The sequence below is a fragment of the Humulus lupulus genome, chromosome 9 (assembly GCF_963169125.1).
Source record: "Humulus lupulus chromosome 9, drHumLupu1.1, whole genome shotgun sequence".
NCBI lineage: Eukaryota > Viridiplantae > Streptophyta > Magnoliopsida > Rosales > Cannabaceae > Humulus > Humulus lupulus.
The window spans coordinates 98,446,864-98,591,042 of NC_084801.1; positions in this window are offsets into that span (position 1 = coordinate 98,446,864).

The following is a 144,179-nucleotide window of genomic DNA, read 5'->3' on the forward strand; positions in this document are numbered from 1 at the left end:
CATTGTTCTTCCCGATCTGGTTGGCAAACATCCTGTTCACCAATCTCTGGTTTGTAGCACCGACGTTCTTCAGCCTGAACGGCATGACCTTGTAACAATAGACGTTAGTTGGGGTCATGAAGCTAGTGTGCTCCTGGTCCGCTGGATTCATGGCGATTTGATTATAGCCCGAATACGCATCCATAAAGGACATGAGCTCGTGCCCCGCCGTGGTGTCCACCAATTGGTCGATCCTTGGCAAGGGAAAACAGTCTTTGGGGCAAGCTTTGTTTAGATCGGAGAAGTCGATGCAGGTCCGCCACTTCCCGTTGGGCTTCGGGACCAACATAGGATTGGCGACCCAGATCGGGAACTTAGCTTCGCGGATAAAGCCGCACTTTTTGAGACGGGCTACTTCTTCTTCTAGGGCTTCAGCTCGAGTTGTTCCCAGGCGCCTCTGTTTCTGGGACTTCACAGGCATGCTCTTATCCAAATGAAGGGTGTGCATGATAACGCTTGTGATGAGGACACCAAGAGTAAAGATCCAAGTCTAGTTCCAGTTGGTCTGGTGACGAGGGCGCGAGCCAAAATACTTAGTTTAGGAGCTTGATGAGTCTTATTGTATTTTGTCATCTTGTATTTTTTATTTAGTCTTTGTTTATTTTGTGAAAAGTCAAACACTTGACTTGTGTGAGTCCAAGAGTCCTTTTGTCCTTAATATTCGGTTTTCATTAGGAAGACAAAGGGTTGTCTTTATTTGTCGGTTTTCATTAGGAAGACAAAAGGTTGTCTTTATTTTTTCGGTTTTTAGGAAGACAAAGGGGCTTGTCTTGATGTTTTTTTCGGCTATATTAGGCCTTGAAAACATTTGGAAAAATCAGATTTTGATGAAATGAAATTGTGAGTTTATTTCTTCTTGAGTTCTTGAAGAAACTTTTGAACTTATCAAGGAGATTCCTTGTGGCGTTCATCCTGACTTATCAAACAGATTCCATCCCCGTTTGTGGCGTCTTCCTCATACCAAGGTTCGTACTTGGCTAAGCATTGGGTCGCGGTTCCATTCCAATCTCGTATGTTCTTGGTGGCTGTTCCATATTTGGTGTCGGGTTTCATCACAATGTTGGTGTGGTTCGTATCAGTTGGTATCAGAGCTTAGGATCATCCGGTTTGGCCTATCCTTTTTCATTTTTTTTTCTATTCAGTTCGTGTTATTATATTAGGATTTCTGAAGAAAAAAAAAAATTTGTGTTCCTATATTCAATTCGTGTTCATCTAGTCGTGTTTTTCTATTCTAGAGCTTGTTAATTTCCTTGTTGCAATTGTTTCCTTGTTTCCCTTATTTGTTGTGAAATCCGAAACTATTCTAGAGCTTGTGCTTGTTGTAGGGTTCTTAACGTGAATTAGGGCTTTGAGTTTTTCTCTTGTTCTAATTGTGGAATCTGAATTTTCATTGAGTTACTCTTGCTGTTTTGTTTTGAAATCCGAATTTTGCCTTGGGTTTCTCTTGTTCTTGTTGTGAAATCCAGAATTGGAATTGAGTTCCCTTGTTCTTATTGTGAAATCTGAATTGGGATTGAGTTTTCTCTTGTTCTTGTAGTGAAATCTGAATTGAGATTAGGTTTTCTCTTGTTCTTATGGTGAAATCTGAATTGGGATTGATTTTCTCTTATTCATAGTGTTAAATCCGAATGTGGGTTGAGTTTTCTCTTTTCTTTTTGTGAAATCTGAATCTGCATTGTTTCTCTTTTCTTTTTGAGTCTTTATTGTTTCTCTTGTGAAAACTGATTCATTTTGTTTTTGAATTGTTCCTTGTATCTGCATTTGAGAAAAAAAAATAGAAAGACAGAAAGAAAGAAGAAGAAAACCAAGAGTCTGGAAACCCTTCTTAAAAAAATTTGTTCTATTCTTGTTCCCCATGGTCTAGAGGCCTTTTTGCCAAAACCCCACACAAGTGTTCCAAAAATCACCAGTTTCGCCACTTTTTCATCGGTTTTCGTTTGGTTTGTTTGGTAGGATTGGCTGCTTGAACCTCCATATCACCGTTTCATTAGTTTTCAAAGAGCTTAAAGAAGAATAGAGTGGAAAAAGGCAGTGGTGTGAGCTTATTTGAGGGTAAAAGCCATCATTGAGTGAAACACGAGAGGGAGTGTGGTGAGGTCTTTTCTCCATATTATTCTAACCTTATTTTGCAGATTTCCATCATGGCACAAAATCCAGAGAAAGATGCAAGCAATGATATTCCGCCACCTGAGGTTCTGAATCTACAAATGCAAGCATTAATTGGGGAGATGCGAAGGATGTTGAGGGAGGAGTGTGAGCAGATACATGAGAGGTTGGATAGGGTAGAAGAGGGAACACAACGGAGGCCACGGAGGAATAGGGTGTACCAAAGGGAGGATGAGAATGAAGGGGATTTGGAAGGGGTAGTTTCTGATGAAGACTTTGATAGAATGTCGGCGGGTAACCATAGGAGGTATGGTCGGGATAGAGAAGCTAGGAACCAGGTAGATAATTATTTAGGAAATATCAAGATGAGAATTCCAGCATTTTAGGGGAAGAGCGATCCTGAAGCATACCTTGAGCGGGAGAAGAAGATGGAGTTGGTTTTCAATTGTCACAACTACTCTGACATGAAGAAGGTAAAACTAGCTGTCATTGAATTTACTGATTATGCTATTGTTTGGTGGGATCAGTTGTGCATCAATAGGAGGCGAAATGGAGATCGTGCCATAGACACTTGGGAGGCTATGAAGAGGGTGATGAGGTGACGGTTTGTACCATCTCATTATTATCGAGATCTATACCTTAAGTTGCAGGGTCTTCGTCAAGGTTCCAAGAGTGTTGATGAGTATTACAAAGAGATGGAGATGGCTATGATTAGAGCCAATGTGGAAGAGGATCGGGAGGCAACAATGGCAAGGTTTTTGAATGGGTTGAACCGAGAGATTGCTAATCCAATTGAGCTACACCATTATGTGGAATTGGAAGATTTGGTGCATATGGCAATCAAAGTTGAGAGGCAGCTCAAGAGGTGTAGTACAAGTTCAAATCCGAGACAAATCCCACAAAATTCAAGTGCAACACCTTGGCGGTCGAGCTATCCAAAGAAGGAAGAAGACCAACCTACTTCATCCTTTACACCAAAACCAGCCACGACCTCTCAAGGTAAAACAGCCCCTACTTCATCCCATTCTAGTGAGATAAAGTGTTTCAAATGTCAGGGGCGAGGACACATAGCTAGCCAATGTCCAAACAAGAGAGTTATGGTGATTCGAGAAAGTGGCGAGCTCGATTCTGAAGATGAAGATGATCTTGCTGACATGCCACCATTGGAAGATGCTTCTATCGATGATGAAGAGTATGGGTCAGAATCTGGTGAAATGCTTGCACTAGTCACAAGACGAGCCTTAAACTTGCAAGCAAAAGAAGAGGAAGAAGAGGTGCAGCGAGAGAACATCTTTCACACTCGTTGTCATGTGAAAGGCAAGGTATGTAGTGTGATTATTGATGGAGGTAGTTGTACTAATGTTGCTAGTTCTTCCATGGTTGAGAAGCTAGGGCTCTCAACGCTTAGACATCCTTGTCCATACAAGTTGCAGTGGTTGAATGATAGTGGTGAAGTGAGGGTTACAAAACAGGTGCTGGTATCATTTCGAATTGGCAAGTATGAGGATGAGGTATTGTGTGATGTGGTTCCCATGCAAGCTGGACACCTCCTTCTAGGAAGGCCTTGGCTATTTGATCGGCGAGTCCAGCATGATGGCTTCACCAACAAGTACTCATTCACGTTCCATCAACAAACAATCACTCTAGCTCCATTGACGCCAAAGCAAGTATATGAAGACCAAGTGAGGTTGCAAAAATTGAGAGATCAAAAAATATTGAGTGAGCAAAAGAAGGAGAGTGAAAAGACGAATGAGAGTGAGAAAAAAGAGAGACAAAGAGAGAAAAGGGTCGAATCAAGTGAGAGAGAAAAGAAAGAGAAGAGTTCGATCAATGAGGGAAAATTAGAGAGAAAACAAAATAATTTTTATGCAAAAAAAAGTGAGGTTAAGGAGGCTCTTTTAAACACTAACCAACTTGATGCTAACAAGGGTTGTCACAAGCAGGTTTTTGACCCCGGTGATTGGGTATGGGTACACATGAGGAAAGAGCGATTCCCAGCACAAAGACGTTCCAAATTGCTACCTCGAGGAGATGGTCCATTTCAAGTGCTAGAAAGGATCACTGACAATGCCTACAGACTCGATTTACTAGGTGAGTATACTGTTAGTGCTACTTTTAATGTTTCTGATTTGAGTCCTTTTGATGCAGGTGAAGATTTGAGGACAAATCCTTCTCAAGAGGGGGGGAATGATGAGGACACCAAGAGTAAAGATCCAAGTCTAGTTCCAGTTGGTCTGGTGACGAGGGCGCGAGCCAAAATACTCAGTTTAGGAGCTTGATGAGTCTTATTGTATTTTGTCATCTTGTATTTTTTATTTAGTCTTTGTTTATTTTGTGAAAAGTCAAACACTTGACTTGTGTGAGTCCAAGAGTCCTTTTGTCCTTAATATTCGGTTTTCATTAGGAAGACAAAGGGTTGTCTTTAAATTTCAGTTTTCATTAGGAAGACAAAGGGTTGTCTTTATTTGTCGGTTTTCATTAGGAAGACAAAAGGTTGTCTTTATTTTTTCGGTTTTTAGGAAGACAAAGGGGCTTGTCTTGATGTTTTTTTCGGCTATATTAGGCCTTGAAAACATTTGGAAAAATCAGATTTTGATGAAATGAAATTGTGAGTTTATTTCTTCTTGAGTTCTTGAAGAAACTTTTGAACTTATCAAGGAGATTCCTTGTGGCGTTCATCCTGACTTATTAAACGGATTCCATCCCCGTTTGTGGCGTCTTCCTCATACCAAGGTTCGTGCTTGGCTAAGCATTGGGTCGCGGTTCCATTCCAATCTCGTATGTTCTTGGTGGCTGTTCCATATTTGGTGTCGGGTTTCATCACAATGTTGGTGTGGTTCGTATCAGCTTGGACTGATTCCCACCATGTCCTCATGTGACCATGCGAACACATCCAGGTTCTCTTGCAGGAACTTGATCAGCTCCGCCTTCCTATTGCCATAGAGGTTTTTACCGAGCTTAACCATCCATGAGGGATTATGTGGATCGATATTTACCTCCTCGAGCTCTTCGATAGCTTGGAGCTCGGACTTATCCTTGCCTACTCTGGGGTCAATATCATCACTCAGGACGATATTTTCCCCTTCGGCGTTCTGAGGTTTTTCAATCTCAAGATAAGGCAAAGGTTCCTGAGATTCCTCTTCTCCACCTTGGACGGTCATCGTTAACTGTCCGGGTTTTAATTTTCCCTTCATGGAAATGTTGTAGCATTCCCTGGCAGCAAGTTGATTGCCACGGACTGTGCATATCACCGTGGAAAAGGGAAATTTCATCGCGAGGTGGCGGATGGAGGTAATGGCTTCAAAAGCTATAAGTGTAGGTCGACCCAGAATGGCATTGTACGCGGTGGGACAATCGATGACCACGAACTCGAGGAGTTTAGAGACTATCCGAGGTCCCTCTCTCAAGGTGATCACCAGCTTGATCGTCCCTATTGCCGCCGATCCTTTTCCAGAGAAACGATAAAGCATCATGGAGGTTGCTTTCAGCTCGGTGACAGATAAACCCGTCTTCTCCAGCGTGGACCGAAATAGAAGGTTTACCAAGCTCCCATTATCGACCAGCACTCTCCTAACCCTCCGATTAGCGAGCTGCACTGCTACGACCAGAGGGTCATTATGAGGGAACTGAACGTGGATGGCATCTTCTTCAGTAAAAATGATTGGTTGCCTCTCCAATCACTGCTGCTTTGGCAGATACCGCTCGGGGATGAACTCCACTCCATTATGAGCCTTAAGTTCGTTGGCGTACCTCTTTTGGGCACCTCGGCTCGTGCCAGCCGAATGAGGACCTCCAGAGATCATGGAGATCTCTCATCCTATCACGGGAGGAGGGACGTTCTAATCTACCTAAGACCCGGGCTGACTGACCGGGACTTTCGGAGCTGGATGGCCTGCGGGAACTCTATTCTGTGCATACTGAGCCAAGGGGCTGGCTCGGATGAGAGTCTCGATCTCATCCTTCAGGTGTCTACAGTCATCGGTATTGTGGCCAACGTCGTTGTGGAACCGACAAAACTTGGAAGGGTCTCGCTTTCCCTTCTGGTGCTTTAACGGCTCCGGCTTCTTCCAGGGGAGGCGAGCAGAGTTTGCTAGGAAGATGTTCTCCCTAGAGTGGGTGAGCTCCGTATAAGTCGCGTAAACCGGCTTAAATTTTTCTATAGACTTATTCTTCATTGGGCCGTGCTGGTTGCCCTTGCTACTCCCCTTTCTCTTGCCTCCACCAAACTGTTTATTCTGTGTAACGGTCTGGGACGCTGTCACGACCTCCGTCCCCACTCCAGCGGGCTGCTCGGCGACCTGAATGGTTCCTGCAGCTGAGGCCTGCGCCTCCTCCAGGTTGATCCACCCCTGGGCCCTACTTAGGAATTCGTTTACGGAGCTGACTCCTTTCCTTTGTATCTCATTCCAGAGTCCCCCTCCAACGAGGATTCCAGTCCTCAAAGCCATGAGCTTAGAGATGTCATCTGCGTCTCTGGCCCGAGCAGCGACGTTCGTGAATCTGCTCAGGTAAGCCTTCAAAGGATCGTCGGGTTGCTGTCTTACATTTTCCAGGGTGCGGCCTTGATGCGGGTAGCCTGGGAAGCTCAGAATGCTCTCTTGAAGTCAGTAGAGAAAGTTTTCCACGAGCTGATTGACTATTTTTTACTCTGTTTGAACCACTATCTGGCCGGCCCAACCAAATTGGAGGGAAATATTAAACATCTCAGCTCGGGGCCGATGTTGTGGGCCATCATCAAGGTATTGAAAATACCCAAATGATCTGACAGATCTCCGTCTCCATTGAATTTGGACAAGTGTCGCATACGGAAACTGGGTGGATATGCCGTTGCTGCTTTGCTGGGGGCGAAGAGCTCAAGTTCGTCCCCTGAATCATATTCGTCTTTTTCTTTCTCTGACAAGAGCTTCCTCATTAGCTCCTCCATCTGAGCCAGGCGCTCAAGGGTTTTTTCCTGATTTCCTTGGTTGTTCCGGGGCTGTTCAACAGCTCTGGATCCATTGTACACGTTTGGCGGGTTATTGTCCCTCCTATCTTGAGATAGGTTATATGGGATATTCTCGCTGTCACGTACCTCGGACAGGTCTTCCCTTGGGCAAGCACAGCTACTGTTTCCCGTCGGGTCTCCTCTTTGGGAGTTTAGACGATCTCAGAGGTCATCCCTCGGGGCATCTTGAGGACTCTGCGTCAAGCTCAAGCGTTGGCACAGGTCTCCGCCAGAAAGGTCACTTCGACAGCTTCCGGTCCAATAGCTCCCATTTGAGAAGCTCGGAGCCCGCCTCTGGGGAGGAGGATTTGGGACTTCTCTGGGCGCCCTGCTATGATGGGAAGGCCCTACGGAAGGTGGATTTCTCCTACTTCTCCCATAAGCTAGAATATCTCGGACCGGCCGAGGAGAAGATGGGTATCTTATCGGTGAAGGAGGATGCCTGACCGGGGATGCAATCCTGGTCCCGTCAGGGCGGATTAGGTTAGGTAGGGGTCGCTCCGCTCTACCCTCTGCCGGGTCCTATGCTCGGCCGTCTGAGCGAGGCGCCAGACGGTTGGCCAGGGCGGGCTGTCGCTGTGAGCCCTTCGCAGATCTCCTTTGAGAATTCCCTCGAGCCCTCCTGGGCGCACTCGAGGGTGGAAGTGAGCTAGGAGTTGAGGTTCGGACCGATCGGCTATACTGTTGCTCGGCCCTAGGTGGTTCCTCAAAAGTGGTCTCCCGGTGGTGAGATGTGGGAGTAGAGTTGGATGTCGGGGGTCTAACCGACCGGCTAGGCCTAGACCGATTACCCCGGCGGGACTTATGAGTCTCGCCTTGCCTCTTTCTGACGTTAGTGTCGGTTGTAAGAGGGGGTAATCATGCCAACACCTCTCGAATCTGCTGGTTAGCTTTCGCCAGCTGACTCCTCAGCTGTGTATTCTCCATTTCTACCGCCGTGTAAAAATCTGGGTTCGGATTAGGTGGACGGGGTGCCGAACTTCCAGTGTGATCTTGGCCTATTGGCTGTTTGCCCGGCCGCTGTTGAACCTCAGGGTTCTGATCATCGGAAATGGCGGCATGATGGGCCTCCTGCCCATCATGTTGGTCTGCCTCGTTACCATGTCTCGAGCGAGTGATCACCATGGTCGGGTATTTGCGATAGCACCAATCTAACAAGCTCTCAATGAAAGCACCAAACTATTGACGCGGTTCTTCGCCAACAGGTAATTAATAGAATAAGAGAATGGGATTAGTGCTAAGTAATGAACCGTAACAAATGAATGATCTTGAAATAAAATGGTGATACGAATACTTTTTTAGGTGGTTCAAAGGTTAAAATCCTTCTACTCCACCAGCCAATATTATTGCTAGTTTTCTGGTATTCTTTACAGGGTATTTCTTTACACAATAGAATCCAACCCTTTGCAACTCCCAGGGTCTCCATATTTATAGGAGAGGGCACCTGGGGGTTGGCAAGGGGGGCCATCCCGTGACCTTCTTACCCATCACGTCACTTCTGTGACATTCATGATTAATTCCTAAAACCTGACAAATGAAGTGTGGTCTAATCAATAGGTAAGGGGGATAATGGGCCGCACAGCCCAACCTAGTCGTGGGTGCCTGAACACGCACGTTTATGCTGCGTGTCCGAGAATTCAGGGATATATCAGACACGTGATGTCTGAGATATGCACGTTTACATTGCGTGGTTGAATTTATAAAGGGTCACAGCTTCCAACTCAAGCTCGTACCTCGAGCTGGATGTCTTCTTATCCTGCGGTATCTATACCTCTGACTTGGCTCCTTAGTAACCTTAGTAAGCCTTTATTTACCTCGAGCTAAAGAGGTGGGACCTGGTAACAGCAGCTCCGGGTACATGTCATCCACATGGCTGATAAATAATTATGCCATACCTTAGCTCGCTAATAGCCCGTTGGAGAATTAGGGCATACAAATAGCAAGGAACGAGATTTTCGTTTAAGCGCAAGTTTATATGTTTCTAGTTGGAGAATCTCTTCAAATTGATATGGACCTTCCTGATTTGGCCCAAGGATTCCAGCAGCCTGATCGCGAGTATTGAGAAAAACCCTTATGAGTACTACGTCACCTACAACAAACTTTCTTTCACATTTTTTAGAGTTGAAATATCGAGCGACCTTTTGGTGATGGGCTGCTACTGGTAATTGAGCCTTTTCTCGTCGTTCCTCTATCAAGTCTAATGAATCCATCAATAACTGGTGATTGGTATCCTGGTCATATATTAGCCTTTGTATGAAGATTGGTCTAACTGAACTGGAAGCATGGCTTCATACCCATAAGCAAGCAAGAATGGCGTAAGGTCGGTTGCTGTTCGATGTGTTGTTCTATACGACCAAAGGACCTCGGATAGTTCTTCTAGCCAAGCTCATTTTGCCTGCTCGAGTCTTTTCTTCATGGTGTCTTTTATCATCTTATTCACAGCTTCTACTTGTCCATTTGCTGGTGGATGGGCAACAGATAATAAAATTTTGGTAATGCCATGTCACTCACAGAAATCAGTAAACAAGTCACAGAATTGTGTGCCATTATTTCACACTATTTTCTTTGGCAGTCCATAACGACATACAATGTGTTTTATGAAAAAATCTAAACTTTCTTGGTCATAATTGTTGCAAGTGTTTCAGCTTCAACCCATTTGGTAAAGTATTCGACACTATAACTACATATTTTACACTTATTTTTCTTGTTGGTAAAGATTCAATCAAATCTATTTCCCAGACTGTGAAAGGCCAAGCACTTTCCATCTATTTTAACTTATTAGGAGTTGCTCAAGGTATCTTGGAGAATCATTGTGTAACGACCCAAAAATCACTAATAAGGCTTAAGGGCCTTGATTAATATGTCGGGAGGGAATAATTGGTTTATGTGTGATTTATATGGTTTAATGCATGATTATGTTATAAGCATGCTTATATGATTTTATGGATATGTGAAATGCATGACTACGGGTATTAGTATGCATATAGCTTTGTTTAGCTTATAGGGGCATATTTGTAATTTTAGCCCGTTGAGGGCATAAATGTGATTATTTGTGATAAATTGTTAAGACCACATTATTATGTGGATGTATTTGCAGCATAAGGCTCGAGGCGATCCTAGTGAGCGGTTTAGCGAAATAGTCACGGTGGGGATTTATACCCGGCTCGGGGAAGTCTGGGGTCTTTCTGGGAATTTGGGAAATATATTGGAGACTATTTGACATTGGGAAAATAATTGGTGATTAATTATATGATGGGATTTAAGTGGTAAACGTTCGGGATACTTGAGGAATTAGCGGGAATTGGGAAAAAATGACCAAAATGCCCTTAGAGTGAATAGGAGACTTGGATTTAATTGGGAGGGCAAAAGGGTCTTTTGATTTTTAAAAGGGGATAAATGATGTATTCTGTTTATTTTAGACTCTAGTGGAAGTTGTAGAAAGGGGTGGAAGCTGAAAAGGAAAGGAAAGAAAAAGAAGGAAGAAAACAAGGCACCAAACCTATATCTCTCTCTCTCTCTCTCTCTCTCTCTCTCTCTCACGAATTGTTATCTCTCTCTCCCACTCTTGTGAATTTGAAGCTGAGAACTTAGAGAAAGTCTAGGCTCAGTCTTGGAACTTTGATTCTTGAAGTAAATGAAGGGGGTTATCTGGAATTAATTCTCAAATTAAGGTAAGGTTTAAGGCTGTTTGTGAGATTTCTGAGTTTTGTTGCGGTTGAATTCTGAATTTGGATTTTGGATGGGAATTTAAGGACTTGAGCTTGGGGATTTGAGGAACTAAAGTCCAGAAGGGAATTGAAGGCAACCTAGGGTCGAATTCACTCAGCTAAGGTTACAAATTCTGACATTGTTTCTCTGGGTTTTCTGGTTTTTCTGATGAAGTTCTTGAGCTTCAAGCTCAATTCTCGTTTTCTGTGTTTGATGATGCTTGTGGCCAAGTTTTGATGTTTTTAGGTTATGTTGGATGAGATATAGTGGATGGTAGGCTCAATTTGGAGTTTAGTTGAAGTTTGGAATGGGTCTTTGGAGCTTTGGCTCGGGAAAGTTCGAAGGAAAAACCCAGAAGTTTTGCATGTGCTGGTTGTAGTGCTATAGCGCTAGGATAGGAGCGCTACAGTGCTATGCTTGGTTTCTGGGGGGGCTGGCTCTCTGACTGTAGCACTGTAGTGCCCTTCTTGTGGCGTTGTAGCGCTACCCTGCCTCCAAAAATGGGTTTTGGGTATTTTTCTTAGGGTTTTTTCTTGGGGGTTCGGGGCTCGGTTCCACCACCCCGTTTGGTGGAATTGGGCTTCCCGAGAACTTGGTATTGATTCCAAAGTTGGATTATGAAATTGAATGTTAATGAGGATTCTATTCTACGATTGTGACTAGGTGTATGCTAGGGCTCAGACGGGATCGTGCTCGAGGGTAATCTCAATTAGCCAAAGCGCTCGGAATCAAAGGTAAAGAAATTGCACCCAGTTATGTGGTTATGTTGGGATTAAGAGTTCCTTATACTTGCATGTAATATTGTATGATGGTATTATGCCATGTGAACATGAAATAAACGGCCTAAGAGTGTCGAAATTAATATTGGCGCACAAGGACGCGGTTCGGCCACTGGTAGCTGAGGTTAAGATATAATCACTGTGCTCGGCCTAAGCGAGTCGAAGTCTATGGGATAAACAGAGGTGCGGCCTAAGGGTGTCGATCCTGGATATTGTGTGATATGTTATTGTTATTAATTTGATGATTATGGCATGTTTATTATCTGGATGATTCATTATTGGATTGCATATTGATATCATTGATTATGTGAACAATGTGGTCTACTGAGTATCTGATTGATGATTTATGAATTATCTGACCGTTGATTATTGTTTATGCTCTGCATTATGGTTTTCTTGCTGGGCCTTAGCTCACGGGTGCTACGTGGTGCAGGTAAAGGCAAGGGCAAGGTGGACTAGTCCTGAGTTGGAGAGCTCTGGGGCAGAATGTACATATTCAGCTGATTGGCCACCACGGCCGAGGAATGGTACAAGGATAGGAAAACCTAAAGTGCCTATTTTGCCATTAGAGTGGCTGGTGGTTGTACATAAACTTTGAAATCTTTGTAAATTGTCCTTTAAAACCTGTTTTGGGATCCCATGTATTAAACGTTTATTTTAATGAGAGATTTCCTATTTATGACCAAAATCTTTTAACCCTAACCTAATTATAACTTTAGGGTCACGTTTTCACCTATATGAATTGATTAGCAAGTCTTGCACCGTTATAATCACACAGTGGAACGACCTTGGTTATCTTGGGTGTTACAACTTGGAATCGGAGTATCCTAGGTTGAAGGGTTCCTGAAGACTACTGGACATGTACATTCGCCGCTAAATACAAGTTTGACTTAGGGTTTGGTAATGGATTATACATGTTTATATGCTTAAATGATTGGAAATAAATATGAATGCTAATATCTGTTTGATTAATAGGGAGCGTGAGATACTAATAGAGCCTGGCCCTTGACTGTTGTGTGATGATATTGAGGCATGCTTATTAGCATCACTGGTGCATGTGAATGAGTATTTGGATAAACTGGTATATCTCGATTGCTTGTGATTGGTTGTGTTCCAATGGTGGATTATTACCCTGACATCATAGTCTGATCGCCGAGTCGTTGATTGTAAATGAACTTGGATAGTTATGCATCCAAGACGATCTACACGACTAGTTGGCACTAGGTCTGACACTAGAGATGATGACTAGGGCCAGAACCCTCCACCAGTCCCTGAGAAATGGCAACAGACTATGGAAAATATGCAAGCTCAGCTTTAGAGCCAAGATGAGCAGATCTGACTTCTGAGACAGCAGGCTCCGCCAGGGAGTGCTGCATCCATTCTCCCACCACCAATGGCACCAGTTGTACATCCAGTGGAGGTTGGGAATAGGTGGGAACCATTGTATAAGCAGTTCAGGAGACAGCATCCTCCAACTTTTGAGGGAGGACCAGATCCACTAAAGGTCGAGCAGTGGATGAGTATGATTACCGATATCCTGGACTTCATGAGGGTAGAGGGTCATGACAGGGTGGCCTATGCCGCATATATACTGAGGGAGAATGCTCGCATTTGGTGGGAAAGGGCATCATAGACCAGGGATGTTACTACTCTTGGTTGGGATGGATTCAAGGACTTGTTCAGTCAGAAGTACTACAATGTTGCCATCAGGGCAGCGAAGGTTAATGAATTTGTGGGATTGGTTCAGGGCAACATGACAGTTACAGAGTATGCCCTAAAGTTTGATAGACTTGCGAAGTTCGTACCAAATCTTATGCCTACTGATGCAGTTAGGCAGGATAGATTTATCAGAGGGCTTAATGCTATAATAGCCCGAGATGTGAGGATTACAACAGTACCTGGGGGGACGACTTATGCCCAGGCTGTTGAGAAGGCTCTTACTAATGAGGAAGTAGAGAACAAGATCTGGAGGGAGAATGCTGCAAGATGGGAGGGTCATAGAGCAGTGCCTCCATATTCTGGGTCTGGTAGGGGTGGAGGCCCCAATGATCTGAAGAGGAAGACCCCTGACACTTCGACCACTGTTGATCCTGATAGGAAGGGCTGGGGTGTTCAGGGTGGTTGTCAGGGAGGCGGTGATACATGGAGGAGCTACCCTGAGTGCACTAGGTGCAGAAGATGTCATCCGGGCGAATTTCGGGCTAAGTCTTGTTATATGTGTAGGGCGGTGGGACACCTCAAGAAGGACTGCCCAATAGTGAAGAAAGGGGAAGCAAGGAAGGTGGACAGCTTGACTCCAACTCGAGTGTTCACCCTAACGCAAGCAGAGGCCGAGGCTAGTCCCTTGGTGGTGACAGGTCAGCTTTCTAGCGCTGGCTTTCCTTTTATTGTATTGATTGACTCTGGTGCTACACATTCATTTGTTTCTAGTAAGGTGATTGATAGATTGTGTAGACCTAGTGAGTATTGTACTGCGGGGTTTGGGACTATATTGCCTACAGAGGAACTGATAGATTCTAGGATGTGGAATAGAGCACTGCCAGTGATTGTTGATGGTAGGGAGTTATCAGTAGACTTGATTGAGTTGGGTATGGAGGAATTTGACATGATTTTGGGCATGGATTGGTTGGTTAGATACAGAGCTACTTTTGATTGTAGGAAGAAGATGGTGACCTTCGAGCCGGAGGGCGAGGATCCCTTTGTTTTCGTGGGTACTGTATGTGGACCTCACGTACCCATGATATCAGCAATGAGAGCCAGGGACCTACTACGGGGAGGGTGTATAGGTTTCCTGGTGAGTGTGGTGGATACTACTAGAGTGTTGCCAGCAGGGCCGGAGGAGACCAGATTAGTTCGTGAGTTCTTGGATGTGTCCCCTGAGGATTGACCAGGGCTGCCACCGCACAGGGAGATTCAGTTTGTTATTGAGTTGGCACTGGGGACAGAACCAGTGTCGAGGACACCATATAGAATGGCACCGACAGAACTGAAGGAATTAAAGATACAGTTACAGTAGCTTTTAGATTTGGGGTTCATCAGGCCAAGTTTTTCTCCATGGGGTGCTTTGGTTCTGTTTGTGAAGAAGAAGGACGAGACTCTAAGGATGTGTATAGATTACAGAGAGTTGAACAAGCTGACCATCAAGAATAAGTACCATTTACCAAGGATCAATGACTTGTTCGATCAGCTGCAGGGAAAGACGGTATTCTCGAAGATTGATCTTCGATCTGGTTATCACCAGCTGAGGATCAAGGACGAGGATATACCGAAGACAGCCTTCCGAACGAGGTATGGGCATTATGAGTTTTTGGTCATGTCGTTTGGCTTAACCAATGCCCCAGCAGCCTTCATGAATTTAATGAACAGGGTGTTCAAGGACTTCTTGGATCAGTTCATCATTGTCTTCATCAACGATATTTTAGTGTATTCCAGTTCAGAGGCAGAGCACGAGTTACATCTTCAACAGGTCTTGCAGAGGTTGAGAGACCACCAATTTTACGCCAAGTTTAAGAAGTATGAGTTTTGGCTACCAGAAGTGACATTCCTTGGACATATTGTTAGCGAAGATGGGATTAAGGTGGAGGCAGTGAGAGATTGGCCAAGGCCAAGGAACGCCTCAAAAGTTCAGAGTTTCCTTGGGTTAGTAGGTTACTACAGATGATTTTTGGAAGGGTTCTCAAAGATTGCTGCACCGATGACAGAATTTACACGGAAGAGTTTGAAGTTCGTCTGGTCAGACAAGTGTGAGAACAGCTTTCAAGAATTGAAGCGGCGACTTATTGCTACACATGTGCTGAGTCTTCCTTCTGAGGAAGGAAAGTTTGTGGTTTATTGCGACGCGTCGAGGCTGGGTTTAGGTTGTGTGTTAATGCAGAACGGGAAGGTTATAGCTTATGCGTCATGACAGCTGAAAGAGTATGAGCAGCGGTATCCTACCCATGATTTGGAGTTGGCAGCAGTGGTATTTGCACTAAAGGTTTAGCGGCATTATCTGTACGGGGAGAAGTGCGAGATATACACAGATCATAAGAGTTTGAAGTACTTATTCACGCAGAAGGACCTGAACATGAGGCAGAGGCATTGGCTAGAGTTGGTAAAAGACTATGACTATGATATTCTTTACCATCCGGGGAAAGCCAACATAGTGGCGGATGCATTGAGTCGAAGGGGCCCGGGTCAGCTATTCAGTTCCACCCAGATATCGAGAAAGTTAGTTGATGAGATGGCCAGAGCAAGGATAGAATTGGTGGTGGGTAGGTTGGCTAACATTACTCTACAGTCGACCCTACTGGAGCGGATTAAGGAGGGTCAATTGGTAGATGTTCAGTTATAGGAGATTAGAGAGAATGTCATAGCGGGGACAGCTAAGGACTATTCTATCTCTGAGGTTGGTTTATTACGATACCAGGGTCGAATTTGTGTTCCGACTGATGTGGGGATCAGACGTGAGATATTGGATGAATCACATACCACGCCATACTTACTTCATCCAGGAACCATAAAGAGGTATCAGGATCAAAAGACATTATATTGGTGGCCCGGGATGAAGAAGGATGTGGTGGAGTACATGGTCAGATGTTTAACTTGTCAGCAGGTGAAGGCTGAGCATCAGCGACCAGCAGGATTGCTTTAGCCTTTGGGTATTCTCGAGTGGAAATGAGAGGATATTACGATGGACTTTGTGGGAGGTTTACCCAGGACGATGGGGCATCATGACTCGGTGTGGGTGATAGAAGACAGATATACCAAGTCAGCTCATTTTCTTCCAGTGAAGATGACTTATACGGTGGATCAGTATGCATAGTTGTACGTGAAGGAGATCATACATCTTCATGGAGTTCCTAAGTCTATAGTGTCAGACCGGGATCCTATCTTTACCCCCCAAGTTTTAGGGTAGTTTACAGAAGGCTATGGGGACTCAGTTGAAGTTCAGCACAGCCTTTCACCCTCAAACTGATGGACAGTCTGAGAGGACGATTTAGGTGTTGGAGGATATACTTAGGGCATGCGTGATCGACTTTGAGGGATCTTGGAGTAAGTACCTCCCATTGATGGAATTTTCATACAACAACAGTTATCAATCAATGATTGGAGTGGCTCCAAATGAGATGTTATATGGTAGGAGATGTAGATCGCCCATTCATTGGGATGAGATGGGTGAGAGGAAGTGTTTGGGGCTGGACATGGTTCAGAAGACCAATGAAGCTATTGAGAAGATCCGAGCTAGAATGCTTGCTTCGCAAAGCAAACAGAAAAGCTACACTGATCCTAAGCGTAGGGATGTGTAGTTTCATGTTGGGGACCACGTGTTTCTGTGAGTTTCACAACTGCGAGTGGTGAGGAGGTTTGGGAAGAAGGGTAAGCTAAGCCCTAGATTCATCGGACCTTTTGAGATCCTGGAAAAGATCGGACAGGTGGGTTATAGGTTAGCTTTGCCATCGTCATTGTCGGGAGTTCATGACGTATCCATGTTTCTATGCTCCAGAAGTATGTCTCAGATACGACACATGTGTTGAAGTATGAAGACTTGGAATTGCAGACAGATTTGTCCTATGAGGAGCGACCGGTTCATATTTTAGATCGTAAGGATAAGGTTCTACGAAACAAGACAATTCCTCTGGTTAAACTGTTATGGAAAAATATTAGGGTCGAAGAGGCGACCTAGGAGCTTGAGTTAGTGATGCGGGATCAATATCCCGAGTTATTCATGTAAAATTTCAAGGATGAAATTCTCAGTAGGAGGGGATAGTTGTAACGACCGAAAAATCACTATTAAGGCTTAAGGGCCTTGATTAATATGTTGGGATGGAATAATTGGTTTGTGTGTGATTTATATGGTTTAATGCATGATTATGTGATAAGCATGCTTATATGATTATATAGATATGTGAAATGCATGACTACGGGTATTAGTATGCATATAGGTCATGTTTAGCTTATAGGGGTGTTATCCCAAAAATCAGAAGTGAATGACATGGCAGGAATTAAATACACATGGCTGACACCTGGCAAAACCTGTGTTCGACTATCGACCAGGAAGATGTTCGGCGTTACGCGGTTGGTCTCTTCATACGACCAGTCTGGTCGTAGGCACGTAACACGCGGAGGAAATCTTAGGCAGCTATGATGGAATCTGAATTTCTCTCCCATGATTTCCTGAGTATCCGATTATTTAGGAAATAATATCTGTAACAAATCAATGTAAATCTTCCCTGAGCTTATAAATAGAAGAAGAGGGCTCAGGGAAGGTGATCCGATCCCTTTTTTCTTTTTCTGACTTCTAAATTGTTTAAATTTAGAATTATCATATCAATCATATTGTATTGTTCTTCCGAGGTTAGTGAAACTCATTGAACCCTAGTTCTTTGATCACTCCTTTGAATCCAACATCAATAACAATCTAAGTGGACATAGGTTATTACCATATCCTGGGGCCGAACCACTATAAAATATCGTGTTCTTATTATTTTCTCTATTACGTTCTTTTCAACGCATTCATCCACGTCAAGCATATTTTGACTCCGTGTCAATTGCCCAAAATCAGGGTCAACATTCTGGTGCTTTCATTAAGAGCTTGATTTGTCACCGTTGAGAAGACCAATGGCGAAAACTGCAAGGAAAGCTGGACAGGCGGCCGCCGCTGCACCATCAAACCCTCCTCCTCCTGCAAGCGTGGCTGAGGATGAGCCACATTTAGACTTTGAGGAGGAAGAAATGGATGACGCAACACTGAAGAGTACTTTGGGGGCGTTGCATGAAGAGCTGGCCAATCTGAGGGCCGGCCAAGAAAGCGCTGCCGAAATCATGGCGCGGTAGCAGCAAGAAATCGAATGGCAGCACGCGAAGTTAAGCGAGAGGCAGGCGAAGATGGACCGCCGCCAGAGCGAAGCCATGGCAGCCCTCAAGGCAACCTTGCAATTGGCTAGGAATCAGGCTGCACTTGCCTCGCAGCCTAATCAACCAGAAAATGGCCCACCCCAAAGGGGTCCTAATCCTAGCCCACCTATCCAACCCTCGAGCCCGCAAAGGCCCGAAAAGCCTCAGGTGCCCCATGACGATGTCCCACTGGACCCTGAGGCACAGCCTCCATCCTAAGCTGGTCGCGGCAATCCCCCACATCAGAGGCAGAATAAGACCGAGCATCAGCCTCGCAGTCCTAGATGCCAGAGGGGCGACAAGCCGAACCTGTCGAACAGAGGTCAGTATCCTCTTGGTGACAGGAGGAACTCGGAGTTAGGATCTGCGGTCCGGGGTCCCCCACGGCATGATAATGCACGGGGATACAAAGACCAGCGCAGGCCACCCTCTAATGCTCAGGACGCTTCAGCCAGGGATGGAAATCGAGGGAACAGTCGATCCCACCATAGACAGTCAAGATTCAGAGATGGCCATGGGTATAATGAAGCCGACTCAAGCAAAGGAAATGCCGGTCGAAGGAATTAAGGAAGAGGTGGAGGCAGGAGCCAGATACCTCAAGATGACCAACCTAACAGACGGGATGCTGGGGGGCAGCCCAGGCAAAATAATGTCTTCAACTGGCTCGGAGCTAGCGAGCAGCGGAGAAGAGATGAGGAATTGAGAGATGTACTCAACGATTGCGCGACCGACATGGCGAGAACATTCCCCCAGCAACAGAGGCCACAGCGATTCCTGTCGCTGTACAGGCCCAGATAGATGCCCTCAACCAGGCAGTACAACAGCTGGTCGGGGGAAGAACATCTCATATCGACCACGACAGGAGGAAAGGCACTCCTTTTTTCCAGAGGATAGCAATGGCAGAGACTCCTAGCAAGTTTAAAATGCCTATGCTTCCGAACTTTGATGGGTACGGTGACCCGAAGTTTGAGATACAAATGGACATTCAAAAAGTGTCCGAAGACGCTCGGTGCAAGATCTTCCCTGCAACACTTTCTGATGCCGTGCAGGAGTGCATTTTTAAGTTCCCTCCTGCAAGCATAGTTTCCTGGGAGATGTTCGTAAGGGAGTTTTATGGACAGTTCTACGTAGGTCGTGTGCATCCGACCGAGGCAAACCAGCTGGTTGAAATTCGCCAGCAGGATGGAGAATCACTGAAGGACTACATCCAGCGCTTATGCGAGCAGCACCTGGAGCGAAAACAGTGGGAGACGAAGGAAAAATGATGGCCATAACCACAGGAGTTAGGCGTTGCTCCCCCCTCTGGAAGAGCCGCCGCAAAGATGGAGTTAGAACTACCCAGGAATTCTTGGACCGGGCTGATCGTTACATCAAGCTCGAAGATGCCATTGCCGACGATGGAAAGCCCTCAGGCAAGGATAAGAAAGCAGCCGAGCCCGCCAAAGCCGCCAATGGGTCCAAACCTAACGGTAATGGCAAAGGCAACGGGAACGGTAATGGCAATGGCAAGAATGGTGAAAAACGGCCACACAATGAGCCTTCCACCTCCGACAACAAACGAGCCAAGGGTAATTGTTATGAACCTCGGTTCACTAACTACACTGCCCTAGTTGAGTCTCGGGGAGAGTTTTATCAGGCCATGAGTTCCAGTGTGCCTTACAAAAAGCCTGCCCCCATTCGAAAGGACATTTCGAAAAGAGACACTTCCAAGTTCTGTCGTTATCATAACGACTATGGACATGACACCAACGAATGCAACCAGTTAAAAGATGAAATCGAGTTCATTATTAGACAGGGACACTTGAGAAGATACGTACGGGCCTCAGGAAATTCCCAACGAGAAGCTCCAGGTGGCAACGAGCAGTCACCCACACACCAATGCTCGCCACCTTTGCAGCCTGCCCCCGTGACTGGCACACTGTTAACCATTTGTGGAGGCCCGCACCTCGCGGGAAATAGTGGAAAGGCCAGGGAATGATACGCTCAGACTCTGCGCCACGACCAAGACATCGAGATGATTACTGTGGAGGACCGCGCGCCAAAGAAGGCTCGATCAAAAGAGGGTGAGATAACCTTCTCTGATAGCGATGTCCAGCATGTCCGGTTCCCACATTCCGATCCACTGGTCGTGGATATCCAAATGGCCAACATGATGGTGAAGAGAGTGCTAGTCGATACAGGAAGTTCGGTGAATATCCTGTATAAGTCTTCGCTGGAACGCATGAAATTGTCCATTAAGGACTTGGAGCCTTGCAACCAAACAATATACGGCTTCTCTGGTGAGGGACTCACCCCCACTGGATCAATCAGACTACCAATAACAACAGGTACAGCGCCTGCTACCAGGACATTAATTGCTACTTTTGTAGTAGTCGATTGTCCTTCGGCGTACAATGTCGTCATTGGAAGGCCTATACTGGTTGATCTATGGGTCGTCACCTCTATGTGGCACTTAGCCATGAACTTCCTGACAGACGCAGGGGTAGGACGCGTGTTGGGGAACCAGAGAGAAGCCAGAGAGTGCTACAACGCCTCAATCGCAAAGGCGAAAAAGGGAACATCAAAGAGCACTACCTCATATAAGTTGCAGATGACGATCGATACACAAGCCCAGTCCGGTGATGAAGTCACCAAATAGGGTGTTTCCCAAAGCGAGGATAGAGATCTAGATCCTCGCTTTGGGGATTTTGAAGAAAACGTTGGACCCGTCGAGGACCTGGAAGAGGTCCAACTCGACGAAAAAGACCCGACCAGAGTAGTAAAGGTCGGGAAAAACTTAGAACCAACCACAAAGCATGCACTGGTGGAATTTTTGCGGAAGAACCAGGAGGTTTTTGCCTGGTCGCACAAAGACATGGCTGGGATAGACCCTGCAGTTATCAGCCATGTCCTGAACATAGACAATACTTTTCCACCCGTGCAACAAAAAAGAAGGTTGCTCGATAAGGATCGATCGAGAGCCTTAAAAGAAGAAGTCGAAAGATTAAAGGAGAATGGGTTCATCAGGGTGGCATTTTATCCATCGTGGGTCTCCAATCCAGTGCTGGTTCCCAAGCCTAACAGCAAATGGAGAACCTGCGTGGATTTTACAGACCTCAATAAAGCCTTCCCAAAGGATTGCTTCCCACTCCCAAGAATCGACCAGCTGGTCGATGCTACTGCAGGACACGAGATCCTCTCCTTCATGGATGTATATTCGGGCTACAATCAGATAAGCATGCATCCCCCTGACGAGGATCACACCAGCTTTCGGACCGATACGGGCTTTTACTGTTGCCCTTCAAACTGAAAAACGCAGGTGCGACTTACCAGCGGCTAGTCAATCACATGTTTAAAGAGCTGATCGAGATAAACATGGTGGTATACGTGGACGACATGCTGGTAAAGTCTAAAAAGGCAGAAGGACATGTGAAGGATTTACAAGAGTGCTTTGATGTATTGAACGAATACCAAATGAAGCTAAATCCCCTCAAATGTTCCTTCGGAGTTGGATCAGGGAAGTTTTTGGGGTTCATTGTAAACTCAAGAGGAATTAAGGCCAACCCCGACAAGATAAAAGCCCTGATCGACATGAAATCGCCAGAAAGGATCAAATATGTACAAAGTTTAACCGAGAGAATCGCAGCCCTAAGTAGATTTATTTCAAGGTCAACAGACAAATGCGTCCCTTTCTTCAATCTACTTAGGGGCAATAAGAAGTTTGAATGGACAGGAGACTGTGAGCAAGCTTTCCAGGCCTTGAAAGCCCATATGGCACAGCCTCCCATTTTATCAAAGCCAATCGAAGGAGAAACTTTGTTTATTTACCGGGCGATCACTGAAGTTGCTACAAGCGCGATGCTAGTACGAGAGGAAGAAGGCGTACAAAAAGCGGTTTACTATGTTAGCAAGAGGCTGATCAGGGCAGAACTGAGATATCCACTCATTGAAAGGTTAGCATATTGCTTAATCCTGGCCTCAAGGAAACTACGCCCTTACTTTCAAGCCCATCCTGTCACAGTGCTAATCGACCAGCCCCTTCGGCAAGTCCTCCAAAAACCGGAGGCGGCTGGGCGGTTATTAAAATGGGCAGTCAAACTAGGGCAGTTCGATATCACATATTCACCGCGAGCAGCAGTAAAAGGACAAGTCTTGGCTGATCTTATTGCAGAGTTCACAGAACTCCCAGACAGTGAGCAGTACGAACCGCCTAGCGTGCCTGAGCCTCAACAGAAAGCTCCTTCGTGGAAGTTATTCACGGATGGATCGTCCAATGAATCTCACGTTGGAGCGGGAGTGATATTGATAACACCAGAAGGGCATCGATTTCACTGCGCCATTAGGTTCGACTTCACCACATTGAATAATGAAGCCGAATACGAAGCACTCCTCGCTGGATTGAGAATGGCGAAAGACATGAGCATAAAGACGCTTGATATTTACAGCAACTCACAGCTGGTGGTGAATCAAGTTCTAGGGGAATATCAAGCGCGAGGCTTAAAAATGGTAACCTACTTGAATAAAACTAAAGACCTGCTAGCCCAGTTCACGAAGTATACCCTCCAACAAATACCGCGGGATCAGAATTCAAATGCAGATGCCTTAGCTAAACTCGCGAGCGCGAGAGATGCTGACACTTTGAACATTGTGCCAGTAGAAAGATTGAGTGAGCCAAGCATACGAGCAATAGAAGCCAATATGGAAATTTGAATGGAAGATACATGGATGGCACCTTACTTGGAGTATCTAACAAAAGGTGTATTACCATCAGATAGGAACAAGGCCAGAACTCTACAAAGGCAGGCCGCTAGGTACATACTGGTCGATGGTGTTATATACCGAAGAGGATATTCCATGTCACTACTCAGGTGTGTTACACCAGAAAAAGCTAAGGAACTCATGAAAGAGGTGCATGAAGGCTTCTGCCAGGATCACGCTGGGGGGCAGAGTTTGACAAAGAAGATTCTAAGGCAAGGCTACTTCTAGCCGACTATGAACGAAGATTCGATGGAGTTTGTACGAAGATGCTATAAATGTCAAAGGTTCTCTGAAATTCCACAAGTAGCTCCAAATGAGTTGAAACAGATGCAGAGTCCGTGGCCTTTTGTGGTATGGGGGATAGATTTAATTGGATCCCTGCCAATGGGAAAAGGCGGAGTAAAGTACGCAGTCGTGGCAGTTGATTACTTCACCAAATGGGCCGAAGCTGAACCACTCGCTACCATAACGACCAAGAAGGTTCTTGACTTTGTCATCAAGAACATTGTTTGCCGGTATGGTTTGCCCCGAAAGATAGTTTCAGACAACGGAACCCAATTTGACAGCGACTTATTCACCGACTTCTGCGAAAGGCACGGGGTTATTAAAAGCTTTTCATCGGTTGCGCATCCCCAAGAAAATGGGCAGGTCAAGGCCATGAATAAAACTCTTAAGGACACCCTGAAGAAGAGGCTTGAAGACGCTAAAGGAGCATGGGCAGAGCAGCTGCCTGAAGTCCTCTGGTCTTATAGAACGTCTCACCGAACAGTGATGGGTCATACCCCATTTTCCTTAGCCTACGGATATGAGGCTATGTTACCTGTCGAGTTAGATCCCCCCTCAGATCGACGCTTAACATACGACCAGGACCAGAACAGCCAACTAATGATCGAGTCCCTAGACTCGATTGACGAGATACAGGAAAAAGCCCAACTCCGAGTTGCTGCGTACCAGCAAAAGGTCGCCCGGTACTTTAACTCAAAAGTAAAAGAAAGAAAATTCAACGTCGGTGACTTGGTGCTACGACGAGTTTTCTTAAATACCCGCCACCCCACTGCTGGAGTACTCGGACCTAATTGGGAAGGACCTTACCAGGTTGAAGAAGTCCTTCACCCGGGCACCTACAAACTTGCACGCCTAAACGGAGATCTCGTTCCACGTTATTGGAATGGAGAACACATGCGCAAGTATTATCAATAAACAGTCCTTTTTAAAGGACTGGCTTGTATTGAATTCTACTTTTTACAAGTTTTGCAAAAAGGGTTAGCCACGTTGTATGGCTAATCGCTTATAAATGTAAGATCTTTTTTAAGATCACTCGTAAAGACATGTTTAGTCCATTTTTAATACGAGATTATAAGGGACTATGCGCAGCCAGTCATTCTTGCCAGCTTTTGTGAATTTAATTTTACAAGTATCTGTTCATTATGTGTGTTGTTTTGCTATATTGTGTTAAATTTTGCATCGAGCAGTAATGTTCGCACAGGTCGTGGTCAAGGCAAGTGACCAAGGACCTAAAGCTCCTCGATCACTTAGGGGGCATATAAGGTACATCGATAGCAAAGCATACCACAAGGTATGTAAACACATGAACAAAATAAGTGAAAGCATGCTACGGTACTTAGAGAATTTTTCAAAATTTATGATTTTGTTAAATCAAACCAAAGTAATATGCTAAGTTCGGTCATGCGAACATGTATTATAATAAAAGATTATAATATCAAAGGCAAACGTTTACACCACGAGCATCAGTGCTCAGATGTAAAAATAGAATTAAAAGGAATAAAAACCTTTACACCGCGAGCAGTATTGCTCGGATGTAATTGTTCAAGCATAAGCAAAAGAGCTGCCCTCGCAGCAATAAAATTAAAAAAGATTGTCTTTACAAAAGACCCGTGGGCCATAAAGCGAAAAAAGAAAAAAATAAATATTAATTTTGCTGGGGGGCAGGAGGGTCTTCTGGATTGGGAGCGTTTTGATCAGCCGGAGGTTTAGCCACAGCAGCAGCAGGAGGAGTTTGGGCCTTAGCTTTTCTTCTGCCTCCAGCCGAGCAACGCACTGCGTCATCAGTGTCTTTTGCAACTGCTCAGAGAGAAAGCTAATGTCTGCCTCCCGATTGTGCTTCCAGAAGTCGTAGAAGCAAAGGAAGGTGGCTTCCTTATACTTCTTCAGAGTTTTAACTCTGTCCTCCTTGAGCTCGCGCACCCGTTCCTCAAGCTTCTTTACCTCTTCCCTGCTGGCGGTCAGGTCGAGTGTGAGCTGTTTGCACTCTTGGGAGTTGAGTTTGCAGTTCTCCTTCCATTTGTGCCGCTTGTCGATGGCTTTGTTTCGGGCCACTTCACTCTCCTGGAGCTCTCGGATAAGAGTGGATTGGTCCTCGCATAGCTGCTCGTTCAGCTTAACCAGCTCCTTGTTCTCCGCGAGCAGCTTAGCCTTCTCATCCTCAAGCGCTTGCGTGGCCTGGGCAAGCCTGGAGTCAAAGTTCCTCTCTCGAGAGACCATTGCCCCAGAACGACACCAGCTGGCAGTCAAGGACAAGAATCCCTGAAGAACAAAAAAATGAGTTAAGAAAGGAAGTTTAGCATAAATGACAAAGCAGCGAAAGACGACTTACACTGGCTATCTCGTTCAGCCCCCTGTTAATGATTTCATTGATATCCATCGTGGCAGTGTCAGTGATGCTGACCTGGGCGCGCTTATGCTTGGAGAGCTGATATAATCTCTCCCTGGCCATGCCAACTATGTGGTTGGGCAGGGAGCCTTCGGACAATTGGTCTGTGGTCTCTTTGTCTGCAGCCCTTGAGGAAGGCCGAGGGTTGGCAGGTGTGGGAGTTTGTTGCTCGGGGGCAGGCGGGTGTGTTAAGTCCTCTTTGGAGGAGGCGTTGGTGGGAGCTTCTTCTGTTCGAGCCTTCTTCGAAGGGGTCTTGCTACTTTCCCCACGAGCTCTTTTGTTGTCCTTCTTCGGGGCAGAAGCTTCGGCAGCAGCTTGGTAGTGTGCAAAGAAGTCTCCGGAGTCCATGCCTGCACAAAGAATGACATTTCAAACGATGAGATTAAAGGATCGTGGAGAAACAAAGGTTAGAGTATCAGAGTTTCAAAAGTAAGGTACCCGAGCTACACCTACTGGTCGTAACATTTTCTACTTAACTACCTAGTTCCTGGAAGAAATCTGAATTTAAAGAAGGAGCGTTCCTAAAGTTGCCGTCCCCATCGAACAGGTGGATGGGAATGGGACAGTTATTTAAAAATGAAAATGGTGTACCGTATACATCCGACGAGTCGTCAGACTGTTCGGCCGGCTCAACAGCCTTTTATTTCCCCTTGCCCTTGGGGACCGACGGTTCTGCTGCTCGGTGGGGAGCAGCAGGTTCCCTGATTGTAACCCCAGTTGGCCTCCTCCTAGGAGGGGGTGACTGAGGTTGCTGCTCGGGACCCTGCTCGCGTCCCACGCCAGCATGGACACCACCCACCGCAGGTTCGCTGGTCGCAGGAGGGGAGCCCTTAAGGCCAACCAAGCTAAGGTTAGCTTCAGTGATCAAGTTTTTCACACTCTTAGCAGCATTGGACATACTGGCTAAGAGTATCGCCCTCGACTCCATTCCTGGAGTGGGGGTCGGGCGCAACCATGGACCTGGAGTACAGTGGAACAGTAGAATATTATGACAAGAAGAAATTTAAAGGGCAAGAACTACTGGTTTAAGGTTCGTTATTCCCCTTACCTCCTCGGGTGAATGCCAGGTTGGCTGTAGCAATGTCAGGTGTTAGGAAGTATTCTAGATGATACTTCCCCACATTGGAGATATGGGTGGTCTCGGACAGAAACGTGCATCCGGTCTCCTGATGGCAAAAATGGAAGAACCCCGTACCGTCTTGGTTGGGGTTGGATTTAAGGTCAAATAGATAATTGACCTCATGAGGAGAGAGAGCTGGCCATTTTTTGAGTTTGTAAAGGATATAGAGCGCGGTCAGCATCCTATATTCGTTCGGGGTAATCTGAAAAGGGGCCACCCCGAAGTAATTAGCCACCCCTTGGAAATATGAATGCAGAGGCAAGGTGGCACCCGCCTCGATATGGTATCTCGACCAGGCGCTATAAGCCCCCCTTGGCAAGTTGGCTCGCTGGTCGACGGAAGGTCTGAATAGGGTCTCTCCCGTCAGATTGTACTTAGTTAAATAATTGGAGACCATGCGAATGGTCACCATGCTTGGAGATACCACGTGCCACTCGACAGCCGGCTGGTCGACATGACGAGGACGGGCACGTGCCTGAACTTCAGTCTCAGGAGGGAATTCTCCTCGACCACTGGTCAAGGGGGCATCAGCAGGAGGCTAACTTGGAGAAGGGTTGCGTCTTTTTCTGGCCTTGGTTTTTGTTCAGGCCATTTTCTGGGTAGGAGCTGGTGGAGGATTTGGGTTAGAACGTGAGAATGGAATTTCTGGAATCAACGTGGATGGATTCTCTTCGCCTTCAAGCAATTGGGCTAAGAGTTCATCTTCGATAGATCTTTCTCCTCCCCAAGGGTCTTGCATATGAACTGCAAACAGACAATGGAGGAGATAAGACAATCCGCGAAGTAGTGTGGGGAAGCTGGGATAACGTTGCTCGTGCCTAAATAGCCAGCAGCATCCTAATCCTATGCTAACTTCAACGTGGGTAAATAAATACAAAAAAGGGAAAGAAGAACGTTTTCTGGACAGAACCTTTTTCAACTCCTAAGGGGCGGGAAAAATTTTCAGTTTTTTTCATCTAGCTTAAAGGTTGAACCTTTCGACAACCTAACGTCCCAAATCAGAAACTTTATCTATCAAAGTATTGATCTAACCTATACAAGGTATAAAGATGCACTTCTGCATAATATTAGGTGATTTATATCAAAAACCCTATTCAAGAACGCAGACACATCAAGGCACAAAAATAGCATGCATGGCATAATACAGAGCTTAAGGGATGGCATCCTTACCTGAGAGAAGGAGGAAATTCAGAAGAAAATGAAAACTTGAGGTGGAAGACCTGCGGCACGACGTCGGACTGGTTTTTGAAGCTCTGAACACTGGTGCAAGTTCTTGAAAATTTTGGCAAAAATGACGAGTAAAGGTTTCTTGAAAAAGAAGAAAGGCTACTTATAAAGATCAAAGGGGAAGCCAAAAGGCGGTAATCATCACTTCCCACTTTCGAAACGTGGGGAAGTGGACAAGCCGTTAGATTTCCTTTTTGGAAACCGAAAAGACTTGATTAGACATAATTATGTCTCAGTTTTCGAAAATGCACGAGGATTCTGACAGACGTGGGGAGACGAACGGTTGTTCTCTTAAGTTTCTTTATTACTGGTCGCACTAAACAAACTTGAGGGGCAAATGTTATCCCAAAAATCAGAAGTGAATGACATGGTAGGAATTAAATACACGTGACTGACACCTGGCAAAACCTGTGTTCGACTATCGACCAGGAAGATGTTCGGCGTTACGCGGTTGGTCTCTTCATACGACCAGTCTGGTCGTAGGCACGTTTCATGCGGAGGAAATCTTAGGCAGTTATGATGGAATCCGAATTTCTCTCCCATGATTTCCTGAGTATCCGATTATTTAGGAAATAATATCTGTAACAAATCAATGTAAATCTTCCCTGAGCTTATAAATAGAAGAAGAGGGCTCGGGGAAGGTGTACGCCCTGGTTTTCCCACGGGCTGATTAGCAAGCCGAGCTGCTGACTAATCGTAGTTATCTCATGAACTCCCCTGAAACCGGAGCTTCTGTCATTAGCTCGAGGAATCCTCAAGGACTCGCCAAGACTTGCCAAGACTGGAGCAAGGAATCGGAAGGCCGAAGGTCTGGTCAAATGCGCAGCTCGTGGTACGAGCTAGATATGGAGGCTATGACCCCTTGTAAAGTCAACACACGCAAGATAAAGGTGCATATATCTGACATCACGTGTCCGATATCTCCCTGACTTCTCGGACACGCAGCAGGAACGTGCGTGTTCAGACACCCATGGCTGGGTTGGGCCGTGCGGCCCATTATCTCCTTACCTATCGATTTGACCACACTTATGTGTCAGGTTTAGGAATTAATCATGAATGTCACAGAGTTGATATGACAAACAAGAAGGTCACGGGATGACCTCCTTACCAACTTCCAGGTGCCTTCTCCTATAAATATGGAGACCCTGGGAGTTGATAAGGGTTGGAAAAATAATCCCTTGTAAGAAATACTTTGTAACCAAATACTCAGTATAGATCAATAATATTGACTAGTGGAGTAGAAGGATTTTAACCTTCGAAACACTTAAAAATCGTGTCTTGAGTCACCCCCTGCGTCCCCTAAGATCATACATCTATTACGGTTCACATTTAGCACTAATCCTTTTCTCTCATTCTCTTAATTACTTGTTGGCGAAGAACCGCGTCAACAGTTTGGTGCTTTCATTGAGAGCAAGTTCGATTAGTGCTACTGCAAACATCCAACTATGGTGACTACTCGATCCAGGCATGGCAACGAGACAGAACAACATGATGGGCAGGAGGCTCATCATACCGCCATCCCTGATGAACAAATTCCTGAAGTCCAGCAGCGGCCAGGAAAGCAGCCGGCGGGCCAAGACGATACTGGTAGTTCGGTGCCCCGGCCACCTAATCCGAACTCGTGTTATTATACTGCGGTGGAGATGGAGAACGCTTAGCTGGGAGCCAGTTAGCAACAGCTAGTCAGCAAATCCAGGATATCCTGGCCTGACTACCCCCTCTCACAACCAACGTTAACGTTGGAGAGAGGCAAGGTGAGGCTCCTAAGTCTCGCCGGGGTAATCGGTCCAGGCATAGCCGTTCGGATAGACTTCCAGCAGCCAACTCCACCCCTTCATCGCACCATCGAGAGGAAAACTTCGGGGAAATGCCTGGGACCGGACAACAGCAATACAGCCATTCGGTTAGGACGTCAACTCCTAGCTTTCAACCATCCTCGAGGACGCCTAGGAGAGCTCGAGGAAATTCCCGAAGGAGATCCGGGGAGAGCCCACGACGTCAGCCCGTCCCCGAAGACCGTCCTGCGCCTCGTCCAGATCGCCCGGTGTGGGACCAGCAAGTTGGCAGGGCCGAAAGGTCCCCACCAAATTTGATCCATCCAGACGGAACTAGGATCGCCTCCCCCGTCAGGCATCCTCCTTCTCCGATCAGATATCCGTTTCCTCCTCGGCCCTTCCGAGACATCCCAGCCTATGGGGGTAGTAGGAGAGACCTGTCATCAACTGGACCTTCCCGGCGTAGCAGGGCGCCAGGGGAAAGCTCAGGTCGTCACCGCCAAAGGCGGACTCCTAGCCTATCCAGCAGGAGCCATTGGACCGGCAGTCGCCGGAGTGATCTCTCTGGAGGAGACCTGCGTCAGCAATTAAGTTCGGCACAAAGTCACCAGACCACCCAGGGAGGCGACCTTCGGGATCACCTCAACTCTCACAGAGAGGATCGAGCTAGAGATGGTAGTCAGGCTCGCTCGGGGGGGGGGGGGGGGGGGGGGGTCCGAAGTACATAACGGAGGGAATGTCCGAAATAACCTTTCTCAAGATAGGAGGGGAAATAACCCACCTAATATGTACAATGGATCCCGGGCTATCGAGCAGCCCCGGAATAACCAAGGATCTCAGGACCAAACCCTCAAGCGCCTAACTCAGATGGAAGAACTAATGAGGAAGCTCCTATCAGAAAAGGAAAAAGACGAATATGATTCGGGAGACGAGATGGAACTCTTCGCCCCCAACATAGCAGTGACGGCATACCCATCTGGTTTCTGTATGCCTCACTTGTCAAAGTTCAACGGGGATGGAGACCCGTCGGACCATTTAGGGATGTTCAACACCGTAATGATGGCCCATAACATTGGCCCGGAGCTGCGATGCTTAATCTTCCCTTCCACACTGACCGGACCTGCCAGGCAGTGGTTTAAGCAGAGTAAAATACAGTCAATCAGCTCCTGGAAGACTTTCTCAGCTGACTTCAAAAGGGCGTTCCGCGCCTCCCAGGCCGCCCGAGTCCAAGCCGACTCCCTAGCTAACGTGAGACAGCAGCCCGGTGAGATGCTGAAAGCCTACTTGAACAGATTCGCGAATGTCGCTGCTCGAGCCATGGACGCAGATGATAGCTCCAAGCTCATGGCCATGAGAACCGGAATCCTTGTCGGAGGAGACCTGTGGAAGGATATACAGAGGAAGGGAGTCAGCTCAGTTAATGAATTCCTTAACAGAGCCCAAGAATGGACAAACCTGGAAGAAGCAGAAGCCTCAGCCGCAAGAACCAGCCAGGTTCCCGAGCAGCCCGCTAAAGTAGGGGCGGAGGTCGTGGCAGCGACCCCAGACGTTATACAGAACAACCAGCCTAATGGAGGCAAAAGAAAGGGAAATGGCGAAAACAATCATCACGGCCAAAAGAAGAATAAGTCTGTAGACAAATTTAAGCCCGTGTTCGCGACATATACCGAACTCACCCAGTCCAGGGAAAGTATCTTCCTGGCCAACTCTACTCGGGTCCCCTGGAAGAGGCCGGAGCCATTGAAACACCACAAGGGAAAGAGAGACACTTCCATATTTTGCCGTTTTCATAACGACGTTGGCCACAATACCGACGATTGCAGGCATCTCAAAGATGAGATAGAGACTCTCATCCGAGCAGGCCCCTTGGCTCAATACTCACGGAACAGGGTCCCAGCGAGTCGGCCTGCTCCAGAAGCCCCAGCCAGTCAGCCCGGGTCTCGGATAGATCAGGACGTCCCTCCTCCCGTGGTCGGAGGAGAGATATCCACCATCTCTGGAGGTCCGCACATGGCTGGCACGAGCAGAGGCACCCAGAAGAGATACGTGAATGAACTAAAGGTTCACAACGGAGTAGAGTTCGTCCCGGAGCAGCGTCAGTCAAAACAACAGTGATTGGAGAAGCAACTGATCACTTTTACGGAGGAAGACGCAGGCCATGTCCAATTCCCCCATAATGATCCCTTGGTTGTAGCAGTCCAGCTCACCAACCGGAAAGTAAGGAGAGTGTTGGTAGACAACGGAAGCTCGGTGAACCTCCTATTCTGATCCACCTTAGAAAAGATGGGTTTGACCGTTGCCGAGCTAAAGGCGACCTCCATGATGCTGTATGGTTTTTCGGGAGAAGGATCGGCAGTGATGGGGACGATCGAGCTGGTGATCACCCTAGGAGAAGAGTCTCGGACAGTCTCCAAACTACTTGAGTTTGTGGTCATTGACTGCTCCGCTGCCTACAACGCCATTTTGGGCCGACCTACACTCATAGCTTTCGAGGCTATCACTTTCATTCGACACCTCGCCATGAAGTTCCCCACCTTGACGGGAATCTGCACGATCAAGGGCGATCAGCTCGCTGCCAGGGAATGCTACAACATTTCCATGAAGGGAAAGTCCAAACCCGGGCAGCTGGCTATGGCCATTTAGAGTGAAGAGGAATCTCAGGGACCCTTGGCGGACCCTGAGATTGAAAAACCTCAGAGCGCCGAGGAGGAAAAAGTCATCTTAAGTGAGGATATCGACCCCCGAATAGGCGAAGACAGATCCGAGCTCCAGGCCATTGAGGAGCTCGAAGAAGTAAACATTGATAAACAAAATCCATCACGGACGGTCAAGCTAGGAAAAAACCTCTGTAGCAAGAGAAAGGCGGAGCTGACTACATTTCTGCAGAATAACTTGGACGTATTCGCATGGTCGCACGAGGACATGGTAGGGATCAGCCCGAGCGTCATCATGCACACGCTCCACCTGGATAAAAGCATTCCTGCCAAGTCTCAAAAGCAAAGACGTCTAGGAACAACCCGAGCTGAAGCCCTTGAAGAAGAAGTGGCCCGGCTCAAAAAATGTGGCTTTATCCGTGAAGCCAAATTTCCAATTTGGGCCACCAACCCCGTGCTAGTTCCAAAGCCCAACGGGAAATGGCAGACCTGCATTGACTTCTCCGACCTGAATAAAGCCTGCCCCAAGGATTGTTTTCCATTTCCAAGGATCGATCAGCTGGTGGATGCCACGGCAGGACACGAGCTCATGTCCTTTATGGACGTGTACTCAGGCTACAATCAGATCACGATGAATCCGGCGGACCAGGAACACACCAGCTTCATGACCCCGACTAATGTCTATTGCTACAAGGTCATGCCTTTCGGTCTGAAAAACACCAGAGCTACCTACCAAAGATTAGTAAACAGAATGTTCGCGGACCAGATCGGGAAAAACATGGAAGTGTACGTTGATGACATGCTAGTCAAGTCAAAGACTGCCGACAACCATGTTTCCGACCTGGAAGAATGTTTTAAAATATTACGAGAATACGGCATGAGGCTCAATCCCCAGAAATGCACTTTTGGAGTCGCGTAAGGAAAATTCCTGGGGTTTATAGTCAATACACGAGGAATCGAGGCAAACCCCGACAAGATCAGGTCACTGCTCGAGCTTCCTTCGCCTAGGTCGCGGAAAGATGTCCAGGGCTTGACAGGGAGAGTGGTCGTACTGAACCGGTTTATTTCCAAGTCAACCGATAAGTGTTTGCCCTTCTACAACCTGCTCCGAGGAAACAAGAAGTTTGAATGGATAGTAGAGTGCGAAAGCGCATTCCTCGACCTGAAGGCGCATCTGGCTGAACCACCTGTATTATCCAAGCCCAAGGCAGGCGAGCCTCTTTTTCTCTACCTAGCTGTCACTGAGGATGCAGCTAGCACCGTACTGGTACGAGAAGAGGACCAAGCTCAGAAGCCAGTCTACTACATCAGCAAGAGACTTCTCGGGGCAGAATCACGATACCCACTTATGGAAAAATTGGCGTTCTGCCTGATCACGGCCTCGCGAAAGCTCAGGCCGTACTTCCAATCCCACTCAGTGCACGTCATGACCGATCAGCCTCTAAGGCAGGTTCTGCAAAAACCTGAAGCATCGGGACGTTTGTTAAAATGGGCGGTCGAGCTCAGTCAGTTCGAGATTATCTTCAACCCATGAATTGTTGTAAAAAGTCAGGCCCTCGCCAATTACGTGGCAGAATGCACGGGATTCCAGGAGAATCCAGCGGAGGACTCATCTCAGCTCACCTCGCCCCAATCGTTGTGGAAGATCTTTGTAGATGGTTCGTCCAACGAGAACGGCTCCGGGGCCGGAATCATTCTCATATCCCCCGAGGGACATAGATTCCACTCAGCGCTAAGGTTCGGGTTCAAGGCCTCCAACAACGAGGCGGAATACGAAGCTTTGCTGGCCGGCCTAAGGATAGTCAGGGAGTTAAAGGCGAGCTCCGTCCAGTGCTTCAGTGACTCCCAGCTCGTGGTGAACCAGGTCCTGGGCGAATATCAGGCACGGGGACCTAAGATGGCCGCCTATCTGGCAAAGGTAAAAGCTGAGCTGTCCGCATTTGAGCGAGGATCGATCGAACAGATACCTCGGGAGCAGAACACTAATGTAGATGCTCTTGCCAAGCTCGCCACTTCGGGAGAGACGGAGACCTTGGGATTGGTGCCGATATAATTCTTGGAACAACCAAGTATAGAAGGAGATCGGGCGGAGGTCGAAATGATTGACGCTAGGCCGACCTGGATGACCCCCATTCTTGGGTATCTCATCGAGGGCACGCTGCCTGAAGGACGTAACGACGCACGGCGAATCTTGTATCAAGCTCCGAGATATACGCTAGTCGATGGGGTGTTGTACCGACGTGGGCATTCCCTACCTCTCCTCCGGTGCGTTCATCCGAATGAAACAAAGGCCATCCTGTAGGAAGTTCACGAAGGATTCTACGGAGACCAAACTGGGGGGCAGAGCCTGGCCTTAAAAGTTCTCAGGCAAGGGTATTACTGGCCGACTCTGTCCAAAGACTCGATCGCATACGTGAAGAGCTGCGACAAGTGCCAGCGATTTGCTGCGGTTACCCGAGCTCCTCCAATCGAGCTAAAAATGATCTCGGCCCCTTGGCCGTTTGCAGTTTGGGGAATAGACTTAGTAGGCGCCCTGCCCACTGGAAAGGGCGGGGTCCGTTACGCCGTGGTAGCCATCGACTACTTTACCAAGTGGGTCGAGGCAGAGCCATTGGCAACAATCACGTCCAAAAAGGTGCTTGACTTCGTGGTTAAAAGCATCATCTGTCGCTTCGGCCTGCCCAAGAAGATCGTCTCCAATAACGGCACTCAGTTCGACAGTGACCTGTTCACCGAGTTCTGTGACAGACATGGGATTGTGAAAAGTTTCTCCTCCGTGGCCTATCCTCAGATTAATGGCCAGGTCGAAGCTGTCAACAAGACTTTAAAGGCGAGCCTCAAGAAAAGATTAGACGAAGCGAAGGGGGTCTGGCCAGAACAGCTCCCCCAAGTCCTATGGGCATACCGGACCTCTCATCGAACTCCTACGGGTCATACTCCCTTTTCTTTAACTTTTGGGAGTGAGGCAGTCCTCCCCGTGGAGATAAAGGTTCTTTCGCATAGAATCCAATCTTACGACCAAGATCGAAACCACGAACTCTTGTGCCATTCCCTCGATCTGGTTGAGGAAAGGCGGGAGGATTCGCAACTTCAGCTCGCCCATTATCAGCAGAAAATTGCCCGCTACTTCAACACCAAGGTTAAAAAATGCACCTTTAGCGTAGGTGACTTGGTCCTGAGAAGAGTTTTCCTCGCTGGAAAAGATCCCAAAGACGGAGTTTTGGGACCAAACTGGGAAGGACCATACCAGGTCATCGAAGTCATCAAGGAGGGAACTTATAAGCTAGCGTGACTTGAGGGAGGGGCGGTCCCGTGAACTTGGAACGCCATCCACTTAAAGAGATATTACCAATGATTTACTTGTAAGGCCTGAAAGGCCACTTCTTATGTATTAATGAAAATCAACTTTTTATGCATATATGCAAGTGTAATATAAAGTAACCACGAAAGACCCTTTCCCAGTTACTTGGGGGGCACATGGTACCTGGATATAACCAGGTCTCCTTAACGACTTAGATGTTGATTCTTATCGATTGACCGTGGATTTCTCAAAAACGCGGGATATTGATAAGGGTTAACACTAACTAAGTCCTATCCTGGTTTTAACCGGGTCATAAAACTTAGAAGTTGATTTAAATCTATTGATTGTTGTTCTTATTAAAGAGCTCGAGATATGGATAAAAGTTAACACGAACTAAGTTTTTCAAATTAAGTTCCTGGTTTTAACCGAGTCATAAAACTTAGAAGTTGATTTAAATCTATTGATTGTTGTTCTTATTAAAGAGATCGAGATATGGATAAAAGTTAACACGAACTAAGTTTTTCAAATTAAGTTCCTGGTTTTAACCGGGTCATAAAACTTAGAAGTTGATTTAAATCTATTGATCGTTGTTCTTATTAAAGAGCTCGAGATATGGATAAAAGTTAACACGAACTAAGTTTTTCAAATTAAGTTCCTAGTTTTAACCGGGTCATAAAACTTAGAAGTTGATTTAAATCTACTGATCGTTGTTCTTATTAAAGAACTCGAGATATGGATAAAAATTAACACAAACTAAGTTTTTCAATAAATTATAACTGAAATGCTTAAAAGCATAAAAGAGCGTAAATTAAAAATGTTAAAGCAAATTGTCTCGAGGTGAAAACACCTCATGCGAAAATTACAAAAAAAAATATACTTAAAAATGTTCAAGGGCCACAGGGAAAGAACGCCCTAAGCTTTGTCAGATGGCCCCTTTGAGGTCGCTGTCTCACCCTGCTCCGTCGCGCCAGAGGCTTCCCCAGTCTCCGAAGGCGGTGCCTCTTTCTCAAGGCGAGCTTGGAATTTAACCAGCAAGCGCGCCCAAAGGCTCGGTTCCATGAACGAGAAGTCCGCCTCCGGATTGTAAGCCCAGCAATGATAGAACAGATCCTGCATGGACTGCTCCGAAGTGTTCCGTTCGGCCTCTAGGGCGACCTGGGCGGTCTGGAGCTCAGTCTTCGCAGCCTCAAGATCTGCCCGCGAGGTGGCAAGGGAGGTTTCGAGCTCCTGGACCTTCGAGAGTGCTTTCTCTAACTCGGCCTTCGCGGTCGCCAAGGCATCTTCAATTGCCTTAGCTTCCCGAAGGGAGGCCTCGTGCTCGGTCCTCATATCCTCGAGCTGAGTTTTGGTCCTGATGATGCTTCGGTGTAGGGCGACAATGCTCTGAAAAGACAAAGAGACAATTGCCTTAGGAACAAGCAGAGCAAAGAATAAAAAAAAACAACAACACAAGTCTAGGTTGGCTTACTATCATGGCCATGCCCATTGAATATTCCAGCACGTCCACCGGGCTCATGGTCTCGATGGCCCGGAGCTCCTTCTCGGTGAACTTGTATGTATGGCTGACGGCGTAGTTCGCCGACTCATACACCGTCCCCCGGAAGGCCTCTGGGATCTTCTCCATGTCCTGAGGGCTGACTGGGATGCGCACATCGGAGACCGCCACGACCGGAGTCCCGATCTCCGTTCCTCCATCCTGAATGGCGGCTGGAGCTCGCGGAGGTGGGGGAGGCATTTGGCCTGCTCCTGCGGCAGGAAGAATTGCTCCCGTGTCCTGGGCAGCCGTGGTTTTCTCTTTCTCCTTTGCCGGAGACTTGGTGGAGGTCCCAGCAGCACTTCTGGACCCCCGAAGCCTTTTTAGTCTTGGTCCGACCGAGGGGTTTCCCCCGAAGACCGCGCCTCGCAAGCTATCCTCGGGCTGAGACATTTCTTCTGTCAAAACAAAAACACGGTTAGTACAAGTTAGCAACCATACAAACAAGGATAAAGGGTTAAATATAAAAAGTGTGCGAATACTAAGGGAGCCCTACCCCCCGAGCTGGAAGAAACTAAGACGATTATTTCCCAAACTGGCGCAAGTTCTAGTTCTGGTTCTAACTCAGGGCTAGATTCTTCTACATACTGCCTAAGCCCCGGAGCATAGATACCCCTCTGGAGTGATGGCCATGTGCGTAGGTTGGTCCCATACTCCTCGAATAGGATCGACCTAAAGGCTAGGGTGTTATCTACTACTACGGTACCCCTAGGCCGGCTCTCTTGGTGATCCAGCACGAGCCGGTCGACACAATGGAGCAGGAGTGTGTTCAGGTCCGGATCGCTTCGGTGACGATGGACAAGCTGCCTAGGATTGAACCTAGCCAGCCGGGGGTCTGCAGTGGCCCTATCTAGAATCCTAAACAAGTGAGGGTTACCTTGGCCAGAAGGACCCGCGGCTGCTCCGGATTGGATCCTCTCCTCGCCCATCCTCTGGGCGACCTCCAAGGTCCTCTTCCTGCTCCTCACGAGCGGAACTTCGTCACCCTCGTCTTCATCCCCCGTGACCTCCTCCACGATGATAGGTCTGGTGTCCCGAACTGGAGGCGGCCCCCGGGGCCTCTTTAGGTTCAAAGTCTGATTTGGAGAAATCAACTTGCAGAACACCATTGTCTCGTCCGTCACGAGCGCGTGATAATCCTTCTCACTGGGGGGCAAGCCCGCCAGCGTGTCATATTGGCCCCCGAGGGTCACAGACTTCTCTGTCCTCGCGAAGATGGCTGCAAGATTATTTTGAGTCAGAATGGAGTACGGGAGGAGCTAAAATGACACTTAAGAGGTGAGCTAAGGACGGAAGAGACTTACGAGGACGATTGAAATAGTGGTGCTCGCAGTTCCGGAAACTAGTTGACATGAAGAACTAGTCCTTAAAGTCATTAGGGTGGCTGGGCAGCTTGATGATCGCCGCCGTATTGGGAAACCGGGTTAAATAGTAGAACCCGTCACCTCTCCCCCGCTGGTCCGGGCTGGCTTTGAGGCAAAAAAAGTATAAAATGTCTGCAGGAGTGGGGACCTCCCACTCGTGCTTCTAGAACAAGTACCTCAACCCTGCCAGCAGACGGTAGGAATTGGGGGGGAGCTGAAATGGGGCCAACCCCACATAATTAAGGAAATCAGCAAAGTACTGATCCAATGGAAGGAAGGCCACTGCCTTAAAGTGTTCACCGCTCCAGGCCGCGAACGACTCGTCGAGCGACAAACAGCTCCGCTCGCCCTCCGCAGCAGGTCGGGCCACCACAGACGCTTTCCCCAGGGAGATATTGTGGGAAAGGAAGACTTTGTTAATCTTCGCCTGGTCGGTTATCTTCGAGACAATCCTTTTCGCCTCAAAGAAGGCATCAGGGGTCACCTCGACCTCCTTCTCCACTATCGACCCGAAGCGGGGGATCGGGGAGCTGGGCATCGCTGCCTTCCCTTTGTCCTGCTGGGAGGTCGAGCTACTGACGTTCTTCTGTGGGAGATTTCTCTTTGGAGCCATCTAGTTGCCTAACGAACAAAAGAAAACATTTCAGAAAAGGCGACCCAAGCACGAGGAAAAAGCAATTATTATTTGCACGAGTTGAGGTAAGCCCAGCCCGTGGAGAGTGGGACCACGCGGTTCGATGAACACGCGCTTGTGCTCCCAACCGATCCCTGATTACTCGGGATTCATGTGTCAGGAGGGTCAGGATAGAATTTTCCTTGGGGGGAAAGGTTCAATAGGCAGGAAATTGCAAAACCGCTTATGAGGCGTGTTCCCTAAGCTACCCGGTTTTGCACCCAAAATTCCCAAAACTCCAACCCATAAATTTTCCCCAGAAAAAACATCCTGAAACCCTTGCTCTAAAGCGATTTTCTACAACAAATATGCTAAGACCTAAAAAAGGCTGTCACCCTCCATATCCACAAAACTCAGCAAACCCTTGCATGCAACTACAGTAAAAAAATTTACCTAAGCTACAGTAACATATTTTCAAAACATAGAGGGTCGGGAAACTTACAGTGTATGGCTGGGAGGTAGATGAAGGTGTTGCGTTGGTAAGAGCTTCGTCGGTGTAATGGCTTCCAAAGCTTCAGAGAAGTCTGTGCGCCTAAGCTTCTTGAACGCTGAAAGTAGCAGTAACGGGATCAAGGGTTTTGTTCTTCTAGAGACATAGAGAGAAGAAGAAGAGGAGCTTGAAGCTTGAAAATTTTTGATTAAAAGGGTGGCCCATGCGTATGGTGGCCACCCCTTTTTATATGCGTAAAGGATCACGTATAGAGGGTCGTTGGATGGCCCTGATGGGGGATCCGAGGCCCTCCACTCGAAATACGAAACGACGACTGGGCATGGGCTAGACCATTAAATGCAATTCTCGTAAGACGTACCGTTGCCACCCACGATGTTCCACGTATCAGACGCCTGCATAAAAGGTGGAATGCGAAGAGTTCATGGGGAAGTCCAAAAGCCCCTACTGTGGTCTTATATACGACGTGGTCTACCACAAGCAGGAGCTTGGGGGGCAGATGTACGCCCTGGTTTTCCCACGGGCTGATTAGCAAGCCGAGCTGCTGACTAATCGTAGTTATCTCATGAACTCCCCTGAAACCGGAGCTTCTGTCATTAGCTCGAGGAATCCTCAAGGACTCGCCAAGACTTGCCAAGACTGGAGCAAGGAATCGGAAGTCCGAAGGTCTGGTCAAATGCGCAGCTCGTGGTACGAGCTAGATATGGAGGCTATGACCCCTTGTAAAGTCAACACACGCAAGATAAACGTGCATATATCTGACATCACGTGTCCGATATCTCCCTGACTACTCGTACACGCAGCAGGAACGTGCGTGTTCAGACACCCACGGCTGGGTTGGCCGTGCGGCCCATTATCTCCTTACCTATCGATTTGACCACACTTATGTGTCAGGTTTAGGAATTAATCATGAATGTCACAGAGTTGATATACAAATAAGAAGGTCACGGGATGACCTCCTTACCAACTTCCAGGTGCCTTCTCCTATAAATATGGAGACCCTGGGAGTTGATAAGGGTTGGAAAAATAATCCCTTGTAAGGAAATACTTTGTAACCAAATACCCGGTATAGATCAATAATATTGACTAGTGGAGTAGAAGGATTTTAACCTTCGAACCACTTAAAAACCGTGTCTTGAGTCACCCCCTGCGTCCCCTAAGATCATACATCTATTTCGGTTCACATTTAGCACTAATCCTTTTCTCTCATTCTCTTAATTACCTGTTGGCGAAGAACCGCGTCAACAGAAGGTGATCCGATCCTTTTTTTCTTTTTCTGACTTCTAAATTGTTTAAGTTTAGAATTATCATATCAATCATATTGTATTGTTCTTCCGAGGTTAGTGAAACTCATTGAACCCTAGTTCTTTGATCACTCCTTTAAATCCAACATCAATAACAATCTAAGTGGACGTAGGTTATTACCAGATCCTGGAGCCGAACCACTATAAAATATCGTGTTCTTATTATTTTCGCTATTACGTTCTTTTCAACGCATTCATCCACGTCAAGCATATTTTGACTCCGTGTCAGTTGCCCAAAATCAGGGTCAACAAGGGGCATATTTGTAATTTTAGCCCGTTGAGGGCATAAATGTGATTATTTGTGATAAATTGTTACGACCACATTATTATGTGGATGTATTTGCAGCATAAGGCTCAAGGCAATCCTAGTGAGCGGTTTAGCGAAATAGTCACGGTGGGGATTTATACCCGGCTCGGGGGAGCCTGGGGGTATTTCTAAGAATTTGGGAAATATATTGGAGACTATTTGACATTGAGGAAAATAATTGGTGATTAATTAGATGACGGGATTTAAGTGGTAAACGTTAGGGACACTTGAGGAATTAGCGGGAATCGGGAGCAAATGACCAAAATGCCCTTAGAGTGAATAGAAGACTTGGATTTAATTGGGAGGGCAAAAGGGTCTTTTGATTTTTAAAAGGGGATAAATGATGTATTCTGTTCATTTTAGACTCTAGTGGAAGTTGTAGAAAGGGGTAGAAGCTGAAAAGGAAAGGAAATAAAAAGAAGGAAGAAAGCAGGGCACCAAACCTATCTCTCTCTCACACAAATTGTTTTATCTCTCTCCCTCTCTTGTGAATTTGAAGCTGAGAACTTAGAGAAAGTCTAGGCTAAGTCTTGGAACTTTGATTCTTGAAGTAAATGAAGGAGGTTAGCGGGAATTAATTCTCAAATTAAGGTAACGTTTAAGGCTGTTTTTGAGATTTCTGAGTTTTGTTGAGGTTGAATTCTGAATTTGGATTTTGGATGGGAATTTAAGGACTTGAGCTTGGGGATTTGAGGAACTAAATTCCATAAGGGAATTGAAGGCAACCTAGGGTCAAATTCACTCAGCTAAGGTAACAAATTCTGACTTTGTTTATCTGGGTTTTCTGATGAAGTTCTTGAGCTTCAAGCTCAATTCTCGTTTTCTGTGTTTGATGATGCTTATGGCCAAGTTTTGATGTTTTTAGGTTATGTTGGATGAGATATAGTGGATGGTAGGCTCAATTTGGAGTTTAGTTGAAGTTTGGAATGGGTCTTTGGAGCTTTGGCTCAGGAAAGTTCGAAGGAAAAACCCAGAAGTTTTGCATGTGCTGGTTGTAGCGCTATAGCACTAGGATAGGAGCACTATAGTGCTATGCTTGGTTTCTGGGGGGGCTGGCTCTCTGAAGTAGCACTGCAGTGCCCTTATTGTGGCGTTGTAGCGCTACCCTGCCTCGAGAAATGGGTTTTGGGTATTTTTCTTAGGGTTTTTGCTTGGGGGTTCGGGGGTCTGTTCCACCACCCCGTTTGGTGGAATTGGGCTTCCCGAGAGCTTGGGATTGATTCCAAAGTTGGATTATAGAATTGAATGTTAATGAGGATTCTATTTTATGGTTGTGACTAGGTGTACGCTAGGGCTCGGATGGAATTGTGCTCGATGGTAATCTCAATTAGCCAAAGCGCTCAGAATCAAAGGTAAGGAAACTACACCCGGTTATGTGGTTATGTTGGGACTAAGAGTTCCTTATACTTGCATGTAATATTGTATGATGGTATTATGCCATGTGAACATGAAATAAACGGCCTAAGAGTGTCAGAATTAATATTGGCACACAAGGACGCGGTTTGGCCACTGGTAGCTGAGGTTAAGTATATAAACATTGTGCTCAGCCTAAGCGAGTCGAAGTCTGTGGGATAAACAGAGGGTGCGGCCTAAGGGCGTCGACCCTAGATATTGTGTGATATGTTATTGTTATTAATTTGATGATTATGGCATGTTTATTATTTGGATGATTCATTATTGGTTTGCATATTGATATCATTGATTATGTGAAAAATGTGGTCTACTGAGTATCTGATTGATGATTTATGAATTATCTGACCGTTGATTATTGTTTATGCTCTACATTATGGTTTTCTTGCTGGGACTTAGCTCACAGGTGCTACGTGGTGCAGGTAAAGGCATGGGCAAGGTGGACCGGTCCTGAGTTGGAGAGCTCTGGGGCTGAATGTGCATATTCAGCTGATTGACCTCCACGACCGAGGAATGGTACAAGGACAGGAAAACCTAAAGTGCCTATTTTGCCATTATAGTGGCTGGTGGTTGTACATAAACTTTGAAATCTTTGTAAACTGTCCTTTAAAACCTGTTTTGGGATCCCATGTATTAAACGTTTATTTTAATGAGAGATTTCCTGTTTATGACCAAAATCTTTTAACCCTAACCTAATTATAACTTTAGGGTCACGTTTTCACCTATATGAATTGATTAGCAAGTCTTGCACCTTTATAATCACACAGTGTAATGACCTTGGTTATCCTGGGTGTTACACATTGGCAATGATCACATTTTCGCACAAATTCCATAGCATCCTCATTCATAGTGGGCCAGAAGTACCCTTGTCGTAGAATCTTCTTCGATAAGATTTTCCCCCAGCATGGTCCCCACAAAATCCTTCATGTACCTCATGTAACAATTCTTTAGCTTTTTCCCTGGGGATACATCGTAATAATGGCAAAGAATATGATCGACGATACAAAATTCCATTGACTAGTATAAACTGAGCAGACTGCCTTTGTAGTTTCTTCGATTCATTTTGCTTAACCAGCAATAATCCCTGTTCGAGGTACTTACTAATGGAAGACATCCAAGTGTCTGGTGTGTGTGTATGACCATGGTGGAGTCAACTTGTATACTAGGAGTTGCCAAATGTTCAACCGGTGCTATATTTAGTGTATCAGCATCTTTGGTGCTAGCAAGCTTGGCTAATGCATCTATGTTGGAGTTCTGGTCACGAGGTACTTATTGCAAAGTATACTCTTCGAACTGTGCTAACAAGTATTTTGCTTTGTTAAGATACACAACCCTCTGGCCTGATATTCTCCTATGATATGATTAACTACCAGCTGTGAATCATTATATATCTCTAACGATTTAACATTTACATCCTTGGCTAGTCTTAATCGTGTGAGTAGTGCTTCATATTCAGCTTCATTGTTGGAAGCAGTAGAGCCAAATCTCGGTGCATAGTGAAACCGATCTAGTGTAATAAGAATTATCTCCACTCAAAAGTTGTGTTCGTTAGAATAATTGTCAATAAACAACTTCCAAATTGGGATTTCTATTTGCACTTATGCTTCTCATGCCTGCTCGTTTACCAAGAGGCCAGTAAATTCTACCACAAAGTTTGCCAATGCTTGGCCTTTTATTGCTTCTCGTGGTAATTAGGAAATGTCAAATTGTCCTAATTCGATGACCCACTTTAGTAGTCAACCAACTGCTTCTGGTTTTTGCAAGACTTGTTGTAATTGCTGGTCGGTAAGTACCATCATCGAGTGAGCCTGAAAAATAGGGATGCAGCTTTTGTGATGCCAACACCAAGCAGCAAGCTAACTTTTCGATGGCTGGATATCATGACTCTACTCCTACCAGTCGTTTACTTATATAATACACTGCTTTTTTTATGTTATCTTATTCTCTGATACGAACGATGCTAACAACATATTGCTTAATTGCTAAGTAGATGTACAAAGTTTCTCCTTCGTTTTGTTTGGATAAAACAGGAGGTTGAGCCATATGTTGTTTAAGAGCCTGAAAATCTTGCTCGCACTCTTCTGTCCACTCAAATTTCTTGTTTCCCTTGAGCAGATTAAAAAATGGATCACATTTGTCCATAGATTTTGTGATAAACCTGCTAAGGGCAGTAATTCTTCCTATCAGACTTTGTACATCTTTGATTCTACCGCGTGATTTCATGTCAATTAAGGCTTGGATTTTTTTGGGGTTAACTTCTATTCCTTGTGAGTTCACTATGAATCCAATAAACTTCCCCGATCCTACCCCAAAAGAACACTTGAGAGGATTAAGCTCCATCTGATATTTTTCAAGATGTTGAATCATTCCTGTAAGTCTCTAACATGTCCACCAGCTTTTTTCGACTTAACAAACATGTCGTTGACATAAACTTCCATGTTATTACCGATTTGGTCTTTAAACATGTGATTAACTAGTCGTTGGTAAGTCGCACTAGTGTTTTTCAATTCAAATGGCATTACCTTGTAGCAGTGTAGCCCAGTGTCTATTTGAAAGCTGGTATGCTCCTCATCTAGTGGGTGCATAATTATCTGGTTGTATCCAAAATATTCATCCATAAAAGATAGTGTCTCATGCCCTGATGTAGCATCGACCACCTGGTCGATCCTTGGCAGCAGAAAATAATCCTTCGGGCAGGCTTTATTAAGGTCTTTAAAATCTATGCAAGTTCTCCATTTACCATTTGATTTTTGGACTAATACAAGATTGGAGACCCATGATGGATAAAATGCTACTCTCGTGCATCCATTTTCCTTGAGCTTTTTCAACTTCCTCTGTAACGTCCCAAATTCGCTAATAAGGCTTAGTGCCTTGATTACTGTGTCAATAGGGCATAATTAGATTTTTATGTGTTAATTGTGATTATAAATGTGCAATTATGTGAATTATATGAGTAATTTCATATTTATGGCTATTTATGCATGTTTAAGTGTGATAGTCAGAATCTCGTGATCCGCAGGGGGAAAGACCGGGTAAAGCTGTGCAATCCCACATCGCCTGGTGAAGGTCAAGTGTGATGATTCTAAGACTATGTAGGTATGGGACTACACAGTTGAAGAGGGCTTAAATGGATTGATGGGTACTACCTATGCCAACAAGATGCATCTTCTTTTTTGTAGCCCATCACTTAAGAACTCCAAAGTTAAGCGTGCTTGACCTGGAGTAGTCTCATGATGGGTGACCTCCTGGGAAGTTTTCCCAGGAAGCATGCGAGTGAGGACAAAGAACGCTAAAAAGACTCGTGTTGGTTTGTAGGGTCAGTCATCATTCCAAGAAGCAGCCATAATGACGTGGAGCGTTACAAATGGTATTAGAGTCTTGACCCAGTTGGAAGTGTGGGTGACGGGGATGTCGAACCCCCAAGGAGGGTGATTGTAACAGTCAGAACCCCGTGATCCGCAGGGGGAAAGACCGGGTAAAGCTGTGCAATCCCACATCGCTTGGGGAAGGTTAAGTGTGATGATTCTAAGACTATGTAGGTATGGGACTACATAGTTGAAGATGGCTTAAATGGATTGATGGGTACTACCTATGCCAATAAGATGCATCTTCTTTTCGGTAGCCCATCACTTGAGAACTCCAAAGTTAAGCATGCTTGACCTGGAGTAGTCTCATAATGGGTGACCTCTTGTGAATTTTTCCCAGGAAGCGTGCGATTAAGGATAAAGCACGCTCAAAATACTCGTGTTGGTTTGTAGGGCCAGTTGTCATTCCAGGAAGCAGTCATAGTGATGTGGGGCATTACAAATTGTTACCGTCAAAATCTCATGAGCTGCAGGGGAAAGATCGGGTAAAAGTTGTGCAATCCCACATCGCCTGGGGAAGGTTAAGTGTGATGATTCTAAGACTATGTATGTATGGGACTTGAAGAGGGCTTAAATGGATTGATGGGTACTACCTATACTAACAAGAAGCATCTTCTTTTCGATATCCCATCACTTGAGAACAGCAAAGTTAAGCGTGTTTGACCTGGAGTAGTCTCATGATGGATGACCTCTTGGGAATTTTTCCCAGGAAGCGTGAGAGTGAGGACAAAGCACGCTGGAAAGACTCGTGTTGGTTTGTAGGGTCAGTCGTCATTCCAGGAAGCAACCATAGTGACATGGGGCATTACATTAAGTGTATTAAATGTGCTTATAGGCCTGATTCTTTTAAAAAGGGCATTTTTTGTAATTGTGACCCTCTGGGGTAATATTTTTAATTATACGTGTTATGTGATTGAGACCACATTATTATGTGGATATATTTGAGTTGTTCAGCAAGAAATGACCATTTTTAGCAATTTAGCAGAAAATTCAGAACGGGAACTAATACCCGGCTCAGGGTGAGCCTAGGGGTATTTTAGTAACTTAGTACATTACCAGGGTTTACCGAGGATTGGAAATTTATTTGGTGATTATTTGGGTATGTTGGGGTTAGTTGGGAATTTATAGTGTTATTTGAGGGTAAGTGGGAAATGATGGCAAAGGATGATCTTGCCCTTGAGGACATTATAGAACCAAGGTAAGCACTAGGGGTTTCGGGCTTTTCCCTAGCCTTGGATTACCTTAATCCCCTAGAAGCCTTTAAAAGATCATAACAAAACACAACACTCAGTCTCTCTCTCTCTCTCTCTCTCTCTCTCTCTCTCATTTTCTATCAATCACTCTCACTGTTGGGGCATTGGAAAGTTGAAGGAAAAAGCAGTGATTCCTTGAGTTTTGGGGCAAGGCTTGTTGGGGAAATGAAGCTTAGTTGGGGCTGGGAGCTTCTAAGGTTAAGGGAGCAGCTAGGAAACGATTTGATTAGAGGTAATTTGAAGTTTTAAGTTCTAAGTTTTTTTAAAGCTTTGGAGTTCTAGAATTTCATTATGAATTCTTAGTTTCTATGAGGTGTTGATTGAGTTTGAGGTTGCTTTGTATATTTCTAAGTTGTTAGGACCATTGGCATGGTCAATTGTGAGTAAAATAAAGTTTTAAGATAATTTTGGGAGGTTGGGCGATCCTTAAAATCGCAAGTTTTCTGGGTTCGCGGGGTTGCGTCGCGGTGCTGTTCTTGGAGCGCCACGGCCCTCATGAACTTAGAGGCCAGGGCCGCTCCTTGAATCGCCTTGGCACCGCGGCACCTGGTGGGCTGCGCCATGGCGTGTGTGTCAAGAGAAATAGCTTAAGGTCAAGTAATTAATCTCTTAGCTTTTAATTGGTTTAGTTCTTGATGATTATCTGTTAATATGTTGTGAATAGGTTATATCGTTAGGCTCGGGAGTAAGGATCGCGCTCGAGGTTCCCATACTATCTGCTCGGAACGTGAGGTAAGAAAACTAGTATATGCACATAGAGGTATTAGTTGGTATGATATTTAGCCTTGAATCACCTGTGAATGTATGGTATGATTGATAATCGGCCATCACATTGAGCGTGGAGTCGATCGGGAAAGCGTGTGGAACGCTTGTCGTGAAGGCAAGTTCAAATTGGGGTTGTGGCACCTTGCGTATCTTGTTCGGTTGAGCCACTCGGCCGGGCAAGAGTAAGCTCAACCAGCCATGAGTTGGAGAGCTTCAGGGGTGGCGTGTACATATGTAGCCTGCTCGACCGCCACGACCAAGATTGCTTGAGAGGAACTAGGATTGAACCCTTTTTTGCCACTTAGGATGGCTAGTTTGTATTTTATTAATCTTTTATCAGTCTGTAACCACTTTATGGGATCCCGTGTATAAACTAAACTCTTTTAATGGAAAATAATTACTTCGTTGACCAAAATTTTTAATACCTAACATTTTTTTAGTTTGTTATTACACATTTAAGTCCAAATGACTCGCTTAGCGGGTTAAGCACCATTTCTAACACACAGAGTAACGGTCTTGGCTAACCAAGGCGTTATAACTTGGTATCAGAGCGGTCTAGGTTTAAGGGTTCCTGAAGACTAGCTATGCATGTGCACTTGTCGCAAAAGATAACCTCAACTCACGGTTCGGTATCCAATAATGTGGTTATGTGCTTAATTGCTTAACTGAACATATGTGCCTTATCTGCATGCTAGAATAGAGAGCAGACACATATATATATATATATCTTATGGGAGCAAGGCCTATTAATTGATGCATGAATGTTATAGACCTGTGTTCTGGTATTGTATGTGGTTGTTGTGTTGTTTGGTTATGCTCGTGGGAGAGTTCTGGAGATGAATATTGTGAAGCCCAACATGATGCAGCCAGCCAAGTGCCTCGCGTAGCCTCTTGCGGAGTCCAAGTGCCTCATGCAGCGAAGCCCAACATGATGCAGCCAGCCAAGTGCCTCGCATAGTCCCTCGTGAAGTCCAAGTGCCTCGCATGGTGAGGCCCAACATGCTACAGCCAGCTAAGTGCCTCGCTTAGTCCCTCTCGAAGTCCAAGTGCCTCGAGCGGCTATGCCGCCCATGCACAAGGTTGTGTGCCGACGACAGTACGCCGACACGGAAGGTCGTGCGAGGGCCTGGGTCCCATGGTGTCGAAGCATGTGAAGAGCCTCACATAGCGAGGCCAGGCACCATGTTGAAGGTTTGCTTAGTGAAGACTTCCAAGATGGCTCGCGCACCCCCAGACACCACGCAGAGTCCCGGCACCTCGTCGTGTTCCTCCAAATGTGGTGACGCCGCCTATGTGCCGAAGACACTTTGCCCGTATGTAAAACATGCAAGGGCCTCGTTGCTATGATTTCAGGGCACGGAGGAGAGCCACACATAGTGAGGGCTTCATTGCCTCATCACGTACCATATGTCCCAAGCCTCCCAAGTATACATGGAGAACCAGTAAATGTGTCCAACACTTAGCAAAATATTAGAAGGCGATGAGAGAAGATATATTTTGGAAATGTGAGAAGGACCTTTAAGTACGAGGCACATGAACAAGTACGAGGTGTACTACCTTGAGGGAGGCAAAGGCGTGATTCTGACATCGGTGTCCGACAAGTAGTGGTGGTACGAATTAGTATAAGAAGTGGTGTCATGACCTGCATACCTCTGACCATGTACCGAGAACTGGCACCATGACCCTCTGCTCCTCTACACCATGCGCCACTACTCTGATAGGGTACCAATGTACGATTTTCTCCCTTGGGACCAGGCCATTAGAGCCCATCTATAAATAGGTTTTGGCCCCTCAAATCAAAGGGTTGGAAAAATTCATTTTAGACAGAGATAGTAAAGCAATATAAGAGATTTTCCTTGTAACGCCCTACTTCCTTAGAGCCGTTACTAAGTGAGTTTTAAGACAAAACAGTGTGCAAAGATATCGTTAACCGAGGATTTTAAACAAAAGTGTGACTAATTAAAAGTTAAGGCTGTAATCTTAGAAAAATGCGTCGTTTCAATAAAACTTCTAGTATTAAACATTTGGGATCCCAAAATAAGGTTTGAAAACTATCTACATCTTAAAATAAGTTTACAATTAATCAGTTATGAAAATCATAGTTTGTTACAGCCATTTTCGAATAAATCCCCAACCAAAGCAGTCGGGCAGGCCAAACATGTACGCGTCGCTTCACGCTCTCCGTACTCATGGTTGGTTGACTCAGACATTGCCCTTACCTGCAACACAGAGCACCCGTGAGCCGAAGCCCAGCAAGAAAACTCATGCAGAACATAACATATGCAATTTATACAGTTTATCATAACAGGTAATCCACATACAAACAAGTCAACCATTAGACTAAGCAAACACGGCCATGCCGCCCCCGAAGCCTTACCGAAGCCTGGGGTCTCGGTCCTCACCGCAGGGATATCACACGTATCCCCTGGGTCCTACCCTCACCATAAGCATCCCATGTGCTAGGTGTTACTTCCGACTCCGCTGCCGTACCCGGCCTACGCCGCACTCGGCCCTTGCCGTTCATTTCATTATAATCATACATAGCATAAATCAAACAACATTCATACAATTATCAATACATGTAAGTCGACACCCTAACATGTAATGAAATATAGGGCCATGCCCGGCAATCATCTCATCATGCAATACAGGGCCGTGCCCCGCAATCACACTATGGGCCCACGCCCTATCCTAAGGGGGTTATAGTTTTCTTACCTGTATTCCGAGCCCCCTGATGCACTAAAGCCGCGAGCACGGTCCTCTAGCACGAGCCTCACCAACAACCTAGTCACAACACACAAGAAACATCCCTCACTACTAATCAAATCAAAAACCGCTTCCCGGGACCAATCCCACACTCTCGGGACTCCCAAATCCCTAAAACAAATCATCGGAAACATCCCCCGAACCCCTGGAGCAAAAGCTGAAAAAATGCAATTTTTCCCATCCTGAAAAAGGCGTAGCGCCGCGGCGCTACCCGCAAGGGCCGCGGCGCCCAGCGAAGTCAGAAAGCCCCCTGACTGCTAACAGCCTCGCGCCGCGGCGCCCAAGAACAGGGTCGCGGCGCTCCTTCGCGAACCCAGAAAAACTGGGTTTTTCCTCTGCATTTCATCATCCAAAACACACCCAATTCAACCCAAACTCACACCTAAGCCCCAAAATCAATTTAAAACTTCATATGAACAACTTAACAACCTATAGGCACTAGATTCAAGCTCAAAACACAAACATACCCAACAATCCACCGTTAGATTGCAAAAATCAGCAACACCAAACTCAAACACTAAAAACTTAACTCAAGCTATAGATTTCACAATTCAAAACAGAAATCAAACTTAAATGCTCATAAAACCCATACCTCAAGTAGAGAATCCACCCTACAAGCTCCCTTGATTCACCTCCTAAGCTCCCACTTCAGCCCATTTTCCTCTTCTTCTTCTTCATCTTCTCATTGCCCTAACTCTCCTTCTCTTTATTTTTAGCAAAGCCATCATATAACCCCAAATGCCCAAACCGAACCCCTTAAATCCCAGCTGAAACTTGCCTATAACCCTTGCCAAAGGACCCTTTTACCCTTTCCTACTAATTTCCTTAGCTAAACCTCAAAGGACACTTAAGTCCTTTCCTTTCTATTTCATTTCTACCATTTTCTTTCTAAAACTTGTTACTCTCAGCAGTAACTGATGGTTACCCAGGTTACTAAATCTCCAATAACCATTACCCGCTAAATCTCAACTTAAACATAAAATTCCCAAGGTACCCCTAGGCTCCTCCCGAGCCGGGTATAGAAATCTCGTTGTGACTCTTGAGTTAACTAGCTCTCTAGGACCGTCTCGGCACGTGCATCACAATAATACAACCACACCCACATGGTACAATTCACAGAATATAATTATCACATACTAATATAGTTATGCCCAACATGGCCAAAATTACAATTACGCCCTTTCTAACACGATCCGGGCCTACATGCATACTAATATACGTAGTCATGCATCTCAGATAAACAAATATCCAAATAACATGCTTTAAATCATAACCATGTATTTAACTCATAAAATCACACATAAATCCCATTATGCCCTCCAGGCATGCTAATCAAGGCCCTTAAGCCTTATTAGCGATTTTGGGTCGTTACAACTATCCCCTCCTCATAAAAATTTCGTCCTCGAAATTTATCCAACATATCAGTCTGTAAAACCGCAACTCTGACCATACTTCCCAAGGCCCACCGCCTTTACTTTACTTTTTAACAACACTCTTACAAGAGTAACAATCTTGCCCCACAAGATCTTGTCTAATAGCCATGCTCTCGATAGCCCCTTGTTAACCCTGTAACCCTGCCGAAGCCCAGGGTCTGCCTAGAGTACAATGACCAATTCATTGTCTTATTCTTGATTCCAGAGATACTCAAAAGTCATCACCTCTACTAGGTGGGATCAACTTGTAGGCCCCGCTGGCCTAACCCTTAGTACAACTTCAATTTATGCTGAATTAAGAGTCAGAACTCTCCCTCCTTTCTCTGAACACCTTACAGATCCTCGTCTGTTACCACGCAGAGATGCAACTCTCTCTTCCCGGAACTTTATTTCCTCATAACTTAGCAATTTACCAGCTCTTTATTCTTTCAAATAGGCAAACACTCCTGCTTTAAGAAGTTTCAACGACCTTCTTGGCTTTCCCTCTGAAGTAAAGCCAAACTGTAGTATTCATTATCTTTCACCTCTTACCAAGCCCTATGTAGTGTTACATTAGCAAGACACCAGCAACTGCCACCACGACTAACTAACCAGGGATTACACTTCCCTTAATACCTCAAGTATTCGCCTACTCAGCGCTCAATTCTTTAAGATATCTGATAAACTTTCAGACTGTTATTCCACTTGCAATCAACTGATAATTCCAGGTTCCCACTCTATTCCTTTCGTTCTCTAAATCCATTCCAACAATTTAAAATACTATAAGGCCTCAATTCAGTATCATCGACGTTCTATCCTGAACCAGTTCACTTGACCCAACAACATTAACTCAAACAACCGAGTTAAAACTTTTCTTGCCCAAACACCTGACTTAAGGTCTATTGTGGTCTATCCCCACGATGCACCACCACATCACCTTGACCCTTCAGGGTCCAAAGGAAAACACTAGACTTTGTCACCCGCTCGACCCTCCCGGTACGACGTACCCTAGGAGGTGGAATGATATCCATTCAGAATTCTCATTCATAAACCAAATTTAATTGGATCCTTCATCCATTCCTGGTATCCCAACTTGTACCACCTTAGCAGGGTCCTTCCCTGCTTCAACCAAAGCCGACACTTCGGATTCCATAGCTCAGTGACACTCACCAGCTAATCATACCTGCCAACGTTACGCCAATCTCAGTCGTTGCCTTGTATCTTCCATCACAATCTATGGCGTTATTCCTTGACTTACACATGCCTCCCAGCTAGGAGTTCCGCCTCCAATTATATCTCCCCTCGCACAAATGAGGAATTCAGACACCGATCACCCGTCTGTTACCTTCCCCCACATCTGGGTCTCAACGTTATCTTTCTTACTAACACCCAATACTCAAGCATCTTATGCCCTGCACAACAATCGACTTAACGTTCCAAGTGTATCAACCAGGTTCATTCTTTCGTCTCTCGCAAGGTTCGATCCAACCTCGCTCCAGATGCGCCTGGGCGTGCATAATCCGTGATGCACCCCCACAAATCCATGTCCTCAACATAGATCAAGTCCTTTATGCCATCACTTTTTACTTAATCAAAACACACTCAAATTCCATCATCGTCCGCAACCAATCAAATCTTACCTTGTCTTCTGAATTTCTTTCTGATTTGACACCACTCAATCCGTCTAACCTCAAGTTTTACTGTTCTCCTCGTCTCTGATGTAGTTGTCCCCGGAGATGCTTGTGCAATTGATGACGCGCTTACCAGTCTTGTTATGCCTACAATTCTTCAGACGTTCTTCATTAGCTTCTTTGCGGCTTCAGATCAATTCTTCTCTTACCTGTCCTTTCTTCTTGTAGCTCTAATCTGAGAACTCCTGATGACACCCATCTAACACTCCGTAGAACCTTACCTGAGACTCTGCCTTCTGGGTACTAACGTCTTCAGCATAATAATCAGTTGCTCACCATTTCCGTCTGGGAGTAATCCACATGCACTGCTCGTGAGCTTGAAGGGGACTCATCCATACCGTTCATGCATTCTTTGTCTAAAGAACTTACCTGTGCTGTTGTAGCTTGAACCATTCCAGAATCTTTGTTACCAACTCCTCACACCCTACCCGGTGCAAACTAGACAATTTCCCGAAATGTCTCTATCCTCGGTTTCCAACCGGTAATAACCAGGTCATAGATCAACTCTTGGAGACATCGTCCTATCTTGTATCCAACATTGTACTTTTCATTTTAACCCGACGATGCTAACAATCCCCGCAGTATAACACTCTGGCTAAACCAAGGTCAAATTCCTTCGATTGCTTCAATAGATTTTCTGTCAGCCATAACCGTCCTTTACATCGTTCCTTATACCAATCCTATCCGTAGTCCGACCTTGAAGTACTCCCAAATATTTCTTTTCATACCCACAGAATTTTCCACTGGCCAACTCAGTTTCCACTCAGTCTCATTACCTACTCCGGATGGTATCCTCTACAATCCATTTGCCAGAGTTTCTTATTTCTTCTTAATAAGTATTACTATCATCAGCCTCTCGAATAGCACCTTTGAGGCTTCCTCTCTATATCCATCTCCCTCTCGGAACATTTTCAACACCGAGCCCTTCCAGTTCGTTACATGCCCAGAGCTTAAGCTCGTCAGTTAAATACTCATCCTTGAGGACTCAACCTCGAACTTTGAATGTATTGCTGCATTCTAGTTCTCCGTTTCCCGCACCATGGGAAACCCATCCTAACATCTCGAGTCATTTTACGTAGAAGTCATGCCCTCACCTGACCTCCTCATCAGGTGGCATCCTCTCCCTCATGTGCATACCAAATAACCTCCTGGTTCCTGTCGCCAGCTCGACAACCACCTTAGTAACCAAACTTCTTTCAAATCTCAAATTAGGTGCCCAAGCACTGTCTGGGGTCCTTTCCCCTCAAAAGTGAGAATCCGACCTTGCTGCGTTCTATCAACACAAGTACCATCTTATCAATCAGACCTTTCCCCCTTTCTGGCAAAACCAGAAGCCACAGAACTAACCGGGGTTCTATCAACTTGATTATCATGAATCTACCTTTACTAACTCCATCAAAGGAAGCTCTGCCCTTGCGGCTCTAGCACTCATGCTATAATCATCAACCATCAGTTCCTCGACATCATGGCCCTCTCCGCCATCCACATACATACGATAATTCCTTATATCTGGGCGGCCCAAATTCCCTAGACTATTCCAGATCTCATATCCTTAAATGGGTCGCCATCCAATTCCGGATACATCCGTCAGTATAAATTCCCAAATGAATTATCCAATTCACCAAACCCATTGATCTAGGCTGTTGTTACCCTTAACAGTCCAAACCAGACTTATAAGCCCACCAGTCTCCACGGTTCTAATCATGTCTTTAAATCTCTTCTAACCATTCATCATCTAGGTTCTTTCCAACCCATCAAGCCAGTACACCAGCGCACCCACATCCTCAGCCTCCGATGGCGCCACGCTCCGGCCACCAGGACCCGAGTCCCTCTATGCATAAGCCAGCCAAGAGTCCTCGAGTACACTCAGAGAGTTCTAGCTCAAGTAATCACTTCTATGAGGACGAGATTCGCAAGTTACACAAAAAGAATTGAAGGTTGGAAACCACACTAGAGAACATGCATGAGATTTTAAACGGCCTTCTACAAGGAAAGTCGAGCATGCCCCTTCCCAAGCATAAGGAGAAGGAGCGTGAAAGAGGGGAAACCACTGTCCCCATAGATGATGGAAGAACCTGACTTTCCACCAGGAACACTCCTTAGATAAAGTACCATGAAGGACCTAGGCCGGCGAAATACCCCCAGGAACAAAGGCGGAGGGATGACGTTGGTCGTAAGAATGAAGCCGAAGTCACCTCTAAGGAGGCACCCTCGACCTAAGAGAAAAGCTCAATGGAAGGAGGTTAGAAGTAAGGACAAAACCTCCTACGGCCCCTCCAAAGGCAGAGAGAAGAGAAAGGCCAACCCTACTGAGATGAGGGACTCCTTGAATAGAAGGTGACAGGAGCTAGAAACCGAGATGAGGAGCCTTCGGATTAAAATCATCATGGCATTTGGGGGCACATTACCGATGAAGAGTTTGACTACAAGTCACCCTTCACGGGAGAAATCCAGCTTGAACGGATCCCAACTAACTTTAAAAAACCTCATATGACTCCATATGAGGGCACTTCGGACCCCAAGTACCACTTAGACGCCTACAACAATTTTAATGAAGCTGAGAGGGATCAATAACAGAGCAAGGTGTCACTATTTCGCTGTCACACTGAAAGGGCCTGCATACAAGTGGTTCAAGAGGCTGAGGTCAGGGACCGTTAGGTCATGGAAATATGACGATTTTCTCGAACACCATCATGTCGTACGCGATTACACCATGCCAAGCACTAGCCTCGCTAACATAAAGCAAGGTGAAAGAGAAAGCCTGAAGAGCTATATCCATAGGTTCAACATGGAGGCGGCTAAAGTGGGAAGTCTGACCAGGGGAGAACTCCAGATGGCAATCATGGCTGTAACGACCCGAATTTGCTAATCAGGCTTAGGGCCTTGATTAGTGTGCCCGAAGGCCAATAAATGATTTAATATGCTAATACGTGGATTTATGTGAGTATATGATAGTGATGCATGTTTAATTAAGTTAAATGTGCATGTGGGCCCCGTCTGGATATTAGGGGAATAGGTGTGATAAATGTGATAAGTGTTATATATATGTGATATGTTTGTGCAGCACGATATGAGACAGTCCTGGGGAGCGGTTAGCCAGAGAGTCACAACGGGGTTGAGATTCCGACTCGAGGCGAGTCGAGGGGTAATTTGGGTACTAGGTGTGTTATGGGATTATCGGGACATGAAAATAAATAATTGGAGATATATTTGAGGATAGAATGTCTAGGCGGGAATATTGGGGAAATTTACCATTTTGCCCTCGGAGACGTTTTGGGCACCCCGAGCCTTGAGGTAACCACATAGATTTAAGTGAATAAAACAAAAGGGAGAATTGTTTAGAAACTTAGAGAAACCGACTTGCACTTCTCTTCTCAGCCAAGGATAGCTTTTATTTTCCTCTCTCTTTCACTCTCTAAGGAAAATTCAAAGGGAAACTTTAGGAATCAACTTGAAGGTCTAAGGAGTTCAGCTGGGATTTAAGGAGCTTGGAGCATAAGGAAGTTGTTTCTAAGGTTTAATTCAGCAAGAGGTAAACTTTAATTATAGTGGTTATGTTTAGAATTGCAGCTAGTTGTTAGAATATGCATGTTAGCAAGTTTGAATTGTTCTTGAGTGATCTAGTTGAGTTTTGGGGTAGATTTTAATGGGTTTTGTTGTTCATACTGAATTGGAATGATGGTGTTGATTATCTAGGATTGTTAGCTTGGTTTTTGTGAGGATTGGTTGGAAGAAAATGTAGGAAAAAGGGTGAAAAATCTGAGTTTGTAGGTGAGGGGCGCACCGCGGCCCATGCGCGCGCGGCCATGGGAGGCCGAGAAGATTCATGCGCGCTGCGGCGCTTGGTGGGCGCACCGCGGCCCGTGTGGGTGTCAGTGGGAAGCTAGCCTCTGTTTTTAAGCTAGCCTCTGTGTTGAGGCTAGCCGCGGGGCTTGTGGGTAGGGCCACAGCCCTTAGTGCTAATTTGCATTTTTAAGGGTGTTTAGGTTTGGGAATTCAATGGTTAAGGCTCGGAATGGATTTTATCACCTGAATTGATAGAATTCAAGGTCCTGGAGGTTAGGGTTATGACTTAAAGTTATTCATTGGATTAGAACTTGATGGATGGATATTGTTAATGTGTTGTGACTAGGGTTTCGGCGAGGCTCAAGTTAGAGGACTGTGCTCGGGGCATCAGTGCTCGGAAAGCTCGGGACTCAGGTAAGAAAACCCTTGTTCCCATAGAGCTTGTGTGCAAGGCTGAGCCCAATGTGTTTGAACTGCGGGGCGTAGCCCTTTAACTGAATACGCTAGAATTCTGTACTTGCTTGCTATGCTATGTATATTATGATGTGAATGATCGGCAAGAGTCGGGAACGGTGTAGACCGAGAATGGCGAAGGGCCGGGAACGGCGTTGGGCATGTTGGGTGCAAGGCCGAGAGCGGCAAGGGGCCGGGAGCAGCGTTGAGCACGTGGAGTGCAAGTTGCCTGGGCGAGACCCTAAAAGGATACTTGGGATATCCTCACGGCGTGGTCCGCGAACCCCAAGGCTTGGTAAATGCCTGGGACGGCTAGGCCGTATGTGTTTAGCCCATTGGTGGCCTGTTCATATGCTTGTTATATGTGTTGCGTATGTTATCTATTTGTGGGTTTTCTTACTGGGCTTCGGCTCACAGATGCTCTGTGGTGCATGTAAGGGTAAAGAGAAGGTCAACCAACCGTGAGTACAGCAGGCATGAGGCGGCATGTACATGTTTGGCCAGCCTGGCTGCCACAGCCAGAGAATTTTGGGAGATGCTTGTAAATAAACCTAGATTTTGTCGTCTAGTCGACTTGGTTCAGTTTATAAGTTGTAAATATTTCTAAACTGTATTTTGGGATCCCAAGTGTAAAACTTTTATGGTTTACTATGGAAATTGCTACTTCTGAAGTTTTCCCTTTGTTTATTGCTTAATCACACTGTTTGACCTAAAACCTCGATTAACGAGTTGAAAGCACGTTTTAAAACTCACTTAGTAACGACTCTAAGGAAGTAGGGTGTTACAATGGCTGGAGTGCGCCTAGGCAGTAAGCTATGGGATAATATGCTCAAAAGGGAGGTCAACAACTTAGATGAATTCTACGAAAGAGCACAAAAGTACATTCATGTCGAGGATGGCCACGAGAACCTAAAGGCAGGGAAAAGTGAATCCCATGTCATGCCCTCAGCCCATGAAGGTTCAAATGGCGCAAAAAAGAAGAGGGTGTACGAGGGGCCAATAGATGACCACCCAAGAAGGCCCAAACGCAGAGGTGACCCTAGGCAAACGTATTACACCTTCTAGAAAAACCTGGCAGACACCATAGAACATATCTACCTCACGAATGAAGGCGAAGTTCCCTTCAAGAGACCCCTGCCGATGAGAAAAGACCGATCCAAAAGGGACCCTAGCAAATATTGTCAATACCACAAGGATATTGGCCATACCACATCAGAGTGTACCCATTTGAAGGTAGAAATTGAGAAGCTCATACGCAGGGGGCACCTGGGTAGATATGTCCAAAAGGAAAATAAAAAACCGGACGACGGGCTGGCATCACTTCGGGCCCGAGAAAGAGCCCCAGAAGTACAAGGAGAAGTGAGAACGATCTTCGAAGGCCCAGGATTTGGAGAAGAGTCCAAGAAGAGGCGAGACAGGTATACTAGAGAAGCCAGACGAAGTCCACCACCGTGTGTCATGAGCTTAGAGCAATGACCCACGAAGATTTTTAAGGGAGAAAATGACTCAATCACTTTTGTTATCCCAAAAATCAGAAGCGAATGACATGGCAGGCATTAATTACACGTGGCTGACACCTGGCAGAACCTGTGTTCGACTATCGACCAGGAAGATATTTGGTATCATGCCATCAGTTCCTTCATACGACCAGCCTGGTCGTATGCACATAATACGCGGAGGAAATCTTAGGCAGTTATGATGGAATCCGAAATTATCTCCCATGATTTCCTGAGTATCCGATTATTTAGGAAATAATATCTATAACAAATCAATGTAAATCTTCTGTGAGCTTATAAATAGAAGAAGAAGGCTCAGGGAAGAGGGGCTTTTTTCCTTTCTGACTTCTAGATCGTTTGAGATTAGAGTTATCAAATTAGTCATATTGTATTGTTCTTCAGAGGTTGGTGAAACTCATTGAACCCAAGTTCTTTGATCACTCCTTTGGATCTTACATCAATAACAATCTAAGTGGACGTAGGTTATTACCAGACCTTGGGACCGAACCACTATAAAATATTGTGTTCTTATTATTTTCGTCATCACGTTCTTTTCAACGCATTCATCCACGTCAAGCGTATTTTGACTCCATGTCAGTTGCCCAAAATCAGGGTTAACAACTTTCACGGAGGTTGTCGATACAGGAGAGTGCTGGTCGATACAGGAAGTTTGGTGAATATCCTGTATAAGTCTTCGCTGGAACGCATGAAATTGTCTGTTAAGGACCTGGAGCCCTGCAACCAAACAATATACGGCTTCTAAGAAGACATGCTGGTAAATTCTAAAGACTTGTTTAAAGACTTGATTGGGATAAACATGGAGGTGTACGTGGACGACATGCTGGTAAATTCTAAGAAGGCAGAAGGACATGTGAAGGATTTACAAGAATGTTTTGATGTATTGAACAAGTACCAGATGAAACTAAATCCTCTCAAATGTTCCTTCGGAGTTGGATCAGGGAAGTTTCTGGGGTTCATTGTAAATTCAAGAGGAATCGAGGCCTACCCCGACAAGATAAAAGCCCTGATCGACATGAAATTGCCAGAAAAGATCAAAGATGTACAAAGTTTAACCGGGAGGATTGCAGCCCTAAGTAGGTTTATTTCAAAATCAACAGACAAATGCGTCCCTTTTTTCAATCTACTTAGGGCCAATAAGAAATTTGAATGAACAGGAGATTGTGAGAATGCTTTTCAGGCCTTGAAAGCCCATATGGCACAGCCTCCCATTTTATCAAAGCCAATCGAAGGAGAAACTTTGTTCATTTACCTAGCGATCACTGAAGTTGCTGCTAGTGCAGTACTAGTACAAGCGGAAGAAGGCGTACAAAAAGCAGTGTACTATGTAAGCAAGAGGCTGATCGGAGCAGAACAGAGGTATCCTCCCATCGAGAGGTTAGCATACTATTTGATCTTGGCCTCAAGGAAGCTACGTCCTTACTTTCAAGCCCACCCTATCACAGTTTTAACTGACCAGCCCCTTCGGCAAGTCCTCCAAAAACCAGAGGCGGCTGGACGCTTATTAAAATGGGCAGTCAAACTAGGGCAGTTCGATATCACATATTCACCGCGAGCAGCAGTAAAGGGACAAGTCTTGGCTGATCTTATTGCAGAGTTCACCGAACTCCCAGACAGCGAGCAGTGCATACAGCCTAGCATGCCTGAGCCCCAAGATGAAGCTCCTTTGTGGAAGTTATTCACGGATGGGTCATCCAACGAATCCCACGCAGGAGCGGGAGTGATATTGATAACGTCGGAAGGGCATCGATTTCACTGTGCCATTAGGTTCGACTTCACTGCGTCAAATACTGAAGCCGAATACGAAGCACTCCTCGCTGGATTGAGAATGGCAAAAGACATGAGCATAAAAGCGCTTGATATTTACAGTGATTCACAGCTGGTGAATATCAAGCACGAGGCCTTAAAATGGTGGCCTACTTGAACAAAACTAAAGATATGTTGGCTCAATTCAAAAAGTATACCCTCCAGCAAATACCTCGGGATCAGAATTCGAACGCAGATGCCTTAGCCAAACTCACGAGTGCCAAAGATGCTGGCACTTTGAACATTGTGCCAGTAGAAAGATTGAGTGAGCCAAGCATACGAGCAATTGAAGCCAGTATGGAAATCCGAATGGAAGATACATGGATGGCGCCTTACTTGGAGTATCTGACAAAAGGTGTACTACCAATAGATAGAAACAAGGCCAGAACTCTGCAAAGGCAGGCTGCTACGTACATACTGGTCGATGGTGTTATGTACCGAAGAGGATATTCCATGCCACTACTTAGGTGCGTTACACCAGAGAAAGCTAAGGAACTGATGAAAGAGGTACATGAAGGCTTCTGCGGGGATCATGCTGGGGGGCAAAGTTTGGCAAAAAAGATTCTAAGGCAAGGTTACTTCTGGCCAACTATGAACGAGGATTCGATGGAGTTTGTACGAAAATGCGATAAATGTCAAAGATTTTCCAAAATTCCACGAGCAGCTCCAAACGAGCTAAAACAGATGCAGAGTCCTTGGCCTTTTGCAGTATGGGGTATTGGCTTAATTGGATCCCTACCCATGGGAAAAGGCGGAGTAAAGTACGCAGTTGTGGCAGTTGACTATTTCACCAAATGGGCCGAAGCTGAACCACTCGCTACCATAACGACCAAGAAAGTTCTTGACTTTGTCATCAAGAACATTGTTTGCCGGTATGGTTTGCCCCGAAAGATTGTTTCAGACAACGGAACCCAATTTGACAGCGACTTATTCACCGACTTCTGCGAAAGGCACGGGATTATCAAAATCTTTTCTTCAGTTGCGCATCCACAAGCAAACGGGCAGGTCGAGGCCAACTGATGATGGAGTCCCTAGACTCAATTGACGAAATACGAGAAAAATCCCAACTCTGAGTTGCTGCGTACCAGCAAAAGATCGCCCGGTACTTTAACTCGAAGGTAAAAGAAAGAAAATTCAACGTCGGTGACCTAGTACTACGACGAGTTTTCTTAAATTCCCGCGACCCCACTGCTGGAGTACTCGGACCAAACTTGGAAGGACCTTACCAGATTGAGGACGTCCTTCATCCGGGCACCTACAAACTTGCACGCATGAATGGAGATCTTATTCCACGCTATTGGAATGGAGAACACTTGCGCAAGTATTATCAGTAAACAGTCCTTCTTAAAGGACTGGCTTGTATTAAATTTTACTTTTTACAAGTTTCGAAAAAGGGTTAACCACGTTGTATGGCTAATCGCTTATAAGTGTAAGATCTTTTTAAAGATCACTCGTAAAGACATGTTTAGTCCATTTTTAATGCGAGATTATAAGGGACTGTGCGCAGCCAGTCATTCTTGCCAAACTTTTGTAAATTTATTTTTACAAGAATTTTTTCATTACGTGTGTTGTTTTGCTGTATTACAAGTGTTGAATTTTGCACCAAGCAGTGATGTTCGAACAGGTTATGGTCAAGGCAAGTGACCAAGGACCTAAAGCTCCTTGATCACTTGGGGGCATATAAGGTACATCGATAGCAAAGTGTACCATAAGGTATGTAAACACATGAACAAAATGAGTGAAATCATGTTACAATACTTAGAGCATTTTTCAAAATGGATGTTTTGTAAAATCAAAGAAAAGTACTATGCTAAGTTCGGTCATGCGAACAGGTATTATAATAAAAAAGCATTGTAATATCAGTAAAGCAAGTATTTACACCGCGAGCATTAGTGCTCGGATGTAAATATGAAATTAAAAGAAAAAGACCTTTACACCGCGAGCAGTACTGCTCAGATGTAATCGTTCAAGCATAAGTAAAAAAGCTGCCCTCACAGCAATAAAAAAAAATTGTCTTTACAAAAAGGCCCATGGGCCATAAAAGCTGGAAAAAATAATAAAAAAATATTAATTTTGTTGGGGAGCAGGAGGGTCTTCTGGATTAGGAGCACCCTGGTCAGCCGGAGGACCAGCCGCAGCGTTAGCAGCAGGGGTTTTGGCCTTGGCTCTCTCCTCTGCCTCCAGCCGAGCAGCACACTGCGCCATCAGCATCCTTTGTAACCGCTCGGGGAGATAATTAATGTTGGCCTCCCGATTGTGCTTCCAGAAGTCGTAGAAACAAAGGAAGGTGGCTTCCTTATACTTCTTCAAAGTTTTGGCCCTATCCTCCTCTAACTCCTGCACTCGCCCCTCGAGCTCGCGCACCTGCTCCTCAAGCTTCTTTGCCTCATCCCTGCTGGCAATCAGATCAAGTGTAAGCTACTTACACTCTTGGGTGTGGAGTACAGAACTCTCCCTCCATCTGTGCCGCTCATCGATGGCTTTCTTCAGGGCCCCTTGACTTTCCTGAAGCTCCTGGGTGAGGGTGGCTTAGTCCTCGCATAACTGTTCATTCAGCTTGGACAGCTCCTTGTTTTCCTCGAGTAGCTTTTTCTTCTCTTCCTTGAGTACTTGCTTAGCCTGAGTAAGCCTGGAGTCAAAGTTCTGTCCGCGAGAAACCAACGCCCCAGTACGGTGCCAACCAGCAGTCAAAGACAGCAGTCCCTGAAAACAAAAAACAAAAAAGTAAGGAATAGAAGTCAGAATAAATGACGAAACGGCAGAGAGTGACTTACGCTGACTATCTCATTCAACCCCCTGTTGATGATCTGGTCGGCCTCCATTGAGGCAGTCTCGTTGATGGCGGCCTGACTGCGTCTGTGCTTCGAGAGCTTGTATATTCTCTCCCTAGCCGACCCGACCACGAGGCTGGACAGGGAGCCTTCGGACAAGTTGTCCAGAGTCTCCCTATCGGCGGCCCTAGAAGAGGGCTGTGGATTCTCAGGCGCGGACGTTGACTGTTCGGTGGGAGGCGGAGGCGTCATGTTTTCTTTAGAAGGGTCGGCGTCGGGAGTATCCTCCGTTCGAGCCTTCTTTGAAGGGGTCTTGCTGCTTTCCCCTCGAGCCCTTTTGCTGTCCTTCGGGACAGAAGCAACAGCAGCAGTTTGGTAATGCTCGAAAAAGTCCTCAGAGTCCATACCTGCACAAAGGAAAACAATTCAAACAGTTAGATTAAAGGGTCACGAGGAGCAGAGATCAAAATAAAAAGATTACAAGTAAAATACCTGAGCTACACCTACTGGTCGTAATATTATCTACTGAACTACCTAGTCCCTGGAAGAACTCTGAGTTTAAAGAGGGGGCGTTCCTAAAGTTACCATCCCCATCAAATAGATGAGTAAGGATTGACAGATTATTCAAAAACGAGAATGATGTACCGTTTACTTCCGACGAGTCGTCAGACAGTTCGGTAGGTTCGGCAACCTTTTGTTTCCCCTTGCCCTTGGGGACCGATGACTCCGCTGCTCGGTGGGGAACAGCAGGTTCCCTGATTGTAACCCCAGTTGGCCTCCTCCGAGGAGGGGGTACCTGAGGTTGCTACTCGGGTCCCGCATCGGCGTGGACACCACTCGCCGCGGGTTTGTTAGTCGCAGGATGGAAGCCCCAAAGGCCGGCCAGCCTGAGATTAGCCTCATTAATCAAGTTCTTCACACTCTTAGTAGCATTTGGCATGCTGGCTAAGAGTGTTGCCCTCGACTCCATTCCTGGAGTGGGGGTCGGGCGTAACCATGGGCCTGGAATACAATGGAACAGCGAAGTATTATGGCAAGAAAGGATTAAAATACAGAAACTGTTGGTTCAAGGATTATTATTTTCTTTACCTCCTCGAGTGAAGGCCAGATTATCCACGGCAATGCCGGGCGTAAGGAAGTACTCTTGATGGTACTTCCCCACGTTGGAGATGTGAGTGGTGTTGGACAGAAAGGTGCGACCGGTCTCCTAGTGGCAGAGATGAAAGAACCCTGTACCATCTTGGTTGGGGTTGGACTTGAGGTCGAACAGAAAATTGACCTCATGAGGCGAAGGAGCTGGCCATTTCTTGAGCTTGTAGAGGATATAGAGCGCGGCCAGCATCCTATACCCATTTGGGGTAATTTGAAAAGGGGCCACCCCGAAGTAATTGCCACCCCTTGGAAAAATGAATGAAGAGGCAGGGTGGCACCAGGCGCTATAAGCCCCCCTGGCAGGTTGGCTCGCTGGTCGATGGAAGGTCTGACTAGGGTCACCCCTATCAGACTGTATTTATTTAAATAGTTGGTGATCATGCGAATTGTCACCATACTTGGGGAAACCACGTGCCACTTGACAGCCGGTTGGTCGGCATGATGAGGACGGGCACGCCTTTGAACTTCGGTTTCAGGAGGGAATTCACCTCGACCACTGGTCGAGGGGGCATCAGCAGGAGGCTGACTTGGAGAGTAAGGGTTGCATCTTTTTCTAGCTTTGGTTTTTGTTCTGGCAATTTTCTGAGTAGGAGCTGGTGGAGGATTTGGGTTAGAGCGTGAAAATGGAATTTCTGGAATCAGCGTGGATGGATTCTCTTCGCCTTCGAGCAGTTGGGCCAAAAGTTCGTCTTCGATAGGTCTTTCTCCCCCGTAAGGGTCTTGCATATGAACTGCAAACAGACAATGGAGGAGATAAAACATAATCCGCGAAGTAGTGTGGGAAGTTGGGAAAACGTTGCTCGTGCCTAGATAACCAGCAGCATCATAATCCTACACTAACTTCAAAACGTGGGTAGTTTGGAAGACGGACAAAAACAAAAAGGAAAGTAAACTGTTTTATGAAAAGAGAACTTTTTCGACTCCTAAAGGGCAGGAAAAAATTTCAGTTTCTTCACCTAGTTTAAAGGTTGAATCTTTCGTCAACCTAACGTCCCAAACCAGAGATCCTAACTATCAAACTATAGTCCTGATCTATGCAAAGCATAAAAACGCACTTTTACCTAGCAATAGATGGCTTATGCCAAGAAACCCTTAAAACCCTATTCAAGAACACAGAGGTCACAGAGCACAGAAATGGCATGCATGGCGTAATAAAAAGCTTAAAAGAACGAAGCTCTTACCTGGGTGAAAATGGAGATTCGGAGAAAGATGGAAACTTGAACCGGAAGACCTGCGGCAAGGCATCGAAATTGTTTTCAAAACTCTGAACTCTGGTGCAAGTTCTTGAAGATTTTGGCAAAGGTGATGGGTAAAAGTTTCTTAAAAGAGAAGAAAAGCCTACTTATAGGGGTCGAAGGGACAGCCAAAAGGCAGTAATCATCACTTCCCACTTTCATAACGTGGGGAAGTGTATTAGCCGTCAAATTTCCTTTTTTGGAAACCGAAAAGGCTTGATTAGACATAATTATATCACGGTTTTCGAAAATGCACGGGGATTCTGACAGACATCGTGGGAAGGTGAACGGTTGTTCCCTTAAGTTTCTTTATTGCTAGTCGCACTAAACAAACTTGGGGGCAAATGTTATCCCAAAAATCAGAAGTGAATGACATGGCAGACATTAATTACATGTGGCTGACACCTGGCAGAACCTGTGTTCGACTATCGACCAGGAAGATATTCGGTATCATGCGATCGGTTCCTTCATACGACCAGCCTAGTCGTATGCACATAATACGCGGAGGAAATCTTAGGCAGTTATGATGGAATCCGAAATTATCTCCCATGATTTCCTGAGTATCCGATTATTTAGGAAATAATATCTGTAACAAATCAATGTAAATCTTCTGTGAGCTTATAAATAGAAGAAGAAGGCTTAGGGAAGAGGGGCTTTTTTCCTTTCTGACTTCTAGATCATTTGAGATTAGAGTTATCAAATTAGTCATATTGTATTGTTCTTCAGAGGTTGGTGAAACTCATTGAACCCCAGTTCTTTGATCACTCCTTTGGATCTTACATCAATAACAATCTAAGTGGACGTAGGTTATTACCAGACCTTGGGACCGAACCACTATAAAATCTTGTGTTCTTATTATTTTCGTCATCACGTTCTTTTCAACGCATTCATCCACGTCAAGCGTATTTTGACTCCGTGTCAGTTGCCCAAAATCAGGGTCAACAACTTTCACGGAGGAGGATGCACGAGGGGTGCACTTCCCCCAGAATGATCCTTTGGTGTTGACCATCCAACTGGCCAATATGAGGGTACATCGAGTCCTCATAGACAACGGAAGTTCCGTGGACGTCTTGTATCGCCCCACCTTGTAGAAGATGGGTTTGGGCGTCATACACTTGAAACCCTACCATTCTTCCTTATATGGATTCACAGGGGACTCGATACAACCTTTAGGAATGATCGAATTGGTCCTCACCATGGAAAAGCAACCCAGACAAACTACTATCATGGCAAACTTCGTCAAGGTAAATTGTGCTTCAACTTTCAACGCGATATTGGGGAGACCATCCGTAAGAGAATTGAAAGTGATAACTTCAATATATCACCTAGCTGTCAAGTTCCCAACTTCTGGAGGGATAGCTAGTATGAAAGGGGAACAAAAAGAAGTGATGGAGTGTTATAACACCTCCCTCCGCACGTCTGTAAAGCCATGGGAACCAATGGTGATGGTAATACATGGAGGCACAAACCCATAGGAACTAGACCCCCGAGTCACAGAGGAGCTAGGGGCCAAACATGTGAGGAGTTAGAAGAAATCGTTGTAATGGAAGAAGCATTGCGAAAGTTGAAGGTGGAAAAGACGACACAAAAGAGAAATCGGTAATTTTTCTGAAGGATAATCTCGATGTATTTGCGTGGAATCATGAAGACATGGTGGGTATAGATCCTTCCATCATGTGCCACCATTTAAATATCATCCCCGAGGCAAGGCTAGTTAGGTAAAAGAGACGAGCAATCAACCCAGAAAGATATGCAGCCTTGAAGGAGGAGGTCGACAAATTGAAGGCAAATGGGTTCATCCACGAAGCGTTCTACCCTGTATGGGTATCGAACCCCGTACTAGTCCCAAAACTGAATGGAAAATGGAGGACCTATTTGGACTTCTCTAACCTCAATAAGGCTTGTCCTAAGGATAGCTTCCCGCTTCCAAGAATAGATCAATTGGTGGATGCAACAGTAGGACATGAGTTGCTTAGCTTCATGGATGCTTACTCTGGATACAACCAGATACCCATGAACCCAGCTGATGAAGAGTATACTTCATTCATAACGGATAAAGGACTCTACTGCTACAAAGTGATGCCTTTTGGATTAAAGAATGCAGGTGCCACCTACCAAAGATTGGTGAACAAGATGTTTGCTAACCAGATAGGAAGGAACATGGAAGTATACATTGACGTTATGTTGGTGAAGACCAAAAATGCCGAAGAACTCAACGGGGTCCTAAGTGAGATGTTCGACACACTCTGAAGATACCGGATGAAGCTGAATCCACTTAAATGCACTTTTGGAGTCTCTTTGGGAAAGTTCTTGGGTTTCACGGTCATCTCCAGAGGCATTGAAGCTAACCCTGACAAAATAAAGGCCCTAGTAGAAATGAATCAACCCAAGAGCAAGAAAGAGGTACAATGTTTAACGGCAAGGGTTGCAGCACTCAACAGATTCATTTCGAGGTCCACGGACAAGTGCCTCCCCTTCTTCAACATCTCAAAAGGGAGCAAAAAGTTCGCTTAGGATGGAGATTGCAAGGAAGCCTTTGCCAAGTTGAAGGAGAACCTAGGGAAGCCGCCCTTGTTGGCTAAACCTGAAAAGGGAAAAAGGCTATACTACTTGGCAGTATCCGAGCATGCCATAAGTGCTGCCCTGGTTAAAGGAGAGAAGAAGCACCAAAAACCCGTGTACTACATCAGTAAATGGTTGGTAGACACAGAAACTCGATACCCAGAGATAGAGAAGTTAGCATATGCCTTAGTTGTGGCCTTAAGAAATTTAAATCCCTACTTTCACGCCCATGTGATTGAGGTACTCATTGATAACTCCTTGAGACATGTCTTGCACAAACCTGAAACCTCAGGAAGATTGATGAAATGGTCGATTGAGTTAAGTCAATTTGACATCACATATACCCTAAGGACCTCCATCAATGGGCAAGTGCTCGCAGACTTCATAGTGGAGTTCACCTATCAGCCAAATGAAGAAGAAGATATAGGAGAGAGTGAATCAGTTGGTAAGGAAGAGGAAAGAAAGTTTGAGGAATTGAGCCTCCACGTGGATGGAGCATCCAATGAAGGGGGAGCTGGAGCAAGTATCGTGATGACTGGACCCAGAGGGCACAAGATGTATTGTGAAATAAGGTTTGGATTTGAAGCCTCAAACAATGAGGTGGAGTATGAAGCACTTCTAGCCGGATTGTGGTTGGCCAAGGGGCTAAAGGTAACACATTTACACATTTTTAGTGACTCACAGTTGGTGGTATTCTAGGTGAAGGGCGAGTATCAGGCGAGGGGTCCTAAGATGGCCACATACCTAACAAGGGTAAAAGGCTATCTGGAGCAATTGGAGGGGTATAGCATAGAGCAAATCCCAAGAGAGAAGAATACCCAGGTCTATGCCCTCGCAAAGCTAGCCTCCACAAAGGATGGAGATACACTTGAGTCTGTAACTGTGGAGTACTTATCCAAGCCAAGCATCATTGAAGCAGAGGTTCACATGATCAATAGCCCCAAAGAATCATGGGTCGACCCAATTATGAAATACCTGAAGGATGGAACTCTACCGACAGACAAGAGAGAAGCTCAGAGGCTGGCATATAAAGTCGCCTGGTACACCCTAGTAGACGGAGTCTTGTACATGAGAGGATTTTCTGTGCCGCTCTTGTGGTGTGTTGATGAAGAGGAAGCAATGAAAGTTCTGTGTGAAATACACGAGGGTGAGTGTGGCAACCATGCGAGTGGGCCATATACGGCCAAGAAAGCCATGAGACAAGGGTGCTACTGGCCCTCTATGGAGAAGGATGCTAGTGACTTTGCAAGAAAGTGTGACAAATGTCACAGACACACAAACTACTCCTGGAAGCCCCCAAATGAGCTAATCAGTCTGACCAGCCATGGTTGCTATTTGGGGAATAGACCTGATCGGCATCCTTCCTGTAGGCAGAGGAGGAGCCAAGTACGCAGTTGTAGCAGTAGATTACTTCACCAAGTAGGTTGAAGCATAACCTCTAATAAAAATAACAGCCAAGTAGATCACCACCTTTGTCAACAAGTCCATTGTCTGCGGGTATGGAGTGCCTTACAAAATCATTTCTGACAACAGCACCCAGTTTTTGGGGGAAACGTTCGAGGAGTATTGTAAGGAGAAAGGAATAAGGAGAAGCTTCTCAGCTGTTGTACATCCATAGGCCAATGGGCAAGGGGAGGCCACTAACAAAGTCCTCAAGAAGAACCTAAAAACAAAGCTAGAAAAACTGAAGGGAGCCTTGGTTGATGAGCTGCCCAATGTGCTTTGGGCCTATAGGACCACGCCACGCTCAACTACTAGGGAGACCCCGTTTGCCTTAGCATATGGATGCGAGGTTGTCCTCCCAGTTGAGATGAAGGTTAACTCTTTTAGGATATAGGGATACGAGGACCAAGTCAACCATGCGACAATGGCTGAAAACTTAGATATGTTAGAAGAAAGAAGGGAAAGGGCGCAACTAAAAGTGGCGGTATACCAGCAATGGGCAGCAAGGTTCTACAACTCCAGGGTACGAGAAAGAATGTTCAGGGTAAGAGACCTGGTTTTGAGAAAAGTACTCCCCAACACGCGAGACCCAAGGTCGGGGGTACTAGGGGCGAACTGGGAAGGACCCTACCAAGTCACCCAGTGCATACTACCGAACACTTACAAACTAGCGCGCATGGATGATACCGTAATATCCCGAGCATGGAACATGGAACACCTCAAGAAATACTACCAGTAAGACTTTCATATCCAATGCAAAGAATATCTGTATTTAGATTTATGTTATGCTAACTTCAGTAGATAAGAATCAAAGAGGTTACCCAGATAACCTCACAGTAGATGTAATCGTTTTATATATGTATTTGTAATCTGCCTAGTATGAATGAAAGTATTTCCTACTTCGTGTGCTACATTTCTTATTTGTGCAAACATTCACCAAAGTGCTCAATGGAATAAATTTCACCAAGCACTTGGGGGGCAGGACAGGAGGCACACATATATAAAAATATATATATAAACTCGGCAAGATGTCTCTTAGATTCAAAAGGATTAGCTACCCTTATGAATATCAAGGGAATTAAAAAAATTCACAAAGATGACCTCCTACCAAAGGCTGACACCCCCACAGGGGGTGAGGCTTCAAGGAAGGCATCCCCCAATAAGTCTAGAACGGCCACCAAGCCGGGTAGCCAAAAAGGGTCCTAAAAGAAACCCTTGTAAAAATAGTACTATACACAATGACGAGAAGGACGTTTCTCGCACAAAATTACAAGTGCGCACAAAGAATATAAAAAGGATACTAAGAACCTAAAGGGTTAATATTTCCTTACAAGTATAGTCAGGGTGCACAAAAAAGACTATTATCATCAGTCCAAAGAATACAAAAGGAATTCATAAAAAATAAAAAAATAAAAAAAGTAATAAGAGGGACTTATCAAAGTCCCTTACACTTGATGACCAAAAGAGAATGACAAAGGCAAGAAAGGCCAATGCATCCTCATAATTGATATAAAAAGTAAGCAAGGACTTAGAAATCAAGAGTCCCGCATACTATTAAAGACGAGTTCCATAAAACAAAAAAAAGAAAACAACATGGAGGGTTACACGACAGCAATATATATATAAATAAGCCTTGAAGAGGGGCCTACAGGTTTCCACTCCGGCCTTTCCACTCAGCAATTTTCCCAATCGCATACTCTCCGAAGGGAGACAAGTCAACGTCAGGGTTGGTCCTCCACACGGCATGCAACATGCACTCAATTATGTCATTCTCGACATTTACAAGTTCATCCTCGAGCGCGTTAATCTTTTCATTGAGGGTGTGAATAGTAGCTTCAAGTCTAGTATTGGATTGAGAGGTTGAAGCAGCCTTAGCCAGTGCAGCATCCCTCTGACAAACTGCTTCAGCAAGCTAGCCCTCCAAATCACGGACCCGTGTGGAAAAACTATCTTTCTCTACCTCTACCATGGAGAGATTCTTCATTGCCTTTTTCAAGCTTGAGCAGTAGTCGTTGTGTGGATGAGGATCTTGAGGCGACAAATCGGTGACCAAGGATGGAAGCCTAAGTAAGGACAAGGAAACAAAATAAAACATCAATAGTTAGGCGATATCAAAACCGAAAAACATACATTAAGTGTTTTGGCAAGTACCTGCATAGAGGCTCGCATATAAGCCTCACCAAACTCGGCATCTGGAATGTCACACATAGACCCCCACTTGCCTTCAGAAATATTTCCCACGTAACGATTCATGGCCTCTCCGTATTGGCTCGCCAAGGGATGGCCTCTGGAAGCGGAAGTATAAGCTCGACGGGGGGAGACATGTATACCTATCAATGCATGCTTAGACAAGGAAGGAGACTGAAAAGGTCCTGATCCATCCACAGAGGCATGAGGGGCAGAGGGGCACGGAGTCACCTCTTTAGGAAGAGAGGCACCCAAAGATGCCTGCCCCAAATGCCCCCCCAAGGTTGGAAAGGCATCACCAAAAGAAGGTAGCACAAAATTCCTCTTTGGGATAGAAGGGGTGGGAGCATTGGTGTTGAAAACAAACTCACCACCAAGCATCGACGGTAGGACCCGAGAAGTAACACCGTCAATATGTTTGTCATCAGCAACATCCCTAGCCCCGCCAGCCAAGGACTGTAAACATGAATAATTCTTGGACTCCACCTCGACCTCATCTTCCTTATCCATCTAGTCACCCTCTGAGTTGTCATAATCCTTATCATCTTCATCATCACCATCGTCTTCGTCATCACATACTACCCTCGGGAGGGTAGATTTGGACGAGAATGGGCATAAGGAAATGACTTGATATGGAGACAGCAGCTTGTACAAATAGAGATTGACCTCCGTAAAAATGCCACAGGCTTATTTTTGCGAGGTCAGCACACCCAGGACATTCGCCACACGATAATGGGTTGTCGGACTCAAGGTAGGGCCGACAACTCCTTCAAGGCCTATGGTCAAGAAAAAGAAGTAACTATAGTTAGACAAACCTGAAGAGAGGGGTAAAGAAAAATTTCTTATATATGCACTCAAGGTGGGAATGAACTTACTTGATGTGTTTAAATGTGTATGTTGATTGGATACGTTGTTGGTGAAGACAAAGCTGCTCTTCCACGAGCCCCTATTAGAAATGGAACCCTCCACGAGGGGGTACCCTGTAAAAGCCACAGCTTTCTGGAGCTGTTAGAAGCCAGGGGTTGTTGGGTTCGCCCTAAGAGTGTAAAGATGATGGACCTCACTCATGGAAGGCCCCCTAGAGTGCACTTGCTTATATAATACGTATAAAAAACTAAGCACAACCCAAGAGTTGGGAGACAGTTGGAGGGGTGCCAACTCAAAATAGTTGCGTACCTTAACAAAAAAAGGGTGAAGCGGCAAGACCCCACCAGACTTGATTATTGAGCCATTGAAAGCAACAAGCCCCTCAGGTGGCTCAGATGCACGGTCCTCGTGAGATGGAATGATGAAGTTGATGTCCAAGGATAGTTGGTGGGCCTTCAGCATGTTGGAAAGCTTAACCCAGGTAAGAGTGGAGATGATGCCCGCATCCTCAGAATCGTCAAAAATCCCCCTCGGCATGTTTGTTACCTGGATAGAGACAACGGGTGGTTTGTGAGCAACTGACTTCATCATCCCCCCAGAAGGCCCTCTACATGTCTTACGTCTACCTGCACACTACTTGACCCTATGACGTACGACTGGGGACAGACGAGGAAACGTGGGAAAAACCATAGAAAGAAACTCAGGTTCAAATGGATCATAATCAGCACCCCCACGGGCAGGACCCCCATAGCTTAAGGATTCGTCACCATGGAAAGATGGAGGTTCAGGTGGCAGGTTTTCCTCTAGGCACGCGATTTTGGCTATACAATCCTGAAGGGTTGATTTTAGTTGGGAGACATACATTTCATTCCATGGGGGAGAAACCTATACCCTCGCCACTAGTAATAGATTCAAGTTCATTCTCTAGGCCCCATGCCTTCTACCTAAGGTAGGATAACCTCTGTAAGTAGACTTTTCACACACCCCCATTGTTAGAGGGTTTGAAAACGTTAGTCTCAGAATCAGAGGATGACGACTCGATAAATTCAACACCAAGTGGACCTTTAGAACACCGCTTAGACACCATAGGCCAGCTAAGACTCGTTGTCGTGTGTGCATGAAGACAACCCTATATCTACAACATAAGTGTAAAGTGTGTAAGAAAAAGACCCATGCATATGTGCCTAATGTTCCGTGAGAATAAAAAAAAGAGAAAAAACCTCTAAGGAACGGGTACATACCAACCTATGACCCTACTCTCATATAAAAGATAAAGGAAACATGCGTATCATTGGAGAAAGAAGGTATACCTGGGTGCATATATGTGAATCCACAAATGTGCGAGGACAGGCTTTTAGGCATGTGAAGAAGGACCGAGCGACAAGCAAGAGTGGACCTTTAGAAGCGAGAGACACCTTGCACCCCTACAATGCAAACCTGGTATGAGAGAGAATAAGTAAAAAAATGAATAAATGAAAAGGGGCAAAAATCACCTCAAAAAGGCCTCTGTGAGGGATAGAACGTTGGAGCTCCTAGATATAGCTTGAAGGAGGTACCACTAGGCTAAACAAGTTTTGGTGTGGAGAGGTGACTCCAAGTCTTGGGGTATTTATAAGGAAAGTCAAGGCTTCCTAGCCATTGGATCAAATCTAGATGAATGGTGGAGACCAAGAGCCTTGGCAACCTTGGGATCCGCACTTAGAAATGATTGGCCCTCATCGCATCTTAAGGACATACTTGGATCACCACCAAAATTAGTTGGTTTTTGTGTTTCTTTTATGAATTACAAAGAAACACACCACCAAGGTCCATTTTCTGTTTCCTCATTCACTCCAAGACATCATTCAAAAGGTGAGACTTCCACGCCCCTTCAAGGAAAACAAAGCATAAATGTTGTCCATATCACGCAAAGAACAAATGAAAGAGTCTACGAACACACTTAAAAGAATGCTCATAGACTCAGGGGCAAGTGTGAATATGGGAAAATTGTTAAAGAAGCAAGGCACCCGAGAAGAGAGCCTCTCATACGTAGAGGGCCTTGCAACATGTCGCATGTCAGCCAAGTGCCTCGCGGAGTCCAAGTACCTCATGCAGTGAGGCCCAACATGCCACAGCCAGCCAAGAGCCTCACGTAGCCCCTCGCGAAGTCCAAGTGCCTCACGCAGCAAGGCCCAACACGTTGTAGCCAACCAAGTGCCTCTCATAGTCCCTCGTGAAGTCCAAGTGCCTCAACGCCCAACATGTTGCAGCCAGCCAAGTGCCTCGCATAGTCCCTCGCGAAGTCCAAGTGCCTCGCATGGATATGCCGCCCATGCACGAGGTTTTGCGCTGAGGACGGTACGCCCATGCAGAAGTTCGTGCGAGGGTCTGGGTCCCATGGTGTCATAGCATGCAAAGAGCCCCACATAGTGAGGCCAGACACCATGTTGAAGGCTTGCTTAGTGAAGGCTTCCAAGAAGGCTCGCACACCCCCGGACACCATGCTAAGTCCCAGCACCTCGCCGTGTTGCTCCGAATGTGGTGACACCACCTATGTGTCGAAGACACTTTGCCTGTATGTAAAACATACAAGGGCCTCATTGCTATGATGGCAGGGCATGGAGGAGAGCCACACATAGTGAGGGCTTCATTGCCTCATCACGTACCATATGTCTCAAGCCTCCCAAGTATACATGGAGAACCAATAAATGTGTCCAACACTTAGCAAAATATTAGAAGGCGATGAGAGAAGATATATTTTGGAAATGTGAGAAGGACCTTCAAGTACGAGGCATGTAAACAAGTACGAGGTGTATGACCCTGAGGGAGGCAAAGGCATGATTCTGACATCAGTTTCCGAGAAGTAGTGGTGGTACGAATTAGTACAAGAAGTGGTGGCATGACCTGCATACCTCTGACCATGTATCGACAACTGACACCATGACCCTCTGCTCCTCTACACCATGCGCCACTACTCTGACAGGGTACCAACGTACGATTTTTTCCCTTGGGACCACCTTGTATCAAAGGCCATTAGAGCCCATCTATAAATAGGCTTTGACCCCTCAAATCAAAGGGTTGGAAAAATTCATTGTAGACAGAGATAGTAAAGCAATATACGAGATTTTCCTCCATTGTTGTTCTACATCTCTCTTTCGTAACAAGCTTTGAGTTTTCCATCCATATATTGTTGAAAATTTCTTATCGTCAACAAATATCATGCCTGATAGGTCGAGTCATTGACTACAGATGGATTCAGAGGATATGTACCCAAGGCAGTCAATTGGTTCAGGGATTGTTAATATCAAGGCCACAAATGATAATTAGGGCCAAAACCCTCCATCTGCCCCTGGAATTGGTAGCAGATGTTTACTATTATACAAGCAAGATTGCAGAGGCAAGAGGAAGAGATTAAGTGGATGAGGCAGTAGGTTCTGCCAGGGAATGCTGCTCCATTTGTTTTACCAGTAGATGCACCAGTTTTGGCTCAACCTGGCGGTGAGAACAGATGGGAACTATTGTATGAAAGATTCCAGAAGAATTATCCTCCAGCTTTTATGGGAAGCCTAGATCCATTCAGAGCTGAATAGTGGATATGCATGATTAGCTCCATCATTGACTATATGGGAGTGGCAGGCATTGATAGAGTGGTTTGTGCCACGTACATGTTACGAGAGGATGCCCGAACGTGGTGGGAAGTGGTATCCCAGACCGGAATGTTGTCATGATGGGTTGGGAAGAATTAAGACAATTGTTCAATGAGAGGTATTACTATGATGTAGTTCAAATTGTGAAGACCAACGAGTTTATGAACCTGGTTCAGGGTGGTATGATAGTGACAGAGTATGTCAATGAATTTAATGGGTTAGCCAAATTTGCTTCTGATTTGTACCAACTGATGCGGCCCAGAAGGAGCGATTCATTCGAGGATTGAACTCTGAGGTAGCCCAGGGCGTCAGGATCGCCATAGTACATGAGATTTTTACCTATGCTCAGGCGGTAGGGAAGACCCTTGCTATGAGGACACAAGGATGAGATATGGAGTGAGAGCACCATAGGGAATGAAGCTCAGACAATGGTACCTCCATTTGTAGGATCTGGTAGGGGTGGAGGCCTTAGTGACCAGAAAAGAAAGACCCATGCTAGTTCTACTACTCTTGGTCCTAACAGGAGGGTTCGTGGTACTCGGGGCCACCCCCAGGGCGGCAACGAGGCTTGGAGAGGTTATCTAGTATGTGTCAGGTCTAGGAGACGCCATCTGGGAGAATGCCAACAGAAGGCATGTTTCCTAAGTGGAATAGTTGGGCACTTCAAGAAAGATTTCTCGAGATTGAAGAAGAAAGAACCAAAGAATTCATATAGCTTTACTCCAACTCGAGTGTCCATTTTGATGCAGTCAGAGGATGAGGCTAGTCCCTTGGTAGTGATAGGTCAGATTTCCAACGCTGGCTCTACTTACACTGTAGTGATTGATTCTGATATTGTGTATCTCTTAGGAGAGGCATAGATATGTTGTGCATATTATGTGATTATTACGCTATGGGACTTAGGACTGTAGTGCCTGCCAAGGGGAAGTTGGTAATTTCCAGGAGATGGGTCAAAATATTACTAGTAGAGAGGTAGCAGAAAAAATTGATTGAGCTGGTTATAGGAGACTTTAAAATGAATCCGAGTATAGATTAGTTTGCTAGGTAAGGGACAATCGTGGATTGTAAGAAAAGATGGTGACTTTTGAGTTTAAAAGGAAAGGACCAGTTTGCATCCACGAGATTCCTAGCTATTGTGATGGGTACCACTAGGGTTATACCAGGTAGACCAAAGGGAAACTAGATTGGCCAGTGAGGTTTCAGATGGGTTTCTAGAGGATTTGTTGGGATTGTTGTCATGTCTAGGGATTGAGTGTGCTACAGGACTAATGCAAAGATAGAACTGGTATCTGAGACATCATACAAAATGGCACCAGCTGAGTGGAAATAATTAAAGGTTCAGTCGAAGAAGATACTCGACTTGGGGATTGATTAGACGGAGCTTCTCACCATGGGATATGTCAACACCATTTGTTAAGAAGAAGAACAACAACAAGTTTGTGAGAACGTGTACCGTATATGGATAGCCGAATAAAGTAATTGTCAAGAATAGGTATCCATTGCCAAGGGTGGATGATTCATTTGTCTGATTGCAAGGTAAGATAGTGCTCTTAGGAATTGACCCTCCATCTAGTTATTACCAGCTAAGCATCAAGGAAAGAGACATTTCAAGAATTACTTCTCGCACCAAGTATGATGTGATGGATTTTTAGTGAAGGCTCTTGAACTGACCAATGCTCCAGCGGCCCGCATAAATCCAACAAATAGAGAGTACAGGGATGATTTGGACTAGTCGTATTTGGATCAATAGAGAATGTTTTGGACTACATTCAGTTAGAAAAGAAACATGAGTGACATTTTTGTTGATATTACAGAGGCTGAGGAAGCGAGAATTACATGTAAGGTTCCTGAAGGAGTTCTGATTTCTTGAGGTGATGTTCAAGGTCACATTATGGGAAGTGATGAGATCGTGCATGATTTAGTTAAGATAGAATCAATAAGGAACTGGCCAAAGGAACATTTTATAGGTTAAAATACTGTGGGACTAGCGAAACATTTTTTCCTTTACTTGAAGTATCTTCGAGGACTGCCATACCGTTGAATGAAGTAACGTAAGGACCTAAAGTTTGTCTAAATGGATAGTTGCATATCGGATTTTCAAAAGTTGAAATAAATGTTGATTATCACGCTATGGTATCAATATAAGAATGTGGTGGACTAACATATAAGGGCGGTACGGTGGATACTGTCCTTGTGGTTTAAAAATGAGGAGTTCATAGTGCGGCGAGTTAGGGGCTAGGGTCTGCCTGTGTGTAGATTGGAAAGGTGATTGTCCATGCTTCACATAGGTTAAAGGAATAAGAACATAGATGTTTTACGTGGGACTTTGAGTTGACAGTAATGGCAGATAGTTGCAGTTAGGGTGAGGCGACAACACTTATAGAGAAGAAGTGCATACACTAGAATAAAATTTACAGCGTTTTGTCACCCATAGGGGTTGAACATGAGATAAAGGCATTGGTGAGAACTGGTGAAGGACTGATAGTGAAATCCTTTATTACCCAAGGAAAACTAATGTGGAGGCTAACGCCTTGAGTTGAAGGTCCATGTCAGGTGTATGATTCGCAACGGATTACAACAAAGTCATATGAGGAAACGACCAGGATTGGTATAGAATTCGGGATTGATAATTGGCAAATATACCTCTACAAACAATTAAATACAGAAAGAAAATCTTGTAGGAGTAGCTAAGAACCCTACTATTTTAACATGGATAGGTTAAGATATGAGGATTGGATATGTGTTCTGATTGATTGATGTTGGCATCAAGGTGGAGATTCTAGATGAGTCCTTTACCACCCCTCATGGTTGTTGTATCCAGGAATTTTGAATGTGTGTTAAGACCTAAAATTTGTATACCGAGGGGCTCATTGCCTAACCTTTTAGCAAGTGAGTGATGAATATCAAATGTCAGCGAGGCTATTATGACTTTCGGGCATCACATAGTTAGTATGGGTGGATATAATTATGGACCTATGGATGGATCGCCTTAGATTACGGGTAAAATGATTTTTTATGAGACATTGTGACTCGACATACTAAGTTAACACACTTTTTGCTTGTGTGAGCAAGTTATAATAAGAATGAATATATGTGAAAGAAGATCGTACATCGCCGTGGGACACCGGAGTTGATAGTGTCAGATTGAAACCCTATATTTATTTTCCAAGTCCTAGAAAGGGTCATAGAGGGCGATGAGGATAATATTAAGATTTTGAATTATTGATTACCTGTAGACAGATTGACAACCTGAGAGAACAATTCAGACTTTAAGCATTATACTTCGAGTATGTAAGTTTTAGGGACATCAAGGTAAGTACGGTCCCTTGATTGGATTGTTACGGTGATGAATATTGGTCGACAAGCGGAGTGGCTCTGGATAAGATATTGTGAGATAAGAAATGAGAATTACTCATTCCGGGGAAAGAAATGAGAGACATGAAGTATTCTGGTTCTGAAATGGTCTAGAAGACCAATGAAGTTATTAAGGATTGTTAGAGTAGGAGTATCTTCTTTATTAAAAAGACATAAATGTTCGCAAATTCAAATATGGGAATGTGGAGTTCCAAGATAGGAGACCTTGTGCCTCTCCAACTATTGTTGATTAAAAGATAAGATAATTTGGAAATAAAGATAAGATTTGACTCTAGGTTTGTTAGACTTTTGAGATCTTGACAAGGGTTAGGCCAGAGGCCTACAGATTAGCCTTACCCCAGTATGGGTGGAGGTTCATAAATTGTTACAGGTGCCAATGCTAAGGAAAGAGGTGTCGAGTACTGTAATATCCGCTTTGGCTAGTAAGGGTATTATGGTGAATAGTATGACATTATGTGTTTAATTATATGAATTGTGATATGCGTAAATTATTATGTGTGTTTATTTATGTATTCTGTCAGCAATCCACATGCATTAGTTTCTTCAAGTGTTAGGGGCCAAAGTGTAATAGAAATGGTGAACTGGGGGCCAAGGTAAAATTTTGGATTTTATGGTAGAAAGTGTAATTATTAAAAGTTGAAGCTATTAGTTTCGGATAGAAATTACAATAGAGGGTTTTAGGTGATAAGTAAGGATTAACTTGAGGATAGGGGCAAAAAGTTCATTTAGTTTTACATGCATTAAGTCAAATTAAATAAATCAATTAATTAATTAGTGAAATAGATTTAGAATTCGTATTATGTCAGATTCTAGTTTTGGGCAATAGACTGAAGAAGGAAATAGACCAAGAACAATCTCATGTTCTTGATCTGAGGTTTGTGAAGGCTTGAGGTTGAAGGAGATCAACAATGTGGGCTATTGAAGGGGGCTAGGAAGTTCTTAGGCAGCATAGACCAAATTCTTGAGGCTGGATTTTATCTGTAAGTGTTCAAACTTCTGTTTAAGGTTTTGTTAAGTTAATTTTTTTTAAGATCTAAGGTTGCTTTATGGTTTCTGGATTAATGAATGTTTAATGTAGGTTTAGGAATGTTAATATCTAGATTTATAGGGTTAGAAACATGCTAGGATACCTGTTTTGGGGGTTTGGGTTCGATATTTCACGATTAGGTTCGATTTTCAGGTTTAGAAATCGCTCTGCGATCTTTGAAAATAGAGGCCTAGCACAACCGCGCCCAGCCCTGGCACCGCCGCACTACTCAGCTAGATTGGGCTGGCGCTCTGTGAGCGTGACCATGCCCAGGCACTGGCGCAACCGCACTAGCTACCCAGAAATGTGATTTTGAGGATAACTTTTTTGTACTTTTAGTTGTAAGCTTGTATTTGTTGGGACTTTATGCAAAGGGTTTTTTAAAGGCTTTCTTATGTAATATGGTGATGAATTAGTCTTAAAAGGAACTTTAGTGTGTTTAAATTATGGTTTTTTCTTGGTTGAGAGTTTCAAAGCCTTTATGTTATATGTTATGTTTAGGCTCATCAAGGATACTTGAAGAGACGTGTTAGGGTGTGTGTGGATCGCTGCTGCATTTGAGGTAAGAAGAGTGGACACCTGCACGCAAAGTGTATGCTTGACGTACTCTATGGTATAAATTATTTATGTGATATGCATATGTGATTCATAATATTGTTAGTGAATGTTATGATTAATGAACTTACGTGAATTATAGTTATGTTTTGGTGTATGTGTATGTGATGACTATTTGGCATGCCTACATTTAAAATGCATGTCTACATTATGAAAATGCCTGCTTATGATATGTTAAAAATGCATGCTTACATTATGTGATGCTTGTCCAATTTCGTTTTCTTTTCATGAGTTATGATTTATGTTACATTCTAGTTATAGTTATTGTTATAGTTATAGTTATAGTTCCGTTTTCTTTTCTTGGATTACGTTTTCTTTTCATGAGTTATGATTTATGTTACATTATAGTTATAGTTATTGTTATCGATTTTATTTTCCCGGTTAAGGTTATGGGATTGTATCCTACACAACTCTTCTTGCTGGGCTTTGGATCATGGGTACTCTGTGCTGAAGGTAAAGGCAAGTGGTTACAACGCAATAAGTTGGGAGCTTTGGTGGAGGGCGTACATGTCAAGTATTTGCTGATCATAGGGGATCGGGCCTACTTTGGAAACTTATTAAGTGTTTATTTTAGAATGATATTTTTAGTTTTATGAATTGGATTTTTTTTAAGTTGTTTATTTTAATTTATTTAATTATGAAGCATTTAACGTTTATGTGGTGTTTATGAACGATTTTATAAATAAAAGAGTATTTTTATTTTAAACTTTAATTATGGTAATTGTCAAGTTAATGCTTCAAGAAATTAGGGTGTTACAGCTGGTATGAGAGAAAAGGTTTTGTTTCTTGTAGACTATCCTGACATGTACTCTCGCCGCTGAAGACAAGCTCGACTTATTGCACTGTAAGCTTTACTTAAGATGTTTTGGTTATGTGATTATTTGCCTTATGGGTTTTAGTGCCTTATTTGCATGTATAGAGTAGATAGCATGGTTTGTGTGCTTAGAGTCCCTGAGGGTCGTTTGAAATAGACGCAATGAAGGAAGCTAGCAAGAAGGAAAAGAAAGGTACGGAAGTTAAGGATGCAGCATTTTGCACAATGGAGTATCGAGAGCTTAGTGGACCATTGTGTGATGGTCAATAAGCACATTCAGGAAGTAGTATGGGAAGGAGGATTGCTAAGTTGCAGGAAGAAGTAGGAAGTATACAGAGATAAGATTTCATTAAATAGAATGCTGGAAGAACTTCATGTGGTGTGGAAGCATGTACAAGACAGAGCTCGGGAAGGTGCTAAGTACAAGAGTACGCTTAAGGCCTTCGTAAGACAACAAGGGTTCGCAATGTCCATCGAACCATCTGATCAAGGAATTTTAGTAGAGCTGTTAGATAAGCTCAAAAGTTATTTTCCTATGCATAGGATGTGGTTGTAGAAGTGTCATTGTAAACGGATCGATTTTAGTTGATTTTTGTTCTTACTTTTTGGGTTACGAACTTTAGTGAATGATGGATGTTTCCGTATATGTTGGGTTTTATGAACAAATGTAGATTAGTTGTTTGATGGACTTAAAAGTATGTTTTGGTTTCTGATTTGAAAGAGTTACACTAAGATACATTGTTGGTTTCAAACACGAATTGACACCATGGCTTCTAGAAGATCAGTGCGAAGGAAGGCTGGGGTGAATTGCAACCTTGATGGCCAACATGTTGTGAGACCCAGTACGTGAGCTAACCGTAGTGATAAGCCTCCACCAGCTGATGGTGGAAATAGGTGCGAGGAAGATCCTCATATCGCCTACCAAAGGTTGGCGGCACAATTTATGGCCATGCAAGAAGACATGAGGAAACAGGTTGAGGAATTAAGGGAACTGAGATAGATGAGACAACAATAAGCTTAGCCAGCACCACTGATCAGAGACATTCAACAGTCTATAGCATTGATTGTAGCTATTCCTGATGCTGGCAATCATTTGGAACTATTGTATGAAAGGTTCCATAAGCAACATCCTCCAATGTTTGAGGGGAGTGCTCATTACTACAAAAATAGGCTTTAACTTCGGTTTTTATACATAGAAATGTTGGGAAATACATAAAAAGAAAAGTTAAAGCTTTTCATTGACTTTTAACTTCTCTTTTTGGTTTAGCACTCATAGGAATTAACCTATTGCTTCAATTATTTACGTAAAGTGAAGTTAAAGGGTAATAGGCGGAGGGGGAAAAATGACGGAACCCTTTAACTTCAATTTTTCGCATAAAAAAATGAAGTTAAAAGTGATTATATCCTAAGCCCTTCGACTTCTCCCTCATTTACGAAACACTGAAACCCCCCAAACAGAGAGCAAAAACCTCCATTTCCACAATGAGAAAAACGAGGGTTTTGCCATTTAGCACCATTTTCCCTCATTTTCTTCTATTTTCTTCCATCAATATTGCTAGAAAACTCAAATATATCATAGAAACTTGATATTTTCAGTTTTGAGTGAAAAAAATGGTGTCTTGACAATGGTGACATGTGGTGGTCGAAAATACCCATTGTTTTGGTTTTTCAACGGATTTTCAGCTTCTATACAAAGTTTCGAGGTTTGTACTATGTATTGATCGTTAAATAGATGTTTACATGATTATATATATTATTTTGGATTTTTTTATATTTTTTGATAATATATTGATAATGTATATGTGTTTATGGTTGATAATAATGTTTTAGAGTTGTATTTGATTATTTAAGAATGTATGAATCTTAAAAAATGTGTTTGTGATTTTTTTTATTAATCCGAATTTATTATTAATTTATTACTAAATTTATAATTTATTTGATTTATTCTTGTATTTTATAATATATTTTTATTTAGAAAACTAATGAAGTTAATATTTTGTTGTTGTTAAAAAAATTTAATATGTTGTTGTTATAATAAAAAAAGATCAAGTTAATATCTAGTTAAAAAAAATTTCATTTGTAAAATATAGTTTTAATGTTTAGATATGTTGTTGTAAAAAAAATTCAAGTTAATATTTAATTAAAATAAAGTTTTATGTGTATAATATGCTTTAATGTTTGGTACTAGTTATTATAAATATTTAATTTTGTTTTTATTATTTTTAGGACGGTTATTGTTTTGGAGGTAATTTGGTTTTTCATTGGTGGTTACTAGCTTGAAGATTAATTTTAAGGTGAGTGAGAATTTTATTTTTATTTATTACTGTTGTACATATTTATAGAATTATAGTTAAACCATATTGAATTTAGTGGAAATTAGGTTTGAAAATTAGTGAAGTGGGTTATGAGAAATTTGTTTGTTGCGGTGGTATAAGGATGAAATTATGCATGTTGATTATTGTGTTTGTTTGTGTTGAATTAATAGGTACTTATGAAATTGGGATATGTTATAGAAACAGAGGAAACTCTGCCCAATTGTTTAGGATTTATTAATTAAACATGTTTTTAAATATGTAGTTTTTATTCATAGAGTTATAATTTAAACTTTTTAGGTTTAGCGGTAGGTTTTGAATAGGATATCGGGAATTTGTGTGTTGTGGTGATAACCATAAGTCCCTAGTTTGAAGTAACCCTATCATGCCTCTTGACTAGATAAGGTTACTTTGAACTAGGGGGCTTATGGATACCGTCAAAATTCAAGGCAAGCATTCAAGATGAAAATTGATTAACATGATTTCTATTGTTATTGGAGACTAAGCTTTGCTTTTCAGTATGAGGTATTCCTCCAATTTCTGATAAACTTGACATGATTATGCTTATCTGCTCTGTGAACTGTTGTAAATTGAATGTCAACAAGTTTGGGTAGTCTTGTTTATAGGGGAAATTCCGCTAAAAATTTTTTAAAAACATTTAATACTTAAGAAATTTCAATATTTCAAATAATTACTTAGGTGAACTTCACATGTTTAATTGTATGAACAATTTAGATTTTTATCTGGTACTTAGCTTTTATTTCTGTATGAATGTGTATATATATGTACATTAAGTCTATATAGTTTGTGAATTTTATTTTATTTTAAGTTTATTAGAATGTTCAAATATAATTATTAATATTAAAATAATTACAAATTAGAATTAAAAAAATAATTATTAAAATATTTTATAAAAAACCAAAGTCATAATACAAATAAAATTAATATATTTTTTTTAGGAAAAAATACATTTAACTTCGATTATTATGTAAAAACTGAAGTTACCCTTTAACTTCGGTTTTTAGATACTTTTAACTTCACTCGAATTAACTTCGGTTAATATCTCTGCGAGATCCGAAGAATAATAAGCGAAAAAACCGAAGTTAAAGCCTATTTTTGTAGTAGTGGCTGATCTGTGGAAGGCAGAGCAATGGATGAGCATGATGGGGTTATTCTGGACTTCATGCGAGTGCAAGGAAATGACAAGGTAGCCTGTGCAACTCACATGCTGAGGGATGATGTAAGAATCTGATGGGAAGTTATCTCCCAGTCAAGAGACATTACTGCAATGACTTGGGCAGAATTTCAGCAAGCTTTTAATGACAAGTACTACAATGCAGCAGTACGAGCATCAAAGGTGGGTGAGTTTGCCACCTTGACTCAAGGGAACATGATGGTGACAGAGTACACACTAAAGTTTGACAAACTTGCCAAGTTCGCGGCAGATTTAGTTCCAACCAATGCAACTAGAGTAGACCTGTTTGTTCAAGGTTTAAAACCTATGATAGCCAGAGATGTGGAGATTGTATTGATAGGGGGCAACAATACATATGCTCAGGTTCTGGAAAGGGCTCTCACTGCTAAAATAATGGAAGACAGAATCTGGATGGAAGGTGCTGCTAAACGAGAGGCAAGGAAGAATGTCTCCCAAGGTCATAATGCTAATGATCAGAAAAGGAAAGGAAGTGACCAGGCAGGGCAGTCAAGCCAAGATAAGAAGGCTAGAGATAATAAGGGAAATCATCGCAATGGTAACAAGGAATGGGTACGGTACCCAGAATGTGATAAATGTAAGAAGTGTCACCAAGGCGGATGTCGGGCAAACGGATGTTATGGTTGTGGCAAGGAAGGACACATTAGGAAGAATTGTCCATAGAAGACTCAGGAAGGGGTTAAAGAGCACCACAAGAGGGACGATAATCTGGTTCCAGCACTTGTGTTCGCTTTCACCAAGCCTTAGGCAGAAGCAAGCACTTTCGTGGTCTCAGGTCAGATTTTTATCGCAAGAATTGATTGTCATGTTTTAATTGATTCTAGAGCCACTCATTCTTTTGTTGTTAAGAGAATAGTGGATAGATTTAATAGACCTCATGAGATGCATGCTAAGGGGTTTGGGACCATGTTACCAACTAGGGAGGTGGTAATATCTAGGGAGTGGTTTAGAGCTTTGCCTTTGAGGGTAGATGATAAGGAGCTATATGTAGACTTAATTGAACTGGATATGTCTGATTTTGATGTAATCCTTGGGATGGATTGGCTGATAAAGTACAACGCTACCATCGATTGCAAAAAGAAAATGGTGGTGTTTAAGCTTGATGGAGAATAGCCTTTTTCTTTCATGGGAACAGTAGTAGGACTATGAATTCCCATCATTTCAGTGTTAGAAGCTGGGAAGATGTTACAGCATGGATGCGTGGGATTTTTGGCAAGCGTGGTTAATATAGCAGAAATGGGGACATAGAGACCGGAAGACACGAGAATAGTACGTGACTACTTGGATGTATTTCCGAAAGACTTACTAAGATTGCCACCACAATGAGACATTGAGTTCACGATCGATTTATTACCGAAAACAGTGCCAATCTCGAAAGCACTTTATAGAATGGCGCCTGTTGAATTAGAGTTAAAGGTTCATCTACAGGAATTACTATACCTAGGTTTCATTAGGCCAAGTTACTCAGCATGGAGAGCACCAGTGTTATTCATAAAGAAGAAGGATGGGTCAATGCGGATGTGCAATGATTATAGAGAACTTAACAAGGTCGCCATTAAGAAGAAATACCCTTTGCCAAGGATAGAAGATCTATTTGATCAACTCCAAGAAAAGGCGGTGTTCTCAAAGATAGACTTGAGGGTGAAGGAAGAAGACATTCTGAAGACAGCATTCCGTACCAGGTATAGCCACTATGAAATTTTGCTAATGTCTTTTGGACTTACCAATGCCCCAGCAAGGTTTATGGGCCTTAAGAACAGAGTCTTCAAAGACTATTTGGATAAGTTCATGATAGTATTTATAGATGACAATCTAATCTATTCGCGAACAGAAGGGGAACACGAAGAACATCTAAGATTGACACTGCAAAGGTTGAGGGAACATCAATTGTAGGCGAAATTCAAGAAGTGCGAATTTTGGCTAAATCAAGTGGCATTCTTAGGACACATTGTTAGTAAGGATGGTATTAAAGTGGATCCAATAAAGATCAAAGTTGTAAAAGATTGGCCACAACCAAAGAATGCTTCAGAAGTGAGAAGTTTTCTTGGGTTGGCAGGGTATTACCGAAAATTTGTAGAAGGGTTTTCTAAGATTGCTACACCCTTGACAAAACTGACCAGAAAGGGTATCAAGTTTTTATGGACTAAGGATTGTGAACGGAGCTTTCAAGAGTTGAAAGATAGACTTATCGCGGCACCTGTATTAAGTCTACCCACAAATAATGAGAAATTTTTGGTATATTGTGATGCGTCGAAGCAGGGACTAGGGTGTGCATTGATGCAACCGGAGAAGGTGATGGCATATTTATCTAGATAGTTGAAAGAATATGAACAATGCTATCTGACACATGACTTGAACTGGCAGCAGTAGTGTTCGCATTAAAAATATGGCGGTACTATCTTTATGGGGAGAAATGTGAAATTTATACAGATCATAAAAGCCTGAAATACTTCTTTACTGAAAAGAAGTTAAACATGAGGCAATGACAATGGTTAGAATTAGTAAAGGACTACGATTGTGAAATATTGTATCATTCAGGAAAGGCGAATGTGGTAGCCGACGCCCTAAGTCATAGAAGCCAAGGGCAAGTAGTGGCTATAATAAATATACCTACCAAGTTGTTGGAGGAAGTAGAACGAGCAGGTATAGAGTTTATCGTAGGGGATTTAGCAAATTTGACTATGCATTCAACTTTGTTAGATAGAATTACGAAAGGGCAGGATAAAGATTCGCAAATACAAAAGTATAAAGAAGGAATCCAAGATGGGAGTAGCAAATATTTTACTCTCAGCAAATGTGGAACAGTGAGATATAAGGAACGAATATGTGTGCCAGATGATCTAGAAGTTAAAAAGAAGATTCTGGATGAGGCACACACTACTCCATATTCTTTACACCCAGGGACTGCAAAAATGTATCAAGACCTGAAAATGTTATATTGGTGGCTTGGGATGAAGGACATAGTTGAATATGTCACAAGGTGCCTCACGTACCAGCAAGTTAAAGCAGAGCACCAAAGACCGTTGGGTTTGTTGCAACCATTAAACATTACAGAATGGAAGTGGGAAGAAATTTCTATGGACTTTGTGGTAGGGTTACCTAAAACCACAAAGAAACATGATTCAGTTTGGGTAATCGTTGATAGGTTCACGAAATCGGCACACTTTGTACCTGTCAAAACAGTATTTACAGCAGAACATTATGCAGAGCTTTATGTGCAAGAAATTGTGAGACTTCATGGTGTACCTAAGTCAATCATTTCGGATAGAGACCCAAAATTCACGTGTGAGTTCTGGGAAGGATTACAGAAAGCGATGGGTACTAAGTTGAAATTCAGTACAGCATTCCACCCCTAGACGGATGGGCAGACATAAAGAAAAATATAGATTCTGGAAGACATGCTTAGGACATGCGTGTTAGATTTTGGTGGATCATGGAGCAAGTACCTACCATTAATAGAGTTCTCATACAATAATAGTTATCAGGCGACTATTGGAGTAGCACCGTACGAGAAGCTCTACGAAAGAAAATGTAGGTCGCCAATTTATTGGGATGAGACGGGCGAAAGTAAATATTTAGGCTCGGAGACATCATGAGAAACAAATGAAGCTATTTCCAAAATAAGAGTGTGCATGATTGCCTCACAGGATCGACAAAAGAGCTATGCTAATCCTAAGCGTAAGCACGTTGAGTTCCAAGTAGGAAATCATGTATTCCTACGTGTTTCGCCTATGAAAGGAGTTAAGAGATTTGACAAGAAAGGAAAGTTAAGTCCTCAATTTGTTGGACCATTCAAGATCATAGAGAGAATTGGGGAAATGGCTTATAGGTTAGCCATGCCTCCAACCTTGTCAGAAGTGCACAACATTTTTCATGTGTCTATGTTACGCAAGTATGTTTCAGACCCGTCTCACATTCTTAGTTACGAGGTGTTGGATATGCAACCAGACCTGTCATATGAAGAAAAACTAGTAAAGATTCTTAACAAGAAGGAAAAAGCATAAAGGAATAAGACGATTGGGTTAGTCAAAGTCCTTTGGAAAAACGGTTCTAACGAAGTCGCAATGTGGGAGTTGGAAACCGATATGAGGGAGCAGTACCCAGATTTGCTCAGGTAAATTTCGAGGGTGAAATTTATTTTTAGGAGGGGATAGTTGTAATTACTGCATTGGCTAGTAAGGGTATTATGGTAAATAGTATGACATTATGTGTTTAATTATATGAATTATGATATGCGTAAATTATGATGTATGTTTATTTATGAATTCTGTCAGGAATCCACATGCATTAGTTTCTTCAAGTGTTAGGGGCCAAAGTGTAATAGAAATTGTGAATTGGGGGCCAAGGTCGAATTTTGGATTTTATGGTAGAAAGTGTAATTATTAAAAGTTGAAGCTATTAGTTTTGGATGGAAATTACAATAAAGGGTTTTAAGTGATAAGTAAGGATTAACTTGAGGATAGGGGCAAAAAGGTCATTTAGTTTTACATGAATTTGTTGTACCCTAACTTTAGCCCGAGTTCATTCACTCAGTTCAGGTACAGCTGGCAAATAACGGAGAAATAACCAAGGGAATGATATCTGCTATATCCACGTAGACAACTCCAGTTTCATGTGGACACGTGTGGTATTAGGCGTCCTGGGTTTAACCCAAGCTACAGACACGAAGGTTGTGAAGCGAGAGCTCATAATATTCAAACGGCAACCAAAGTACAAGCCTGGAGGAGATATTCAGCTCATGGTAATTCGAATATATTGCACACCCGCAGTTCCCCAGGGACTCGGGTCCTTTTATGCGTTTATTTATGACCAAGCTGTCGTATTTAATGTCCCAGATATTAGGAGAACATTTACTGTATGATCAAATCATATCCCATTATAAATGGGAAATATATGTATTAAATGTAATAAATATGTATATGCGTGATTGACTCACGCAGTTACTCAACCCTGTCTATGGAATTCCCTTATAAATATTGGGAATGTAGGACAGGGAAGGGGACCATTATTCTGTAATATTGAAACTCTGCTAAAATAGATAAAAAAACAACAATAATATAGACTCGTGGACTAGGTGGATTTTAACCACTGAACCACGTAAAAGATTTGTGTTCTTGTGAATTCATTTTATTTTTCATTACGGTTTATTACTAAGCACTAATCTGCCTTATTATTTCTTAATACAGTGTTGGCGAAAAACCGCGTCAACAGTTTGGTGCTTTCATTGAGAGGGAAATTAGTGCTTCATAAAAATCCCAGTTGAATCTCATCATGGTGCTCACTCCCTCAATGCACGACAATGAGATAGAACAGCCTGGTGAGCAAGAGGCCCATCATACCGCTGTTTCGAACGAGCATGGCCTTGAAATCCAGCAATGTCCGGGAAAACAACCGGTGGGTCATGGCGACACTGGGAGTTCGGCGTCATTGCCATCGAATCCAAACCCAGACTACTTAATTTCCGTTGAGATGGAAAATATGCAATTAAGAAGCCATCTCGCTAAGGCAAACAGGCAAATTGAGGAGGTTTTGGCTCAGTTACCCCCTCTCGCAACCGACGTTAATTTCGAAAAGAGGCAAAGTGGGTCTCACAAGTTCCACAGGAATAACCGATCCAAACCAAGTCGTTCAGTCAGAACTGCCACCCCAAGTGTTGTGCCTACAAGGCAAGACCGCCAGAATGCTCATCCCAGTGGCCCTCATAGGGGTCATCAGCATATCAGTCGATCAGTTAGAACCGCAACCCTAAGTTCGGTGCCTCCTTCACAAGCACCTAGGAATGCCCATGGCAACCCACGAGGAGGGGCTGGGACAGGCTCACAGAGACAAAATGTTCCGGCAAACCCTCTTACGTCGCAATTAGATCATTAGGCACAGAGAGCTAGAAATAATGGGGCAGAATAAAGGCGGGCTAATCTAGTTTGCCCTGATGGGACAAGGATTGCCTTGCCAATAAGGCATCCATCCCCCATCACCTATAAGACATCCAATGCCACCTCATCCTACACGGGACATTCCAGCCTATGGAGACAGTGGGAGAAATCCTCCTCCATCTGCCAATACCTACGTCCCACGAACACGTGTTGAAAACCTAGATCCTCGGCCCCAACCGCGAGCAGTAAGCTTCGCAAACGGGAGTTACTGGACTGAAAGTCATCAAAGTGGTAGGTTCGAGGGCAATCTAAGAAATCAGCTGAGTTCGGCACAAAGCCCTCGGTACAATTCACCACCTAATTTTCATGATCATTTGAATTCACAGAGAAGGAATCCAGCTCGGAATGAAGGTGTTAGTTATACTCGACAAGAGGGAGGTCCTTCCATAGTACGTGATAATGGGAATGCCCCCACAAAACCATGCTCGAGCTTGGAGGGAGAATAACCCATCAAACGTGTACGATAGGATGAGAGCTGTTGAACAGCCCCCAGATAACCTAGGGACCAGAGACAAAACCCTCGAGAGGCTAGCTCTGATGGAAGAGAAAATGAAGAGGCATTTATCTGGAAAAGATAAAGACGATTGCGACTCAGAGAATGAGCTCGAGCCTTTCGCTCCAAATATTGCAGCAGCCACATATCCGATAGGCTTCAGAATGCCACACTTGTCAAAGTTTAATGGAGATGGAAATCTGTCAGACCACCTCAGGATGTTTAATACCATGATGATGGCCCACAATGTCAGACTCGATCTAAGGTACATTTTATTCCCTTCAATACTGATCGGGCCAGGCAGGCAGTGGTTTAAGCAATACAAGAGGCATTCTATAAGTTCATGGAAAAAGTTTTCTTCTGACTTCAAAAAAGCATTCCGAGCTTCCCAAACAGCTCGGGTTAAGGCTGATTCATTAGCCAATGTAAAGAAGCAACCTGGAAAAATGTTGAACGCATATCTAAGTAGATTTGCCAATGTCGTTGGACGAGCTAGGGATGTCGATTATAGCTCCAAGCTCATGGCAATGAGGACGGGAATTCTTGTTGGGGGCAACCTGTGGCAAGAGTTACAGAGAAAAGGAATTAATAGTGTGGATGAGTTTTTTTCACGATCTCAAAGATGGATTAACTTTGAAGAGGCACGAGCTTCCGTCGCAGGAACCAACCAGATCCATGTCCAGCCCATTGGAGCGGTAACAGATGTTGCAGCTACGACTCAAACCGTTACCCAGAATAATGAAGGTGGGAGTAACAAAAGGAAGGGAAATGGTGAGGGCGACCAGAGTGGAACAAAGAAAAATAAGTCTGGGGAGAAATTCAAGCATGTTTACCCCATTTATACCGACCTCGCGGATACTAGGGAGTGCATCTTCCTGGCGAATTCTACTCGCCTTCCATGGAAGAAGCCAGAAACGTTGAAAAACCAAAGAGAGAAGATAGATCCTTTGAAGTTCTGCTGATTTCATAATGATATTTATCATAACACTGATGACTGTTGACAGCTAAAGGATGAGATCGAAACTCTCATTAGAGCAGAACCTTTGGCCCAAGACGCTCGAAATCGGGTGGTCCCTAATCAGCCCACTGGACCAAACCCTCCGTCAGCCCCTGAAGCTCCAGTAAGTCAAACCGGAGCTCAAGCGAATAAGGTGATCCTCCTCCGATAATAGGGGGAGATATAGCCACCATTTCGGGAGGACCTCATCTGGCAGGCACGAGCAGAGGGGCCCAGAAGAGGTACATTAACGAACTGAAACCCCATAATTGAGTGGATTTGTCCTGGAATAGCTATTATCGAAACAACAGTGATTAGAAAAATAACAAATCATTTTTACAGAAGAGGAGGCTAGCCACGTCCAATTCCCACATAACGATCCCTTGGTCATAACCGTTCAGCTCGCCAACCGGAGGGTCCGGAGGACATTAGTAGATAATGAGAGTTCTATGAATCTACTTTTTAGGTCCACCTTGGAAAAAATGGGGTTGTCTGTAACAGAATTGAAGGTGACCTCAATGACTCTGTACGGATTTTCTGGCGAAGGGTCAGCAGCCATCGAGACGATCGAATTAGTTGTAACATTGGGAGAAGGCTCACGAATTGTCTCCAAGTTACATGAGTTCATGGTAATCGGCTGTCCAACCGCATACAATGTGATGTTGGGCCAACCTACATTGATGGAATTTGAAGCCATACCCTCTATCCACCACCTAGCAATAAAATTCCTTTTAGCTGCTGGAATATGCAATGTCAGAGGTGATCAACTCGCTGCCAAAGAATGTTATAGCATTTCTATGAAGGGAAAATCACAGCCCGGGCAGCAAGCTATGGTCATAAATGACGGAGGCGAGGAGTCCCAGGAAGTAGAAGTTACTTGTGGGACGAAAGAACCTCAGCAAAAAGAGGACAGTAACGATGCCTAACACGATGACATTGACCCACAGATAGGTAAAGATAGGTCAGAGCTCCAGGCTATAGAGGAGCTCAAGGACGTGAACATTGACCCCAATGAAGCTTCAAGAGTCGTAAAGATTGGGAAGAATCTAAATGATAAAAGGAAGAAGGAGCTGATCAATTTCTTACAAGAAAATATGGACGTTTTTGCCTGGTCACATGACAACATGCCAGGAATAAGCTTAAGTGTAATCATGCACACTCGAAATTTGGACAAGAACGCGCCTGCAAAATCCCAAAAACGGAGACGCTTGGGAACAGTCCGAGCTAAAGCACTTGAGGAAGAAGTAGCTCGACTATTAAAGTATGGGTTTATTCGTGAAGCAAAATACCCGATCTGGGTTGCCAATCTTGTGCTGGTCCCAAAGCCAAACGGGAAATGGAGGACCTGCATCGACTTCTCCAACTTGAAGAAAGCTTGTCCCAAGGATTGCTTTTCACTACCAAAGATTGATCAGTTTGTAGATGCCACGGCAGGTCACGAACTCATGTCCTTCATGGATGCGTATTCTGGATATAACCAGATCGCGATGAATCCTACGGACTAGGAACATACTAGCTTCATGACCCCAAATAATGTATATTGTTATAAATGCATGCCCTTCGGGCTGAAGAATGTCGGAGCTACATATCAACGCTTAGTCAACAAAATGTTTGCTAATCAGATCGGGAGAAATATGGAAGTGTATGTCGATGATATGCTTGTCAAATCTAAGACTGCTGATAACCATGTATCCGATCTGAAATAGTGTTTTGAAATCTTAAGGAGGTATGACATGAAGCTAAATCCTTAGAAGTGCACGTTAAGAGTGGTGTCAGGAAAATTTCTTGGTTTCATAGTCAACACGAGGGGAATAGAGGAAAATCTCGAGAAAATTAGGTCGTTGGTAGAAATTCCCTCACCCAGGTCGCGTAAAGAAGTTCAAAGCCTGATTGGAAAGGTGGCAGCTTTGAATTTTTTTATTTCAAAATCTACTAACAAGTGCCTACCATTTTACAACTTGCTCAGGGGAAATAAGAAATTTTAATGGACTGAGGAGTGCGAACAGGCATTACTCGACCTAAAACCGCACATGGCTGAGCCCCAAGTGTTATCTAAGCCTATGTTTGGAGAACCTCTGTTTCTTTATTTGGCTGTGACACAAATTGTAGTCAGTGTCGTGTTAGTCTGAGAAGAAGACCATGCTCAAAAACCAGTATATTATATAAGCAAGAGACTTCTCGGAGCTGAGTCACGATACCCATTGATAGAGAAGCTGGCATTCTGTCTGATATTGGATTTCAGGAAGCTCCGGCCATATTTTCAGTCCCATTCAATCAATGTCATTATGGACCAACCTTTAAGGCAGGTGTTGCAAAAACCTGAAATTTCGGGACGTCTATTAAAATGGGTTATCGAACTTAGCCAGTTCGAGATACTATACGTGCCATGGGCCTCAATCAAAAGTCAAGTCCTTTATGATTTTGTGGCTGAATGCGCCGGATTTCAAGAGGAGCTCTTGAAGGAACCGGTGCAGGAATTATGGAAAATCTTCGTGGATGGATCATTAAACGAGAATGGATCGGGAGCAGGGATCATCTTAATCTCCCCAGAAGGGCATCGATTCCATACAGCTCTGAGATTCGAATTCAAAGCATCCAACAGTGAAGCTAAATATGAGGATTTACTAGCTGGGCTGAGAGTGGCAAAGGAGCTCAAGGCAAAAGTCGTCCAATGCTATAGTGATTTCCAGCTCATGATTAATCAGGTGTTGGGAGAATATCAAGCTCAAGGTACCAAGATGGTGGCCTACCTAGCTAAGGTGAAGGGAGAGCTGTCTGAATTTGAGTACAGTACTGTTGAACAAATACCTCGCGAGCGGAACTCTAATGCTGGCACTTTGGTAAGGCTTGCCACCACCAAAGAAGCTGAGACATTGAATGTAGTGCCAGTGGAACTCTTGGAGAATCCGAGTGTAATAGAAATGGTAGAAGTCAAAATGATCGACACAAGACCGACCTGGATGACTCCCATAATGGAATACCTCACAACAGGAAGGCTACCTGAGGATAGAAAGGATGCAAGAAAAATACTATATCAAGCTCAGAGGTATGTGATAGTGGATGGGACATTGTACCAACATGGTCATTCATTGCCTCTCCTACGATGTGTTCTGCTCGATGAAGTTAAAACCATTTTGCAAGAAGTGCACGAAGGCTTTTGTGGAGATCATGTTGGGGGAAAAACCTAGCACTGAAAATACTGAGGCAGGGCTATTATGGCCCACTTTAACAAAAGATTCAATCTCGTATGTCCAGAAGTACGACAAATGTCAAGGTTTCGCCATAATTTCCTGAGTTGCTCTAGTTGAGCTAATGATGATCTCATCCCCATGGCCATTCGCGGTATTGGGAATCGACCTAATAGGGTCCCTACCTACGGGAAAAGGAGGAGTTCGTTAAGCGGTGGTGGCGATTGACTATTTCACGAAGTGGGTAGAAGCCGAACCTCTGGCAACCATCACTTCAAAAAGAATCCTAGACTTCATGGTGAATAGTATTATATGCCGATTTGAGCATCCTAAAAATATTGTGTCAGACAATGGGACGCAATTTGACAATGATCTCTTCACTGACTTCTGTGAAAAATACGGCATTATTAAGAGTTTCTCCTTAGTAGCATATCCATAGGCCAATGGATAGGTTGAGGCTGTGAACAAAAACCTAAACGCGAGCCTGAAGAAGAGGTTAGACGAGGCCAAAGGATTATGGCTCGAACAGCTCCCGCAAGTACTTTGGGCATATCGAACTTCTCACAGAACCTCAACAGGACATACTCCTTTTTCCTTAACTTTTGGAAGCAAGGTCGTCCTTCCAGTAGAAGCCGTGGTAGCCACTCACAGGCAAAGGACATTCAACCAGGAGCAGAATGAGGGGCTACTTAACGCATCCCTCAATCTGATTGAAGAAAAACGAGAAGATTCGCAGTTACAGCTTGCCCATTATCAACAAAAAATCACTCGCTATTTTAATTCTAAAGTTAAGATACGTAGATTTGGATTGGGCGATCTGGTTCTATGAAGGGTATTTCTTACAAATAAAGATCCCAAGGATGGTTTTTTAGGCCCGAATTGGGAGGGACCATATCAGGTCGTTGAGGTTTTGCGAGAAGGAACTTTCAAGTAGCTTGGCTGAATGGGGAAGTAGTCCCACGGACCTGGAACGCCCTACATTTGAAAAATATTATCGGTAGCACCACCATCAATGTAAGGCTTATTTATAAAAGTCATTTTATTAAATAATAGGTGGATTATTAAATAATCTTTAAGATAGTATAAGTTCGTGTTCTAGTTTTGTAAAAGCAACCAAAAAAGTTTCTACATTTTGGTTACTTGGGGGGCATATAACCCGAGATTGGAAAAATTAAGCTTGCTTGGTAAGTTTAAATCATTAAAATCCCTGGTTACAACCAGGTCCAAATCCTAAAGGCTTGGAAAAATTGATTATTCGACAAACTTTTAAGAGCTCAAGTTTTCAATGAACCTAGCGCGAACTAAGTTGAAATCATTTAAATCCCTGGATATAACCAGGTCCAAAACTTAGAGGCTTGGAAAAATTGATTATTCGACAACTTTTTTAGAGCTCGAGTTTTCAATAAACTTAGCGCGAACTAAGTTGAAATCATTTAAAATCCTGGATGTAACCAGGTCTGAAATTTAGAAGTTGAGAAAATTTTTTAATATCAAAGGGCTTGTTAAAGCTCGAGTTATCAATAAACCTAACAGGAACTAAGTTTAAATCATTTAAAACCCTGGACGTAACCAGGTCCGAAACTTGAAAAGTTGGGGAAATTGTTTAATATCAAGGGCTTGTTAAAGCTCGTGTTATCAATAAACCTAGCACGAACTAAGTTTAAATAATTTAAAAACCCCAGATATAACCAGGTTCAAGGCTTGATTCTTAATAGGTATGATACAAATCAACACACAACACTTGGATATAACCAAGCTCAAAATATCTATCCCGATCTAAAAATCGATTCCTAAAATCTCGAATGTACAAATAAGGATTCATCAGCATGAGAGATAGTAAACGAAAGATAAATGGATCGACAAGTTAGATGTATATTGAAATTATCCCAAGGAGAAAAACCTCGAACTAAGCCCGAAGGCATTTGTTTAATAAAAAAATTGTTAAGAAATTACAAACAAATACAAAAAAAAGGGTATCGCTGAGCTCCACCAGCTCAGCTGCTACGGAAGCCTCCCCAGTCTATGACGATTCTTGCAAGATCTGAGCCTTTAATTTTGCAAGGTACGGATCCCACAGCACGGGTTCCATGAAAGAGAAGTTCCCATCCAGGTTGAAGGCCTAGCACTGGTATAGCATATCTTCCATGGACGACAATGAGGCCGCCTTTTCTTCTTTGACTGCGGCCTCGGCCTCAAGCAGTTTTGCTTTAGCTTCATCAACCTCAGCCTAAAGTTGTGCAATTTGAGCCTGGAGAGCAAACAATGCAGTCTTTGCAGCCTTCTTGCTTTCCTAGGACGAAGCAAGAGCAACCTTGGCATCATGCTTACACTTTTGAACAGCCGCCAAGGTAGCTTTGGTGGCCTGCTTGCCTTCTTGAGCAGCTGTCAGGGCAGTGTTACCAGCGTTTAGTTCGGCCCGAAGCTCATCATTTCTAGCCCTAGCCTGGGCTATGCTGCGATACTGGGCCAGGGAAGACTGGAAAATAATAAAACAAGTCAGAGATAAACCCTTGGGCACAATAAAAAGAAATATGTCACCAAGGAAGGATAACTTACAGTAAGGTTCATTCCCATAGCTGATTCCATGACATTCTCTGGGCTCCGCTCCTCGATGGTCCTTAGATCCCTCGAGCTGGCCCTATAGGCATGCCCCACCATATGGCTCGCCATCTCGTAAATGATACCTCGAAAAGCTTCAGGGATCTTTTCTAGTTCCTAGGGATTTACTGGTACTCGAACGATCGGGGCTGGGACAGTGGGGGCTGGAGGCTCAACTTGTATTACTTGGGCCTGAGGAGGCGCGAATCGGGGAGGAGGAAGAGGGGGAACCCTCCTAGCGGTAACAGAAGTCACCGGAGTTACTTCGTGAGCTGAGCTCGTATCTTTCCCCTTAGCAGGGGATTTCGAGGTGTTTCCCGCGGCAGGGGGGTCTTCTTTCTAATCCTGGGCCTCTTCACCATGGGGCCCGAGCCGGTCTTCCTCGCTTGGAAAGTAGTTCAGAGGTCAGGAGCTCTGGGTTGTTCCATCTCTTCACTTGAAAAGAACAAAAAGGAGTTAGTTCATAAATAAAGTTGTCAAAAACATATACAAGGATAGAGAAAATAAAGATCCTACCCTCCGGGCTAGGGGAGGAGTCTATTATCTCTAGCACAGGTGTTTTGACTGGGATAGGCACGACCTCTGGCCTTGGAATTAATGGAGTAGAGGGAGAGTCTGCGGTTAATATTTCTGGGATTCTAAGGGGTTCAGGCTCAAGTCCTTCCTCAAGGCTGGATTCATCTACGTACTGTCTAAATCCAAGGGCAAATGCACCCTGGAGCAGAGAAGACCAGATCCTACGGTTGGTTCCATACTCCTAAAAAATGGCGGATCTAAAGTTTAAAGTGTTGTCAACAACAACTGTGCCCTTAGGGTAACTATAGTCATGGCGTACCACTAGGTGGTCTACGCATTGGAGCAGGGTTATATTACGACCTGGGTTATGAGGATGACGATGGACGAGCTGATTTGGGTTAAATCGAACTAACCTAAAATCGGCAACAACCCTATCTAATTCCCTATAGGGGTATGGGTTACCTTGGCTGGAGGGGCCGGTTGCTGCCCCTAACACAACTCGTTCTAAATAAGGTTCCCGAACAACCTCGAGAGCCCACCTTTTCCTCACAAGAGGCACCTCTTCCTCTTCTTCCTCCTCTCCCTCAGTGGCTGGAAAGGCCTCCTCTTGAGAGGAGGGAAGCTCATGGATCACCGGAAGGGTAGCTTGGGATCTCAAGGCCAACGTTTAACCTTCGCCGATCAACTTGCACACCAGCATTGTGACGTCATTCACGACCTGGCGGTAGTCCTTCTCACTGGGTAGAAGCCCAGAAAATTTCTCGTATTGACCCCTGAGGGTCACAGACTTTCCCGTCCTCGCAAATATGGTTGCACGAGAAACAAATTCAGTTAAGACGTGTACAAAAGAAATATCTTGAAAGGAATAAAATGTCACGAGCTGAAGTCACAAAAGTAAGGAACATACAAGATAGGTTGAAGTATCGGTGTTAACAATTATGGAATCCATTCGACATAAAGAACAAGTCTTTGTAATCATTGGGATGGCTGGGGGCAGAGTTGGGAAACCTTGTGAGATAATAGAACCTGTCACCTCGCCCTTTCTGCTCCGGGCTAGCTTTGAGGCAGAAAAAGTATAGTATATTTGCTGGGGTGGGGACCTCCACTCATGCTTCAAAAGTAAATATTTCAACCCCGCCAAAATTCTATAAGAATTTGGGGGAGCTGAAATGGAACCAACTTCATGTAATTTAAAAAGTCTGCGAAGTATTGGTTCATGGGAAGAAAGGCCCCAGCCTTCAGATGCTGATCACTCAAAGCCGCGAAGTCATCTTGGAGAGGGGAGCAGTTCTGTTCCCCTTCAAATGTAGTTTGAGCAAGGAGAGTTCTGGTCCCAACCTCTATGTTGTGGCTCAGCATGATTTTGTTCACCCTCCCTTGGGCCGTGATCTTTGATACAATACGTTCAACCTCGAATATGGCATTTGGGTCAACCACCAGCTCCTTCTCCACCACCGGACCGAAGTGTGGGATGGGAGACTCTGGGGAGATCTGCTTCCCCTTGTTCTTCTGCTGAGGCAGTTTTCTTTTGAGGATCCATCAGATCACCTAACGAGTAGAACAACCTAGTTAGTAGGTGACCTAAGAGGATTTAAGGTCTATGACGCGAGGATACGAAGGGGGGAATGGTTTACTTTTTCTATACGAGCTGAGGTTAGCCTCAGCCCCATCATGTGATGCCATGCGATACCCTTTGTTATGCGCCTCGGTTTCCTAACAAACCCCTGATATTTAGGGATCCATGTGTCAAACTGCCAGACCACTACTTACCTTGGGAGGCGGTGTAGTACAAAACCACCCAAGAAACACAACCTCTAAACTATCTGGTTTGAAACCTAAAAACGCTTCGTCTCCTTTATCCCGAATGGGTATTCTTTAAATTAATTCACCATTAAAATTACCCAGATTTACCCAGAAATTTCCCAGTTTTATGAATGTCTTATTTCTAGAGCTATTTTTGGACTCACCCGTTGAACCTAAGTCGAAACCTATTCCCTAAAAACATTTAGAAGTAGTCTAATAGTGAGTACAGTGAATATTGCGGATGAACATGGTGAAGAACAAAAGTCCATAAAAAAACAAAATCTTAAAACCAAAGAATGAGACACTTACAATGTGTTCTTCGATAGTGATATGTAGACTTTGCGAAGGTAAGTTCTTGGAAAACTTCTAAATGACTGGGTACAGTGAAAGATTTTTGAGGATTTTTGGGGAAGAAGAAAGGCTCGAAAGTGTAGAAGAGAAATTTTTTTAAATGAAAGGTGGTGAAGTCTGAAACTTGGCCATCCAATTGGGTTAGTTCAAGATCCAAGGGCCAAGGTTAAATAGGCAAAACGTCGGCAAAAAGGTGACAAGACAATTATTGCAGTCCTCGAAACCCGAACAGACGCCAATTGTTGTACGCCACGTGTCCAGTACTCGAGTAGTGGGCAAGCGTGGTTTTGTGTAACAGAAGTATAAAAGCCCATACTGTGTTGGTCAGAAAGTGACAACGTCATACACGAGCAGGAGCTTGGGGGAAAAAGTTGTACCCTAATTTTAGCCCGAGTTCATTCACTCAGTTCAGGTACAACTGGCAAATAAATATACGAAGAAATAACCAAGGGAATGATATCTGCTTTATCCACGTAGACAACTCCAGTTTCATGTGGACATGTGTGGTATTAGGCATCCTGGGTTTAACCCAAGCTACAACACGAAGGTTGTGAAGCGCGAGCTCATAATATTCAAATGGCAGTTGAAGTACGAGCTTGGAGGAGATATTCAGCTCGTGGTAGCACACCCGCGGATCCCCAGAGACTCGGGTCCTTTTATGCATTTATTTATGACCAGGTTGTCATATTTAATGTCCCAGATATTAGGAGAACATTTACTATATGATCAAATCACATCCCATTATAAATGGGAAATATATGTATTAAATGTAATAAATATGTATATATGTGATTGACTCACCCGTTACCCAAACATGTCTATGGAATTCCCTTATAAATATTGGGAATGTAGGATAGGGAAGAGGACCATTATTCTGTAATACTGACACTCTGCTAAAATAGAGAAAGAAACAGCAATAATATAGACTCGTGGACTAGGTGGATTTTAACCACTGAACCACGTAAAAGATTTGTGTTCTTGTGAATTCATTTCATTTTTCATTACAGTTTATTACTAAGCACTAATCTACCTTATTATGTCTTAATACATTGTTGGCGAAAAACCATGTCAACAAAATTAAGTCAGATTAAATAAATTAATTAATTAGTGAAATAGGTTTAGAAATCGTATTATGTCTGATTCTGGTTTTGGGCGATAGACTAAAGAAGAAAACAAACCAAGAACAATCTCATGTTCTTGATCTGATCTTTGTGAAGGCTTGAGGTTGAAGAAGATCAAAGGGGGCTAGGAAGTTCTAAGGCAGCACAGACCGGATTCTTGAGGCTGGATTTTATTTGTAAGCGTTCAAACTTCTGTTTAAGGTTTTGTTAAGTTAATTTTTTAAAGATCTAAGGTTTCTTTATGGTTTCTGGATTGATGAATGTTTAATGTAGTAATAGGAATGTTAATATCTGGATTTATGGGGTTTGAAACATGCTAGGATACCTGTTTTGGGGGTTTGGGTTCGAGATTTCATGATTAGGTTCGATTTTCAGATTTAGAAATCGCTCTATGATCTTTGAAAATAGAGGCCTAGTGCGACTGCGCTCAGCCCTAGCACGACCATGCTACTCAGCTAGATTGGCCTGGCGGTCTGTGAGCACAATCACGCCCAGGCACTAGCGCGATTGCTCTTGCTCCCAGAAATGTGATTTTGAGGATAACTTTTATGTACTTTTAGATATAGGCTTGTATTTGTTGGGACTTTATGCAGAGGGTATTTTTACAAGCTTTCTTATGTAATATGGTGATGAATTAGTCTTAAAAAGAACTTTAGTGGGTTTAAATTATATTTTTTCTTTATTTAAATTTGTAAAGCCTTTATGTTATATGTTATGTTTAGGCTCATCAAGGATACTCGCTGCTGCATTTGAGGTAAGAAGAGTGGACACCTGCATGCAGAGTGTACGCTTGACGTACTCTATGGTATAAATTATTTATGTGATTCATAATATTTTTGGTGAATGTTATGATTAATGCACTTATGTGAATGGTGGTTATGTTTTGGTGTATGTGTATGTGATGACTGTTTGGCATGCTTACGTTTCAAATGCATGTCTACGCTATGAAAATGCATGGTTATGATATGTTAAAAATGCATGCTTACATTATATGATGCTTGTCCAATTCCACTTGGATTACATTTTCTTTTCATGAGTTATGATTTATGTTGCATTATAGTTATAATTATTGTTATCGATTTTATTTTCCCGGTTAAGGTTATGGGGTTGTGTCCTACACAGCTCTTCTTGTTGGGCTTTAGCTCATGGGTACTCTGTGTTGTAGGTAAAGGCAGAGGTGGTTACAACACAATAAGTTGGAGAGCTTTGGTGGAGGGCTACATGTCAAGGATTTAGTTATCATAGGGGATTGGGCCTACTTTGGAAACTTATTAAGTGTTTATTTTAGAATGATATTTTTAGTTTTATGAATTAGATTTTTTTTAAGTTTTTTATTTTACTTTATTTATGAAGCTTTTATCATTTAAGTGGTGTTTAAGAACGATTTTATAAATAAAAGAGTATTTTTATTTTAAACTTTAATTATGGTAAATGTCAAGTTAACCCTTCATGAAATTGAAGTGTTACAAGTACTACATTTGTTTGGGTTAAGAGACCCTGAAATTACAGTAGGACTTATTACGTAAAGAGAAGCCAGTAGGAAATCCTAGATAGAAAGGATAAAGTCTTAAGGAATGAGACTATCACTTTGGTGAGAGTGTTACAAGACATAACAAGGTAAAGAACTTGACTCCGAAGTTAGAGTAAGATATGCGGGACCAGTATCCCGAGAGGTTTGAATAAATTTCGATAAGGAGGGGACAGTTGTAATGTCCCAAATTTGTTAATAAGGCTTAGTGCCTTGATTACTGTGCCAAGATGGCATAATTAGATTTTTATGTGTTAATTTTGATTATACATGTCCGATTATGTGAATTATATGAGTTATATCATGTTATGGTTGTTTATGCATGTTTAAGTGTATTAAATGAGCTTATTGGCCTGATTCTGTTAAAATGGGCATTTTTCGTAATTTTGACCCGCTGAGGGTATATTTGTAATTATACATGTTATGTGATTGAGACCACATTATTATGTGGATATATTTGAGTTCTACGGCAGGAAACGAACCTTTTGAGCAATTTAGCAGAAAATTCACAACGCAGTCTAATACTCGGCTCGGGGTGAGCCTAGGGGTATTTTAGTAACTTAGTACATTACTGGAGTTTATCGAGGATTGGGAATTTATTTGGTGATTATTTGGGTATGCCGAGGTTAATTGGGAACTCATAGTGTTATTTGAGATTTAGTGGGAAATGATGGCAAAGGATGATTTTTCCTTTGAGGACATTATAGAACCAAGGTAAAGACTAGGGGTATTTTGGTCTTTTCCCTAGCCTTGGATTACCTTGATCACCTAGAAACCTTTAGAAAATCATAACAAAACACAACACTCAGTCTCTCTTCCTTTCTCTCTCTCTTTTTCTCTCTGTAACTCTCACTGTTGGGGCCTTGGAAAGTTGAAGGAAAAGGAGTGATTCCTTGAGTTTTGGGGCAAGGCTTGCTAGGGAATTGAAGCTTAGTTAGGGCTGGGAGCTTCTAAGGTTATGGGAGCAGCTAGGAAACAATTTGATCAAAGGTAATTTGAAGTTTTAAGTTCTGAGTTTTTTTTATGCTTTGGAGTTCTAGAAGTTCTTTCTGAATTCTTAGTTTTTATGTGGTGTTGATTGAATTTAAGGTTGGTTTGTATATTTTTGGGTTGTTGGGACCATTTTCATGGTCAATTGTGAGTAAAATCGAGTGTTGGGATGATTTTTGAAGGTTGGGAAATCCTTAAAATCGCAAGTTTTCTGGGTTAGCGGGGTTGCGCCGCAGCGCTGTTCTTGGAGCGTCGCGACCCGCATGAACTCAAAGGCTAGGGCGGTTCCTTGAATCGCCTTGGTGCTACGGCGCCTAGTGGGCTGCGCCATGGTGCGTGTGTCCAGAGAGATAGCTTGGGGGCTCTTTGACTTGTAGAGCGTCGCGGCCCTTAGTGAGGGGCGCCACGGCTCAAATGGGGAAAATTGGGCAAATAGGGTTTTGAGTACGGGAACTCAAATCTCAAGGCTCGGGAAGGATTCTACTACCTGGTTTAGTAGAATTTGAGGTCCTGGTGGCTAGAAATTAATCTCTAAGCTTTTAATTTGTTTAGTTCTTGATGATTATTTATTAATATGTTGTGAGTGGGTTATACCATTAGGCTCGGGAGTAAGGATCGCGCTCGAGGTCGCCATACGCTATCTGCTCAGGACGTGAGGTAGGAAAACTAGTATATGCACATAGAGTTATTGGTTGGTATGCTATTTAGCCTTGAATTACCTATGAATGTATAGTATGACTAATAATCAACCATCGCATTGAGCGTGGAGCCATTCGGCAAAGCGTATAGAACGCTGGTCGTGAAGGCAAGTTCAAATTGGGGTTGCAGCCCCTACTTGCCCAGTATGAACCTTGAGTTGAGTGCCTACGTACGCTCCTCGCTCGGTTGAGCCGCTCGGCTGGGCTGTTTTTCCTGGGCCGCTTAATTGATTATATGACTAAGATGAGTATTCTTTTGTAAACTGTAGAATGTGTTTACAAGTTATATGATTGGAATGATTGCATCTGTTATTTGTGAAACGTGTGTTTACTACTTTGAATATTTGTATTATTGTTATACTCTGTGTGGTTTTCTTGCTGAGCCTTTGCTCACGGGTGCTCTATGGTGCAGATAAGGGCAAGAGTAAGCTCGACCAACCATGAGTTGGAGAGCTTCAGGGGCAATGTGTACATATGCAGCCTGCTCGACTGCCACAGTCGGGATTGCTTGGGAGGAACTAGGTTTGAACCCTGTTTTGCCGCTTAGGACGGCTAGTTTGTATTTTATTTGTCTTTTATCAGTCTGTAAACACTTTTTGGGATCCTGTGTATAAACTAAACTCTTTTAATGGAAAATAATTATTTTGTTGACCAAAATTTTTAATATCTAACCTTTGTTTAGTTTTTAATTACAAATTTAAGTCCAAATGACTTGCTTAGTGGGTTAAGAACCATTTCAAACACACAGAATAACGGTCTTGGCTAACCAGTGCGTTACGTCCTCTTTTAGTGCTTTAGACCTATCTTTGTTAAGCAACCTTCTTTTTTGCTGTACTGGCAGGTAATTTTTGTCGATGTTTAAGACATGGTTGATAAATGCTGGGTCGATCCCGACCATGTATTTAGCGACCAGGAAAAAACTTCTTGATTCTTTCTTAAAAATTCTTCTAGTTCTTTCTTGATTGTTGTTTCTAAGTTTTTACCGACTTTCACAACTCTAGTCGGTTGTTGCTCTTCTAGCTGGATCTCCTTGAGATCCTCTATGGGTCCAACTTCCTCATCAAAATCCCCAAAGCGATGATCTATATCTTTATCCTCACTTTGGGCAACACCCTATTTGGGGACTTGTTCACTGGATTGGGCATTTAGCTCATTAACTTCTCCCTACAACCTTTCTTCTGACCCGTTGGAGTTGCTCGATGCAATAAGTCACCACCCTCACCAACTTCTTTGCGTTTGAAATCGAGGAGTTGTAGCATTCCCGAGCCTCTCTTTGGTTTTCAAAACCACACCTAATTCCCTAGTCAGTTGGAAATTTCAATTGTTAGATGCCACATAGATGAATTGCTCGCAACTCTACTAAGATGGGTCTTCCAATTACAACATTATATGTGGAAGGGCGGTCAACTACTATGAAAGTAGTGAGTATTATCCTATTCACAGGTGTTGTTCCTACTGTCGCTGGAGGCCTGATTGACTCTATTGGTGCGAACCCCTCTCAAGAGATTCCATATATGGTTTGGTTGCATGATTCTAAGTCTTGTACAGACAACTTCATTCTTTTCAAGGATGATTTGTATAGTATGTTTCACCAAACTTCCTGTATCTACCAACACCCTCTTTACCATCATGTTGGCTATTTGGATGTCTACGACCAGAGGATCAGTGTGAGGGAACCTAACATGTTGTGCATCCAACTCGAAGAAAGTTATACAGTCTTCCCCTACTCGAGCTTTTTTGAAAGTTCGCTCCTCAATGGTTAGCATTTCAATCAATATCTTGTTCATGATGTAGGGTTCTGGCATATCTTTCGCTCGCCTTACCACTGTCACTTGCTAAGTGTGGTCCGCCACAAATAGTTAGCAGAGTGCCCACAATCGGGGCAGGCTGTAGGGGAAGCGAGCGTTGGCATCCTCGAGCCTGCTCGTTGCCTCCTCTTAACACATTTTTTCACCAACAGTGTATTAATAAATTAAATGAGTAGATTAGTGCTAGATTATAAACAATAATGAAATAGTAAGCATTCACTCAAAAGCACAGAACTTTTACGTGGTTTAGTGGTTGAAATCCACCTAGTCTACGAGTCAATATTATTACTAATCTCTGTCTATTTCTGCAGAGTTTCAGCCATACCAAAATAATGTCCCCCTTCTTGTCCAATATTCCTAGTATTTATAGGGGAATTCCATGGGCAGTTTTGGGTAACTGCGTAAATAAATCGCGTAATTAAATAAGGTATATAATTAATACAAATTGTTCCCATTTACATTGGGATATGATTTGATAACAGAATAAATATACTCCTACTATCTCGAATAATAAATGATAGACATATGATAGAACATGGTCATTAATGAGCGTATAAAGAATCCCCGAATTTCTTGGGATCCTTCAATATGCGTTATGTATAGGTTCTCATGAGCTAAATATTTCACCCCGAGCTCGTGTTTAACAACTACCTGACTCTGAGCTCATAGTAAGTTCAGAGCGCCCAAAGTTGGATCTGACCATTATGAATCTCGAACTCAATTGTTACCTTAAGTGTTGGTCAGATAATAACCTGCCAGCTGTACTCGAGCTGAGTAATTAAACTCGTGCTAATTTTAGAGATACATACGAGCATGGGTTTAGGCTAAATGAATGAAACCAAACATGTTTAGAAATAAGATACTCATAAATATGAGCAATTTTCTGGGTTATTCTGATAAAACTGCAACAACGAATCGGTTCGAATACCTGTTTGGGGTGTAGAAACCAAAGGGATTTTAGGTTTAATCCTAGGTAGCTTAGAGGTTACGATTCCTTAGGCGGTTTTGCATTAAACCGCTTTCAAAAGGAAAGTAGTGGGTCTGACGGTTCTGACACGCGAATCCCGAAGTATCTGGGGATTTTAAGAAATCGAGGCGTGTGGCCTAGGATCTTGCGTGGGACCATGCGTTGAGGCTAGGGCAAATTCCATCAATGCGGGTTGGCCCAAAATCGCATTGTATGCAGCCAGACAATCGATTACAATGAACTCGAGTATTTTGGAGACAGTTTGTGGCTCTTCTCCCAATGTTACCGCTAGTTTGTTGTCCATATGGCCGATGTTCCTTCACTCGAAAACTTGTACAACGTCATTGAGGTCGCCTTCAAATCAGATACGAACAGTCCCATTTTTTCCAGGGTGGACCTGAAAAGTAAATTTATGGAGCTTCTGTTATCCACCAGTATTCTCCGTACCCTTCGATTGGCGAGCTACGCGGTTACCACCAGCGGATCATTTTGTGGGAATTGGACGTGGCTAGCATCCTCTTTCGTGAAAAGGATTGGTTGTTTTTCCAATCAGTGTTGTTTCGATAACCGCTACTCCAGGACGAACTCCACTCCGTTATGAGCCTTCAACTCATTGATGTACCTCTTTTGGGCCCCGCTACTCGTACCCGCAAAATGAGGTCCTCCAGCAATAGTGGTTATATCTCCTCCTACTATTGGAGGAGGATCGATCTGATTTGCCTGAGCTCCAGATTGACTGACTGAGAATTCTGTCCGGCAAGCTGATTGGGAGCTACCCAATTTCGAGCATACTGGGCCAATGGTCCAGCTTGACTGAGAGTCTCAATTTCATCCTTCAGCTGCTGGCAATCATTAGTGTTATGACCGATGTCATTATGAAATCAGCAAAAATTTGAAGGATCTCTCTTCCCATTTGGTTTTTTAAGGGTTCTGGCTTCTTCCATGGGACGCCTGACCAGTTTGTTGACCCTAAGCTCTTCTGTTAAACTTGGCCATATCTTCTCAGCTTTTAATCTTCTTAAGTTCAGTTCTCAATGAAAGCACCAAAATGTTGACCCACGAATTGGTCAACGACACTAAGTCAAATAAACGATATGAAATAAGAACTGAACTTGCCAATAAAAAATGACACAAATTTTATAGTGGTTCAACCCCGATGGTCAGTAATAACCTGCGTCCACTTAGTACTATTATTTATGTAAAGTTCTCAAAATCTGTGATCAAATGAATAGAATCCACCAAGTTTCACAAATAAGAGAAAAAAATACAAGAAACAAGTATAACAACACTTGAATCTATGATCTCTCTGAAGTAAAGAATTACAGTGTAAAAAATAATGATTCAATGAGTCCTCTATTTATAGGCTCCAAAATGTACATAGATGGGTCATGGGCCTTACATAATTTACATAAAAAAAAAACATGAATATAATAATACAAAATAATTGATTATCACATAATTATCTCAGCTTTAACTGATTTTGAGCTTTTGTCGCGTTCCATCGAGCAGCTTGTTGGAAAAACTTATACAGGATCTTTATTTATTTTCATGTATATCTAATATTAAACAAATTAATACGAGATAGCCTAAAACATGTTTCTAAAATTGAATTCAAAGAGAAACAAAAATAGAATACTTACAGTATACGCAGCGGAATTAAGAGTCCTTCCTTCAGTTTCTCTAACTCTTGTATCCTCTCTGTCGCAGAGTATTATCAAGAAACTGAACCGATCTTCTATTTTCTTCACGATCTTCCAATGTATCCATAGAACCACCTAGACTAGTGTGGGAAATTCTCAACACATGAGATAGATATAGAGAGAAGAAGAGAAACTACAAAGAGGCTTAGAAAAGGACTTGTGTTTAGAGAGAATATAAAACTATCAGAAAATCTGACTTATCAAAAACCCTTTTTTTGACTTCTCTATAACACTCCTTTTATAGACTCAATTAGGCCATTTAATTTAATTAAAAAATCAATAAAATAGCAGCCATTTTGAAGCCCTAGGTCGAAATTATCATGGGCTATAGGCCCGTGAAATTTCCCATTTGATTATAAGCCCATTGGACTTAAAATCAAGGCCTGTATTATTTTCTATTGATTTAATTAATTAAATAATTATTTAAATCCTTTATCAAATTAATTATTTATAATTTGAACCTTGATTTAAATTTATTTATTAATTTAGATACCAATTTATCTTAATTAATAAATCTGCCATAATTTCTCTTTTCTTCTCAAAATTACACAACTCTGTGAAACTATCCAAAATTGACCTAGTCAACTTTGATAATTCTAATTGATGATTAAATCAATTAATTGAGACTATCTAGATGATTTTATCCAAGGTACAATGGGGACCATGGGCCTATGAAATCAAGCTCCAATAAGTTTTCATAAATCTAACAAATAAATTTACTAACTTATTAATTCCTCGTGACTCCACTATAGACTTGGAATTGCACTCTTGAATTCATAAAACGCTCTATAACAAATATAGATACGCTATTAATTATCCATTGTTACAACCATAATTGTCACTCAATCCTCTATAGACAGTCTACAATGAGATAGGACTAAAATACCGTTTTACCCCTCATTGTATTTTATCCTTAAAACACTTAGTTCCTTGTAAATGATATTTCAGTAAACTAATTTAATTACTGAAATGAGATCTCTATCATTTAACACCTTGAACCAAACTAAAAGGAAACCATCGTTTCACTTCTTCATCAGAAGCTATAGATGTTCATATCTATGATTAACACTCCCACTCAATTATACTACCGAGTTCCCAAGATGTAAGTATGGGCTAGTCCGTAGGGTAAGCTGGTAACGAACAAGTCAAAGAACTCAAATAATACAATCAGTTAGAATACTAACCACTCAGAATTGAGATTGAATTGACCTATGGTCAACTATATGATATGACTAGAATAGATAATAACGGTATGTTTACTTATCTTATCAACTGTCAATATCGGTCTTGTCCGATGTAACAAATACATCCGATCTTATCTACTTTGCTAATGTTCTGGAAAGAACATAACACTGTAATGTGTAAGTAGATCATATCATAGATTGGCAAGTCAGTGTAAATCCGGTGCACTGACTAATCTTAGGACTAACTTATTTTGAACATATAATCATATTTATATTCCACTGTGATTACGTCACTATAAATAAGATTAGCTATATGCTCGGGATTTAATAGAACTTTATATTAAATAAATAATCATGAAAATAAAACATGTGAGCAAAGTGATTGACCAAGTCAAAAAATGATTTCTATTCTTTTATTGATAATAAAATGAGATTACAAAGAATTTGGGTTTTAATTAGGGCATAAAACCCCAACACAGCTATGGTCGTGTCATGCGACTAGCTTACTTCACTAGCTGCTCCACCTAGCTTCTGAAGTCATTTTGAATAATAAGTTCCATTATTTTATCTGGTCATGGGTTGACCAGATAAAATAATGGGATGTCATGTGCCTTCCACGTGTCCCATTTTTATGCCACGTCATCATGCTGATTTTAGGGAAACACTTAGTTTAGATTTATGTTAGTTGTTTTTGTGTTGTCTTTTAGTTGATTAGGTTTATGTATTGTTGTTTTGTTGTTGTGTTGATGTTTAAGGGAAATTTGAGTTTCTTTGCTTAACGTGGGGTCCTAATTAAAAAAATACTAGGCATGTTGAACATTTCAAAATGATGCCACGTGTTTCTACCATACCCAAAATACCCCTAGCATAATTCCCACCCCCACTTCCTCTTTTCTTTTCCCTCTCTCTCTCTCTCTCTCTCTCTCTCTCTCTCTCTCTCTCTCTCTTTCTCACCTCACGGCACCACCAACACCACCATCCACGGCAAAAATGGCACCACCAACACCGAATTTCTTGTAGAAAAACCTCCTTAACTTCGGCCATCTTATAGAGATAAACACAATACCTAAAGCAATATACATTTTGAGGATTGTTGGAGTAGAAATTTATGGGTATGTAGTTTTTTTCTTAAATACTTTGATGAATGATGTTTCCTTCAATGTTTTTGGGCATTTCAAAACGATTTGAGCATCCTTTGTACAAATTGTTGGTTTTTTTTTGAATTTTTTTTGGATCTGCATTTTTTCTAGGTTTTTGTATGCTCGATGGTTTTGATCATTATCATATTTTTGTATACTTGATGGTTGCTCGATGTGTGCTCGATGCAAATTCGATGGTGTTGATTATTAGCATGTTATTGTAGTTGCTCGATGCATGCTCGATGGTGTTGCTTATATGTATGAGTGTTGTGGTTGCTCGATATATGCTCGATGCTTTCTAGATGGTTGCTCGATGCATGCTCGATGGTAGCTGATTTTTTTTAGTCATTGATTTTGGGTAATTTTTTTTTATTTCAAGTTCTACTGTTTACGTATTTGTTTCTCACAACGATGTTTGGGAAATGGATGGTCGGAAACAATCAATGTATAGTGATACTAATACATAATGGTGTAAATTACTTGCAACTACTTGACATACCGCACAAGACATTTCATGTGGATAAAGAGGTGTATGGGTTGAAACTTGAGGTTCCATACATATGCGGTGACCAACCATTTTCACCAGTTCATGTTATACATGATCTTGATGTTCGTGTATTCTTAGGAATAACATCGCAAGAACGAGTTGCCTTATTTGTGACTCTGGTTAAGAAGAATGTCATATCAGATCCCTCTCTTGGTCTGAACAAAAAAGATATGAATAATAACAGTGTTGATCCATCTCCTACAGGTAGCAGTTATAAGCATATTAATAGTGAGGTGGGCACTTTTGTTCCACTTACAAATCTTATGGCTAGTGTTCAACTTCATATCCCACTGTTGTTCCCGAAGCAGTCTTCCTGAGGGACTTTAATGACATAACATATGAGTATGACCCCTATGTGAATGACGATGTAGTTGGTAATTTCTTTGAAGAAAATGGGGATGGTTCCGAGAATGATTCAAAGGTGTATTATAGTGAAGGTGTGTCAAATGAGGGGTTAGACATTTTGCAAGTTCAATAAGTAGAAGAAAAGGCAGGACCTCCTCTTGCACCGGCACACCTACCAACTCAAGGACGTCGAACATCTACCACAAGCAGTAGTTTTCATGCTAGGATAGAAGATAACACTAGATGGAGGGAGCCAATCATTTCAAGAGAAGAACACACCAGATGGAGTGCCCCAATGTTTACTAAAGAAGATATTGAGGTCTCTAGTAAAACACATAGCTCATCATCCAGTGCACCTATGGGAGAATTACACATTGGGAAGACTTTTAAGGGCTTGATTGATTTGAAAACCAAAGTTGTTCTATTTGTAATGAAGAATAATATTGAGTTTGTGGTCAAGAATTCTGGTACTGATGTGTGGTATATCCCTGGTTTTTTTAACGATGCAGTGAGTCAGAGAAGAGTACCGCCAAATTATCACCCCTGATGGAGGCAGAATTGTCACAAATTGTTGACAAAGGAAGGTTCATGAATGTCTACGCCATTGGCCAATTTGAATTACATGTAGCTGATGTAGACGGTGATGCAAAGTCATGGAGGGAGTCGTACAAAGAAACCATTTACCTATGTGGGAATGAAGATGATTGGACAGTTCCAGATGACATTAAGAATATGTAGGTTGGTGTACCTGTAGAGAAATAACCAGTTGGTCGTCCAAAGAAGAAAAAGTTAGGAAGACCAAAGACAAAATGTTTACCATCTGGTGGTGAAAAAGTTGTGAAAGAGCGTAAGTGTAGTAGATGTGGTAGTCAAGGCCACAGCAAATCTTCATGTAAAGCTAGACTCTGAATTTAATTTCTATTGTAGTTCATTCAAACTGAACTGTAATGCCTTGGATAGCCAAGACCGTTACACTATGTATTTTTAAATAGTGTTGGACTTGCTAATTAAGTCATTGGGACATAAACGTGTAACTAAAACTAATTAACGGATTAGGGTTAACAAAATTGGTCAACAAAATATTTACTTTCATTAAAAAGTTTAAGTTCATAGATGGGATCCCAAAAATACACATTTAAGAAGTTATTTACAACTCAAAAGATGAATACAAAACACGTCAGCCTAAGCGGAAAAATTAGGGTTTGACCCTAGTTCCTCCTTGAATCCCCGGCCATGGCAGTCGAGCAGGCTACATATGTACATGCCGCCACCGAAGCTCTCCAACTCATGGCTAGTCCAGCTTCCCTCTTCCCTTACCTGCACCACATAGCACCCGTGAGCCAAGACTCAGCAAGAAAGCATAGACATGCTCATAAGCAATTAATAACAAATTTCAAAATCTTATCTGGCATGCCCAACAATAATAACTCTACTCATGCATGCATGCAATCCAGCTAAGTGACTATAGAGTCACACCGGGGCCCATAGCCCTATTTACTGATAACTAGTCATAGGGCTAGATGAGCATACCCGACGCTTTGTTTTCCAAACAACCATTAGGTCGTTCAAGCATATGTCATAAGTCAAGCCTTTCGGCCTGCGCTCAGCACGCTATTGCCGTCCTTGACTCATAAGTCAAGCCTTTTAATCAGATAATACAGACAAGCATAAATCATATATCATAGATATGCTCAAAACAATCAGACATGTTTAATAAAACATCTCAATCATAGTTATAACAATGTTCAATAACCAGACTCAAGCCCTAACCACATAATATGTGCAACTTTCTTACCTTAGGTCCTTAACGAAACACGTATCACGACCTTGATCACAACCCTTTTCCTCCTGAGCCAATTGGTGAACCCTAGTCACAACCATAATAACGAGTAACTATCAATAACGAGCAAATAAAGGCTCTTGGACCGAGTCCTAGCCTCCGGAACTTCGAATTCTACTAAACTGGGCAGTAGAATCCTTCCCGAGCCCTTAGGCTTGACTTCCAACAACTAATAATCTTATTTGGCGAATTTCCCCAATTTGAGTCACAACGCCCCCCAATAAGGGTCGCGACGCAATAAGTCAAAGAGCCCCGAGCCCAAAACCATAGGGCACGCGTCGTGGCGCCAAGGCAGTTCGAGGCACCTCCTTGTCCCTCTGAGTTCATAAGGGTCACGGCGCGACCCTACAACCAAGATTTCCAGTGATTTTAAGAATCACCGAACCTCCCAAAAATCATCCCAACACCTAATTTTACTCACAATTGACCATGAAAATGGTCCCAAGAGCCCATAAACATAAAAACCAACTTCCAAACTCAACCAAAACATCATCAAAACTAAAAATTCATAAAGAACTTTTAGAACTCAAAAGTTAAAAAACTCATAACTCAAAAATTTAATTTACCTCTGTTCAAATCATTTCCTAGCTGCTTCCTTAAACTTATAAGCTTATAGTCCCAACTAAGCTTCACTCCTCAACAAGCCTTGCCCCAAAACTCAAGGAATCAAGAGCTCAAATCCAAACTAGGAGAGAGAGAGAGAGAGAGAGAGAGAGGATTAACGAGAGAGAGGGAGAGAGAAATTGAGGGAGTTGTTTAGTGTAATCTGAGTTTCTTGATTCTAAAGGCTTCTAATAGACTAAGCTATTCCAAGGCTAGGGAAAAGACCAAATTACCCCTTGCCCAAACCTTAGCTCTTAAATGCCCTTGAGGGCAAAATGGTCTTTTGCCACCATTTCCCACTAATCCAAAATTAACACCATATTTCCCAATTAATTTCAATATCCCCAAATAATCATCAAATAATTCTCATTACCCGATAATGTACTAAATTACCAAAATACCCCTAGGTTCACCCCGAGTCGGGTATTTAACCCCGTTGTGACTAAACTGCTAAATTGCTCACTAGGATTGTCTCATGTCGAATAACTCAAATATATCCGTATAATAATGTGGTCTCAATAACAAAACATATATATTTACAAATATACCCTGAACGGGTCAAAATTACGAAAAATACCCCTTCTAATAAGAAACGGTCCCACATGCATGCTTAATACACCTAAACTTGCTACAATAGTCATATCATAATATAATTCACATAATCATGCATATAATCATAAAATGCACATGATATCCATTTATGCCCTTCATGGACACTAATCGAGGCACTAAGCCTAATTATTAAATTTGGGATATTACATGAACTACCTATGAAATTTTATTAAATCTTAACGACCTATTTTTTCCTAGTTTTTGGCTATATTTTTTTTTGGCTTTCTGGTTATTTTCTCGATGGGTGCTCGATGGATTAGCCAATTGATTCTGATTTATCTTGTTAGGTTGTTGCTCGATGAGTGCTCAATGCATGCTCGATGGATTAGCCAATTTATTTTGATTTATCATGTTAGGTTATTGCTCAATGCATGCTTGATTGATTAGCCAATTGATTCTAATTTATCTTTCTAGGTTGTTTCTCGATGCATGCTCAATGGATTAGCCCATTGATTATGATTTATCATATTAGGTTGTTGCTCGATGGATTAGCCCATTGATCGATGGGTGCTCTAATTTAATCTGATTTATAATGTTAGGTTGTTGCTCGATGCATGCTCAATGGGTGCTCGATGGGTTTTCACAAGATTAATGTAAAGCATAAAATCATGAATTTTTTCCCAATAATAATACCGTCTGTTTTTCACATATGCAGTGAGTTAAAAAAAGGAAAATAGTGATATAATGAGAATAAAAAAAATCACATACAACCAAAAAATCATGTCAGATATGTGCCATTGGTCAAAGTCTGATATTTTGACACCATAAGTCAGTGGTCCACTTGTTCCTGAACAACTCAATGTTAGCATCGTAAATCATGTCAAGTGGAAGCCTCGCCAATAGATGCTCAATGTGCTTAATGGGGTATACACTACAATCTCCACTGTTAACAAAAACATAAATTTTAGACATGCAATATAAACTTCAATGGTAACAAATTGGAATCACATGAAGAAAAAAAATTCAATAAACAAATTTCATGTTCCCATCGAACCCCCACTGAACCACCATCGAACCCCAATCAAACCTGAAATATGCACATTTAACCCACATGTGACCCCCTATCGAGCATCCATCGAACCCTCATCCCCCTATCGAGCACCATCAAACCCCAAGCATCGAACTACCATTGGGCAAGCTTCAAATCACCATCGAGCAACACCAAAAAACCCATAAAAAACCCAGCAATTCATTTCAACATACCCACAACATTTCAAGAAACCAAAAACCACATAAAAACACACAAAAACCAGAAAAAGATTTAAAAAAAATAGATTGAGTTAATGATGTTATTTACCTAACTTTAGAATAGGGTACGGTAACGCCCTGCGTTTCGGGTACCTTTAAACGACACAGGTCGGGATTGTTTTCTCCGAGTTAAGAATATTATTTTAAATAAAATTATATTTGTTTGGAATTTATTTCTATGAGTTATTGCTAGCCAAATTATGAATTGTGTGATTAAAAGTCAAGATAAAACTTTCAGTCTTGGACCGACACAAAAACCCTAATCGGGTAAAATAAATTATAAACTATGGCAAATATATTTTGGGCATAAAATGCATTCATAAAAATTAAATTTTGGTCAGAAATAATAAACCTAAGAGGAAATGGAAATTTTAGGGCAGTTTGTGTTAAATGTTTAATTTTTTGCCTAATTGTGGAATTTTATTCCATAAATAGACCTTAGGTTAAATTGTATTGTGTGATTAATTAAATTAAATGTGAGAGACATTTAATTTAATTATTATGTGTTAAGTTTTTTTTAAAAAAAAAACTTTATAAGAAGGAAAAAGGTTATAGAAAATCTTTTTTTTTTTTTGGAAAAATAAATTTCTTAGAAAATGTTTATTAACCTTTATTTAAAAATAAATAAATAATAAAGAGGTGGCTAACCATGTGAAGGTTTTAAATTGTATGGTCCAAATTTATTTAAGCTTTTAATCACATCTAATTAATGTTAATGAGACAAAGTGACATAAAGTAAAAACACTCAAGTGTTTTAGATATTTTTTTTTTTTGTGTTGTCTATGTTCTTCCACCCTCCCCAACCGAACCCTCTTCTCTTCTCTCACTCTCATCTTCTTCACACAATTTCTCTCAAGTTTTCTCACCATTTTCAACTACCAAAACACTAAGAAACCTTGGATGCTTAAGTCTTGTTCGGAAGAGTTTCCCTAAGGTAAAAGTTTCAAAAACTTGACTTATATAAAGTTTTTAACCATAGATATTTCAATAACTTACTATATATGTTGATGTGGGGAGTTCTCATAACGTTTTAAAGGTTCTAAAGCTAGTAGAAACGTCAAAACCTAAAGCAAGAGGTAAAAAGTTTACTTTTTATGGTTTTTTTGTATAGTTTTTATTTTTAAGCATTATTTTGTGTGTTTAATGCTTAAACTTTCTTATTGGTGATGTAATAAGTCTATGGTTGTTTCTTGATAATCTTTATGATGCTTGTATGTTAATTGTGAAAATAGGGACCCAAAACCCCCAAGTGTTTTGTTGAAAACCCTAAAACCAAAAACAAAAAAAAAAAGTTTTGAGCCTTGACTTCCAAGGGGTCAAGCATCCACTATATAACTGATTTTATAAAAATTAATTATACTGCGATGTTTTTGAGATGGATTACATGAATTTGAGCTTTTGAAACACTTAAAAACGTTTAGAAATGAGTGTGTTGTGCTATTTCAAAGTTTAGGTAAAAAACTGTTTTTTTTTTTCGTATTCTTAAATTTGGGACCAAGTTTGGACAGCCATTGTATAGAGAAAATGAACTTATTTTTTGCTAAAATTTGGTGGAGATTTTCTTGGCATACCTTAGTATGCCTCTGTAAAATTTGGTAATAAAATACTGAACGGTTTGAGAGTTATTAAGTACCAAAGTTTGAGGGAAAAAATAAGGACTTGAAAATAAGGTCATTTTTACCTCAATGTTTGAAAAATGTTTTCACCAATCGAAAATGCTCCTTTTGACCTAATATTTTAAAGAGAAATAAATGACATACCAAATATTGAATTGTGAAATTTTGGTAACAATTGGATAAGTAAATTTTAAGTTATGACCTAACAAAGTATATAGTTAAAAATGTGAAAAATGAGGTTTTCACACTTAGTGCAAAAAAAATGGGATTTTGGAACTTAAGAAAAAAATATTCATTTTTGTGCATATTGCAAGATAAAGACTTGGTAAGTCTTAAAATACATTTTGACCTAAAATACCACTTTGAGATTAGTGAGAATTATTTTTTTATTCTTTCTAAAAATAAAAGATTTAATTTATTAATAAATTTAATAAATAAAAAGATGGTTTAAAACGCTATATTTTGATAAAATAATCAAGTAAATTATAGTTTTTAGTAAGTAAATTTGATTAATTGACTTCGGAGAATTAACTAGTCAAGATAAGCAATTATTAACGAATTTTCCTAATTAAGTTAAAATTAGACTATTTTCTTAAAACAGTTTTTAGAGAGTAAAACCTTAAGAAAAATAAAAAGAAAATTAAGAGATTATTTTCTTGAAAAATAATTGAGGAATTTAATTAGTATATTCTGGATATAATACCTGCTAAAATCTTTTATATATTTAACCGACTTTTGAAAGTATGGGTTAATAGCGAAACTTTTAAAGAATAGTTTAGCGGATTATGAGAAATACTATTGCGATACCCGAGCTTAGGTATCGAGACCATAGGATAGGTTTCCCCGAGACTTAGGGTTTAGTCTCAAATTTTTGCATATTAATTTCTTAAATGGGATTAAAACCAAATAAGGATCTTTAATCCTTACAAATGATTTTGAAAATGACCAAACTGCCCAAAATAATAATAATGAATTATGAGTGTCATAATTAATCCGAGTATACTGTATGGATAATTACTGTATTGGCTAAGCATAACTGGATTGTGCGTTGGAGGGTGAAATCCTGCTAAGAGCTAAGGACTCCAAGTAACTCAACTTCTATTGTGTGGCTACAACATGAAATGACTAGTGTAATGTATGTTAGTCTAGAGACACATGCACATGTATACACTGTCGTAGAAAGTTTACATAGAGACGTTAGTCTAGTAGTTGCTGATTTAGTCTAGTAGTTGCTGATTTAGAAAATATGACCGGTAGATATCCATCATATCTTAGACGGCTAATCCCCGTCACACTGCTTGTTTGATTTTATTATGTATGGTTCACTACCACGACGAGTGGCCAAGAGGTGAGGATTTTTGGTTTAAACCTAGGGGCGCCAAAATGAATGGGACCTAGGGTTTCTCATGCTTACTTAATCATTGAACAGTTAGAAGCCGAGCAAGTGCTTTGATAAGTTATTCCCAGGTAGCACCTGTGAATATTGTTCATTCAATGAGAGTGCCTAGAGATACTAGGGGTTGCCAAGTTTGAGTGAGGTTGAACACCCTAGGGGCAACTGCTCCCCAGCACCACTGATTAACATAGAAGTCTCTATAAACCCACGTAACTTCGATTACACTCTTGAATAGTAGCAATGCCCTAGGTAACTTGATGGTTACCCTTGTGAGGGATTTACTTTTGGATAAGTAGTGATGCCCTAGGTAACTCGATAGTTACCCTTTATGGGGATATTTATTGGCTAGATCTTAGTGTTGAGACTCAGTTCTCCCCTATTGATTACCAAATATGTTGGAGGGCGTGGTACGCCCGAATTGTCAGAAATTGTCGAGCGTTGGTCTTGAATTATATTGTGATATATTATATCTATTTGCTCTGGGATTTTCTGAGTGCAGGTATTTATTTGTTTATTTGAAATAGTTTGCCATTGGTTATCAAGCATAACCATACATTTTCCAGGATGCTTTTGCGTTCTTGAAATTGATTGCTTAAGGTCCAGATGGATCTGGAACCCTAATTTTGTTGAGCTATTGTTATCAGTGGTCAGTGACTTAGTCAGTGACCACCTGTCTTCTCTACATACTTTTGTTTTAAAGTTGAACTTACTAAGCATTTTTGCTTACCTAGTTGTTCCCTGTTGTAGGTAAGAACAAGGGCAAAGCAGAGTAGTGAGTGCTGGAGTCTACTTTGTGGATGTACATGTGGATCGACCTTTTGGGAAGTTGTTTTGTTTTTTGAAATGTTGTTTTATTTTCATAAACAAGACTCAATTTACATTTCATAAATTATGTTTGTATTAAATATTAAGTATGGTCATACGACTTTTAAAAAGTTTTTTTTATATACAGGTTTTTGAGACATTTCGTTAAATGAAAACGTTTATATTTTCACATTATTGAGTCTTAAAAATCTTGGATGTTACAGGTACCACGTCTCCTTATAGGTGTTTGAACTTGAACTCAGGGGGTCTTTTTGCTCCTGTTGGTACCAGTTGTAAGAACATTACATTCATAACAATGGCATCTTGGCAATATGCCTCGGGGAAGAACTGACGACGCCTATGGAGCATGTGCTTGGCAGCATCAATATGTTGCAAAGAGAAAATAGATAATGAGATTCTTAATTTCACAAAAATTAACCCCTATCGAACCTAACTATAAACCGAGTCAGACCTCCATCAAACCATAATCCACAACCCTATCGAACCCCACATCGAACCCAACTATAAATCCCAAAAAGATACCCAGTCAGTACCATCGAACCATTATCGATAACCCTATTGAACCCCACATTGAAACCCCATCGAACCTCCTTCTACACCTCATGAATCCCTCCCAAACCCTCCACGGAAACCCACATCGAACCACACATAGAGCCACACCATTGAACTAGACCATCGACACCCCCATCAAACCTACATCGATGCCCCCGAGTTGAAACCCCATCAAACCCCTATGGAATCCCATCAAACCCATATTGAGCCCCTATTGAACACTTATCACTGAACCACACATGCATGTTTTTAAACAAAATAAAATCGAGACAAAATGTAAGAGAATTGTAATTACTTGCACCATCATTGAGCCAACTCTTGGGTGTCTTCAGGGTCAGAAACCAACTTGGACCATAAATGCCTATGTTGACACCCCTCTTCTTCTTGTTAGGGATATCTCCAAGCAACAACTTGCATAACGTCATGTATTGTCTACTAAGTGGCTTCTTTAGAGGGTCGAGGACTAAAGGGAGGCTCGTCTGTAGTTGTATCCAAATGAGGTCTCTTTCTCGTTGGGCCAGTGTAGTCTTCAAACTTCTTTGGCCAACTTTGTTTTCTCTTGAAATCATTCTCGACAACATCCACGGGTTCTACAATAGCAACACCAGGAATCTCAGGATTTGATGCGACAACCACAGTCGGAGGAGTGCATATATCTTCTAGCTCAAAATCATCTGGTAGATCAAGTGATTCATTATCTGAATCTGATGCATCCTTTGCGTTATGACTTTCACAAAATTTTAATATATCTATTTCTTTCAATGGATCACAATTGTGTATTGTATGTTTGGAAAACGGGCTTTATATTCTGCGACCTAACGAACCCCTCGCTCTTAACAATGATTTATTCAAAGTAGCTAAACCTAGGACCAATAAATGTCAAAAGACCGATAACAAAAACATGACGTATTTATGGCACATGAGACTAGGTCACATTGGCTATGATAGGATTCAAAGACTTACAAAGGACGGACCTTTGAGGGAACTCACCATAGGTGAATTACCTGTCTGTGAATCTTGTCTAGAAGGCAAACTGACCAAGCGTCCATTCTCTGCAAAGGGCGATAGGGCCAAAGAACCACTTGGTCTTGTGCATTTAGATGTTTGTGGACCTTTGAATATACAAGCCAGGGGTGGTTTTGAGTATTTCGTCACTTTCATTAACGATTACTCTAGATACTCATGCCTTTACCTAATGCATAGGAAATCAGAAGCATTTTCAAAGTTTCAGGAATTCCTAGCAATGGCTCAGAACCAATTAGGTAAAAGGTTAAAGATCTTGCGATCTGATAGGGGTGGAGAATATTTGGATATGCAGTTCCAAGATCATTTAACTGAACCTGGGATTTTATCACAACTTACTGCCCCAGGTACTTCGCAACAAAATGGTGTAGCGGAACGCCGAAACAGAACTTTATTGGAAATGGTTAGATGCATGCTTAGTTACTCAACTCTACCAACTTCGTTCTGGGGACATGCAATTGAAACCGCAAATGACATTCTCAATGTCGTGCCGTCAAAATCAATCCCCAAAACACCTTTAGAACGCTGGAATGGTCGTGAACCTAGTTTACGCCATTATAGAATCTGGGGGTGTCCCGCTCACGTCCTGAGGAAAAAGGAGGGAAAGCTAGAACCGCGAACTGAAGTTTGCATGTTTGTTGGCTATCCTAAAGGTACTCGGGGTGGAATTTTTTATAGTCATTCAGAAAAGAAAGTGTTTACTTCTACAAATGCTACTTTTTTGGAAAATGACTATGTCCAAAACTTTAAACCTCGCAGCAAAGTAGTTTTAGAGGAGATGGTTAAAGAATTGACTCCAACCAATGTTCCATCGTCATCAACGCAAGTTGATGATGAAATTCCCACTCTTCATGTACAACCGACGCAAGTCGATTTAAATGAAGAAAGTATCACTGTTCCTGAGCAAACAGTCATGGAGCCTCGTTGTAGTGGGAGGGTTTTTAGAAACCCAGTTCGCTATGGTTTGGATGGTGAAACCAATATGGTTGTTGGTGACACTAGTGATGATGATCCATTGTCTTTCAAACAGGCAATGGCTAGCCCTGAAAAGGAACTATGGCTTGAAGCCATGAAATAGGAAATGGAGTCTATGTACTCAAATTCCGTCTGGGATCTTGTGGAAGCACCTAGTGACTTTAGGGCCATTGGGTGCAAGTGGATCTACAAGAAGAAACGAGGTGTTGATGGAAATATCAAGATTTATAAAGCTCGATTAGTGGCAAAGGGTTATACCCAAAGAGAAGGCGTGGACTATGAGGAAACTTTTAGTCCAATAGCCATGCTCAAATCCATTCGCATCCTCCTATCCATAGCAGCCGCTCTCGTCTATGAGATCTGGCAAATGGACGTCAAGACAGCTTTTCTTAATGGAAAGCTTGACGAAGTCATTTATATGGATCAGCCAGAAGGATTTAAAGTATCTGGACAAGAAGGAAAAGTTTGCAAGTTGAATAGGTCCATCTATGGACTTAAGCAAGCTTCTCGTTCCTGGAATCTTAGGTTTGATGAAATAATCAAAACCTATGGCTTTGAACAAAATATTGATGAGCCCTGTGTTTACCAACTGAAGGCAAATCAAATAGTGGTATTCCTGGTTCTTTATGTAGATGATATCTTACTCATTGGAAACAATGTTAAGAAATTATCAGATGTGAAGAATTGGCTGAGCACTCAATTCCAGATGAAGGATTTGGGTGAAGCAAGTTATGTTCTAGGTATCCAGATCATCGGGGATAGAAAGAACAAACTTTTAGCTCTATCTCAAGCAGCTTACATTGATAAAGTACTTGAACGTTTCTCAATGAAAAATTCCATGAAAGGGCGTCTACCGTCCCGCCATGGAATTCATCTTTCAAAGAAGAAATCTCCCCAGACTCCTGAAGAGGAAGATGCAATGAGAAAAGTTCCTTACGCATCTGCAGTTGGAAGTCTGATGTATGCCATGTTGTGTACTAGACCAGATATCTGCTATGCAGTGGGAGTAGTGAGCAGGTATCAGTCAAACCCAGGACCGGAACATTGGATAGCAGTTAAGCATATCCTGAAGTATTTGAGACGGACTAGGGATTATATGTTAGTCTACAAGGGTGGTGTTCTGAACCCTGTAGGCTACACCGATTCAGATTTTCAGACTGATGTCGATGACAGAAAGTCTACTTCTGGAATGGTGTTTACTCTTGGGGGTGGAGCTGTGATTTGGAGAAGCGTAAAGCAGTCTGCAATCTCAGATTCCACCATGGAGTCTGAGTACATAGTCGCGTCAGAAGCAGCTAAGGAAATAGTCTGGCTAAAGAAGTTCTATTCGGATCTTGGTGTTATTCCAGAAATGGATAAACCGCTTGTGTTGTTTTGTGACAATACAGGAGCGATAGCCAACTCGAAAGAACCTCGAAGTCACAAGAGAAGTAAGCATATAGAAAGGAAGTATCACATTATTCGAGAATATGTGGCCAGGGGAGATGTGAAGGTTATGAAGATTGCAACTGAAGACAATCTTGCAGATCCGTTTACAAAGACACTACCAGAAGCTACATTTGATAAGCATATCAAGGAGATGGGATTAGTAGAATTAAGGCATTAATTTCAATTAATGCAAGTGGGAGTTTGTTGGGGTTTTATGCCCTAATTAAAACTCAAATTCTTTGTAATCTCATTTTATTATCAATAAAAGAATAGAAATCATTTTTTGACTTGGTCAATCACTTTGCTCACATGTTTTATTTTCATGATTATTTGTTTAATATAAACTTCTATTAAATCCCGAGCATATAGATAATCTTATTTATAGTGACGTAATCACAGTGGAATATAAATATGATTATATGTTCAAAATAAGTTAGTCCTAAGATTAGTCAGTGCACCGGATTTACACTGACTTGCCAATCTACGATATGATCTACTTACACATTACAGTGTTATGTTCTTTCCAGAACATTAGCAAAGTAGATAAGATAGAATGTATTTGTTACATCGGACAGGACCGATATTGACAGTTGATAAGATAAGTAAACATACCGTTATTATCTATTCTAGTCATATCATATAGTTGACCATAGGTCAATTCAATCTCAATTCTGAGTGGTTAGTATTCTAACTGATTGTATTATTTGAGTTCTTTGACTTGTTCGTTACCAGCTTACCCTACGGACTAGCCCATACTTACATCTTGGGAACTCGGTAGTATAATTGAGTGGGAGTGTTAATCATAGATATGAACATCTATAGCTTCTGATGAAGAAGTGAAACGATGGTTTCCTTTTAGTTTGGTTCAAGGTGTTAAATGATAGAGATCTCATTTCAGTAATTAAATTAGTTTACTGAAATATCATTTACAAGGAACTAAGTGTTTTAAGGATAAAATACAATGAGGGGTAAAACGGTATTTTAGTCCTATCTCATTGTAGACCGTCTATAGAGGATTGAGTGACAATTATGGTTGTAACAATGGATAATTAATAGCGTATCTATATTTGTTATAGAGCGTTCTATGAATTCAAGAGTGCAATTCCAAGTCTATAGTGGAGTCACGAGGAATTAATAAGTTAGTAAATTTATTTGTTAGATTTATGATAACTTATTGGAGCTTGATTTCATAGGCCCATGGTCCCCATTGTACCTTGGATAAAATCATCTAGATAGTCTCAATTAATTGATTTAATCATCAATTAGAATTATCAAAGTTGACCAGGTCAATTTTAGATAGTTTCACAGAATTGTGTAATTTTGAGAAGAAAAGAGAAAATATGGCAGATTTATTAATTAAGATAAATTGGTATCTAAATTAATAAATAAGTTTAAATCAAGGTTCAAATTATAAATAATTAATTTGATAAAGGAATTAAATAATTATTTAATTAATTAAATCAATAGAAAATAACATAGGCCTTGATTTTAAGTCCAATGGGCTTATAATCAAATGGGAAATTTCACGGGCCTATAGCCCATGATAATTTCGACCTAGGGCTTCAAAATGGCTGTTATTTTATTGATTTTTTAATTAAATTAAATGGCCTAATTGAGTCTATAAAAGGAGTGCTTAGAGAGAAGATTTTAGAGACGATAGAGACGACAGATAAGTCACAAGTCAGATTTTCTGATAGTTTTGTATTCTCTCTAAACACAAGTCCTTTTCTAAGCCACTTTGTTATTTTCTCTTCTTCTCTCTATATCTATCTCATGTGTTGAGAATTTCCCACACTAGTCTAGGTGGTTCTAAGGATACATTGAAAGATTGTGAAGAAAATAGAAGATCGGTTTAGTTTCTTGATAATACTCTGCGACAAAGAGGATACAAGAGTTAGAGAAATTGAAGGAAGGACTCTTTAATTCCGCTGCGTATACTGTAAGTATTCTATTCTTTGTTTCTCTTGAATTCAATTTTAGAAACATGTTTTAGGCTATCTCGTATTAATTTGTTTAATATTAGATATACATGAAAATAAATAAAGATCCTGTATAAGCTTTTTCCAACACTAATTTGGTCAATAATTTTTTCATAATGCCCAAAACACCCTTAGTTATAAATACTTAATGGAAAATTACAATTTGGCCCTTGTATTTTTCCCAAACATATGATTGGCTCTTATGTTTTGTTAAATGACAATTTTGATCTTGAGTTTTAGAAAATTGATCGAAATAGTACCCTAGACCCAATTTTGGCCAAAATATTTTCAAATATAATCTTTCATTCTCAGTTTATCAACCACCTACCGTGAACCCATCTTATCTCCGCTACTGTGAACCCATATCATCTCCAATGACCCAAATCGATCTTATAATTGAAAATATTTTAACAAAAACTAGGTCTATGGTACTATTTTGATCCATTTTGTAAAACACAGGGTCTGGATTGTCATTTAACAAAATACAAGGGTCGATTGTGTATTCAGAAAAAAAAAGAAGGCCAAAATAGTATTTTCTCATACTTAAATGATAAAAATAACTTGTAAATTAATTTTAAAATTACAAATAAATTAAAAATATAAATTTATTAATAAAAATAAAATAAACCTTTTTTTCCTCTCTCTCTCTATTGGTCCCTTCCCTTTTCTCCCTTCCTCTCTCTCAACAACCTGACTTTCTCTTAGCTCCCCACCTCGTCTTCCCCATCATCTGTGTCGACTATATCTAGGACACTCTATGTGGTCTTCTTCCCAACGCCACCCACAACCCCATGTTGACCCCTCTCTCTCCAGTGTGTGTCTAGGCTTTAAACGCAGAGAGGCAATAATATAATAGGATTGCTTCAGAGCTTCAAATGCAGCGGGGCAAGAGGCGTGCTTCTGGGCTTCAAAGGCAGGGATGCGACGGATTCAGAAACCTGCAAATTCAAACTCCAAATATGGGTTCATCTTTTTGTATGAGTATTTGGTTTGTGTATGTATTTCTTGTTCTATATTTGATTTCATGGGTTTATGTATTGAATTTCTAAATAATAAGTTGATTTGTGTATAAATTATATAGAAAATGAGTTTATTTGTATGTGAAAATTATGGTTCATTGTTTTTTGTGGGTTAAGGAGGTTAGCCATAACTTGATTATGTCTTGCTGGTTTTTGTGTTCTTGTGTATAATTTTGTTTATGTATGATTTGGGTTTTAGATTTTTGTTCTTATAATTTTGAAGCAGGTTGAGGTGGTGAATTCTTTAGTTGTGATTTTTGGTACTGAACAGGTTTTGTAAGTTGATGACTCCATTGGTCCTGAAGTAGGGAAGTTGGTGGCTTCACTTCCTGATGGTGGTTTTCTACTTCTTGAAAATGTGAGGTTTTACGAGAAATAGAAGAATGATCTTGAGTGTTTATCAAGTTTTTTGGAAACTAGAAATATGTTATGAAATAAGAGCTGGAAAGAAAGGATAAGAGATGAATAATCATAGTTGTTTACCCAAAAAAAAAGATTCACTTGATGACGTGGCAAGATTAGTACGCACGTGAGATGCGCATGACTATTTAAGTGGTTACATTCTCGTCGACCATCGACCAGAGGAGAATTCGTACTGTAGAGGGCATGTGTTCATAGTCGACCAGGGATGGTCGTAGTATATCAGATATTTTCTAAAGATATTTGAACTTGCATTTATGTAAAAAGTGTAATTTCTATTATTATTCAGATATGTTTGTATTAAATGTAATCAAGGCCCATCGGCCCATAAGTAGATCCTTGAGCCTATAAATAAGACTAAAAGGGCTCATGAGAGAGATCTTTTGGGGACAAAGAGAGAAAATTATTGTTTTTACACAATTCTTTGTATCTATTATTGAGCTTGTGAAACTTAGTAAACCATTGTTTACTGATCACAGGTTCTCATTACATTAATAAAAACACTAAGTGGACATAGGTCATTACCATCTCTTGGGGTCAAACCACTCTAAATCCTTGTGTCATTTATCTTATTGACTTGAATTCACCTAATTTCTATCGTTTTACTTGACTCTGTGTCATTGACCTAATCAAGGGTCAACAACAATTTTTACGTGGTTGAGGTGTTAATGAGCCTTAGTCCACGAGTCACTAGTATTAGGCTTTAGAGAGTTTGGATTTTTCTACAACTTCAGCAGAGTTTTTGCTTATAAGAGAAATTCTGGGACCCTCGCTACAATGCACAACTGACCCTATTTATAGGCAGTCAAGTAGCTTGGGTCGGACTTATTCGGGCCCAATAGGGATATAATTACAATTTTCTCGCTAACGGAGCCATAATACAAAGAATGTAACATAATTAGATGTTGTTAATCTGGGCTCATTGGGCCGGGTTAGGCGTGGCTAAGCCTTACAACTGTCCTTTGTTCGTTAGTATGGACTGATCCCCGTGGGCTACTAAGGGGATCCTAGGGACAAGATCTGTCAGAGTAGTGGTAGTATTGTGTTCTTAGGAACAGTGTACGTTCCATGTGTACCCCATTCTACAGGTTAGTTAGGGAGACCAACCTCCAGATTTCTCAGGGACACATCTACATCAGGGAAGACTAGGCGTACCCTATCTAGACGTATGGTCCGTGTTCATTTACAAATACCCGGGATTGTTTACCTAAGTCCTGGTTCATTTACCAGGACCCAGGTATATTTACCAAGGCAGATACCTTGTTGATGATATTTTCTCATGGATCCCACTTGATGGGATTTGCCTCCTGGAGTGAGCCATCCGCCATCACTATTTGCCTCCCAGAGGATGTAGGTTGAGAGTGGTCAGGGAGACAATATGGGCCTGCACCTTAGTTCTAGCCCCCTTACTATGCTTACGCTACTTGCCCATCATCAGGCTTAATATGGTTTGGGCCGTTAGGGTTTCCTGATTCATTATTCACTGAGCCCAGGTTGGGTCGGACCTCTTCTAAGGGCCCATGGACCCGTTTAGCCCTGCCACGTGTCAAAGGTGGAAAATATAGATAACATTTACCCTCCAAGTCTTCATCCATGTTCGCATGGTGGATACTTGCATTCCTTCTCCTGGGCCAATCACAAATATCTCAGTTCGTTTACTTGAGTTCCAGTTTGTTTACCAGGACTTGGGTTCATTTACTTGGGGGCCATTTAGGCGATCCCCGTCCTTTCAAATTCAAACGTCCTAGACACGTGTTTCCAGGTCGATGGTTCGTCTATACCACTCGCGCCTTAGAAATCTGGAGAGAATATTTTGATTACCTAGGTGACTGATGGGTGTCAGCACACATCTCAAAGAGTCCCATCTTATACGAAAAAGGTGCTTTGGGTACTCGAGTGGACTGTTAAATGCTTCTACATTATCTGAAGTTGTTGGATGGGGATAGTTTTGGGATTTTCAATGTGGACCGTTTGATGAGGTAGGCGCGGATCGTGGATTGACAAATCCACGATTTAGTACTCGATTGGGCCAATTAATGCCCATGCATTTTTCGAGACCGTCGGATGGGGATAATCTTGGGATCCCCGTTGTGGATTGTTGGATCAAATAGTGGATTTTTATCCTATAAATACCTCAACAGGCTAATTTCTACATTTTACACATCCCACAATCTCAATCTAGAGAGCATAGAGCCAGAGGTATGTATGTCAGAAATTACCGACGAGATTCTCCAGCAATTATTATTCCTTCATGCTCATTTATTTCCGACAGAGTCTTTTTCAACTCATCAAGCCGATGACTCTGTCCCGGTCTATTCATCTGGGAATGTCGACAAGCTGCTACATCGTCTCCTCAAGTTCAAGACCGAGATCTTGCCGACATTGTCACCTGAAACTCAATGAATCCCAACTTCGATACCCCACCGTAAGTTTTCTGGTCACTTTCTTATTCCTTTTGGTCATTTTTATTGCCATTTGGTTTCTGTAATCGTAGAGTCATTAGGTCTGCAGCCACCGCGTAGGGTGGTTATGAGTAGTGGTAGTGGTAGATTTGAACAATAGGGATCTAGATGACACCTCATACTATAGGTAGTTTGACTGGTGAAGCGGGCTTGATTGTCCCAGACCATTGAACTCGGGCACCTCAAGGTCGTTTGGGTGAATTAGTTTATTAGCAAATACCCTTGGCCTTTAGTTCCCGACTTATGTTCCTGGGATCTCTATTGGTTCTGAATCTGAGTCCAGAGGGGACATCTCTAAGCAGTTTTAGGAGACTCCCCGCACCTAACCAGTTTTCTTTGGTTTTAGTGCTAACTTCTCGGTTCTCGCTTTTCTTGTCACTTCCAGGTCTTTGATCGTGGGTCGCAGTGTTACTTTGTACATGGAAGATATTGTCCATGCAGGCCCTGTAGTTCTGGAGGGGACCAAGCTTCCCACTGGCAACATGTGGGAAATGGAGGAGGAAAAGAACGAGTTTCAAAACTACCGAATGCTAAATGAGCTAGAGAAGGCACTTGGACTGGAGTCGACTTTAGGGCTCTTTTACAACAGATTGGCCCAAAAATAAGAGAAAGCTCATACCGGAGTGGGCATGTTCGCGGCCTGGAGCATAGGCCACATCAGTGCAGGAGCTACTCTCCTGCTCCACGACTATTTCGCATGATTCCTCAACTTCGTGGGGATCGTGCCTTTCCAGCTTCTTCCCCAAGCGTATAAGTTTCTTGCGAGATGGCGCATATTCTGCTCTTCGAAGGAGATCCCGACACCTACCCCCTCGGAGGTGTTGTACTTTTACAAGCTGGAGCCGCAACTTAATGCTAAGGACAAGACACGGGACGAGTTCTATAGGTTGAAGGCCGGTGGCATTAGTCTGGCTCCATTCAGCACGTGGAAACATCCCCCGAATGTCAGACATTATTGGTTCATGACATCCGGGTTCCTCCTCGAGAAGAACCCCACCCTGGTGTTGGACTTTCAGCGTATGGGTAAGTCGTCCTTCTTCAATTTTCATCTAGCCTTTTATTTAGTTTATTGGAAATAGGTCCATACGCTCAAACTTGGCTCAGTAAATCGATCCTGGATCGAAAGAAGTATTATGCCACTCTTAGTGCCGATGAGCTGGATGTGGGGGGCTTTGTGACCATGGAGAACCTTCGGCTGGTCAAGCTGATTGCCGCCCACCAGTCAATAGATGCCCCTAGCTTCGGGGGGCTACAATGTGAGAGGCATCCTACCTTGAGAGAGGAGCTGGCCCTTATTCAAATCGAGGCAGTGGAGGTCGCGGTCAAGGCAGACGCAGAGAAAAGAGCATGCAGGCCTTGTGGAGAGGGCCGCGTCTGAGGAGCTGGATGCCCTTCTCGTGGGGAGGCAGCCCGACACTGGTGCTCCCGGGGCAAGGTAAAACGCCTCCGGTTTTAACTTACACCCCTCATATTGAGAGCTTAGTTAGGAATAGGCAACAATACCGGGATTACTTGACTATGACTATTAGCAATGTGGGGCTTCCTTGCCCCATTGCTATAGACACACTTACCCTCATGTACTTGTCCTGGTTCCTTCAATACGGTAGCTTTTTGGATCCGAATGACATGGGGAAACAAATTTATTCTTTTATACTAGGAGAGTTGAGTCAGGCCCATTCCATGGATGAGGGTTTGTCCCGAATGACTTTACACTTAAATATTTCCTTTATTTCTATCTGTCACCCCCATTCCTTTACATTACTAATCAGGGTCTGTTTTTCTTTCCATCTCAGGTGACCCGGACATGTCTAACCCAGTGGCCAAGATGAAAGAGATGATCAAGGCCAGAGCTACTGTGACCAAGGCTTCAGCAAAGAGGGCTACCAAGGATCCCTAGAAGGGCACCGATTTCATACAGCTCTGAGATTTGGATTCGAGGTGTCCAACAACGAAGCCAAATATGAGGCCTTATTAGCTGGGCTAAGAGTGACAAGGGAGTTCAAGGAGAAGGCCATCCAATGCTATAGTGATTCTCAGCTTGTGGTCAATTAGGTGTTGGGAGAATATCAAGCTCGAGGTACCAAGATGGTGCCCTACCTAGCTAAGGTGAAGGGAGAACTGTCTGAATTTGAGTACAGTACTGTTGAATAGATGCCCCGCGAATAGAACTCTAATGTTGACGCTTTGGCGCGGCTTACCACCACCAAAGAAGCTGAGACATTGAATATAGTGCCAGTGGAGTTCTTGGAGAATCCAAGTGTGACAGAAGAAATGGTAGAGGTCAAAATGATCGACACAAGACTGACCTAAATGACTACCATAATGGAATACCTCACAATAGGAAGGTTGCATGACGACAGGAAGGATGCAAGAAAAATACTTTATCAAGCCCCGCGGTATGTAATAGTGGATGGGACTTTGTACCAACATGGTCATTCATTGCCTCTCCTACGATGTGTTCTGTCCGAGGAAGCCAAAACCATTTTACAAGAGGTGCACGAAGGCTTTTGTGGAGATCATTCTGGGGAGCAAAACCTAGCACTGAAAATAATGAGGTAGGGCTATCTTTGGCCCACTTTAATGAAAGACTCAATCTCGTATGTTCAGAAGTGTGTAAAATGCCAGCATTTTGCCATAGTTGCCCGAGATGCTCCAATCGAGATAACGATGATTTCATCCCCATGGCCATTTGCGGTATGGGGAATCAACCTAATAGGTTCCCTACCTATGGGAAAGGGAGGAGTTCGTTACGTGGTGGTGGCGATCGACTATTTCACGAAGGGGGTAGAAGCCGAACCTATGGCAACCATCACTTCAAAAAGAGTTCTAGAATTTGTGGTGAAGGGTATTATATGTCAGTTTGGGCTTCCTAAAAATATCGTGTTAGATAATGGGACACAATTTGTCAGTGATCTCTTCACTAACTACTGTGAAAAATACAACATCACTAAGAGTTTCTCCTCAGTAGCATATCCGCAGGCCAATGGGCAGGTCGAGGCTGTGAGCAAAATGCTAAAGGCGAGCCTGAAGAAGAGGTTAGACAAAGCCAAAGGATTATGGTCCGAACATCTCCCGCAAGTACTTTGGGCCTGCCGAACTTCTCACAGAACCTCCACAGAACATACTCTTTTTTCCTTAACTTTTGGAAGCGAGGTCGTGCTCCTAGTCGAAGCCATGGTAGCCATTCACAAACAAAGGATATTCAACCAAGAACAAAATGATTAACTGCTTAACGCATCTCTCGACATGATTGAAGAAAAACGAGAAGAATCGCAGTTACAGCTCGCCCATTATCAACAAAAAATCACTCGCTATTTTAATTCTAAAGTTAAGAGGCGTAAGTTTGGATTGGGTGACCTGGTTCTCTGAAGGGTCTTTTCGGCAAATAAGGATCCCAAAAACGGTGTATTAGGCCCAAACTAGGAGGGACCATATCAAGTCATTGAGGTTTTGCATGAAGGAACTTCCAAGATAGCTCGGTTGAATGGGGAAGTAGTCCCACGGACCTGGAACGCCCTACACTTGAAAAAGTATTATCAGTAGTACCACCATCAATGTAAGGCATACTAATAAAATCCATTTTATTAAATAATAGATGGATTATTAAATAATTTTTCTTTTTTATGGTTGTATTAGTTCGTGTTCTAATGTTTGTAAAAGCAACCAATAAAGTTTCTACATTCTGGTTACTTGGGGGGGCACATAACCCGAGGTTGGCAAAATTAAGCCTGCTTGATAAGATTGAAAAACTTAGAGCTTGGAAAAATTGATTATTAATTGGCTTTTTAGGAGCTCGAGTTTTCAATAAACCTAGCGCGAACTAAGTATAAATCATTTAAAACCCTGGATGTAACCAGGTCCGAAACTTAGAAGCTTGGAAAAATTGATTATTCAACGGTTTTTTAGGAGCTCGAGTTTTCAATAAACCTAGCGCAAACTAAGTTGAAATCATTTAAAACCCTGGACGTAACTAGGTCAAAAACTTGGAAAGTTGGGAAAGTTGTTTAATATCAAGGGCTTGTTAAAGCTCGAGTTATCAATAAACCTAACACAAAATAAGTTTAAATTATTAAAAACCCTAGATATAACCGGGTTTAAGGCCTGATTCTTAATAGGTATGATACAAATCAACACATAAAACTTGGATATAACCAAGCTCGATAAAATCTATCCCGATCTAAAAATCGATTCCTAAAATCTCAAATGTAAAAGTCTAAGGATTCGTAAATATGAGAGATAATAAAGGAAATATAAATGGATCAAAAGTTAGATGTATATTGAAAAAAAAACAAGCAAATTATCCCGAGGCGAAAAAACCTCAAACTGAACCCAAAGGCAAATGTTTAAAAAAAATGTTTTAAACAATTACAAATGAAAAACAAATACAAATGAGATATCATTGGGCTCCATCAGCTCACCCCAAAGAAGTGACCTCCTCGCCATCTCCTTTCGCCATTTCGGATGCATCTCAACTCTCTAACGGTTCTTGCAAGAGCCGGGCCTTGAATTTTGCAAGGTACGGATCCCACAGCCCATGTTCCATGAAAGAGAAGTTCCCATCTGGGTTGAAGGCCCAGCAATGGTACATCATCTCTTCCATGGCCGATGATGACGCCGCCTTTTCTTCTTTGGCTGTGACTTAGGCCTCAAGTAGTTTTGCCTTGACCTCATCAATCTCGGCCTGAAGTTGTGCAGTTTGAGCCTGGGAGGCAGACAATGCATTCTTTGCAGCTTGCTCATTTTCTTGGGACGAGGCGAGAGTAGCCTTGGCATCATGATCATTCTTCTGAGCAGTTGTCAAGGCAGCTTTGGCGGCCTGCTCACCTTCTTGAGCAGCAGTCAGGGCGGTTTTGGCAGTGGTCAGCTCGGCCTGGAGCTCTTCATTTCTGGCCCTAGCACGAGCTATGTTGTGGTACTGGGCTAGGGCAAACTGCAAAATAACAAAACAAGTTAGGGATATACACCTAGTCATAGTAATAATTTTTTTTACCAAGTATGAGAGAAGAACTCACAGTGAGGTTCATCCCCATGGCTGACTCCATGACATTCTCCGGGCTGCGTTCCTCAATGGTCCTCAGGTCCCTCACACTGGCTTTGTAGGCATGCCCCACCATATGGCTCGCAGTCTCGTAAATGATGCCCCGAAAGGCTTCAGGGATCTTCTCTAGTTCCTGAGGATTTACTGGTATGCGGACGGTGGGGGCCTTGGTTTGTATTACTTGAGCCTGAGGAGGCATGAATTGAGTTGGAGGAGGGGGAACCTGCCTAGCGGTAACAGAAGTCACTGGAACTGGTTCCCGAGCTGAGCTCTTGTCTTTCCCCTTACCAGGGGATTTTGAGGTGTTTCCCACTGCAAAGGGCCTCTTCATAATCCTAAGTCTCTTTACGACGGGGCCCGAGCCAACTTTCTTAGCCTGGAAAGCAATTCAGAGATCAGGAGCTCCTGGTTGTTCCATCTCTTCACCTGAAAAGAACAAAAGGAATTAGTTCACAAATAAAGTTGTCAAAAACATAATAAAGGTAGAGAAAATAAAGATCCTACCCTCCAGGCTAGAGGAGGAGTCTATTATCACCAGCTCGGGTGTTTTTACCGGGATAGGCACGACCTCCGGCCTTGGAACTAATGAAGGAGAAGGGGATTCTACAGTTATTATTTCTGGGATCCTAAGGGGTCCTTCCTCGGAGCTGGATTCATCTACATACTGTCTAAATCCAAGGGCAAATGCACCCTGGAGCAGAGAAGGCCAGGTCCTACGGTTTGTCCCATATTCCTCAAAAATGGTGGATCTAAAGTTTAAGGTGTTATCAACTACGACTATGCCCTTAGGATAACTATTGTCATGGCTTACCACTAGATGGTCTACACACTGGAGCAGGGTTATATTTCGATCCGGGTTATAAGGATGATGGTGGACGAGCTGATTTGGATTATAACGAACTAACCTAAAATCGGCAATAACCCTATCTAATTCCCTAAAGGGGTATGGGTTACCTTGGCCGGAGGGGCCGACTGCCCCGGACACAACTTTTTCTAGATCGGGTTCCCGGGCAGCCTCGAGAGCCCGCCTTTTTCGCACTAGAGGAACCTCGTCCTCTTCATCCTCCTCGTCCTCAATGGCTGGCAAGGTCTCTTGAAAGGATGGGAGCTCGGGGATCACTGGAAGGGTAGCTTAGGTCCTCAAGGCCAGTGTTTAACCTTCACTGATCAACTGGTAGGCCAGCATCGTGACGTCGTTCACAACTTGGCGATAGTCCTTTTCATTGGGGGGAAGACTAGACAACTTCTCATACTGGCCCCCAAGGGTCACAAACTTTTTCGTCCTCGCAAATATGGTTGCATGAGAAATAGATTCAATCAAGACATGTACAAAAAAATCATAAAGGAACAAAAATTCATGAATTGAATTTGTAAAGATAAGGAACTTACGAGGTCAGTTGAAGTATCGATGTTCGCAGTTCCGGAATCCATTCGACATAAAAGAACAAGTCTTTATAGTCGTTTGGATGATTGGGAAGCTCGATGACAGGGACAGAATTGGGAAACTGCGTGAGGTAATAGAATCTGTCACCTCGCCCTTTCTGATCAGGGCTAGCTTTGAGGCAGAAGAAGTATAGTATGTCTGTCGGGGTGGGGACCTCCCACTCGTGCTTCAAAAACAAGTACTTCAACCCCGCCAAAAGTCTATACGAATTTGGGGGGAGCTGGAATAGAGATAGCTTCACGTAATTCAAGAAATCCATGAAGTACTGGTCAAGGGGAAGGAAGGCCCCAGCCTTTAGGTGCTCATCACTCCAAGCCGCGAAGTCGTCTTGGAAAGGGGAACATCTATGTTCCCCTTCAAATGCAGGTCAGACGAGGAGAGTTCCAGTTCCGACCTCTATGTTGTGGCTCAACATAATCTTATTTACCCTCCCCTAAGTCATGATCTTTGAGATGATACGCTCAACCTTGAAGTATGCGTTGGGATCGATCAAGAGCTCCCTCTCCACCACCAGACCAAAGTGTAGGATGGGAGATTCTGGGGCGATCTGCTTCCCCTTGTTCTTTTGTTGAGAGGACGATCTCGAGGCATTTTTCTTTGGGGCATTCTTCTTTTGAGGAGCCATTAGATCGCCTAACGACAGAACGACCTACTTGGTAGGTGACCTCAGAGGATCTAAAACTATGACACGAGAGTAGGAAGAGGGAAACAATTTATTTTGGTTAAACATGCTAAAGTTAGCCTCATCCCCATCGCGTGATGCCACGCGATATCCTAAGCTACGCGCCTCGATTTCCTAACAAACCCCAGTTATTTAGGGATCCGTGTGTCAAAGATGTCAGACCACTAGTTTCCTTGGGAGGCGATTTAGTGCAAATCCACCCAAGAAAACGTAACCTATAAGCTATCTGGTTCTAAACCTAAAAACCCTTCATTTCCTTTACCTTGAATAGGTATTCTTTAAATTAATTCACCATTAGGGTTACGCAGATTTACCCAGAAATTTCCCAGTTTTATGAACATCTTGTTTCTAAGACATTTTTGGACTCACTCATTGAACTTAAGTCAAAGCCTATTCCCTAAAAATATTTAGAAACAACCTAACAATAACTACAATGAGTGTTGCAGATGAACATGGTGAAGAACAAAAATTCCGGATAAAAAAGAAAAAGAAAACTTTTCAAACCAAAGGATGAGATACTTACAGGAAAGTAAGATTTGCAGATTTGAGGGAATAGACTCGGCAACGGGAAGCTCCTAGAAAGCTTCTGAATGTTTGGGCACGATGAACAGTTTTGGGGATTCTGGGAAAGAAGGGAGACTTGGAAGTTCAGAGTAAGAAATTTTTTAAATGCAAAGGTGGTGTAGTTTGAAATTTGGCCATCCTATTTATACGTAAATTGTGGAAATTAGTCTGGGCCATCCAATTGGGTTAGTTCAAGATCTGAGGGTCAAGATTAAATAGACCAAACGGCGGCAAAAAGGTGACAAGACAATTATTGCAGTCCTCGAAACCCGAACAAATTCCAATTGCAGTACACCACGTGTCTAGTACTCAAGTAGTGGGCAAGCGTGGTTTTATGTAACAGAAGTCTAAAAGCCCCTACTGTGTAGGTCAGAAAGTGACGACATCATACATGAGCAGGAGCTTGGGGGGCAAATGTTGTACCCTAATTTTAGCCCAAGCTCATTCACTTAGCTCGGGTACAGCTGGCAAATAAATATACGGAGAAATAACCAAGGGAATGATACCTGCCTATTATTCACATGGATAACTCGAGTTTCACAGTGGTCATACGTGGTGTTAGGCTTCTTGAGTTAACCCGAGCTAGGAATACGAAGGTTGTGAAGCGCGAGCTTAGAATATTTAGTCAAAGCACGAGCTTGGAGGATATAACCAGCTCATGGTAATTCTAGTATATTGCATACCCGTGGATCCCCAGAGACTCGGGGTCCCCTTATACGTTTATTTATGACCAAGCTGTCATATTTAATATCCCAGATATTAGGAGTACATTTACTTTGTGATCAAATCATATCCCAATATAAATGGAAATTATTTGTATTAATTGTAATAATTATGTAAATGCGTGATTGACTCATGCGGTTACCCAAAATTGTCTATGAAATTCCCTTATAAATACTCAGAATATTGGATAGGGAAATTGAGGATTATTCACTGGGGATGCAGCTAGCGCCGTGCTGGTACGAGAAGAGGACCAAGTTCAAAAGCCAGTTTACTACATCAGCAAGAGACTCCTCGGAGCAGAATCACGGTACCCACTGATGGAAAAACTGGCGTTTTGCCTAATCACAGCCTCGCGAAAGCTCAGACCGTATTTCCAGTCCCACTCGATACACGTCATGACCGATCAGCCTCTAAGACAGGTTTTGCAAAAGCCTGAAGCATCGGGACGTTTGTTAAAATAGGCGGTCGAGCTCAGTCAGTTCGAGATTTTCTATACTCCACGAACTGCCATAAAAAGTCAGGCGTTGGCTGACTTCGTGGCGGAGTGCACGGGATTCCAGGAGGATCCATCAGAAGGCCTACCTCAAGTCGCCTCGCCGCATTCGTCGTGGAAGATATTCGTTGGTGGTTCATCTAACGAGAGCAGCTCCGGGGCTGGAATCATTCTAATATCCCCCAAGGGACATAGGTTCCACTCGGCGCTAAGGTTCGGGTTCAAGGCGTCCAACAATAAGGCAGAGTACGAAGCTTTGTTGGCTGGGCTAAGGGTAGCTCAGGAGTTAAAGGCGAGCTTCGTCCAGTGCTTCAGTGACTCCCAGCTCATGGTAAACCAGGTTCTGGGCGAATATCAGGCGCGGGGACCCAAGATGGCCGCCTATTTGGCGAAGGTAAAAACTGAGCTATCCGCATTTGAGTGAGGATCGATCGAACAGATACCTCGGGAACAGAACGCCAACGCAGATGCTCTCGCCAAACTTGCCACCTCGGGAGAGACAGAAACCCTGGGATTGGTACCAATAGAATTTTTGAAAGAACCAAGTATAGAGGGAGATCGGGCAGAGGTCGAGATGATTGATGCCAGGCCAACCTGGATGACCCCCATTCTTGAGTATCTTGTTGAGGGCAAGCTGCCTGAAGAGCGTAACGATGCACGGCGAGTCTTGTATCAAGCTCTGAGGTACACGCTGGTCGATGGTGTGCTATACTGACGTGGACACTCTCTACCTCTCCTCCGGTGTGTTCATCCAGGTGAGGCACATGCCATCTTGCAGGACATTCACGAAGGATCCTGCGGAGACCATGCTGGGGGGCAAAGCCTGGCCTTAAAGGTTCTCAGGCAAGGGTATTACTGGCCAACTCTGTCCAAAGACTCGATTTCATATGTGAAAAAGTGCGACAAGTGCCAGCGCTTCGCTGCGGTTGCACGAGCTCCTCCAGTCGAACTAAAAATGATCTCGGCCCCTTGGCCATTCGCCGTTTGGGGGATAGATTTAGTAGGCGCCCTGCCTACCGGAAAGGGCGGGGCCCGCTACGCCGTGGTAGCCATCGACTACTTTACTAAGTGGGCCGAGGCAGAGCCATTGGCAACAATAACATCGAAGAAGGAACTCGACTTTGTGGTTAAAAGCATCATTTGTCGGTTCGGCCTGCCGAAGAAGATTGTCTCGGACAACGGCACTCAGTTCGACAGCGACCTGTTCACTGAGTTTTGTGAAAGGCACAGGATTGTGAAAAGTTTCTCCTCTGTGGCCTATCCTCAAGCAAACGGCCAGGTCGAGGCTGTCAACAAAACTCTAAAGGCGAGCCTCAAGAAGAGGCTAGATGAGGCAAAGGGGGTCTAGCCAGAACAGCTCCCCCAGGTCCTTTGGGCATACCGGACCTCGCATCGGACTCCTACGGGTCACACTCCTTTCTCCCTAACCTTTGGGAGTGAAGCAGTCCTCCCCATGGAAATTAAAGTTCTGTCGCATAGAGTTCGGTCCTACGACCAAGATAGGAACCATGAGCTCCTATGCCATTCCCTAGACCTTATCGATGAAAGGCGAGAGGATTCGCAACTCCAGCTCGTCCATTACCAGCAAAAGATCACTTGCTACTATAACACTAAAGTCAAAAAACGTACCTTTAGCGTTGGCGACTTGGTCCTAAGAAGAGTTTTCCTGGCCGGAAAAGATCCCAAGGAGGGACCGAACTGGGAAGGACCATACCAGGTCATTGAAGTCATCAAGGAAGGAACTTATAAGTTAGCTCGACTTGATGGAGGGGTAGTCCCACGGACTTGGAACGCCATCCACTTGAAGAAATATTATCAATGATCCACTTGTAAGGCCTGGAAGGCCACTTTTTATGTATTAATAAAAATCAAGTTTTTCTTTTTATTTGCAAGTGTAATCTTAAAGTAACCACGAAAGACCCTTTCCCGGTTACTTGGGGGGCATATGGTACCTGGATATAACCAGGTCTCCTTAACGACTTAGGTGTTGATTCTTATCGATGTATAAGGGTTAACGCGAACTAAGTCCTATCCTAGTTTTAACCGGGTTATAAAACTTAGAAGTTAACTTAAATTTATTGATCGTGTTTCTTCTTAAAGAGCACGAGATATGGATAAAAAGTTGACGCGAACTAAGTTTTCAAAATAAGCTCCTGGTTTTAACCGGGTCATAAAACTTAGAAGTTAACTTAAATTTATTGATCGTGTTTCTTCTTAAAGAACACGAGATATGGATAAAAAGTTGACGCGAACTAAGTTTTCAAAATAAGCTCCTGGTTTTAACCGGGTTATAAAACTTAGAAG